Source organism: Aquarana catesbeiana, linkage group LG13 (genome assembly GCF_042186555.1).
Source record: "Aquarana catesbeiana isolate 2022-GZ linkage group LG13, ASM4218655v1, whole genome shotgun sequence".
Classification (NCBI taxonomy): Eukaryota; Metazoa; Chordata; class Amphibia; order Anura; family Ranidae; genus Aquarana; species Aquarana catesbeiana.
This window is the reverse complement of record NC_133336.1, coordinates 163,450,633-163,594,811: the sequence shown is the minus strand read 5'-3', so window position 1 is coordinate 163,594,811 and position 144,179 is coordinate 163,450,633. Positions and strand designations below refer to the sequence as shown.

The following is a 144,179-nucleotide window of genomic DNA, read 5'->3' as shown; positions in this document are numbered from 1 at the left end:
TTGAGCTACCTCAGATCCCGTTACCAGACTGGCCACTTCACCCAGCAACCCCTGGATTTCAAACCAATAAAGGCTGGCAGAAACAATCTAAGAAGAACAAACGTTCAAAAGCTGAAGCTTCCAAGACGACCGCTGGCTGAATCCCTTCTCTCCACTTCTTGATTAACCACTTTTTTTTCCACAGGTTTCCAACCAATGATGTCGTCCCGGTTCCTAGATATGTTGGGACTTTAAATTGATATATTATTTTTGCACTATTGATTGCACTGACAGATTCTATACCACTCTAATTTGCACTATAGTAATGTGTTAGGTTTCTGCACAATGGTTATGCCTGTCGGCACTAACTTCCCTTCCCCCTCCCATCCCCCCCCCCCCCTCCTCTTGTTAATAAAGGGATATACTTGACCTGTCTACAGTTAAGCAATAGACCCTCACTGCGGACATTAGGCAAGGGACTTCCCCGGGGGTTCCCCCCCTGGGGGGGCCCACGGGAGGTTAGTTACATAGAATATGTGTAGCAGTGGGGGACCCTGAGCTACTAAGTTAAATTATAAATTGTTTTTTTGTTGCCCGGTGTGTGCGGGCTCCTCTGTGCGCTGACACGTACCCCCTCTTAGGTTTTATCAGCACCCCTAGTGGGTTTTGCTGACTTGTTGGTTACAACACTATAGTTAGGTAGGCCTTATTGGCCTACTTCTTCTTATTCCTTTCTTCTCCTCTCACCTCTGTCTCCTCTAACCCCCTTTTTCTCTTCTCTCTTCTGCTCCCTACGTTCACCACTGGATGGCGACCTCCCCTCCTCCTTTCCCTCCCTTTCTCCCATGTTCTGGGGCAGCGGACCTCACTCCTTTCCATCCTGATACTTCAATTAAAATTCCCCTTTTATGGCAGCACTACCCTCCCTGAAAGTCTCCTCTTTGAATTGTAGGGGCCTCAACACCCCGGAGAAGAGACGTCAAATTTTGTACCATTTTCATAAACTGCGTACGCAAATTCTACTTCCCCAAGAGACCCATTTTAGGTCTGACACAATCCCGAAATTTCTACATAGGCAATATCCCACCTGGTTCCACAGTACTAACCCAAAAGCTAAGTCCAGAGGGGTCTCTATTGCATTCCATGCCATGTTCACACCAAATGTGTTAGACTCTTATATAGATCCACAAGGGAGATATGTTTTCCTCAAATTATCATATTTGAATGTGATATACATAGTTATTAACATATATTCTCCCAATCAGGACCAATTGCAATTTCTCTCCTCGGTTACATCACTGCTAAAACGTTTCAGCACGATCAACATGATCCTGGGAGGGGACCTTAATACTGCCTTGATACCCCATCTTGATACTTCAACCGGTAAGTCCTCTGTTTCCCCAGCTTCTCTGACCAAGATCCGAACAATCCTTGCGGAGCTCTCCCTGGTGGACGTGTGGAGGGTCCTTCACCCCTCTGCCAGGGACTATACATACTATTCCCCAGCACATACCTCTTACAGTAGGTTGGACTATATTTTTATCTCACAAACATTATTGGATTATAGCCCAGACACTTCTATAGGACTTACTCTTTGGTCTGACCATGCCCCTATTCACCTGAGCTTAGGGAGGATTCCGTCTGGTAAAGCCAGAACCTCCTGGAGACTTAACGATAACCTATTATTTGACTCAGTGTGCGTACAGGACATCATTCAGACCATTAAAAACTTTGTGACAGACCACGCACATGACGATACCAACCCACTTATAAAATGGGAAGCACTTAAGTGTGTCCTCAGGGGCAAATTTATCCAACACGGTTCTAGACTAAAACGTGAACGTACGGTAGACATTGCACGCCTCCTCGCTTCCATCAATACGTTGGAAGATTCACATAAACGAAATCCGGACATGGCCACCCATTTGGACCTGACTAATGCCAGGAGAGACCTCCTGCGAATTTTTGCGGAACGCTCCCTGACAGCAAAAAATAGGGGACGCTTTGTTTATTACTCCCAAGCTAATAAATGCGGTAAGCACCTAGCAAACACATTGCACCCACGTCAACTCAGGAAACCTATTCCCTTTATTAATTCACCTACCAAAGGGAAATTAATGAATAATACAGCGATAGCGGAGGAATTCCGCCTATACTATGCCTCTCTTTACAATCTTCCCTCACAGACACCGACCTTTAAACCTCATGGAGTTGCGCCTCCACAGGACTTATCCTCATACATTCTAGAAACAGCCCTCCCAACCATCCCTTCTTCCGATTCGGAAGAAATGGAATCTGCTCTGACACAGATTTTATACAGGCCATAAAAAACTCAAACCTGGCAAAAGCCCTGGTCCAGATGGGTTCTCCCCGCGTTTTTATAAGACATTCCCACTGTTATTATCACCCCTCCTAGCTAAAGCGTTCTAAGCGATAGATGGAAATGTATCCCCCTCTGCAACCCTTCTCCAAGCCCAAATTGTAGTAATCCCGAAACCGGACAAAGAACCCTCCGCATGCTCTAATTACAGACCAATATCCCTATTAAATATTGACTTGAAGCTCTTTGCCAAGATTCTTGCCAACCGAATTTCACCATCCCTACCCAACATTATACATAGAGATCAAGTGGGTTTTGTCCCTACCCATGAAGCCAGAGACAACACCACTAAAACCATCCATCTAATAGCATATGCTCATCGCACCCACACTCCAACTTGTCTTCTTTCCTGCGACGCAGAGAAAGCTTTTGATAGGGTAAACTGGTCCTTTCTTCAATCCACCCTTTCCCAGATAGGATTAGGCCCTAGAATGCTAGCACGTATCATGTCTCTTTACTCAAAACCGACAGCCACTGTCTTGACGAACGGTACACAATCGGACAAGTTTTCAATTACCAATGGTACAAGGCAGGGCTATCCACTTTCCCCTTTATTGTTTGCCTTAGTGATTGAACATTTAGCTCAAGCCATTCGGTTAAATCCAAATATACATGGCATCCAGACTCCCTCTTCCCACTGTAAACTTTCTTTATACGCAGATGACTTACTTCTTTATGTGACCCAACCCCATATTAGCATCCCCTCATTACTAGCTGAAATTAAAAGGTTAGGCCACTTTAGCAACTACAAATTAAATGTCTCCAAAACAGAAGCACTGAACCTTTCACTAACTCAAAACACTTTGACATCTCTTAAAGCCAACTTCCCATTCCAATGGCAGACGCGCTCCATTTCATATCTAGGTACTGCTATCCCTAGATATACATCAGACATCTACGCCCTAAACTTCAGCCCTCTTTTAACTAAGCTACGAAGCCTCTCTGAGGAACGCAAAGACCTATCAATGTCACGGTTTGGTCGTATGAGTACATTGAAAATGGACATACTTCCAAAATTACTATATTTATTTCAAGCTCTTCCAATCGCTCTCCCATCAGCTTTTTTTCGTGCCCTCCGTACTATGGCAATTCGCTTTGTATGGGGAGAGAACAATCCCAGACTGAAACACAAACTTCTATGTGCCCCTACTCATAAAGGAGGAGTTGGTCTGCCCGACTTCGAGGTATACCATAGCTCAGCAGTAATCTCTCGAGTTCTGGAGTGGTTCCCTCGTCCTCTGATCAAAGCATCAACTTTGATAGAACAGGATATGTCATCGGACGACCTCAGGGCACTTCTCTGGGGATCTGACAAAACTTATAAATCCATCACAAGCCTATCCCCCCTTACCAGAGACGCCTTGGCGGTATGGTACCGGAAAAGAGAGACATACTCACTGTCTACTGAGCCGAGTCCCCTCACTCCCTTATTCGATAATCCAGCTCTCCCAGAAGGTAGACTTGTACACAATCTGGGAAGTTACTTGAGAGATCCCTGGCCTACAGCACAACAATTTGTAGATTCGGAGACAGGTACCTTCGTGATTCCTCATAGTACAGCTGCCTCTAGGGTGACATGGCTTACTCGTTTACACTTAACCTCCTACTCCAAGAAACTTCATGCCTCCAATCTTATACACAGGCCTCTGACTGGATTCGAACAACTAACCACTTACACAGAGACGCCTCGCCATACTCTATCACTGGTGTATAGGATGTCAATAGATTATACTCATAACAACCTTCCTAAATACACCACTGCATGGTCGGAGGAGCTGGGGAAAGACATAACAGAGGCGGAATGGAGTAAAGCTTTTCTTTTTACCCATAAATCATCTATCTCGAGTTACACTCAGGAAAAAAACTATAAATTAATATCGAGGTGGTACCGGGTCCCAACTACTCTCAGGACTATGTTCCCATCTGCATCCGACGTCTGCTGGAGATGTAACTCCGCAACAGGCTCGTATAAGCATATCTGGTGGGAATGTGATGTGATTCGGCCTTTTTGGACGCAAATTTTTCTAATTTATAATGAGATTTATGACAAATCTCTCACACCTTCCCCCTTCATAGCACTTCTCTCCGTTCTTCCCGGGACCCTCAAATCCCAAAAACACAGTCTGCTCAAATTTTTTCTGAGCACGGCGAGACAACTAATTCCTAGACATTGGAAATCTGCCTCTCCTCCATCCCTCATCGAATGGGTGGCTGAAATAAATGATATTATGCTTATGGAGGAGATGCAGGCTAAATCCATAGAAAAAGAAGCACATTTTTCATTCATCTGGAGTATCTGGAGGCATTACTCTACTTCAGACAAATTAAGGAATAGACTTTCACCAGTAAATACAACTTAAGGAACTGAATTCTCCTAATTCCCCTCTCAATCTTTGTGTCATTATTACACAAACGGTTAGGTGAGGTCCGCTGCCTCTACCCCCCCCCACCCCCCCCTACTTACTCCCCTTCTCGGGGTTCCCCCTTTTCTTTCATCCCTTTTCTTCCGTCTATTATTCTTTTAACTCCTCTATCCCTATGTCTTTTCTTTTTTCGATAATCACTTTATGTGCCAAATATATTTGTAGCTGCCAGTATATATAATCTAGGCAGCCAAGAAACTCGAAAGTACTATCAACTCCGGTTCTGAGGGTACATATGAACAATCTATCACCTCGGGCCCCTGGAGCAGCAGGATCCCATTGGGGCTTCCCGGGCCAGAGGTATAGACAGTATGATATAAACCTGCATTGTATCTGAACCTTTTTGGTTACTAACATCTTTTCTAACTACATTCATGCATGTAAAAATGTACTATATAAATGTTTACACATTTTATGTTTTGGATCAGTACACCCTATGTTTGGGTCCTGATCTAGCTCTTATACTTTTCTGTTTTTAACGTGAAAATAATAAAAACATATTGAACCTAATTGGCAATACCCCCACAAAAACTTAGTATAAATTAAGTCCTTCTCTAGGAGATGCACAGACAGAGGTTTGCACAGGCAGGGATTGCATTGGCAACTATCATTTTGGATAAAGTTCAGCAAGTGCACAAAGCGAAAATCCACAACAGACTTCTGCAGAACACTAAACAGTGTAACGAATATTTTCAAATCTTGTGACGTGTCAATGGTGCACTACACCCCACGTGAAGAATTAAAAACTGTGGCGCTATCCTAAACTTGACACTATATACAGTGCAAAAAATCCTAATCTAATGGACACATATTTACAAGTGTAAATTAAAATGAATCAAAAATAAATACACCAAATAAATACAATACCTAAAGTGACTCAGTGCTGATACTACTCACAAATTATATGTGTCACTCCTTCTACGATAAATAAATATATGACAAAACAGCAAATAGCACCATGTACATATTACATAATGACTAAGTGACTAATATACAATAAATAAAATCTGTGAAAAATGCACACATATGTGTAAAAAGTCCGTGATAGTGATTCAATGAATATCAACTGTGCCACAGCAAGTCCTTAGTGTTTCTTGAAGTTAAATGGAACCTTCCACCACACCTATGTGTTCAGTGCTCCCTCTCCCAATAGACAGTCTCTCACCAGCTTTCACTGCCTCCACTTTCGTATGAGGCTAACAAGCATAGGAGTTTCCAGGCTACCAGTAGGGGTTAAGTGTATTCCATACAGAGATTCGTTCCATATAAAAATGAAAAAAAGCTCCCAATAGTGTGATAACGTAAAAACTTTTAATAACGCACACTTCAAGTAACACTTCAAAAGATGCACTCATATTGTGTAAAACACTATAAAAGCACAGCACAAATCCACGGCAATCTGCACACTGTAATATCAACACAGCAACCTGGACAAGCCTTCCCAGGGGGTATGCGGTCACGGCGGACCCTGCCACAGCTGACGTGTAAGAAGTCTCTCTCACCCTCTCCTCAATCGCTCGTCCACCGGACCCACCGTCTCCCCTGATAGGCAAACCTCAGAGATCGCTTCCTCCTGTCACCAAGTATGTGGTGTTTAATCCTCGCTCGGCCACGCCCCCGACATGTTTCGCTACGCCTGTAGCTTAATCATGGGATAGGCCGCTCAGAGCATCAATCTCCTTTTGTACTTCCCCTCCTCTCTATTCAACTAGGGGAATCACAGTGCGCGTGCGCATCCTGTGTATCCCGCGCCTGCGCAATCAGAGTGTCCCCGTGAGCGCAAACCCCCGCTAATCATAGCCGCTGGTCTGCAGTACACAATACAAACATGCAGCGAACTCAGACCGCCGGCATCTCTCTGCCAAATCACCCCCACCTCAGGCGATCTCACAGAGAAGTGGGTCATTTAACAACATTATAGCATCCTGACATGTTTTCCAAAATACTTTATATATTCAAATTTTTTATATATGCAATATTATTCAATCATATATATTAAAATGCTACAGAGGCTATCCAATTGGTATTTAAAATTAGATGTCCACACAAGCAAATGATCTCAAAGATGCATACAAAATGATATAATAAAATGAATGAAAAAACTAAACTAGGAAAAAATAAACAAAAATTATTATTTCCAAAATAAAAAATAATAAATAATAAATAATGAATAATAAATAATAATAAATAAAACTGAAAGAATGGACATGGCTGGACAAAGATTATCATATCAAAGCTAAAATCAGATACTCTCTAATCTAGTCTTGAATAAATCTAAAAACATAATTTTGAAATATTACTTTCCTTTATCACATATCCTAGCTCCAAATGTTGGCCTAACTGTAACCCCAGGTTCCTAAGTACAAATATCAATTCCTGGAATATTCGTGAATCTTGCTATTTCTGCAATTATATTGATTGCACTAATAATTATTAAAGAACTAAGATTCATATGTGAACCATTAAAATCAACAATCATTATATGAGAAAATATTAGGCTAAAAATTAATACAGAACAGGTACTTCAAATGAGGGATTATAAACTATTCTTATATCATACCTGAACAGAATTGTCCAGTCAGCTAAAAATCATTAATGAAACAGTTGAGGTCTAATTCAATGTTAAGCCCCCTCGGGGTGAGACTTTTAAACAGGAATATCCATTCCGTTTCTCTGCGTGACAAGTCCCTTACTCTGTTTGAGCCCCTCCATGAAGGATACACCACATCAATGCCACAAAATTGCAGCAGAGATGGGTCCTGTTGGTGTTTATCCTTAAAATGCATGGATACGCTGTGGTACTTGTATCCGTTTTTTATGTTGGTCAAATGTTCACTGATACGGATCTTCAATTGCCTTTTAGTTCTACCAACATAATACAAACCACAGGGGCACCACATAAGGTAGACAACATGTGTTGTGGTACATGTGCTAAATTCTTTGATCTCAAACCTATCTCCTTCTCTGTTGGTGACACTAGTGATCCCTCTATTACTAACCTTCACTGTTTTACAACAGACACACTTCCTACAGCAGTAAAAACCTCTAAAGTTAAAAGATAAGGACCTTGGATTTGGTGGATCCAGAATCTTTTTCACTATTTTATCTCCTATGCTTGGGGCCCTCCTATATATGAATCTCGGTTGGGCTGGTAAAATTCCTCCCAAGTGTTTGTCCTTACATAGGATGTACCAATATTTTCTAAAGATGTTTTCAATCTCCTTATACTGACAATGGAACCCAGATATAAAGCTCAATTGATGTTGGGTATCCCCTCTTTCTACTTCTTTTTCCTTTAAACATTGTTCTCTAGGGATTTCAGCTATTTCTTGTGTGATTCTGGTTAGTAGGGATGAGCCGAACACCCCCCTGTTCGGTTTGCACCAGAACATGCGAACAGGAAAAAAGTTCGTTCGAACACGCGAACACCGTTAAAGTCTATGGGACACGAACATGAATAAACAAAAGTGCTAATTTTAAAGGCTTATATGCAAGTTATTGTCATAAAAAGTGTTTGGGGACCTGGGTCCTGCCCCAGGGGACATGGATCAATGCAAAAAAAAGTTTTAAAAACGTCCGTTTTTTCAGGAGCAGTGATTTTAATAATGCTTAAAGTCAAACAATAAAAGTGTAATATCCCTTTAAATTTCGTACCTGGGGGGTGTCTATAGTATGCCTGTAAAGGGGCGCATGTTTCCTGTGTTTAGAACAGTCTGACAGCAAAATGACATTTTGAAGGAAAAAACTCATTTAAAACTACCCGCGGCTATTGCATTGCCGACAATACACATAGAAGTTCATTGATAAAAACGGCATGGGAATTCCCCAAAGGGGAACCCCAAACCAAAATTTAAAAAAAAAAAATGAAGTGGGAGTCCTCCTAAATTCCATACCAGGCCCTTCAGGTCTGGTATGGATATTAAGGGGAACCCCGGCCAAAATTAAAAAAAAAAAATGACGTGTACCCCTACCATTTCACGAAAAAAGTGTCAAAAATGTTAAAAATGACAAGAGACAGTTTTTGACAATTCCTTTATTTAAATGCTTCTTCTTTCTTCTATCTTCCTTCATCTTCTGGTTCTTCTGGCTCTTCTGGTTCTTCCTCCGGCGTTCTCGTCCAGCATCTCCTCCGCGGCGTCTTCTATCTTCTTCTCCTCGGGCCGCTCCGCACCCATGGCATGGGGGGGAGGCTCCCGCTCTTCTCTTCTTCTTTTCTTCTCTTCTTCTCTTCTTCATTTTCTTCTCCGGGCCGCTCCGCAATCCATGCTGGCATGGAGGGAGGCTCCCGCTGTGTGACGGCGCTCCTCGTTTGACAGTTCTTAAATAACGGAGGGGGCGGGGCCACCCGGTGACCCCGCCCCACTCTGACGCACGGTGACTTGACGGGACTTCCCTGTGACGTCACGGGGAATGCCACAGGGAAGTCCCGTCATGTCCCGTGCGTCAGAGGGGGGCGGGGTCACCAGGTGGCCCCGCCCCCCATTATTTAAGAACTGTCAGACGAGGAGCGCCGTCACACAGCGGGAGCCTCCCTCCATGCCAGCATGGATTGCGGAGCGGCCCGGAGAAGAAAATGAAGAAGAGAAGAAGAGAAGAAAAGAAGAAGAGAAGAGCGGGAGCCTCCCCCCCATGCCATGGGTGCGGAGCGGCCCGAGGAGAAGAAGATAGAAGACGCCGCGGAGGAGATGCTGGACGAGAACGCCGGAGGAAGAACCAGAAGAGCCAGAAGAACCAGAAGATGAAGGAAGAAAGAAGAAGCATTTAAATAAAGGAATTGTCAAAAACTGTCTCTTGTCATTTTTAACATTTTTGACACTTTTTTCGTGAAATGGTAGGGGTACTTATGTACCCCCTTACCATTTCACACGGGGGGGGGCGGGATCTGGGGGTCACCTTGTTAAAGGGGGCTTCCAGATTCCGATAAGCCCCCCGCCCGCAGACCCCCACAACCACCGGCCAGGGTTGTGGGGATGAGGCCCTTGTCCTCATCAACATGGGGACAAGGTGTTTTGGGGGGCTACCCCAAAGCACCCTCCCAATGTTGAGGGCATGTGGCCTGGTACGGTTCAGGAGGGAGGGGGGGCCGCACTCTCGTCCCCCCCTCTTTTCCTGCGGCCTGCCAGGTTGCGTGCTCGGATAAGGGTCTGGTATGGATTTTTGGGGGGACCCCACGCCGTTTTTTTTTTTTTTTTTGGCGCGGGGTTCCCCTTAAAATCCATACCAGACCTGAAGGGTCTGGTATGGAATTTAGGGGGAACCCCACGTCATTTTTTTTTTTTTAATTTTGGCCGGGGTTCCCCTTAATATCCATATCAGACCTGAAGGGCCTGGTATGGAATTTAGGGGACTCCCACGTCATTTTTTTTTTTTTAATTTTGGTTCGGGGTTCCCCTTTGGGGAATTCCCATGCCGTTTTTATCAATGAACTTCTATGTGTATTATCGCAATGCAATAGCCGCGGGTAGTTTTAAATGAGTTTTTTCCTTCGAAATGTAATTTTGCTGTCAGATTGTTCTAAACACAGGAAACATGCGCCCCTTTACAGGCATACTATAGACACCCCCCAGGTACGAAATTTAAAGGGATATTACACTTTTATTGATTGACTTTAAGCATTATTAAAATCACTGCTCCTGAAAAAACGGACGTTTTTAAAACTTTTTTTTGCATTGATCCATGTCCCCTGGGGCAGGACCCAGGTCCCCAAACACTTTTTATGACAATAACTTGCATATTAGCCTTTAAAATTAGCACTTTTGATTTCTCCCATAGACTTTTAAAGGGTGTTCCGCGGCATTCGAATTTGCTGCGAACACCCCAAATTGTTCGCTGTTCGGCGAACTTGCGAACAGCCAATGTTCGAGTCGAACATGAGTTCGACTCGAACTCGAAGCTCATCCCTACTGGTTAGTATATCTTCCTTATAACCCTTCTGAATAAACTTCTCTTTCAAGATATCCAATTGGGTCAAGAAATCTTCCTTCAAAGTGCAATTCCAACGGTTCCGCAATAGTTGGCCCTTCGGGATATTTTTTATCCAAGATGGATGATGTCCACTGGCCACAGACAAATAGCTATTGCGGTCCGTCGGTTTGAAATACACCTTGGTTTTTAACGTGACATTAACTTTCTCTATAGTGACATCTAAAAAATTAATTATTTTCTCATTAATTTGGTAATCCAATTTAATGTTGTTTGTATTCCTATTTAATTGTTCCAGGAATGTTTCCAAAGATTCCTTGGATCCCTCCCATATTAACAAGATATCATCAATGAATCTACGGTAGAAGATCAACTGAGGCCTATTCATATTAAACACACGCCTATCCTCCCATTCAGACATAAACAGGTTGGCGAGGCTGGGGCGTGGCCGAGCGAGGATTAAACACCACATACTTGGTGACAGGAGGAAGCGATCTCTGAGGTTTGCCTATCAGGGGAGACGGTGGGTCCGGTGGACGAGCGATTGAGGAGAGGGTGAGAGAGACTTCTTACACGTCAGCTGTGGCAGGGTCCGCCGTGACCGCATACCCCCTGGGAAGGCTTGTCCAGGTTGCTGTGTTGATATTACAGTGTGCAGATTGCCGTGGATTTGTGCTGTGCTTTTATAGTGTTTTACACAATATGAGTGCATCTTTTGAAGTGTTACTTGAAGTGTGCGTTATTAAAAGTTTTTACGTTATCACACTATTGGGAGCTTTTTTTCATTTTTATATGGAACGAATCTCTGGATGGAATACACTTAACCCCTACTGGTAGCCTGGAAACTCCTATGCTTGTTAGCCTCATACGAAAGTGGAGTCAGTGAAAGCTGGTGAGAGACTGTCTATTGGGAGAGGGAGCACTGAACACATAGGTGTGGTGGAAGGTTCCATTTAACTTCAAGAAACACTAAGGACTTGCTGTGGCACAGTTGATATTCATTGAATCACTATCACGGACTTTTTACACATATGTGTGCATTTTTCACAGATTTTATTTATTGTATATTAGTCACTTAGTCATTATGTAATATGTACATGGTGCTATTTGCTGTTTTGTCATATATTTATTTATCGGAGAAGGAGTGACACATATAATTTGTGAGTAGTATCAGCACTTTAGGTATTGTATTTATTTGGTGTATTTATTTTTGATTCATTTTAATTTACACTTGTAAATATGTGTCCATTAGATTAGGATTTTTTGCACTGTATATAGTGTCAAGTTTAGGATAGCGCCACAGTTTTTAATTCTTCACGTGGGGTGTAGTGCACCATTGACACGTCACAAGATTTGAAAATATTTGTTACACAGTTTATATTCACTAAGTGGCAGCTATAGTTAGGTTATACCAACTGAAGATAATCATCATCTAGGTTGATTCTCCGAGGCGCAGTGGTGGTCAACTAAGTATAGGGTGGATATTATACCTAGAAGCACCGCTTATCAATAGAACACTAAACAGACCACAGGTGACCTGATTCTCCATCTCCATCTCTCGACCAGGCTTCCTCTCAATCTCATCACTCTGTATCATGCATGCCCTACTTTTCCTTCTCACAGTTGCATCCTCTCTCCTTAAATTCTCTCTCTTTCACCCATCTTATCCACCCCACAGCTCCTCTGGACTCACTCCACCAGACCCAGTGGACAAAAAGGAGGTGGTGTCGGACTTCTCCTCTCCCCACAATGCACCTTCCAGGTACTTCTCACACCTCCCTCTCTTTCCCCCTGCTCTTTCGAAATGCACTGCATTCGTCTTTTCTCTCCAGCTTGTCTGTGGGTCGCAGTCATTTATCGGCCTCCTGGACCAGTGTCACGCTTTCTGGATGACTTTTCTGCATGGCTACCCTATTTTCTCTCATCCGAAGTGCCTGTCATCATCCTATGTGACTAACATTCCAATCAATGTTAATACTGCTACCACTTCTAAACTACTCAACCTAACCTCCTCTTTTAATCTAACACAATGGACACAAACCACCACTCACTCCAATGGCAACACTCTCGACCTCGTATTCTCCCATCGCTGCACTCCCTGCAATCTCTCTAACACACCCTTTCCGCTCTCTGATCACAACCTTATCCATTTTACACTCTTTGTCTCCTACATCCCATGCTGACAAACCACTACCCGCAGGAACCTTCGCAACCTCAACCCTTCCCTTCTTCACTCGGCTACTGATGGCCTTTATGACAAAATCACACCCCTGTCCTGCCCAGACCTAACCACTTCCATCTACAACACCACGTTGTCATCCTCCCCAGGCATACTTGCTCCTCTTTCTACACGCAGAACCAGGTCCCATCTGCCACAACCCTGGCAAACAGATGACACCAGAAGTCTCAAGAGACACAGCCGTGCTCTTGAGCGAGCATGGCGTAAAACTAAATCCCTGCAAGACTTTATCCTCTACAAATCTGCCCTTCGCAAATACAACTCCTGCCTCCACATTGCTAAAACCAATGGCCACTACTCCATACTCATACTTTTAGACCTCTTTGTTGCCTTTGACACAGTTGACCACCTGCTCCTCCTCAGCAAATTACACTCCCTTGGCCTCCGTGATTCTGCATTATCCTGGTTCTCCTCCTACCTAGCTCAGCGCATTTTCAGTGTCACAACTCCATCTCCTCCACTCCCCTTCCTCCTTCTGTTGGGATACCCCAAGGCTCTGTCCTTGGGCCTCTCCTATTCTCACTCTATACCTTCCCTGGGCCAGTTGATAACCTCCCATGGCTTCCAATACCACCTCTATGTCGATGACACCCAAATTTATCTCTCCACTCCTCAACTCACCCCCTCGATCTCCTCACGGATCTTAAACTTACTGAATGACAGATCGGTATGGATGTCACACCACTTCCTCAAACTTAATCTTTATAAAATTGAGCTTGTTATATTTCCTCTTTCATGGTCCCCCCCCCCGTGACTTCACCATTAATAACAACACAACCATTGGTCCCTCCACACATGCTAAGGTCCTGGTTGTAATCCTTGACTCTGACCTCTCCTGCAGCCCCCATATCCAATAACTGGCTAAATCCTGCCACCTTAACCTCCGCAACATCTCAAATTCGACCCTTCCTGACTAATGACACCACAAAGCAACTTATTCACTCCTTGATTATTTCCTGCCTTGACTACTGCAACGCTCTCCTTAATGGCCTATCCTTAAGCAGGCTATCCCCCCTTCAGTCTATTATGAATGCTGCTGCTAGACTAATACACCTCACTAATTGATCCGTGACGGCCGCCCCTCTACCAATCTCTTCACTGGCTTCCCCTACCCCACCGTGTAAAATTCAAAATGCTAACCATAACATACAAGGCCATTCACAACATTGCCCCAATCTACATCACCAACCTCATCTGCAGATATCACCCAAATAGTCCCACTCGCTCCTACCAGGACCTCCTGCTCTCTAGCTACCTCCTCCCATGCTCGCCTTCAGGATTGCTCCAGAGCCTCTCCCATCCTCTGGAACTCCCTGCCCCAGGATGTCCGATCAGCCCCTACCCTGTCCACCTTTAGAAGATCCCTGAAAACTCATTTATTCAGGGAAGCCTATCCCACACCCACATAACAACTGTCCCCGAGCCACCCCCATCAAATCATTCTCTGCAGCTATTACCTTTTTTTTTTTTTTTCCTTTTCTTTGTCACATCAGTCGACCAATTTGAGGGGTGTAGATCAACTTTGCAGTTCATTTAGTTATCCGGCCCTCTCTCATTGTCTCATCATCGTGACACTTTGCCATATAAAACAAAAAGAAGAAAGAAGAGTGCTTACAACCATACATATATCCAGTCAAGGGGATTACTTAGACTTGCCGGAGGTCATATAAATCCAGTTGACCATGTTAAATTCTTATTTGTCTATCCCTGCCCTCCCCCTTCTCCCCTCCAACCCATTCCTCCCCCCTCCCCAATCCCCCTCTCCCTTCTCTCCAGGGTCTAACGTTCATTCCACTCTCCTTCTTAAATTACAGATTTTATTTCTTTGGCGTAGCTCCATGTTTTTTTTAAATTTTTTCCAATGGTCCCAGCTACCCAGATTCTTACTTCTTATGTCTTCTACTCTGCACTCCAGTGTCTCCAAATTACAAATCTCCTCTATTGCGTCAAACCACTCCCATATCTCCGGGCTCTCCCTCCTCTGCCAGTTCCTTGGGATCATTCTTTTTGCCGCATTCAGAAGTTGCGGGACAAGAGTCTGCTTACCGTTGTTTAGATCCCCCCTAGGAACAGGACCTCCCAAGGGTCGTCTGCTACCTCTATTCCCGTTATTTCCTTTATGAGGACAAGGATTTTATGCCAGAAGTTTTTAATTATGGGGCAACTCCACCACATGTGTCCCATTGTTCCAATCTCTTGGCATCCTCTCCAACAGGTGGCTGGCCCTTTCTGATATTTACTTGTTATCTCGGGGGTCAGGTAGCTTCTACTGATGCATTTGTAGTTCATTTCGGCCGTTCGAGTGTCTATTTTTGAAATGGCACTTATTTTAAAAATCCTTTTAATTGTGTCAATATCCTTTTTAGTGCCTAAATCTCTCTCCCATTTGAATATGAATGGCGGCATCTCCCACTTTTCTGAAGCTAGCAAGATTTTATAGATCTGAGAGACTGTATTTCTTGAGGCCTCCTTATCACACAGCTTTTCAAAGTCTGTCAGTTGTCTTCCAGACCTGATTGGCTGTGGTAGCCTATTCACAAAGTGATTTAGTTGAAGATATCGCCATCCATCTAAACCCCGTGTATTCCTCCCGTGTGTGAGTTGCTGGAGTGACATAATTTTACCTTCATTCATAATTTCTCTTAATTGTGTTTTTCCCCAAAGAGCTTCTTTTCCTCCTATACTCTCCATACCTGGTGTAAAAAATGTATTATCTAATAGTGCAATCAGTGGTGAATTATATTTCCCATTTACTTTCTTGTATATCCCATCCCATATTTTCAAGACATTTCTTGTTATTTTGTGTGTACTATCTGCAAGTGGTCTAAAGTGTGGGGGATTCCAAATAATAGTGCCTAGTAGTGAATTACTTAAATCTTCTTCTAATTTTACCCATTTTTTCCGTTTATCCTTCCTCGCCCATTCTACTACCCTAGATAAAACTACAGCTTTGTAGTACATCTGTATATCAGGAACTGCCAAACCTCCGTCTACTTTCTTTTGTTTTAGCGTCTGTAGGGACACTCTCGGTTTTTTGTTTTTCCAAATAAAGGTCATGATTATTTTTTTTAACGTCCTCAGGTAATTCTGGGGGAGGGGAACTGGTAGCATCTGGAAGACATACATGATCTTGGGTAATAATACCATTTTAAAGACATTGATACGTCCAATCCAGGAAAGGGCCTTATGGTAGAGTCTATTACATTCTGATCTTACCCGGTCTAATAAGGGCATATAGTTACTAATAAACGTCTTCTTAATTGAGCTGGTTAGTTTAACGCCCAGGTATTTTAATTCCTTAGTCCATTTAAAACTAAATTCTTTTTTCAAAATCTCTACCACTGGCTTGCTTACATTTATATTTCTGATTTATTCATATTTATTTGAAAATTGGATACCTCTCTGTATTTTCTTAATGCCTTCATGAGGTTGGGCATCGTCGTGTCTGGGTCCGTAACATAGAATAGCACATCGTCCGCATATGCTGCGACTTTGTGTTCCTCCTTTCCGACCACAACACCACGAATATGCGGGTCCCTTCGTATTGAAGCCAGGAAGGGTTCCATGGCTAAAACGAAGAGAAGCGGGGACAGGGGGACACCCCTGTCTCGTGCCTCTCTCCATCTCAAATGGTTGAGAAAAGATCCCATTAACTTTGATTACAGCAGTTGGGTGATTGTACAAAGTTTTTATCCTCTGAATCATTTTAGGGCCCAGTCCCATGGCCTCCAGAGTCTGGATCATGAACCCCCAGTCTACCCTGTCAAAAGCCTTCTCGGCATCAATTGACAGAAGTAGTCCTGGGGCCCACTCTCCTTCATTTTCCCTGCCAAGAGCAGGGTCCTAATCCCGTTGTCCCTCCCCTCCCTATTGGGGACAAACCCTGCTTGGTCTGAATCAACTAACAGGTTCATGTATTCCTTTAATCTTTCTGCCAACACTTTAGCGTAGAGTTTTGTATCGTTGTTCAGTAGAGAGATTGGGCGATAGCTTGAGCATATTGTTTTATCTTTGCCTTCTTTCAGTATAATTGTAATGGATGCTTTCAATGCATCTCTGCTCATCTCAAAGCTGTCACCCAACCCGTTCATATACCGACACAACCTAGGTACTAAAACTTCTCTAAATGTTTTGTATTAAAGTGTTGTTAGGCCATCTGGGCCTGGGCTTTTCCCTAAGGCCATTCCAGCTAACACTTTACTAATTTCTTCTTCTGAGATTGGTCTTTCCAATAGGTCTCTATCCTCCTCAGGGATCTTGGGGAGCGCTGCCTTTTTGATATAGTTGTTACCTCTCTCTATCCTGTTTTTTGAGTAGATGTCTTGCTTGGGGGCAGAGTATATCTCTTTATAATAGTCCCTGAAGGTTTCTGCCACCTTCTTAGTTGAATATTCTATTTGACCCTCTTTAGTTTGAATTTTTTCTATGAAATTCCTATCTTTTTTTTTCCTTTGGACTATTTTTGCAAGATGTTTGCTCGGTTTATTACCCCATCTGTGTCTCTCCCAGACTATCTTATTCAGTGAAACTCTGGTCACCTGTTCCATTACCGTTTTTAACTCAGATCTTTTAATGACCATCTGATGGTGTATCTCTTAGGGTAACTGACCTATATATTTTTTGTGGGTTTGTTCTAATCCCGTGAGCTCCTCCGTTAATTTTAGGATTTTTTCCTGCCTCTCTTTTTTCTTCCTAGCCCCCATTTCAATCAATACTCCTCTAATGTAGGCTTTATGTGCCTCCCATAATGTTGCCCCTGATATATCCCCCGTATCGTTTACCTCAAAATAATTCTCTAGTTCTTGTCTAATTCTGTTATACCCCTCTACTTCTCTAATCAGCTCCTCATTTAGCCTCCCCTGCCCCCTCTCAGCCTGGTCCCTTCCTGACCTCATTTCGATGGTCATTGGTGCATGGTCAGAGTAAGTTATGTTTCCTATCATGGATCCCTTTACCCTGTCAATCCCCTTATGCTCAATTATACCCCAATCAATCCGAGAGTAGGTCCCGTGCACAGGGGAATAACGTATAATCTCTCTTAGTTGGATGTTGAACTCTCCAGATGTCCACCAGTTGCCAGTTGGAAAGTATTTGCTTTATCTTCTTTAAATGATTACAGTCCTTCCCCTGGGGACGAGCCATACTGTCCATACTCGGGTTGAGGCAGAAATTAAAGTCCCCCATCATAATCAAGTGTCCACTCATAAACTCTACTATTTTTCCCAAGATGTTTGCCAGGTACTTCGTCGGATTTTTATTGGGGGCATAAATATTGACTAGGGTAACTTTCTCTTCATTTAAACTACCTCTGAGGCACAGATATCTTCCTTCTGGGTCCACTAACCTTTCCTCTAGCACGAACCTTATTCTCTTTGCGAAACCAATAGCTACTCCCCGTGACCTATTGTAGATAGTATCTCCTTGAAACCAGACCGGGTAGTCCCTCGAGAACAGTCTTAATCGCGATTGGAGTGATATGTGTGTCTCTTGTAGGAACACCACGTCTGGTCCCAATGATTTCAACTCGTTAAAAATATTATATCTTTTCCTGGATGTATTTAAGCCTTTAACATTATATGTTGTAAATTTTATTGTTGCCATATCTCTTTATTTAATCCTCCTGAAATCTCCCTTTGCCTTAGACCCTGGAGAGTTTTCCCTTTTCCATCGGGATGAGGTTGAGCAAGACCCCTGGTTCCTACTACCCCTCCCTCCCTCCCCTCTATTTCCCCCCCACCCTCTCCATCCCCCCATCCTCTACCCGCCCCTCTCCCCCCCAACCCCCGCTCCCTCCTCTCTTCCCCCCCACCCCCCTCCTGGTCCCTACCGAACCCTTAGACCAGTGAGGGTCACTAACATTGTGGCCCAACATTGGTCTCCTCCTCCGAAGGCGGAGTCTAAGGTGCACTGTCCCTACATTTCATATTGCCTTAGCAACCGAACAAGCTAGGCTCTATTTCCACAAATCTTCTCTCTTCCCTAAATTTAATTGAAAATGACCTTTAGCTCCCTCTCCCCCCCCCAGAACCTCCCCCCACCACGCCCCTCCCCTAGCCCACACTCAGTTCAATCCAGCGTTCCATTGACCAGTCCAGTGTAGGGGGTGCCTGTATCCCCAATTTCTCGCAGAACTCTTCTAGTTCTCCTGGGAATCTTAGACTTGCGGATCTCCCACCTTTCCTACCTACTAGGCAGGCTGGGAATCCCCATGTATACGTAATATCTTGATTCACCATTTGTTCCAGTAGGGGTTTTAGATGTCGCCTTCTCGCCAGTGTGCCTTTAGCTAGATCCGCAAAGACTTGAATTCTTGCTTCTTCGAACTGTAGTGGGGCATGGCCCTTAAGCTTACACCAGATATTTTCTTTATCCTCATAAAATCTGAACCTCACAATTATATCACGGCTACCTTCAAACCGTCTGGAGTCTAGCCTGCCCAACCGATGCACACGCTCAATTTTTGGGAAGTCTTCTCCTTCCAGCCCCAGAAGTGGGCTGAAGATAGTTGCCACAGTCTTCCTTAGGTCTTCACCCCTATTTTCTGGGACCCCTCTGAGTCTCAGATTTTGTCTACGGTCTCTATTTTCCTGATCTTCCAGCCTGTAGCATACTTTTATCTGATTTTGTTGGGTTGTTTTAAGTTGTTCTTTTAATCCAAAGATCTCCCGTCCTTGCTTATCAAGCTTATCTTCAGCCTCTTCCACTCTTACCAAAAGGTTGCCTAAATCAGACCTCAGTAAGGTGAACTCCGCCTTGATTGATATTTCAAGCGCTTTAAGCATCTCTGCTAATTCGCCTTTTGAAGGTAGTTGTGAGTCTTGTCTATGTTCGTCGATTCTAGATGCTTCCATCGTATTTTCGGCTAATAGCTCCTCCCTGGAGTGATCTGGGGTCATGTCTTCCCTCTCATTGAGTCCCTTCTTCTTTTTATCTGCTATATTTAATTTTTGAGTCTCTTGCTGGGAACTCCCCGGGCTCCCCCCTTTCACCATGTATTGCTTGATAGTACTAGCAGGGGTATTGCCAGCCATATTCTCTTTTGGGGTTTTCGGTGGGCCCCCCTTCCCGGCTTTAGCTGAACTGCGACTCATACTTCTCTTCCCACTGTCTAGGCCTGCTTAGTCTTAATCAGTGTGTCCAGAATTAACCGTATTAGGCCAGGCTCCAGGCTTTTTCTGATTAAATACCAGATAGAGTTATACTCAAAGTGCAGGTGCTGGTGTGGTGATGGTACACAATTAAATCAATTAAATCAATGAATGAGCCTCTGTGTGACTGTGCTGAGGTCGTACCTTTATACAATACTGAAACGTAGGGTTCCTATATGCGTTTTCCGCTGGTCTATATCTGGCGTCCGGAGTTAGGTAGATATTGTAGGGAGAGTCCCGTTATGATGCTATATATTTAAAAATTTCTATTCCAATACCACTCACTCAGCCCTATATCTGCTGTATACCACCCTCCATACCCCTCAGACATATAAATCCTTACAGGGCTTCCTCCCTATATTGATGTTTACAGAAGTATCAACTCTGCTTACAGCATACTCTGGGGTTCGCCGTGTCACACTTTCCCGCTTCTTAGATAAGAAGCCCCTTGGGCAAGAGCCTCATGGATGCTGCGGTACTGGTATGCAGGCTTATAAATGGCACAAATATGCCCTAGGAGTTCATGTGCTTCAGAAAAAAAGGGAGAGACAAAAGAAACAGTCCATTGTTCCACCCGGGGATATCAGTTATTCCACTTCAACCATAAATAACAGTACTCTTATTGTATTCTATTCATTTAGTGTAGTTTATGCAAAAACAGGTTATGCGAAATGATACCAGAGGACCCACTTTCCCTCCATCCGGTTACAGGGATAACAAAGCTGATCTCACATAAGCTTTCTTACATAGTATCCGCCAGCATGCTTCTCCAAACTTGTTTCTGATACACTCTGATACACTCTTACCTTCCGCGTTTATTCGGCTTTGTGAATCTCTTACCACCACCACACTTAGATGTCTGTCATCACTCCATGTTGTTATATGAGATGCTCAGCTGTTGAACTTCCTTGCCACTCTCAGTCTGTGAAGCACCTATCCGCTGACACTTGCCGTGGTGTCCGGCTCGATACTTGACTCATCCACTGACATTGCCTGCAGGGAGGGGGGGCGGGCGGGGGGAGAGCAGGGACTCGGAGCGGTCCGCGGAGTTTGCCGCCCTGTATGTTGCCTCTATCTTCCGGGAGAGGGGCCGGCTCTCAGCACGCCGACCCCCTCTCAATACTCCCGGAATTCTCCGCTCTATCCGCTCCATCCTGGCATCCCGCTCTGAGTAGGCTAGAGGGAGTCTGACAGAGCTTCAGCGGGACGGCACACCTCTTACTCCTCCCTTCCCCTAGGACGTCTGACATCTCACGTCATCCTCCCCCTCTGCAGCTATTACCTTTTGTACCACCACCCCCTCCCTTTAGAATGTAAGTTCTACGAGCAGGGCCCTCCTGTACCTTTTGTATTGAACTGTACTGTAATTGTGTTGTCCCCCCTATACATTGTAAAACGCTGTGTAAACTGTTGGCGCTATATAAATCGCGTATAATAATAATACTGCACGTATCAGCTCCTGCTAATTCTGAACCCATATACCAATAAAACCTGCAGGACACTGGGACATGTCCCCCCCACATAAGTCACACTCCCATATCACCTCTCTCACCCTTCTGCTTCACCTAACTTCTGGAGATATTTCCCCAAATCCTGGACTGTCATTTACCTTCGGCCAACATACCCAGCACCCCATATCCTCTGAAGCCGCAATCCACACAATCTCATTTCTATTCCTCTTCAGCCTAGAGCCAGCCTCCCCTTCTCCTGTGCCCTTTGGAATGCCCGCTCTGTCTGTAACAAACTAGGCACCGCCCATGACCTATTTATCACAAACTCCCTGAACCTACTTGCAATTGCTGAGACCTGGATTCAAGAATCTGACCTTCCCTCTCTTGCTGCTCTCTCCTATGGTGGTCTCCTGTGGACTCACTCACTCTGCCAGGCCTAGTGGACAGAAAGGAGGTGGTGTTGGAATCCTCCTATCCCCTCAAAGCACTTTTCAGGTTCTTCATCCACCCCCCTCTGTCCCTCTCCTCATTTGAAGCTCACTGTATTCGTCTATTTTCTCCAGTTTCATTGAGAATTGCTGTGATCTATTGGCCCCCTGGACTGGTATCAAACTTCCTTGACGACTTCTCTGTCTGACTACCCTACTTTCTCTCTTCTGAAATTCCAACAATCATTCTTGGTGACTTCAACATCCCTGTTAATCTTAACACTCCAGCTACTTCTAAACTGCTGAGCCTAACCTCTTTTTACCTAAAACAATGGACACACGATTCTACTCACTCTGTTGACAACTTCCTTGACCTCATATTCTCCTACCAATGCACTCCACACAACCTCTCCAATATTCCTTTTCCTCTCTCTGATCAACCCCTTATTAGTTTAACTCTCTCCTTGTCTGCCTCCTCCTTGCCTTCCAACTACCAAACTATTACCTGTAGAAACCTTCGCAATCTCATCCTTGTCCTGCCCCAAAGTTGGCCACTTCTGTCTATAACAGTTCACTGTCATCAACCCTGGATACCTTTGCCCCCCTCACTACGCACAGAAACAGGCCCCGACCGCTACAACCTTGGCAGACAGACAATACCAGAAGCCTCAAAAAACGTAGCCTCGCTCTTGAGCGTCTGTGGCGCAAGACTAATGCCCTGTACACACGGTCGGATTTTCCGACAAAAAATGTGCGATCGGAGCTTGTTGTCGGAAATTCTGACCATGTGTGGGCTCCATCGGACTTTTTCCATCGGAATTTCCGACACACAAAGTTTGAGAGCAGGCTATAAAATTTTCCAACAACAAAATCCGATCCTTTAAATTCCAATCGTGTGTAGACAAATCCGACGGACAAAGTGCCACGCATGCTCAGAATAAATTAAGAGACGAAAGCTATTGCCCCGTTTATAGTCCTGACGTACATGTTTTACGTCACCGCGTTCGGAACGATCGGATTTTCCGACAACTTTGTGCGACCGTGTATGCAAGACAAGTTTGAGCCAACATCCGTCGGAAAAATCCATGGATTTTGTTGTCGGAATGTCCGACCGTATGTACAGGGCATAAGTCACAGCATGATTTCAGCCAATATAAATCTGCCCTCCAAAAATAACCATTCCTGTCTCCACACTGCCAAACAGACCTACTTTATCACTCTCATTAACACCCTCTCATGCAGACCCTGTCAACTCTTTTCTACGTTTACCACTCTACTTCGTCCTCCATTACCTCCACCCACTAACTTACTCACTGCCCAGGAGATTGCTAATCCCTTCAAAATTAAGATTGAGACCATTTGTCTCAAAATCTCCGCTCTACAGATATCTCCCTCACTTTACACTCCTTGTCCTCCTGCACAATCAATACTTCCCTCTTTTAACCCAGCTACTATAGAGGAAGTCACTAAACTTTTTTCTAACGCCCACCTAACCTCCTGCCCTCTGGACCCTGTTCCTTCTCAAATACTATGGTCACCATCTGACTCTATCCTACACTCTTTAACTCATATCTTCAGCCTCTCACTCTCTACTGGCATCTTCCTCAACCCTCTAAAACATGCGCTAGTCACCCCCATATCAAAAAAGGCCTCACTAGACCCCACCAATCTTAACAACCTAAGACCCATCTCTTTACTTCCTTTTGTCTCCAAACTACTTGAATGTTTAGTCTACAACCGAACACCTCATTGAGAATAACCTTCTTGATCCCCTTCAGTCTGGATTTTGCCCACAGCACTCCACAGAAATTGCCCTCCTAAAACTCACAAAGGACTTACTAACAGCCAAAACCAACGGTCATTATTCCATACTCTTATTCTTGGATCTTTCCGCTGCCTTTGATACAGTTGACCACCCTCAATTTGCTTGGTCTCCATGGCTGCACTCTCCGTTGGTTCGCACCTTCAGTGTCACAACTCCACTTCCTCCTCTTCAACTCCTCTTACCATTGGGGTTCCCCAAGGTTCTGTCCTTGGACCTCAACTATTCTCCATTTACACATCCTCTCTGGGTCAGCTTATAGCCTCCCATGGCTTCCACTACCATTTATATGCTGATGACACCCATATCTCTCTGCCCCTCCGCTCACCCCATCAATCTCCTCACGCATTACTGATTTACTAAGAGACATATCAGCCTGGATGTCAAACCACTTCCTCAAACTGAATCTATCTAAAACTGAGCTCTTAATTCTTTCCTCCCCCACATGTCCCTTCCCCTGACTTATCTGTCAAGATCAATGGCACATCTATCAGTCCGTCCCCACATGCCAGGGTGCTAGGGGTAACCTTAGACTTAGACTCTGAACTGTCCTTTCAGGCCCACATACAATCCCTGTCCAAATCATGCTGCCTTAGCGTCCGCAACATTTCCAGAATACACCCCTTTTTAACTAATGACACCACCAAGCTTCTAATTCACTCCCTGGTTATCTTTCGCTTTAACTACTGCAACTCCCTCATTGGATTACCTTTACATAGACTATCCCCCCTTCCGTCCATAATAAATGCCGCTGCAAGACTCATCTACCTTACAAACCATTCAGTGTCCTCCATCCCTCTCTGCCAATGCCTCCACTGGCTTCCACTTAACCAACAAATAAAATTCAAAGTACTAACAATAATTTACAAAGCCATCCATAACTCCGCCCCCAGTGACATCACTAACCTAGTCCCAAAATATCAATCAAGCCACTCTCTTCGGTCCCAAGACCTCCTGCTCTCTAGCTCCCTTGTCAACTCCTCACATGCTTGCCTCCAGGATTTCTCCAGAGCTTTTCCCATCCTTTGGAACTCCCTACCCCAATCTGTCCAACTGTCCCCTAATCTACCCCTCTTTAGACAATCCCTGAAAACCCTTCTCTTTAAAGAAGCCTATCCTGCTTCTAACACTGTTTTACTTCATCAGCTCATCCCCCACAGATATTACCTTTTGTAACAATTGACCCTTCCTTTTTAGATTGTAAGCTCTAATTAGCAGGGCCCTCTGATTCCTCTTGTACCAAATTATAATGTAACTGTAATGTCTGCCTTTATTTTGTTAAGCGCTGCGCAAACTGTTGGCGCTATATAAAACCTGTATAATAATAATAATAATGTCCCCTTTCGTCTTGGGAACAGTGCACAAAATTGAGTAAAATCCTTGAAATATTTCCCTGTCCAGCAAAAGGCTGATAACTCCCTGAGAGAAGTTGTGTCAAGGCAGCTTGAAGGTCTACCTGGTGCTGAATGCAGATTGGACATCATGAATTGGAGTAGCGTTAAAGACTAAAATTTTAAGTTTTAGCCATTGGACCCCACGTCCCTCAGCCAAGCTTCTGAGAAGTGAGGAGTCCATGCAGACAACAAAAAACAGCAGATATCCACCCCCATATGGAAGTAGGCGTGTACGCTGATCGAGGAGGACTTGCTGGCAGATTTGGAAGACTTGGGAGGCTCAAGGCTGATGTTGGAAATGGGTACTGGGCCTGGCCTTGGAAGCCTAGGTGGACTGGAGATTAATTCTTCCTGGGCGGAGGTTTTGGTCTCTTTCTCAGAGGCAGAGAGGTACTCTTCCCTCTGGTGACCTCCTTATTAAAGTTGACGCCCTCAAAGGGCATGTGCAGCAGGCATTTCTTACTTTGCTATTTTGTGGACCAGCATTTTAGCCAAGGGGTCCGCTGCATGTGAATAGTCTGGAGTCTCACTCTGAAAATGAGACTGGCAATGTCCACCTGTCCATCCATGCAAAAAATGAAGGGCAGCGGGCAAGAGTTCTAATTGCTCCAAGATGGAGGAGTCTAAAAAGATAAGATCAGGATCAAGGACACAACAGCAATTGCTGGAGCGAGGGCAGAGAGAGACCAAAAACGGGCTTTCAATTGTTTGTCTATGTCAGGGCTGGGCTCAGCCCTTCCTTCTCTGAGCTGACTGCTCAGCTGTCGGCTAATTGCCAGCTCCCATCTCTCTCCACAGGTACTCAGCTTTTGTTCACATCCTGCTCATCAGTCCTGCCTACTTAAGCCATCCAGTCCAGAGGGTCTCTGCCTTCGCCTTGGTCAACATCACAAGAAACATATCCCGTGTTCCTGTTTAAAGACTGGCTTTACTGACATCCCTTCTGACTCCTTTTTGCTGTTCCACTACTTTGATCCCTGACTTCTAGCTTGGCTGACTATCCTTTCTGGTTACTGAACTCTGGCTATGTTTTGACTACGTTTGTTCTTTTTTCTTTTATTATTAAACAAGTGTGATTTAAATGTTCTTCTGTCTCGGTCTGATTTCATGGTTTCTGACAGCCTACCAAATCCATCAATACTGCAACGTCCTCTACAGGGACGGTTAAGGTTTTGTTGCGACAAGAAATGGCAAGAAAGGGAACAGTCAATTTCCCAGTAAATGCCTCCTCCAAAGAGTATTATTGTGTAATATGTTTATAAGGGAGAAACAAATAATCAAGATTCGGTCAGCACCAATACAAAACCAGCAGCAAAAAAGAAAACACTGGGAAGGTTTTAGAAGGTTGAAGACTTTTATGGGAACCCAGACAGATTACCTTTAGACATTTAAACATAGGCTTCTCTAGTTCTAAATAAGTTCTCAGTGAGAACCAAAACAGTCTACCAGGGCCTAGGAGTGATGTCAGTAGACATTGTAATAATCATGCTTAGCACAATCATGACTGCTTCAGAGACAGACTCTGGAGAAGAGGGTAAGAAAGTATGCTTGCATTCTAAATCGCTATTATGGAAGAAATTTTAGCTATAATGTCTGACACATAAGCAGAAAATAACCCCTTAGATAAAGAGAAGGTGGAAGCTACATTTGGAGGGACTAAAAGGAGACTCCAAGAAGCGCAGGACATCAATTAGGGAAAAGCTGTCCAGGTCAAAACACACGGAGCTGTTGGTGGATCGAGAGCTGGTATAGTTGCATGGATCGCATGCTCTGTACTTGCTCTGACATACCCCCAGTAGAAAGAGTGGAAAATCTGCAATATAAATGTGCGAAAAATATACTCGTGTGCTGCCAGTTACTACCTCCTAATATTTCATATATTCTGGGTTGTTGCTCACACCCCAATATGTACCCACATACATCAGTACAACTTAAATTAATTAGTGTCGCACTACACTTACGACAGGTGATTTTACATATTTACAAGTGTATATATTTGATGTATACACTTGTATATATGTAAAATCATTTGTAGTAAGGGTAGCGCTACACTAATTAATTTAAGTTGTAAATCTGCAAAATACTCACAACCTCAATAGGTAGGCAGCAGGGAACCTCATATCCCCAAATGACGCTGGTTAGAGAAACTGCGCGTTGGGAGGGGCCTTACAAGTGACGTTATTCCGCAAGTCGCCCTGACCACTTGGACCTGCTGGTTGTTTGCAACACATTTTGTGTAATTTCTTCAAAATTCTAAGTGTGATTTTATCATTTTATTACAACTTTGGTAAAATACTACACTGTTTGGATTTTCCTCTGTACTTTAACTTCCTCCATAGAGTCTATCTTGGCTTAAGAGATTGTGGAACCTTTGCACGCAAGATCGTGGTGTAAATGGATGCTATGCAGCAAGGCATCTGATGGTCGTCTTGTGGGATCAGAGCAGCTGGTAAGGCGCTCATTTAACAATAAATTATGTCACCATGACATGGTTATTATGGACATAAAAAGTGATACACTATGCCTCATTCCTAAATAATACAGAACAAAAAAAGACCACAGAAAATTTTTTAGGCACTGTATCGAACACACAAAATCATATGTATATGAAAATATTGTCTTATTAGACAATGGATTAAAATCAAATTAGAACCATTGAATAGTATTAACCCAAGCTAGTGTGTGAGCATACACACCCCCTGTACACAGGTAGGGAGCCTCCAAAGTATTGACACTGGCACATATGTAATGAAACACAGTCACCAAGGACAAATAATATAGTCGGGGGGCTATCTCTGTAGAAGGGTGCGTCGCCTCACACTAGCCGGACAGTGCTGTACTAGGTAGACGTCCAGACCCGCTGGTCATCTCCAATGAATGTCTAGCAGCCAGTCTGTGAGAAGCAGAGCTGACCATACAGAGGGAAATGAGGCCCCAGGGTAAGACTACCTTGGTGGATAAGCCCTAATTATATAAGGAATAAACCGGAATACTGCATGGGAGATTGAGGCTGCACCTGATCAGGGATATATAGAGCCGATGCTTTTTTCCATGGACAATTCCCTCGTTACACTTTGTACTATGGGGAGATGAAGTTGCTACCACCAATAAACCCTGGATATCCACATATAAAAACTCTTTGTTGTGTATCCCCATGTCTATCTGTAATTATGGGGGGGGGGGGGGTCATGCCTGCCACTGGCTCTGTTCCTCGCTCTTATGTGGTCCATGCATTTTGCTTGGTTTAACACTAATTAACACCTTATGCTCCAGAAGAAGCACTATTTGTCAATGCGAAACGTGTTGAGCACAGCACTGACCACCTAGGGTGAGGCGACGCACCCATCTGCAGAGATAGCTCCCTGCTATATTTGTCCTTGGCGACTGTGTTTGTTTCATTACGTATGTGCCAGTGTCAATACTTTGGAGGTTCCCTACCTGCTCACATACTAGTTTGGGTTAATACTATCCAATGGTTTTAATTTGTTTTTAATCCAGTTTCTAATAAAATACAATATTTAAATGTGATTTTGTGTGTTTGATATGGTGCCTAAAAAGTCCCATTTTCTGTGGTCTTTTTTGTTCTGCCTCAAGGAACTCATTTAATTGCTTGTGGCGATTCCTTTTGGGAGCACTCTTTCTTTGGGGGTGTACGTTAGAGAATCTGAGCACTTTTTTGCATTAAAATATATATATATGCACATTTTCTATGGACTTTATTTGCACAGATATGTCAATTTAGGATGAGTTCATCATTTGTTTAATGCCCTTTTATTGTGTCTCTTATGCGATTTATTAACTTAGACACAGGTTCCCTGCTCCAAACCAAACCCTAAAAAGTGTGCTATCCTTGTGCTAGGTATGAGTCAGTAGAGTTGTAGTGGTAAGCTTTATTAGCAGTGAGAGTGGCAGAGAGGAAGTGTGCCTGAAGGAAAAAAGGTGCAATGCATCAGTAGACAGGTGCACACATACCGGGAGCCCAGTCTCCGAAATGGCATTAAGACATTATCCCATATGGTGTCACACCACCCCGTACTGCTTTGCACATGGAATTATACTGGCACCAGTCCCAACTGAAAGTTGAATGAAAAATCCGAAGAAGATAAAATAATAAAGTAGTAAGGCTCAGTGATTTCTCTGTGAGAGAGAAGGTCCATCAACTTAGAACACTAGCAAAAAACTAAGCCTATAGCTCAGGGTCTTTGAATACTCCACCTGTGTCCTTAACTGTATGATTAAGATGTAGCCACTGCAGGTCCTATGGAGGTGATAGAGAAAGCCCCAGAGGCTTAAAACAGAGGTGGCCTGCAAGGCGCGCCATGACCAAGGCAGGGTGCAAGGAAGGCAGCACCTTCAGTCTCCACCCTCCAGTGAGCATAACTTCTAAAGGGGTTCTCACCAGATGGGTGCAGCATGGCCCTTAACATGTAAAGCACTCTGTGGCTAACTGACCCACTGCAAAAAGGGTTGTATTACAGGCCTTCCCCACACTTTCTAGAGTGGGGTCTGAGTAAAGCTTCCAGGGCAGTGTCGGCTGTTGGCTGATCCAGATAACTACAAATAGGAGCACTCTTGGCTTTGTACTATTGTAAAACCTACTAGCAGAAAATAGAGCTTGATAAAAATTAAAGTAACTTGTGAAGTTTTCCCCAGAAGCAACACCAACACTTATAAAAAAAAAAAAAAAAAAAAACAGGCATCCTGGGAGTGGGAGGGGTTATCTTATCTAACCAACACTTTTGGTTTGCCAGTGTCCAATTCTGTAAGCAGCAATATAACCCAGTTGTCTCTGAATATCGTGTGTCCCTTAATGAACGATTCAAAGAAGACAGAGTTAACTTTTTAAAGGTTAACAGTTATAGAAACACAGTATGTATTCTCAAACCTTCTCAAAACATGACATTAGAGCCTAAGTGCACCCAAAAATTACAAACAGATAAATCAGCAAATCAGCCAAGGGACATAACATACAGCTGTATTACAGCTTTTATGAATGGAACACAATCTAAGAATGGAGAACAGGCAGATGGATTGATAGACCTGCCCCTTTAATTCATAGATCTTGTTTCACTTATTGAAGCTGTAGTTGAATTTCTATGAATGGAGAAGCTGAGCAGAAAAGGCAGGCATAGTCATGCCCTCTCTTGTATTAACAAAACAAATTAGAACAGAAGAGGCTTGATTAAACATATATATATATAATTTAATGTACCAATGAGATCATAATTGCTCTTCAGCCCCTAAAAGACTGCAAAATCAAAGAATGTCCCAAACAGAGGGGGACCAAGAAAAGATGGGGCTCTTTTGAAGGCCAAAAACTCAATGTAAGTATAATATCAAAAATGTTTATTGGTATAGTACAAAAAGATTACTACATGTGGATAAAAGACTATAGACCAAATACTATACTGTCCTGGGTATAAAAGATCGGCTGGCCTCAAGGGGTCAGTCGAGACAGACACAGACTGAGGGAACAAAACAACATGTAACAAATTACAAACATGGACATCCGGACGTCAAGGAAATTGATGTCTGCTCAACCAGCTATCAGTAAGAAGTGTCCAGCATTTGCTGAATGTGGTTGCGGGCTGACATCAAACCCCCGGGGGGAAGGGGGCTTGAGCCAAGAGGGGCGGGGCGCAGGGAGGGACATAGATGAGGGCACTAGAGGATAACTATAATCTGAAGGAGGGATGGTATAGGACCAGCAGGTCTGGCCACTTCATAGGAGGAATTGCAGGCGCACTTTTATGGACTGCCACTTACCCATCTACACAGCGCCTCCCGGAGCACAGCACCCTTGTGAGCAGTATCAATTTGCTATCATAAGCATCCACTGGAAACAGAATACAATAAATGGTGTACAACACTACGGAAGTATCTGATGGTATCTATCCAGGACCCAGAAGTGGTAATGTACTAGGTTACCTTCATTCTCCTGTTTACCGATTGTATGGCTAAACAAGGTGCTTCATACTGACTTTACATCTTTCAACCAGGATACATGTACAGCATTATTTGCATACCATTGTACCTTGCCATTAACAATATCGGATTGGTTGCTCTTACCTGCTCAGCACTGTTCACAGATTACATATGGGACTACTCCTTCAGCACAGATTATAGTGATCCTCTAGTGCCCTCATCTGCGTCCCTCCATGCGCCCCCCCCACCCCCTTGGCTCAAGCCCCCTTCCCCCCGGGGGATTCATGTCAGCCCGCAACCACATTCAGCAAATGCTGGACACTTCTTACTGATAGCTGGTTGAGCAGACATCAATTTCCTTGACGTCCGGACATCCATGTTTGTCATTTGTTACATGTTGTTTTGTCCCCCCAGTCTGTGTCTGTCTCGACTGACCCCTTGAGGCCAGCCGATCTTTTATACCCAGGGCAGTATAGTATTTGGTCTATACTCTTATCCACATGTAGTAATCTTTTTGTACTATACCAATAAACATTTTTGATATTACACCTACATTGAGTTTTTGCCCTTCAAATGAGCCCCATCTTTTCTTGGCCCCCCCTTGTTTGGGACACGCTTTGATTTTCCTCTCTTGTATTAACACCTGCTACACGGTGGTAGTGGTGGAGTGCTTTGGACAGGTACAAAGAGGAATCCACACAAGGAACACATCCTACTGACTGTAAGTTACATCCCTTGTGCTGATTTTTCTGTCTGCTTTTGACTGCACTTAGGCTTTAATTTTAGTGAACCTTCTTTGTTACTGAACAGTCCTAATATAAAGGCTTTATTGTGGGACCCAGGGGGAATGCAATCTGTTTTTGTATTTTCCTATATATTTTGCTGCTGTATGTTACAATGATAAATTATTACGAGGTGATTGAAAAGTAGACATTAGAAACTAGTTTAATTCCAAAACTATTCATATGCATGAAGTTTTCGTTGGTGTTTTAGAAGCTGAGGTCTCTGGGAAAAAGCCCGCGGGCACTTAGCACATTTGTAGGGCCGCTCACCAGTGTGCTTTCGCTTATGTAAAACAAGATGGGTGCTATGCTTGAAGGCCATCCCACACTCCCCACAATGGTAAGGACGTTCTCCTGTATGAGTTCTCTGGTGAGTGATAAGGTGGGAACTAGTAGAAAAGCCCTTCCCACATTCTATGCAGCCATATGGCTTTATCCCTGTATGAGTTCTTTGGTGTGTGATGAGACTGGAACTTTGAGTAAAGCTTTTCCCGCAGTCTCCACACACATAGGGCTTCTCTCCGGTGTGAGTTCTCTGGTGGACAATAAGGTAGGTACTTATGCTAAAGGTCTTGCCACATTCCGAGCATGCAAATGGCTTAAGTCCAGTGTGAATTCTCTGATGTTTGAGTAATGATGAAGATTCAGTAAAGCCCTTACCACAATAGGAACAGACACAAGGTCTCTCCACAAAATGAGATCTCTCATGTCTCTTGAGGTTACAACGTTGAGTGAAACACTTATCGCACTTTGAACAAACATAGATGGAAATGCCAGTATGTATCATCTGATGTTTCACTAGCGTTGGTTTTTGACTATAGCTTTTCCCACATTCACTACAACTGTAACGGCCACACTTTGGTTGGATGTCACCATAACTTAACCCCTTTTGCAAGCTCTTGTGAGGTTTAAGTTCTCTCACTTCATCATCGTCATAAAACCCAGTGTACTCCACTGCACCTCTGTCTCTGAAGTTGTATTGCCGTTTGGGGGGCAGATTCCCGTTTTTATCAGTGGATGTTTTTGTATCGTTTTCTAGGTCCCCTTTGATGTGTACTTTTTCCCCTGTCAATATTTCAGGCGTTAAAGATGTATGTAGCGCTTCTGTGATGACACTGGGAACATCTACAATTTTGTCACAGCTAACCTTGCTCTGCAAGCTCTTGTGAGGTTTAAGTCCTCTTACGTCATCTTCATAAGACAAAGTGCACTGCTGGATTTTGCCATAGCTTGACTTCTTTCGTAAGTTCTTGGGAGGTTTAAGTTCTCTCACTTCATCTTTAGCATCATAAAACATGGTGTACTCTAAAGAAAGTCTGTCTCGGAAGTTGTACTGACGCTTTGGGGGAAGACTCCCATTTCCACTGGACAATGTTTCTGTACTGTTTTCTGGGTGACCTGATAAGTGTATTTCTTGTCCTGGCAATACCTTAGGTTTTAAAGATGTATGTAGTTCTTCTATGTTAGAGCTGGGGGCATGTATCATTTTGCTATAGTTTGCTTTCTTCTGCAAGCTCGTGCGTGGTTTATGTTTTCTAACTTTCTCTTCATCATCCAAAAACATGGTGTACTCTACTGCAAGTCTATCTCGGAAGTTGTACTGACATTTTGGGGAAAGACTACCATTTTCTTCAGAGGAGGTTTTTGTACCATTTTCTAGCTCACCTGCAAAGCATAATTCTTCCGGTACTGAATCCTTAGGGGTTGACAAAGATGTATGTAGCACCTCCGTTTTGAATTTGGGGGCATATACAATTTTGTCGTATCTTGACTTCCTCTGCAAGCATTTTTGAGGTTTAAGTTCTCTCATTTCCTTTACATCATCATAAAACATATTGTACTCCACGGCAACTCGGTTTCTGAAGTTGTACTGACGTCTGGCTGGTAGACTCCCTTTTTCATTAGAAGAAGGTTTTGTACGGTTTCCTAGGTCACTTTTTAAATGCACATCTTCCACAGTCAATTTTTCAGGTGTTAGCAGAGATGTATGGAGCTCTTCTGTGTTGAAACTAGCGGCATCTACAAAAGGCATACAAAGTGAGTACCTGGCCAACTTATAAAATGTATTTGACTAAATATAAGCAGTAGAAGAAAAATGGGTAAAGGCTATATCCTAAATAAGGGCAAGAATTGTCTTTTATAGTCTTTTTTTGCAGGGTTTTAAATGCGAGTGGACAGGCACATGCATAATACACATAGTAAAGTAATCAATTCTACCACCTGCACCACAGGACGCATTCTTCTGTGATATCTAGATAAGACCAGCTACCAAGACACTGCATAAATAGTGCAACCATACAAATATAAACTAAAAAGGGTTGCCAATTTGTAGTTTTTATAGTACACAGACTGCTCTGAAAATCACAAACAATAGATGATGCTGGAAAATCACAATCAGCAGGTGCTTCTTTTTATAAAATTTTACAACTAGTGATGTAAGTAAATGGATAATATGTTGGTTTAATTTGAAGCTGCCGATGGCAGTAAAGCTGTGCCTTATAATTTAAAGGTAGCCATTCATACAAACTTGCACATTTTTATTAATTGTTAATACAGTGCCATTTAGTTATCTAGCAACAAATTAGACAAGATTGTTGTACTGCCTGTAAAATTTTTTTACCTTAAAAGGAAAAAAAAAAAAATAGAAAGAAACCGCATCCACTGTGGGATTCAGGAATTCTAACAAAAAGTCAGGTTATACTGCCACCCTACAGGTTGGGATATTGGCAAAACAAACAAAAAATGCCAGCTTCTGCATAACCCTTCCACTACCCAGTAGAGCTGCACAATTCTGGCCAAAATGAGAGTCACAATTTTTTTGCTTAGAATAAAGATCACGATTCTCGCAGCATAACATCATCTTTCACATTATACAAAAAATTGGGCTAACGTTACCGTTTAGTTTTTTGTTAATTCATTAACCACTTCAGCCCCGGAAGGATTTACCCACTTCCTGATTAGGCCATTTTTTGATATACGCACTGTGTTACTTTAACTGACAATTGCGCTGTCGTGTGACGCTGTACCCAAATACAATTTATACAATTTATGTCATTTTTTTCCTCACAAATAGAGCTTTCTTTTGGTGGTATTTGTTCATCTCTGCGGTTTTTATTTTTTTTGCTATAAACAAAAGAACAACATTTTTTTTTTAAAAAACATTTTTTTTTACCTTCTGCTATAAAAAAAAAATACCCAATTAATTTTTTTTTTTTTAACCACTTGACGACCGCCTCACGCCGATGTACGTCGGCAAAGTGGCACGGACAGGCAAAATCACGTACAGGGTACGTGATTTGCCTTCCGCGGGTGGGGGGTCCGATCGGACCCCCCCCCGGTGCCCGAGGCGGTCGTCTTTTGTCCAGCGGCGATCCGTGATGAGGGGGAGACCATCCGTTCGTGGCCCCCCCCCTCGCGATCGCCGCCGGCCAATGAAAACACTCCTTTGCTGCTGTATGCTAAACAGCAGCAAAGGAAGTGATGTCATCTCCCCTCGGGTCGGTATTTTCCGTTCCGGCCCGAGGAGAGAAGACATCTATGTGAGTGCACCAACACACACACACACAGTAGAACATGCCAGGCATACAAAACACCCCGATCCCCCCCCGATCGCCCCCCGATCCCCCCCCAATCACCCCCCCCCCCCCCTGTCACAAACTGACACCAGCAGTTTTTTTTTTTTTTTTTTTCTGATTACTGCATAGTGTCAGTTTGTGACAGTTACAGTGTTGGGACAGTGAGTACTACCCCCCTTTAGGTCTAGGGTACCCCCCTAACCCCCCCTAATAAAGTTTTAACCCCTTGATCACCCCCTGTCACCAGTGTCACTAAGCGATCATTTTTCTGATCGCTGTATTAGTGTCGCTGGTGATGCTAGTTAGTGAGGTAAATATTTAAGGTTCGCCGTCAGCGTTTTATAGCGTCAGGGACCCCCATATACTACCGAATAAATGTTTTAACCCCTTGATTGCCCCCTAGTTAACCCCTTTCACCACTGATCACCGTATAAACTGTTACGGTTGATGCTGGTTAGTTTGTTTATTTTTTATAGTGTCAGGGCACCCGCCGTTTATTACCAAATAAAGGTTTAGCCCCCCGATCGCCCGGCGGTGATATGCGTCGCCCCAGGCAGCGTCAGATTAGCGCCAGTACCGCTAACACCCACGCACGCAGCATACGCCTCCCTTAGTGGTATAGTATCTGTACGGATCAATATCTGATCTGATCAGATCTATACTAGCGTCCCCAGCAGTTTAGGGTTCCCAAAACGCAGTGTTAGCGGGATCAGCCCAGATACCTGCTAGCACCTGCGTTTTGTGCCTCCGCCCGGCCCAGCCCAGCCCACCCAAGTGCAGTATCGATCGATCACTGTCACTTACAAAACACTAAACGCATAACTGCAGCGTTCGCAGAGTCAGGCCTGATCCCTGCGATCGCTAACAGTTTTTTTTGGTAGCATTTTGGTGAACTAGCAAGCACCAGCCCCAGGCGTCAGATTAGCGCCAGTACCGCTAACACCCACGCACGCAGCATACGCCTCCCTTAGTGGTATAGTATCTGAACGGATCAATATCTGATCCGATCAGATCTATACTAGCGTCCCCAGCAGTTTAGGGTTCCCAAAAACGCAGTGTTAGCGGAATCAGCCCAGATACCTGCTAGCACCTGCGTTTTGCCCCTCCGCCCGGCCCAGCCCAGCCCACCCAAGTGCAGTATCGATCGATCACTGACACTTACAAAACACTAAACGCATAACTGCAGCGTTCGCAGAGTCAGGCCTGATCCCTGCGATCGCTAACAGTTTTTTTTGTAGCGTTTTGGTGAACTGGCAAGCACCAGCCCCAGGCAGCGTCAGATTAGCGCCAGTACCGCTAACACCCACGCACGCACCGTACACCTCCCTTAGTGGTATAGTATCTGATCGCATCAATATCTGATCCGATCAGATCTATACTAGCGTCACCAGCAGTTTAGGGTTCCCAAAAACGCAGTGTTAGCGGGATCAGCCCAGATACCTGCTAGCACCTGCGTTTTGCCCCTCCGCCCGGCCCAGCCCAGCCCACCCAAGTGCAGTATCGATCGATCACTGTCACTTACAAAACACTAAACGCATAACTGCAGCGTTCGCAGAGTCAGGCCTGATCCCTGCGATCGCTAACGTTTTTTGGTAGCGTTTTGGTGAACTGGCAAGCGCCAGCGGCCTAGTACACCCCGGTCGTAGTCAAACCAGCACTGCAGTAACACTTGGTGACGTGGCGAGTCCCATAAGTGCAGTTGAAGCTGGTGAGGTGGCAAGCACAAGTAGTGTCCCGCTGCCACCAAAAAGACAAACACAGGCCCATCGTGCCCATAGTGCCCTTCCTGCTGCATTCGCCAATCCTAATTGGGAACCCACCGCTTCTGCAGCACCCGTACTTCCCCCATTCACATCCCCAACCAAATGCAGTCGGCTGCATGAGAGGCATTTTTATGTCCTCCCGAGTACCCCTACCCAACGAACCCCCAAAAAAGATGTCGTGTCTGCAGCAAGCGCGGATATAGGCGTGACACCCGCTATTATTGTCCCTCCTGTCCTGACAATCCTGGTCTTTGCATTGGTGAATGTTTTGAACGCTACCATTCACTAGTTGAGTATTAGCGTAGGGTACAGCATTGCACAGACTAGGCACACTTTCACAGGGTCTCCCAAGATGCCATTGCATTTTGAGAGACCCGAACCTGGAACCGGTTACCGTTATAAAAGTTAGTTACAAAAAAAGTGTAAAAAAAAAAAAAAAATATGAAATAAAAAAAAATAGTTGTTGTTTTATTGTTCTCTCTCTCTCTATTCTCTCTCTCTATTGTTCTGCTCTTTTTTACTGTATTCTATTCTGCAATGTTTTATTGTTATTGTTATTGTTATTATGTTTTATCATGTTTGTTTTTCAGGTGTGTAATTATTTACACTTTACTGTGCTTTATTGTTAACCATTGTTAACCATTTTTTTGTCTTCAGGTACGCCATTCACGACTTTGAGTGGTTATACCAGAATGATGCCTGCAGGTTTAGGTATCATCTTGGTATCATTCTTTTCAGCCAGCGGTCGGCTTTCATGTAAAAGCAATCCTAGCGGCTAATTAGCCTCTAGACTGCTTTTACAAGCCGTGGGAGGGAATGCCCCCCCCCCCCCCACCGTCTTCCGTGTTTTTCTCTGGCTCTCCTGTCTCAACAGGGAACCTGAGAATGCAGCCGGTGATTCAGCCAGCTGACCATAGAGCTGATCAGAGACCAGAGTGGCTCCAAACATCTCTATGGCCTAAGAAACCGGAAGCTACGAGTATTTCATGACTTAGATTTCGCCGGATGTAAATAGCGCCATTGGGAAATTGGGGAAGCATTTTATCACACCGATCTTGGTGTGGTCAGATGCTTTGAGGGCAGAGGAGAGATCTAGGGTCTAATAGACCACAATTTTTTCAAAAAAGAGTACCTGTCACTACCTATTGCTATCATAGGGGATATTTACATTCCCCGAGATAACAATAAAAATGATTAAAAAAAAAAATATGAAAGGAACAGTTTAAAAGTAAGATTAAAAAAGCAAAAAAATAATAAAGAAAAAAAAAAAAAAAAAAAAAAAACACCCCTGTCGCCCCCTGCTCTCGCGCTAAGGCGAACGCAAGCGGCGGTCTGTCGTCAAACATAAACAGCAATTGCACCATGCATGTGAGGTATCACCGCGAAGGCCAGATCGAGGGCAGTAATTTTTCCAGTAGACCTCCTCTGTAAATCTAAAGTGGTAACCTGTAAAGGCTTTTGAAGGCTTTTAAACATGTATTTATTTTGTTGCCACTGCACGTTTGTGCGCAATTTTAAAGCATGTCATGTTTGGTATCCATGTACTCGGCCTAAGATCATCTTTTTTATTTCATCAAACATTTGGGCAATATAGCGTGTTTTAGTGCATTAAAATTAAAAAAAGTGTGTTTTTTCCCCAAAAAATGCGTTTGAAAAATCGCTGCGCAATTACTGTGTGAAAAAAAAAAATGAAACACCCACCATTTTAATCTGTAGGGCATTTGCTTTAAAAAAATATATAATGTTTGGGGGTTCAAAGTAATTTTTTTGCAAAAAAAAAAAACTTTTTCATGTAAACAATAAGTGTCAGAAAGGGCTTTGTCTTCAAGTGGTTAGAAGAGTGGGTGATGTGTGACATAAGCTTCTAAATGTTGTGCATAAAATGCCAGGACAGTTCAAAACCCCCCCAAATGACCCCATTTTGGAAAGTAGACACCCCAAGCTATTTGCTGAGAGGCATGTCGAGTCCATGGAATATTTTATATTGCGACACAAGTTGCGGGAAAGAGACAAATTTTTTTTTTTTTTTTTTTTTTTTTTGCACAAAGTTGTCACTAAATGATATATTGCTCAAACATGCCATGGAAATATGTGAAATTACACCCCAAAATACATTCTGCTGCTTCTCCTGAGTACGGGGATACCACATGTGTGAGACTTTTTGGGAGCCTAGCCGCGTACAGGACCCCGAAAACCAAGCACCGCCTTCAGGCTTTCTAAGGGCGTGAATTTTTGATTTCACTCTTCACTGCCTATCACAGTTTCGGAGGCCATGGAATGCCCAGGTGGCACAAAACCCCCCCAAATGACCCCATTTTGGAAAGTAGACACCCCAAGCTATTTGCTGAGAGGTATAGTGAGTATTTTGCAGACCTCACTTTTTGTCACAAAGTTTTGAAAATTGAAAAAAGAAAAAAAAAAAATGTTTTTTCTTGTCTTTCTTCATTTTCAAAAACAAATGAGAGCTGCAAAATACTCACCATGCCTTTCAGCAAATAGCTTGGGGTGTCTACTTTCCAAAATGGGGTCATTTGGGGGGGTTTTGTGCCACCTGGGCATTCCATGGCCTCCGAAACTGTGATAGGCAGTAAAGAGTGAAATCAAAAATTTTCACCCTTAGAAATCCTGAAGGCAGTGATTGGTTTTCGGGGCCCCGTACGCGGCTAGGCTCCCAAAAAGTCCCACACATGTGGTATCCCCATACTCAGGAGAAGCAGCTAAATGTATTTTGGGGTGCAATTCCACATATGCCCATGGCCTGTGTGAGCAATATATCATTTAGTGACAACTTTATGAAAAAAAAAAAAAAAAAAAAAAAAAAAGTGTCACTTTCCCGCAACTTGTGTCAAAATATAAAATATTCCATGGACTCAATATGCCTCTCAGCAAATAGCTTGGGGTGTCTACTTTCCAAAATGGGGTCATTTTGGGGGGTTTTGTGCCACCTGGGCATTCCATGGCCTCCGAAACTGTGATAGGCAGTGAAGAGTGAAAGCAAAAATTTACACCCTTAGAAATCCTGAAGGCGGTGATTGGTTTTCGGGGCCCCGTACGCGGCTAGGCTCCCAAAAAGTCCCACACATGTGGTATCCCCATACTCAGGAGAAGCAGCTAAATGTATTTTGGGGTGCAATTCCACATAGGCCCATGGCCTGTGTGAGCAATATATCATTTAGTGACGACTTTTTGTAAATATTTTTTTTTTTTTTTTTTTTTGTCATTTTTCAATCACTTGGGACAAAAAAAATAAATATTCAATGGGTTCAACATGCCTCTCAGCAATTTCCTTGGGGTGTCTACTTTCCAAAATGGGGTCATTTGGGGGGGTTTTGTACTGCCCTGCCATTTTAGCACCTCAAGAAATGACATAGGCAGTCATAAACTAAAAGCTGTGTAAATTCCAGAAAATGTACCCTAGTTTGTAGACGCTATAACTTTTGCGCAAACCAATAAATATACGCTTATTGACATTTTTTTTACCAAAGACATGTGGCCGAATACATTTTGGCCTAAATGTATGACTAAAATTTAGTTTATTGGATTTTTTTTATAACAAAAAGTAGAAAATATCATTTTTTTTCAAAATTTTCGGTCTTTTTCCGTTTATAGCGCAAAAAATAAAAACCGCAGAGGTGATCAAATACCATCAAAAGAAAGCTCTATTTGTGGGAAGAAAAGGACGCAAATTTCGTTTGGGTACAGCATTGCATGACCGCGCAATTAGCAGTTAAAGCGACGCAGTGCCAAATTGGAAAAAGACCTCTGGTCCTTAGGCAGCATAATGGTCCGGGGCTCAAGTGGTTAAATCTAAATTTCTTCATCAATTTAGGCCAATATGTATTCTGCTACATATTTTTGGTAAAAGAAACCATAATAAGCGTATATTGATTGGTTTGCGCACAAGTTATAGCGTCTACAAAGTAGGGGATATTTCAGTTTTATTTTTTTTTACTAGTAATGGCGGCGATCACGGGACTGCGACATTGCGGCGGACAGATTAGACACCTGACATTTTTGACACTTTTTTGGGAACCAATGACATTATTACAGTGATCAGTGCTAAAACTATGCATGGACATTGTACTAATGACACTGGCAGGGAAGGGGTTAACATCAGGTGTTTACTAACTGTATGAGGGATGGGCTGCTAGGGACAACACACAGATCCATCTTCCTTTGTTTACACAGGCAGATCCCTGTTCTGTCTCTGCAGGGAACGATCGCGGATGGAACCCGGTGATTGGCTCCCCTGCTGGCCAATGGGCGCCCACAGAACGCCGTGTACGAGCTGGACGTTTACCTACAGCGATTCGCATAGCCAAGCCAACCTGCCGCAGTTATACTGCTAGTTGGCAAGCGGTTAAAGTGTATTTTTTCCCAAAGATTCGCTTTTGAAAGACCGCTGCACAAATACAGTGTGACATAAAATATTGCAACAACCACCATATTATTCTCTAGGGCAGTGATGGCGAACCTTGGCACCCCAGATGTTTGGGAACCCATTTCCCAAGATGCTCATGTACTCTGCAGTGTAGTTGAGCATCATGGGAAATATAGTTCCAAAACATCTGGGGTGCCAAGGTTCGCCATCACTGCTCTAGGGTCTCTGCTAAAAAAAAAAAATATATATATATATATGTTTGGGGGTTCTAAGTAATTTTATAGCAAAAATATACTTATTTTAACTTGTAAGCAACAAGTTTCAAAAAGGTTTAGTCTTTAAGGAGGTTAAAACTGACCTCATTTACAGTTCATTCCTTTGATCCAAAAGGACTAAGGCCCCTTTCACACTTATTTCATCATTTCATCAGTTCAGTCATGTCAAAACGGATGAAGTATTCATCAGTTTTTCATCCGTGCTCATCTTCCCCCCCCCCCCCCCATTCAGCTATCAGACCTTCTTCCCTTGGTTTTTTTGGGGTTTTTTTTTTTTTTTTTACAAAAAATAAAAAAATCCATACCAGACCCTTTTCCGAGCATGCAGCCCGGCATGCCCCCCCCTCCTAAACCACACCAGGCTGCATGGGAGAGGAGAGGATGTTAACAATTTTCACTTAAGTACAGGGAGTCTGAACCAGTGGAAGACCTAGCTAATCAATGATCCACTCAAAAGAGGTGATCCATTAACGGCTTCCCGGCCACCTCACGCAGATATACTATGGCAGAAGGGCACGTACAGGCAGATATACGCAGCTGTACGTTGCCCTTTAAGAGGCGGCTCGTGGGCAGGCGCGCGCCCGCCGGGAGCTTCGTGACCGTGATCGTGGGTCCCGCGGACCCGATGTCCGCGGGGATACCCGCAATCGTCTCACAGTAAGAACGAGGAGACGCTAATGTAAACAAGCATCTCCCCGTTCTGCCTAGTGACACTGTCACTGATCTCTGCTCCCTCTGATCAGGAGCGGTGATCAGTGACGTGCCACACACAGCCCCTACCCCCCGAGTTAGAAACACTCCCTAGGACACACTTAAACCCTACAGCGCTACCTAGAGGTTAACCCCTTCACTGCCAGTGACATTTTTACAGTAATCAAATCAATGTTTTAGCATTGATCGCTGTATTAATGCCAATGGTCCCAAAAATGTGTCAAAATTGCCTGATGTGTCCACCATAATGTCACAGTCACGATAAAAAAAAAAAAAAAAAAAAAAAGCTGATCGTCGCCATTACGAGTAACAAAAAAATTATTAATAAAAAGCACTATAGCTTTTGCACAAACCAATCAACGCTTATTGCGATTTTTTTTTACCAAAAATATGTAGAAGAATACCTATTGGCCTAAACTGAGGAAAAAAAATGTTTATAGATTTGTTTATATATTATATATTTTTTGGGGATATTTATTATAGCAAAAAGTAAAAAATAATGTGTTTTTTTCAAAATTGTCGCTCTTTTTTTGTTTATAGCGCAAAAAATAAAAACCGCAGAGGTGATCAAATACCACCAAAAGAAAGCTCTATTTGTGGGGAAAAAAAGGACGTAAATTTTGTTTGGGAGCCACGTCGCACAACTGCGCAATTGTCAGTTAAAGCGACGCAGTGCCGAATCGCAAAAAGTGCTCTGGTCTTTGGCCAGCAAAATGGTGGTTAAAAAAAAAAAAAAAAAAAAAAAAAAGAGAAACGGATCCATAGAAGGAACTTTGAACAAACACAAAGGTTTCACGGAAAGAAGTTTCCACATTGAGCAAAGAGGCTGCCTGGTCGAGTAACCAATCTTCCAGTGAGACAATGGTATGTAATCCCCATCAAAGCATAATATCCCAAAGGAAAAATATAAGAACCCCAAGACTGGGATAAATTAAAAGGGCATCAAACCCAAAGTCCGGTAGACTGAAGGTGGAAGTAGAGTGAGTGAGAGGCACCCTTACAAGGGTAGGCAGGGATTAGGGCATATTACAACCCAGGCTGGTGTATAAGAACACCAGAACTGTAGAAGGATGAGCAGAACCTAACCATCCAACAACTGGAGGTGTATCTGGCCTCTGACGGACTCTGCACACCTAGATACAAAAAATAGGATTTTTAAAACCGCTTGCCTGTAAAATCCTTTTCTTTGAAGTACATCACGGGACACAGAGCCATAGTAGTTACTAGGTGGGTTATAGGCAACCTTCAGGTGATGGACACTGGCATGCCCCAAGACAAAAAATCTACTCCCTATATAACCCCTCCCATTACTGTGGTACCTCAGTTTTTGTAGCAAAGCAATACATGTGTATACCAAAGAAGGAAGGGACCTCTGTGTCCCATGATCTACTTCAAAAGAAAAGGATTTTACAGGTAAGCGGTTTTAAAAATCCTATTTTCTTATTGTACATCACAGGACACAGAACCATAGTAGGAACTATGAGGGATGTCCCATAGCAATACCAACTTAAGGTAGGGAGACAACAAAAGTAGGGCACTAAGAGACTAGAGGACTTATACTGCAGCCTGCAGTACACTGCACCCAAAGGCGATATCCTCATGACCTTTTACATCTACTTGATAGAATCTGGTAAATGTATGGACTGAAGACCAAGTTGCAGCCTTGCAGATCTGAGCCACGGAGGCTTGGTGATGCACTGCCCAGGAAGTACTAACAGCCCTGGTGGAGTGTGCTTTAATATGAAACTGTGGAATTTTCCTTTTTAAACCATAAGCTTGAACAATCACTTGACGAATCCATTTAGAAATAGTAGATTTTGCTGTTTGTCCTCTTTTAGGACCTTCTGGCAACACGAACAAAACATCTGTTTTACGAATCTGAGCGGTCGCCTTCAAATAGACCTTGACTGCTCTCACCACATCAAGAGAATGTAGTGACCTTTCTTCCGCAGAACGAGGTTCTGGAAAAAATGAAGGCAGAATAATATCCTGGTTTAAATGAAAACCTGCCACTACCTTCGGTAGGAAATTTTACAAGAAAGAGCGGCTAACTCTGATACTCTTCTTGCAGAAGATATGGCAACCGAAAAAATGAATTTCCTTGTCAAGAGGACCAAGGGATTATCTCGTATTGGTTCAAAAGGCTGTTTCTGTAACGCCGACAGGACTAAATTTAAGTCCCAAGGGTTCAGGGGTGACTTAACTGGAGGATTAATCCGCATTACCCCCTGAATAAAGCTACGAACCAGAGAGTGTGAATCAAGTGGTCGTTGAAAAAACACTGATAAAGCCGACACCTGGCCTTTGATAGTACTCAAAGCCAATTTAATTTTTAACCCAATCTGTAGAAATTCAAGGATCCTACCTATGACATATTTCCTTGGGTCCCAACCCCTGGATTCACACCAGGAGACATATGCCTTCCAGATTCTATAGTATATGACTCTGGAGGCCGGCTTCCTAGCATTAACCAAAGTAGAAACTACTGAAGCTGACAGCCCACGGTCTTTCAGAATGTGGGTCTCAATAGCCAAACCGTTAAATTTAGCGTTTGTAAGGTAGGATGGAATACTGGACCTTGCAAGAGAAGGTCTGGTCCTGGCGGAAGGGTCCACGGGTCCCCTACCGCCATTTTTACGATCTCTGCAAACCAAGATCTCCTGGGCCACAAGAATCACCTCCTTCCCTTCCTGCTTGATCCTGCGAAAAAGATGCGGAAGTAGCAGAACAGGAGGGAACGCTTAGATCAGTGAAAACTGATCCCACGGAAAAACCAAGGCATCTGTTCTGCATGCCATCGGATCCCTTGTCCTTGACACATTTTATCATCATTTTGTTGAACCTGGACGCAAACAGATTCACGTCCGGAATTCCCTACCATGACAGAAAAATGTTGGGGTGAAGAGAGACCACTCTCCCGGGAACAACTGTTGGCGACTCAAGTAGTCCGCCTGCCAATTTTCTATTCCTGGAATGAAGATTCCAGATAAACAATGAATGTCTTCTGCCCAAGATAGGATATGATTCACCTCTCTCTACGCTGCACAACTTCTCATGCCCCCTTGGTGATTGATATAGGCCACTGTTGTGGCATTGTTGGATTGGATCCTGACAGAACAATTCCGTAATCTGAGCGTCCAGGCCTTCAGGGCCAGGCGTGCTGCCCGAATCTCTAGAATATTGATGGGCATTGTCATTTCTGATTTGGACCATTTCCCCTGGACAGATGCTTCTTTCAGGACTGCTCCCCAGCCCAGGAGGCTGGCATCTGTTACCACCTTCCAGGTAACTGGTAGAAAGGATTTTCCTTTTTGAAGAAAAATGTTGGGGTGAAGAGAGACCACTCTCCCGGGAACAACTGTTGGCGACTCAAGTAGTCCGCACTTTGGGGGATAAACGCATTGGGAAGTCCAGAGCTTGGACCTTCTTGTTTCAAGTTGACAGGATACAGTTTTGCAGCAGTCTTGAATGAAATTGCGCATAAGGAACAGACTTGAATGAAGCCACCATCTTTCCCAACAAATTCATGCAAAGTTGAATAGAAGGATTCTTCTTTGTTTTGACCAGCTGAATCAGTTCCCTTATGGAACTGATCCTTGCATGGGGCAAGAGCACCCTCTTCTGAGCTGTATCTATGATCAGACCCAAGTACTGCAATCTCCTTGATGGTTTTAAGGAGGACTTCTCTAGGTTGAGAATCCAACCTAGGTATTCCAGGTAGCTGACTGCGGTGACCAAACTTTGGTTTAAGCGGGCTACCGACTGATCTATCAAGATTAGATCATCTAAGTAAGCCAGAATTATTATGCCTTGAGCCCTTAATCTGGCTAAAGGAGGAGCCAGGACCTTGTAAACATCCGGGTGCAGTAGCTAGACCGAAAAGGCAGAGCTACGAACTGAAAATGAAGATTTTCTATCTCGAAGCATAGATATTTCTGGTGAGCGGGAAAAATAGGCACATGGAGATAAGCATCCTTGAGGTCGATTGATGCCAGAAGTTCTCCACCATGTAGGATGGAGACTACTGATTGGATTGACTCCATGCGAAAAGAGCGGATATTTAAAAACCGGTTTAGATCTTTGAGATCTAAAATGGGTCTGACATCCCCGTTTGGTTTTGGTACCGTGAAAATGAATGAAACCCTAACCCTCGCTTTTCCAAGGGGCCCACCGATATCACTCTTTGAGACAAGTGATGATCCAAAGCTAAAAAGAGAGACTTCTTTTTTACTGGATCTCTGGGAAAGTTTGATCTGAGAAAACGAGGAGACGGGAATTCTCTAAACTCTAGTTTGTAACCTGGAGATATTGAGGAAGCCACCCATCTGTCTCGACATTGTTCCTGCCAGGCCCTTGAAAAAGGGAAGTTTTTCCATTAGAAATCCTTTGGATGTACTTATCCAGATCGTCCCCAAATAATCGTTCACCATGAAATGGAAAACTGTCCAAGAGCTTTTTGCATGGCGCTTTAGCTGACCAATTTTTCAACCATAAAATTCTACGCACATGTACCAGCCCAGCATAAGCCGTGAGGCCTGGAGAATAGAATCTTTCATAGCGTCTACTGTAAAACATAACGCCTCTGATATGCCGGCCAAATCTTGGGCCTGCTGATCAGGAATAACTTTAAGTACCTCTTTAAACTGGTCCTTTAAGGACTGAGATACCCCAATCGCTTCCAGTGCAGGCTAAACCACTTAACCTGCAAGCGAAAATTCAAGTTAGACTTACCGGTAACTTGTTTTCCTTGAGTCTTTCAGGACAGCACTTGAGAGAGAGTGACTCCTCCCCTTGCAAACAGGAAACACCTCTTCCACCAAACTTTAAAAGGAGGCTCCTTTCCACACATTGTCAGTAGTAGTAGAGAACCTCCGGCCCCAAACTGGAACACATAATCGAGATATGATTAGTCACAGTTTATATATATATATATATATATATATATATATATATATATATATATATATATATATATATATATATATATATATATATATATATATATATATATATATATATATATATATATATATACATATACATATACACATACACACACACACACACACACACACACACACACACACACACACAATAGGGCGGGATGCTGCTGTCCTGAAAGACTCAAGGAAAACAAGTTACCGGTAAGTCTAACTTGAATTTTCCCTTATCGTCTTTCAGGACAGCACTTGAGAGGATAATAGAGACTTACCCCCCTAGGGAGGGACCACAGCGTGCAGAACCTTTCTGCCAAAAGCCTGATCCCCTGCTGATAGGAGATCCAGTCTGTAATGACGGACAAACGTTAAGTAGCTTGACCACGTAGCCGCCTTACAAATCTGATCTGGGGTGGCACCAGCTCTTTCTGCCCATGTAGTGGCCTGGGCTCTCGTTGAATGAGCCCTAATTCCCAGCGGGGAAGATAAACCCATTTGAGAATAGGCTACAGAAATAGCTGTCTTAAGCCATCTAGCCAATGATGCTTTTGATGCTTGTTGGCCTTTTTTGTTTCCAGAAAAAAGAACAAATAATGAATCTGAAACTCTAAACCCTCCTGTTACTTCCAAATAATGTAACAGGATACGTCTTACATCTAAATTGTGAAACTGCTTTTCCTTTGCACCCGAAGGGTTAGCACAAAAGGTTGGTAGAGTAATCTCCTGAGACCTATTACTAAAGCTTGCCACTTTTGGCAAAAACCCCGGATCTACTTTAAGGACAACCCTATCAGGAAAAACTGACAAAAAAGGCTCTTTTACTGATAGGGCGTGCAGTTCATTAATCCTTCTTGCTGAAGTAATTGCAACCAGAAAAAAAGTCTTCAAAGTTAAATTCTTCAGGGATATGGCCTGTAAAGGCTCAAATGGTTCTTTTGCCAGAGCTTGCATAACCACCGAGAGATCCCAATTTGGGAAATGCCTCACCGGGACCGGTCTAGACCTGGAAAGTGCTTTGAAAAATCTCATGATCAGAGTTTCTGAAGATAAGGATCTCTCCAGATAAACTCCCAAGGCGGCCACCTGCACCTTAAGAGTGCTGACCGCCAGATTCTTGTCTGCACCTTTTTGCAAAAATTCCAGCACTGAAACTAGGTCTTTAACCTCCCTATGTTCTGAATGACAGTCTCCCTATGTTCTGAATGACAGAAAGAAACATAGACTTTCCACACTTTGCTTCGCCTTTGCTTCTCATTAACTGCTCCTCAGATACCAGGCAGTGAGCTTTAACCTGCCTACCTCTGGATGAAGCACTGGCCCCTGAATCAACAGGTCCTGACTGAGCGGGAGATGCCAACATGGTTTGATTGCCAACTGAAGAATCATGGAAAACCAAGCTCTCTTTGCCAATATGGAGTAATCAGAATTATTGATACTCTCTTTCAGTATTTTCCTCAACACTAGAGGGATTAACCGGAATGGAGGAAAAGCATACCCTAGGTGAAAATCCCACGGATGTGCCAGAGCATCTATCCCCTGAGAGCAAATGTCTCTCTGAAGGGAGAAAAAATTCGGGAGCTGCGTGTTTTGCTTTGAAGCAAACAGGTCTACCTGCGGAAGACCCCAAACACTGGTGATTAATGCAAACACCTTCCTGTTCAGACTCCACTCTGATTCCTGAACTTTCTGTCGGCTCAGATAATCCGCTACTTCCTTTAATGTGCCTTTTAGATGGACTGCGGATAGAGATAGTAAGTGGACCTTCGCCCACTCCAGAATCTCTACTGACAGTAAGTGAAGAGCCCTGCTTCTTGTGCCTCCCTGTTTGTTCAGGTAGGCTATGGCCGTGGCATTGTCCGACAAAATCTGGACATGGCAACCTATGAGGTTTTGAGAGAAGAAAGCTAATGCTAGGGCAACTGCCTTCAGCTCTCTCCAATTTGAGGATTTTTGGGCCTCGAACTGGGACCATGTTCCCTGCGCTAAGGCCTGACCCATGTGGGCCCCCCATCCCTGCAAACTGGCGTCTGTTGTGACCACTTTCCCGGTCGGAAAAGACCAAAGAAGACCTCTTTGCAGTACCACCTGACTTTTTCACCACCAAAGTGAACGTTTGACTCTGGTGGGAATCTTTACTTTTGTATCCAAACTCTCTGTCCTGTGGTTCCATGTCCTTAGAAGGAACCTCTGGAGAGTCCTGAAATGCAGCCTTGCCCATTGGATGGCTGGCATTGAAGAGGTTAATGTCCCCAGAGCCGACATAACCTTTCTGACTGAAATCAGTTGATTTGTTTGTAGTGCCGTTATTACCCTTTGGACCTTGATCTTTTTCTCTTCTGGGAGAAAAATCTTTTGCTCCACTGAATCTATCAAGTAACCCAGAAACAGTACTTGCTGAGCTGGGATGAAATTTGATTTTTGAACATTCACTATCCACCCTAGTGACTCCAAATGACTGCGGGAATTGTTCAAATCCTCCTGCAACTTTTCCCTGGATGGGGCAAAAAAGAGGAGGAGGTCGTCCAGATATGGAATTACCGCAATCCCCTGGAGTCGAAGAGGGGCGAGAGCTTCCGCCATTATCTTCGTAAAAATACGAGGAGCTGACGACAGGCCGAAGGGAAGGGCCCTGAACTGAAGATGTATAATCTCCTTGCCTATATTCACCGCAAACCTCAGGAACTTCTGGGACTGAGGTGCTACAGGAATATGAAGATAAGCATCCCTCAGATCGATTGAAGCCATAAAACAATCTTTTGTCAGAATATTTCTGACAGTGAAAATTGAGTCCATACAAAACTTTTTGTATAGGACTGACTTGTTCAGGGGTTTTAGGTTGAGGATAAGACGGAAGTTTCCGGATGGTTTTCTTATCAGAAAGATGTGTGAATAGAAACCCTGACCCTGATCTTCTGGGGATACTGGTATCACTACTCTCTGGTGCCTCAGATCCTTTAAAAGGTTCTTCATGGCCAGAGCCTTTGTTAGATCCCTTGGTAGGTTTGTTACAAAGAATCTTTCTGGCGGGCGATCCGAAAACTCTATCCTGTAGCCTTGGGACAGCATGTCCAAAATATATAGACTTTTTGTCATGCTGGCCCAAAGGGGAAGGAAACTTTGAAGTCTTCCCCCCCACTGGTACGCACAAGTCATTGTGCTTTACCGGAGGCTGCAGGAGGATGGAAAAGGACATTTCCTTTGCCTTTACCCTTCTGCGATGCCCAATTTTTTCTTTTCTCCTGGAGTTTGGTTTGTCCTTGAGCCCTTTGGGAACGAAAAAAAAAAATGTTTAACTGGCTGCTTTTTCTTTTTGATGGGAAAAGACTTCTTTTTATCAGCTGTTCTATCTAGAACCGCATCTAAGTCAGGTCCAAAAAGCAAGTCACTCAGGAACGGTATCCCACACAGCTTGTTTTTGGCCAAGTTTTCAACCACAGAGCTCTTCTGGCTGAGTTGGCTAGGGCAGCAGATCTAGCTGTCATTTTAATTGATTCCGCTGATGCATCAGATATGAATGCGACAGCGGCAGACAGAGTTGAAAATGAATCCAAAATTTCTTGTTTTGACGAGTCTGCTGAGATATGGGCCTTAAGTTGCTCTAACCAGAACTCCATATTTCTGGATACCACTGTAGTTGCCATAGTAGGTTTAAGATTTCCCATGATGGATTGCCAAGCTCTTTTTATTAGCTGGTCCATCCTTTTATCCATGGGATCTCTCAACACCCCCATGTCCTCGAATGCCAAATCTGTAGACCTCGAGACTTGGGAAAACGCAGCATCTAGTTTGGAATTTTTATTCCAAACCGCAGCTGGATCTTCATCAAAAGGAAAACGCCTTTTTAAGGCTTTGGGAAAGAAAGGCTTTCTCTCTGGCTCTGTCCACTCTTTAATAGTTTCAGAGATAACAGAGTGTACTGGGAAATTGCGATTTTTGTGTTCGCTATGCCCTGCATACATTTTATCATGCAGAGATAACTCCTTTCTTTCCTCCTCCAGACCCAGTGTGGTATAGATTGCTTTTAACAGGCCATCTACCTGTTCTAAAGACAATTTAAATTTTGAAGGTAAATTTTCTCCTTCCTCCCCCTCATCAGAATCCTCAGATTGAGAGGGGGAATGTCCCTCTGGGGTAGGAGATGCCTCAGTCTCCACCGCCGGGACTATAAGTGAGCCTTGAGAGGACTGTGAGGTAGTAGGCTGACTCAGGGATGGGTTTGCTAGCGAAGAGCGAAATGATTGGATAGTCGCATCAAGTTCTTTTTTAACAGATGCAATCAAGTCGCTGCAAGCGGAAGAAGCTTCTTCTTTAACTAGCAAATCAATACAAGCTTGACATAACGTCTTCTTCCATCCTTCAGGTAGCTTGGATTTACATGAAGGGCATTTTCTTTTTGCCACTGGATCAGAGCTTTTGGCCTGCCATGAGAAAAAAGAAGAAACCATCCCAGTGAGACAACCTATCCTATTCCCAAGGATGCTCACCACAGGTGCACAGTAAGAACTAAACTGCCTTATGTGCCCAGACAGGCCCCTGCCACCGGGGGGGAGGATAGAGAGAGAGAGACCCTACAGTACAAGGAGGACAGTATACAACTGCCCCTTACCTGGGCCTTGCTGGTGCCTGTGCTTAAATGCCGGTTCCGGAATCCAATAGTGCCAGTGCGCCGGACCGGAACCGCTAAATAAGCACCAGCCCCATTCCTCCCCTTTTCCTCTGCGATTTCCGGCGGAAATGACGCCGCACGCCTGTTTCGTGGGCGCCGCCCCCTTTCCGGATGCCTCACTTCCGGCGGATGGAGCCCCGCTGCCATCTCCAAGATGGCGGCGGTGTTGTAAGCAACAGGTGGTGGACCTGAGAAAAAAAGCATAGTAAACGGCCGCCGCCTGTCCTGCTGCCGCCCAGGAGCGATGCCCACGACAGTCAGACTCACCCTGAGCCCAGATGAAGAGGGAGAGGGAGCCCAGCCAGCAGCACCTAACCTCAGCTGTGGAATGGGAGGAACAGCTCTCATGAGGTAAAAAGCATTTGGTGAAAAAATACAGGAAACTGAGCTCCCAGGACAGCACCTGAGAGCCCTGACTTCCCCACGAAGTGTTCCCTCCGGAGGAAACACAAAAACTGACAATGTGTGGAAAGGAGCCTCCTTTTAAAGTTTGGTGGAACAGGTGTTTCCTGTTTGCAAGGGGAGGAGTCACTCTCTCTCAAGTGCTGTCCTGAAAGACGATAAGGGAAATATAGTTTTTAAAAAGGAATTCCAACTTTTTATCTGTTGGATCCTTTAGCATTTGAGTATTGTCTAGTGGACAAGTCAGGTTTTTTTCACAGAGGATATAGCAGCGTCAATTCCTGGAATCCCCCACTTTTTATTAAACTCTTCCTCCATAGGATAAAGTGTTGAAAACTTTTATGGAGGAAAAAACTGTTTATCTGGGTGCTCCCACTCAGAATGCATAAGCTTTTTTTTAGCAATGAATGGATAGGAAAAGCATGAATAGTTTGGAGAGGTTTTAGCGAACCCAAACCATAAGTGGGCTCATCGACTGACTGCGCTACCGGCAGCAAAAATGTGGAACGGACCAATTCAGTGAGAGATTGTACCAACAACCTTTCCTGTTAACTTGATCCATTCGTATTAGATTCTTCAGAAGAGGAGTCACCAGCCTCTTCCTGGTCCCCTGAGAGATCGTCATCTCTCGCCCCTTGTTCCTCAGTTTGAGGGTCCCGAGTAATGGACGGGGCCTGTTATGCTTAGTCCCACTCTGGGATGCGATTAAAGCATCAATTTTTTGCTCCAAGCCAAAAATGGTTGAGGAAAAAACCTCTTCAGTAATATAGCAGTGTTAAGAGCAGCTGCAAAACCCGACGTCCCTGATGGCTCACTCCGACCAGCCATATCATACTCTCATGGGAGGATGCCATCTTTTTTGAGATGGTTTTAGGCTTACTTGTGACTGTAGAAGTCTTTCTAGAGCCCTTTTTTGAGGTGTTTTTACCCCCCTTCTAACCATAGCCCAATGCACAAAGCAGAGGTACTACCAGAAGGCACGCATCCACTGCTTGAGCAATAGTCCAGCCCTGCCGCTGCTATTAATGCTCAGCCTGATGCAATAGTAAATGTGTCAAAAGGAACCTGTGTTACCAAACCTCTTTCATGCCACCCTTGCTCTTGTGTACCTCAGCAGCTTGCAGCAGTAACAATGGTGCTTTTAAACACACTCTCCCACATTGGACTTTGGAGGACGCCAATGCCGCCCTCCGTCGCCCACGGCCCTGGAGGATCATTAGCCAAGCAGGAATCCCAGCTATACTGCTAGGTATAATCACTTGATCAAGAACAGGATTGAGAAAGGATTTCAAAGAAACTTCATCAAGAGGCTGCGCATCAGCCAAAGAAGGACTCATTTCTCCCAAAAAAGGTTCCTACAAAAGGTCCCTGACCACAGGGGTTTTGCCACAGGGTCCCAGCGTCTGCCTGATGACAGTCCAGGGGAGCACAAGGCCATTCACTAATAAATACTTCCTGCCATAGAGGAGATGAGGGACACCCAGGTGCAGTACCCTCACACCTTCATGTGGAGATCACCAGTGGAGGGAGCCAGATAGTGCCTTGTCCCTAGGAATGACAGTGCGGTCAAGAGTAGCACACTCGCTTTAAAACCAGGCTCCCAGACATAGTGTGAGTTTGAAAAGGACTGAAAGTCTATGATAGAAGGGGAAATAATGTTTGGAGGTTATTCCCTCAATACCCTACAAGCCATGAAAGGGGATGGAGGGAACATTTTCCTGACAGACTAATGGTCACAAGGAGTGGACTTTTTTAGCGAGGATTTGAACTAAGCAGTGTCGTTGGTTGGTAACCCACTGTAACCAAAGCTAGAAACCTGAGAAGCCTTAACTGGCCGAAGCTTGTAGATCTTAGGTTCATCAAAAGCGTTTGGACTGCAGGAGTCCAGACAGCTAATGCTCTTCAGACAGGGCTGCATGAGTGTTTCGCAATGGGGATATCAGGAAAAAACACTAGGGCAAACTTAAGGTCTGGGGCTCTGAGAAGGAACAGGTGCTTCCAGAGGACTTTGAGGGGTGAGGTCCTTGCTAGGGAAGGGATTCGAAGAAATTGGTACCTGGCAACCAATAAATAGCCTCTACTTGTAGAACTGGCTTCAAGCTCTACAGCCTGAATGTCTATGAGGAATTACTGCTGAATTAGATGGAGAAGGGTGAGGTTCCTCTCACCCTTCCAGAGATCTCCTGCATTGAGATAGCAGCACATTCTGGCTAAATGCCCCCATTCAGGGTAAATACCCCCAGAACCACTGGAGGAGTATGGACTGAGATCAGACGTAGCAGCAGGACTGTCCTCTGTGTGTCTTAACGAAGACAGCTTGCATCCGCACGCCGGTAACGCAACTAGGTTCAATGTGAGGCATGCCTTAAGTAACCACAAAGCGGGGCAGCTGGTAGAGGGTTTCCTGCAGCTGGGAGGTGACTAAGTCACATGTGGACATGTAGAGATCCACATAGTTCTACAGGAGCAGCAGCAGGATGCTGCTTCTTCTAGCCTGAATGAAGGAAAAAAGCACAAACCACGAACAGATGATGTCAACAATCTCACAGCCTTAACCCTTACTACGGTAGGACTGGCGGTGGCGAAAACTTTTAAATGGTGCAAGTAGTGAGGTAGATTCCAGTGCTTCAATCCAACCAGCCTAACTCTGCTAGAGAGGTGTTTGTGAGGTAAACATACTGGGGAGTGTGGGCATGCATGGGCCCCTCTGTGCTATTTCTGAACGGAAACCACATACACTGTCTGAAAATTCCTTTGACCAAGAAGTTTTCTATTATTTCAAAATTTTCTCCTCACTGTGGTTGATTTGACCCCACAAACGATTGGAAAAACGAACGAACGTTCTTAAAATTATTATTTTTTTTTTTTAAGGAAGACATTGTTTTTTTGTATGGCCAGCATATAATATATTACAGTTCTGTTTGAAAATCTGCAAAACAGTCTAACTTTTTTTTTCTTTAAATAAAAAAAGATGTGATCTGAGTTTATTACCAGATTCAACCTCTAATCGTGTATACAGTATATATCTCCTCTAATAGTACATATAGTATATCTCTTCTGTCTGTTATTCTCAGAGTGGATTAGAGATTTTGCTCCCTAACCATATAGTTGGTTATTCATATTTACCACTGTATAGAGATATTTAAGAATAAATTGCCTTTTATTTTAAACTTTACATATTAACTAAATTATACACCACACTTTAAGGTTATTATCCGATTAATCGAAAAAATAATCGGCCAAGTAATCGATTATGAAAATAATCATTAATTGCAGCCTTACATTTAACCCCACATAACATGTAAGGTCATTGAGTCCAGGTGAGAGCACAACTGGTGATCACACGGCTTGATTGAGCACAGTGGTGAAAGCACACAAGGCAAGGAATAATCACAAATAGACTGTTTAACCACTTCCCACCCAGCCTATAGCAGAATGATGGCCGGGGTGGTGCTTTAATTATCCTGCCCGTATGTCATATGATGTCTTTCAGGATAACAGCCGGCGTGCAGCGCTGCGATCGGTGGTGCAGCGTGCCAGTCTGACACACCACAACACCGATCTCGGTAAAGAGCCTCTGACGGAGGCTCTTTACCACGTGATCAGCCGTGTCCAATCACGGCTGATCACAGTGTAAACAGGAAAAGTCGTTTAATCAGCTTTTCCTCACTCGCGTCTGACAGGCGCAAGCAGAGGAGGGACGATCAGTGGCTCTGACAGCGCAGCCCCCCCTCCCCCCCGAGGATGCCCAAACTGGACCACCAGAGATGCCCACAATGGATGGTCACCAGGTATGCCACCCTGGACCACCAGGGATGCCAATCAGTGCCCATCAGCAATGCCTGCCAGTGATGCAAAATTAGTGCCATCTATCAGTGTCACCCATCAGTGCCGCCTTTTAGTGCCACCCATAAGTGCCCATAAGTTCAGCCTTTCAGTGCCCATCAGTGCAGAAAAAAAAAACATACTTATTTACAACATCTTATAACCGAAACAAAGAAAAATTTTTTTTTTTTCAAAAATTTTCGGTCTTTTTTTATTTGTTTAGCAAAAAAATAAATGGATAAAACGCAGAGGTGATCAAATACCACCAAAAGAAAGCTCTGTTTGTGGGAACAAAATGATAAAAATTTTGTTTGGGTACAGCATAGCATGATCGCGCAATTGTCATTTAAAAAGTGACAGCGCTGAAATCTGAAAATTGGCTTGGGCAGGAAGGGGGGAAAGTGCCCAATATTGAAGCGGTTAATATTCACATATTTTTTGGAAAGATTGATGGAAGAGACTTTATTTATGATATAATGCTATTTAAGACGCCTTTGTTCACTTTTTATTCGTTTATCAATTTTTTTTGGATGCATATAATTGATTACTGGTTACAATAAGTGCAGCACTTTTTTAAAATTATTATTAGTGGTGCAGCAAGGAATCTTACTTTAAATCACAGAAGAAAAACTAGCATGAACTGAAGATAGCTAGCCAAATAATTTTTTTTTAACAGAGCTAAAGAATAGACGTCCAATCTCCTCAGGCACTAGAAAAAAACCTGAGGCATGCTGGTTAATAGATGGGTTATACAGGGCCTGGCTTACAACTTTTTTTTTGCCAATGTCTCAAATTCCTGTAGGCAACAGTATAACCTGTCTTGTGCCACTCAGTGGATGATCGCAAAATAGACAATGTGCAGAAATGTCCCTATTTTTAGGTTTTCTTAAGAGCTAAAGTTTAACCCCAAACTGCAGTATTTGTTGAACAAGAAAGATATCAAACAGTTTTTGAGTTTTTTTCTAACAGGAATTATGCCTCTTATCGCATCTGTTGACATAATTTTTATTAACCACATCCAGACCGCTGCACGCCGATATACGTCCTTAATTTGAAGGGGGATATCGTTGTCATGGCAGCAGATAGCTGCCATAACCCCGGTATCCTCTTCTTCGGCTGGCGATCCGTTTTCCGATAAGAGTAGTCTCTGCGGCGGATTCGCTGCAAGATCGCTTTTATCGGCGGCGGGAGAGGGCTCCTCCTGCCGTGCTCCTGTGCCGTCGGCCGCTTACTGGAGCAGTCGGCAGCAGTGGAGGCGATCAGATCTTCACCCTTGCTGGACATGGAGATGAGTGAGGGGAAGATGGCCCCCACCCGTCTCCATAACAATGCAGGGCTACAGCTCTTAAAAAAGGGCCATTTTTCATATTTTTTTTTTTTTTTTTTTATTGCATTTAAGTGTAAATATGAGATCTGAGGTCTTTTTGACCCCAGAGCTCATATTTAAGATGTCCTGTCATGCTTTTTTTCTATTACAAGGGATGTTTACATTCCTTGTAATAGGAATAAAAGTGACACAATTTTTTTTTTTTAAAAACAGTGTAAAATGAAAAAAAAAAAATGTAAACTAAATAAGAAAAAAAAATATATATTTTTTTTAAACATGCCCCGTCCCGCCAAGCTCGCGTGCAGAAGCGAACGCATACGTGAGTAGCGCCCGCATATGAAAACGGTGTTCAAACCACACATGTGAGGTATCGCCGCGATCGGTAGAGTGAGAGCAATAATTCTAGCCCTAGACCTCCTCTGTAACTCAGAGCATGCAACCTGTAGACTTTTTAAAATGTCCCCTATAGAGATTTTTAAGGGAAAAAGTTTGTCGCCATTCCGCAAGCAGGCGCAATTTTGAAGCGTGACATGTTGGGTATCAATTCACTCGGTGAAACATTGTCTTTCACAATAAAAAAAAAATTGGGCTAACTTCAGTCTTATTTTTTCATTCAAAAAAGTGCATTTTTTCCAAAAAAAGTGCGATTGTAAGACCGCTGCGCAAATACTGTGTGACAGAAAGTATTGCAACGACCGCCATTTTATTCTCTAGGGTGTAAGAAAAAAAAAAGTATAATGTTTGGGGGTTCCAAGTAATTTTCTAGCAAAAAAAAAAAATGTTTTTTAACTTGTAAACAACAAATCTCAGAAAGAGGCCCGGTCCTTAAGTGGTTAAATTGTTTTAATCAATGCATGACTGAATTAATGAGGGCTGGATTCATAGAAAAACTATTTGCCTGGAGTTCTTAAAAGCCACTCCCAATCTTGTACAGTGGCAGCTCTAGGAATTTAAGCCAAATATCCTTGGAGGGAATTAAAATGGATCTGTAGACAAAACCAAATGGGAAAAAAAAAAAAAAACCACACGATACAATATTTGTTTCTTCCTTTGCAACATTAGAGCAGATACAAGGTATTGACTCTGAATCTAAATAAAATGCATAGGGCTCTTGCACAGGTCTAAAAAGAGTAAAATACATCCGGTGTTCTGGTGGCCGGGAGCCAAAGCTGCGGAATAATTTTGGCCATAGACCAGTATTACAGAATATATTTTGCAAGGCTATACATGTGTAACTGCTGGCAATGATGTTTACACGTGCAAAAGTGTATTTTTCTAAATGCAAAATTTTGCATTCAGGAAAATACGCCCAAACACAAATGCTTGCAATTCCGTGTGTTTAGCCTCATGCAGTGTATTTTACTCTATATGTTCATACGTCCTTATGTGCAACAGCCCTAATATGTGTCCTGCTTACTTACCCTGTGAATGACTTTCCAATTTTGTAATGTACAGATCTTGACCTTGCTCAATTTTGGATATTAAAGTCGGTTTCTCGTTCTGGTATCCTAAGGAAAAACAGAAGTTTTTGTAACCAAAACAGCGAAGAATAAAACCTCAAAATGTGGTTAAACTGAGCGTATTAGTGATACTTATGATAAAATTCTTTGCTAATTCTCCAAAAATAGGACATGTAAAGTAAAACCATAATCCCTTGTCCACAGCTTCAGCAACATCTCTTAAAGTGGAGTTCCACCCAAAAGTGGAACTTCCGCTCATCGGATTCCTCCCCCCCTCTGGTGTCACAATTGGCACCTTTCAGGGGGGAGGGGGTGCAGATACCTGTATAATACAGGTATCTACACCCACTTCCGGGAATAGACTCCCGCGGGAGTCACGCCCCCCTCCCGCACTCCCCCGCTGTCTCCTGGGAAAGACACAGCTCCCAGGAGATAGCGGGGACCATTGAGAACGCGCAGCGCGACTCGCACATGCGCAGTAGGGAACCGGGAAGTGAAGCCGCAACGCTTCACTTCCCGATTCCCTCACTGAAAATGGCGGCGGCAGCACCCGAGGACCGAGGTACGGTTTGGTCTTGGGTGCCGACATCGCTGGACCCCGGGACAGGTGAGTGACCTGATTTTAAAAGTCAGCAGCTGCAGTATTTGCAGTTGCTGACATCTAAAAAAAATGTTTTCGCCGGACTCCCGCTTTAAAGTGGAATTCCTGCCTAACATTAAAGTGATACTAGTCTCAGTTATTTTTGTTTAGGTAAAAATAACATACTTACCTCCTCTGTACAGTGGATTTGCACAAAGCAGCCTGGATCCTCCTTTTCTCAAGTCCCTCATCGGTGCTCCTGGCCCCTCCCTCCTGTTGAGTGCCCCCACAGCAAGCAGCTTGCTATGGGGGCATCTGAGCCAAGTCACAGCTCCCCATGTCGATTCAGACACGGAGCCACGGCCTGGCCCCGCCGACTTTCTCTCCTCATTGGCTGACTGACTGATTGACAGCAGCGAGAGCCAATGGCACCGGGCTGCTGTCTCAGCCAATGAGGAGGGGAGTCCCGGCCAGGCGAGTGTCTCAAGCAACATCGCTGGATCTAGATGGGCATCAGGTAAGTATTGGGGAGGCTGATAAAAAAAACCTTCTGAATTTACAATCACTTTATCTATGATTAAAAATTAAATAAAAAAAAATGCTCTTGCGCTACTATTATGTGTTTGGTGTATATATAACAATCAATGCTTATGTGATAGCTGCTGCAAGCACCTAATAGTGTTCCAACAACTATATGATGGGTATTTAAACTAAAAGTGATGCTGCACTGCTGTCATGTCACAACTATACAATGAATAAATTCCAACACAAACAATAACGTGTTACAATATACACAAAATAATAACTGCAAATTAATATCTTCACTCCACAATACCGTGTTGACTAAAATTATAGGTATCCTAATAAATAGCAATATAAATAGTCAGTGCAGTGTTTAATTAATCAGTCTCTAGCGTTTGATCGGTTATCACTTTTGTGCCAAATATGGACACCCTCGTGTCACTACTGTGCTCACAGAACTCTCACCTCTAATCCCCTTGTAAAATAGCATATACAGATTATCCTCCAGATAAGCTGGTCCTCGGTTTCCCTCTGACCACTAGGGACCCTTCCAGTATTCTGGTGTATATTGGGGTAGTTACCTCTAAGGTTTTCCTATATTCATGCTGCCGTACTTGCCAATTCACAATGCTTCACTTTTTCAAGATCGGCATGTACAGCTCTCAGCTTTCTTAGTCAGATTCAGCTGGTAGCAATAGCAGATTTCACTTTTCTGCTTATCTCTCCTCATCCAGACGTTATCCAAACCTTAGATCTGATGACTGTAATGGTTTTCCTTTTTTAGGCTTTCTTCTTTTTTCATCTGGTGATCCAGCCAGCAAGTCTGTTCTTTTGAACAACAATGTCTCCTCTGGTCAGGTCCAGAAAAGGACACAACAAATGTGACAGTTAACAATCCCATTAACCAGGAATGTAACTGTTTTAGAAACTGTTAAATTGATGGGTTTAGTTCCACCATATGATTTGCTGCTGTTCAGGGGCTCTGGGCTTCAGCAAAATGGCAGCTTCCAGCAAGAAAAAGGAGCAATGCTGGAGGAAATTTACAGCACACACTCATTTTGGTAGCAGAATTATTAACCGCTTCCCACCCGTAGGACATCATATGAAGTCCTTAGGTTGAAGTGGTGATATCTGGATGATGCCTGCAGCTACAGTCATCATTCAGATATCTTTGCTTTCAGCTGACGAGTCCCTCACTTGTAAAAGTCATCCTAGCGGCTATTTAGCCACTGGATGGCTTTTACAGGCAGCGGGAGGGGACGTTCGCTCCCTCCCCTCCCTCCAGAGATCCGAGATCTGATCCAGCAGCGGTGCTGGATTACCATAGAGCTGGCCGTGGATCAGATTGTCTCACTTCCGGCTCTGGCAAAGAATGGCAGGTTTTATTTCCCTGGAAAGCGCCTCCGTTCCCGCGTGCTTGCATGCAGAAGCGAGTGCATATGTAGGTTGCGCCCGCGTATGTAAACGGAATTCGCACCACACATGTGAATGAGGTATCGCCACAAACGTTAGAGCAAAAGCAATAATTCTAGCACTAAACATCCTCTATCTCTAAACTGGTAACCTGTAAAAAAAATTTAGTACCGAAGTTTGGCGGCATTCCACGAGTGTGCGCTATTTCATGTTAGGTATTTACTCGGCGTAACATCGTCTTATATTTTTCCAAACAAATTGGGTTATATACTGTGTTTTTTTGCATTGGGATTCATTAAAGTGTGTTTTCTTTCCAACAAAATTACGATTGAAAAAAAAAAAGTTGCGCAAATACCATGTGACATAAATTGCAACATATTATTATAATATATATATATATATATATATACACATATACACACACACACATACACACGTTTGGGGGTTCTGAGCAATTTTCTAGCAAAAGAAGTATGATTTTTACATTTAGAAGAGAAATGCCAGAATTTACCATTGGCTGAAAGTTGTTAATGTGTAATGTATATTACACATTAACACAAGCTATGGTGCCAATCTCTGAAAACAGATCACAGCTGATGTACTGACGGCCTCTCATTTGAGACCCTGACAAGCCAGTAAAGTACAAATACCCCCCAAATGACCCATTTTTGGAAAGTAGACATTACAAGGTATTTAGTAAGAGGCATGGTGAGTTTTTGGAAGTTGTAATTTTTTCCCACAATTCTTTGCAAAATCAAGATTTTTTTTTCCTTTTTTTCACAAAATTGTTATATTAGCAGGTTATTTCTCATACACAGCATATGCATAGCACAAATTACACATTCTACTATTCCTCCTGAGTATGGCGATACCACCTGTGTGAGACTTTTACACAGCGTGGCCACATACAGAGGCCCAACATGCAGGGAGCAACGTCAGACGTTCTTGGAGCATAAATTATACATATAATTTCTTGACTACCTCTTACACTTTTGAAGGCCCTGGAGCACCAGGACAATGGAAACGCCCCAAAAATGACCCTATTTTGGAAAGAAAACAACCCAACATATAATCTATGAGGCATAATTAGTCTTTTGAACACGTCATTTTTTCTACAAGTTTTTGGAAAATGTGTAAAGAAAATGAAAACGCATTTTTTTTTTTTTTTTTTTTTTTTTACACAAAGTTGTCCATTTATACAATATTTCTAACACATAGCATATACATACCAAAAATTACACCTCAAAATATATTCTCCTACTCCTCCCAAGAACGGCAATACCACATGTGGGAGACTTTTCCACAGCCTGGCCACATACAGAGGCCCAACATGCAGGGGAGCATTAAGTGTTCTAGGGGCATAAATTTCAAATCTAATTTGACTACCTATTACACTTTTGTGAGATACTGTATGATGGATGAGAACTGATGTGGCATGGATGAGCATGAATGGGGATGGATGAGCCGTGGGTGGGGATCGCTGAGTATTGATGAGATGACCAAGTATGGCTGGGTACGGCTGGGTATGGCTGAGTACAGCTGAGTACGGATGGGAGTGGATGGGATGGCTGAGCATGGATGGATGAGTATTGCTGATTAGGGATGGATGGCTAAGCATGGATGGATGAGTATTGCCGAGTATGGATGGATGGATGAGTATTGCCGAGTATGGATGGATCGCTGAGCATGGATGAGTATTGCTAATTAGGGATGGATGAATGAGCATGGATGAGTATTGCTGACTAGGGATGGATGGCTGAGGCTGCAATGGGCACAGATCACCGCTGTGGGCACTACAGATCCATCCCACATCGCTGCTGCACTCGACCTCTCCCCTCTCACTGTACTGATCTGTACAGAGAGGGGAGAGAGGAACCGGACACGATGCCTGTTTGTTTACTAGTGATCGCTCCATCATTTGACGGAGCGATCACGTGGTAGAATAACGCTATCAGCGATCACGGATATTCCCAGGTGCACGCCCCAGGAGGCACGCGGGTCCACGATTCTGGGAGGACGTCAATGTACGCTCTCCCAGAGTTATCGAGCCGTGCTGTAGCCGTCATTCGGCTATGGCGCAGTTAAGTGGTTAAGGACCGAGCCTCTGTCTGAGATTTGGCGTTTACAAGTTAAAAACAGTTTTGTTTTTTGTTTTTTGCTAGAAATTACTTAGAACCCCCAAACATTATATATTATTTTTTCTAACACCCTAGAGAATAAAATGGCGGTTGTTGCAATACTTTGTCACACCGTATTTGCGCAGCGGTCTTATAAGCGCAATTTTTTTATATTGAAAAAGGTAATATTACGCCAAGTAAATTGATACCCAACATGTTACACTTCAAAATTGCACCAAACTTTTACCCTTAACCACTTACTGTCCGGCCACTGTATATATACGCTATTACTTTGAAGATGGTTATCTCGGTAACAGCAGCAGCTGCTGCCACAACCGAGCTATCCATCTTTAGGGCCGGCGGTTCTGTGTACAATAATGGTGGTCTCTGCGGCGGGTTCGCCGCGAGATCACCGTTATCGGCGGCGGGAGAGGTGCCACCCCCCCTCCCGCTGCCCTCCCGTGCCCTCCGCCGCTTACCGGAGCCGTCGATAGCGGCAGAGGCGATTGGGTCCTCTCACTTCCTAGGTATGGAGACCTAGACCTCCTCTGTAACGCAAAACATGCAACCTGTAGAATTTTTTAAACGTCGCCTATGTAGATTTTTAAGGGTAAAAGTTTGACGCCATTCCACTAGCGGGCGCAATTTTGAAGCGTGACATGTTGGGTATCAATTTACTTGGCGTAACATTATATTTCACAATATAAAAAAAAAATTGTGCTAACTTTACTGTTGTCTTATTTTTTTATTCAAAAAAGTGATTTTTTTTCCAAAAAAAGTGCATTTATAAGACTGCTGCGCAAATACGGTGCAAAAAAAAAGTATTGCAATGACCGCCATTTTATTCTCTAGGGTGTTAGAAAAAAACAATATATAATGTTTGGGGGTTCTAAGTAATTTTCTAGCAAAAAAACCTGTTTTAAACATGTAAACACCTAAAATCCAAAAAGAGGCTGGTCCTTAAGTGGTTAAAAATCTCCATACGCGACGCTTAAAAAAAAAATTCTACAGGTTACATGTTTTGAGTTACAGAGGAGGTCTACAATTATTGCTCTCTAACAATCGCGGTGATACCTCACATGTGGGATTTGAACACCGTTTTCATATGCAGGCGCTACTCACGTATGCGTTCGCTTCTGCACGCGAGCTTGGCGGGACAGGGATCGTTTATTTTACCTTTTATTTTTTATTTTTACACTCTTCTTAAAAAAAAATAAAAAAAATTGTTCATTTTATTCCTATTACAAGGAACGTAAACATCCCTTGTAATTAAAAAAAAAGCACGACAGGACCTCTTAAATATGAGATCTGGGGTCAAAAAGACCTCAGATCTCATATTTACACTAATATGCAAAAAAAAAAAAATGGAGACGGGTGGGGGCCATCTTCCCCTTACTTGTCTCCATACCAGGCCAGGGAGAGGACATGACGGCTCCAGTAAGCGGCGGAGGGCACCGGAGGAGGGGAATCAGCCGCAGAGACCATTTTTATCTGAAACCGGACCGATCGCTGAAGAAGAGGATACCGGGGTTATGGTAGGTAGCTGCTGCCATAACAACAATATCCCTCTTCAAAGTGCCGATGTATATCGGCGTGAGCCGGTCCGGAAGTGGTTAAAACTGACGCTGTTGGCTGCTGAGTAAAATCGGAAGTGACGTTGCTTCTGGGTTACTACCATCGGTGACCAGATCAAACCAGCCGGCGGACGTGCTGGTTGGTGGCTCGGGTCTTCCGGTGGGACAGGGGGTGTCCCCTCCCACTGCTTGTAATAAGAGTTAGCCGCATCAGTTGTCGTTGCAAGAAAGCCAACCGCCTGCTCTAAAAAAACATTATTTTTTATGGGCAAAGTTCCGCTTCAAAGGTAAAAAATATTTTAGTGTGACCACTCTCTCACCTCCCCTTTTACTTACCTGAGCCTGATCTCGATCCATCACTATGCTCATCTGCGCTGCTAGAACAAAGCACTGTATACAATAAAGTAGCAGCTACATAACGTTTATAAAGCACACACAACCTCTGCAACTGTTTAGTGAAGGAAATAGTTCATTTGGACCAGTTTGGTCCAAACTGACTATTTAAAGTTCAATTAAACATGGAGATCAGCTTTAACCCTTTGAATGTAAACAGAAAAACACTAAAATACAAATAACAGGAAACTCATTTGTGGATGTTCCATGCTTCTAACCTAAGCTGTTACCATTTTTTTTTGGAGGGGGGAGGAATAGTACGATAAAGCCTGGTGCAATTCGCTGACGCTGTACTAACCAGGTTAGTTCAGCGATCTCCCTCGCTGAGCTGTTGTGTGCTGACAGGGATACACACCCCGGGACACACCCCTCCCCCGCCACCAGAACACTCCAAATAACGCTCTGCCACTGGCTGAAAGCTCTGATCGGGAGTCGGTCGGCTGCTGGTTTTCCAGCATACACGTCCGACATACACACGGCAGAACGGCTGGCGGGATTTTTTCTACTGGCAAATGTCTCCTGACATTCTGCCCGTGTGTACGGGGCTTAAAGCAGAGTTCCACCCAAAAATGGAACTTCAGCTTTTCAGATTCCTCCCTCCCTCCGGTGTCACATTTGGCACCTTTCATGGGGGAGAGGGGGAGCAGATACCTGTCTAATACAGGTATTTGCTCCCACTTCTGGCGAAAGATCGCCACAGAATCCGCAACGATCCCACCCGCTGTCTTCTGGGAGACACACAGGTCCCAGAAGACAGCAAGAACCACTCAGAACACGCAGCGCAACTCGCACATGCGCAGTAGGGAACCAGGAGTGAAGCCGCAAACCTTCACTTCCTGATTCCCTTATCCAACATGCCTGCACCCGGAGCTGAGGGACGGGTCAGCTTCGGGTGAGGACATCGCGAGCGCCCTGGACAGGTATATGTCCTTATTTTAAAAGTCAGCAGCTGCAGTATTTCTAGCTGCTGGCTTTTAAATGTTTTTTTTTTTTTGGCGGAACTCCGCTTTAAGTCTCTTTCTTTTGTGTTTGTGGCTATTACAGATGAAATCATTCAACCTACCCAGAGAGTGGATGGTTTGGTAATTTTCTATCATTACTTGTCGATAGAGGTCAATTTGGTCGGCTTGTAGATATCGCCATTCTTCCTCTGAGAAATACACAGCAACATCTTCAAAATCTGTAGGGGGCTAAAAATCACCAAGAGTTATTATATAACATGGGATATTTCTGAAAAAGAAGCTTTACCACATCATGGCAGTCATAATGCACCCTCCTTCCTGTCCACAGCTAGTAGAAGATCAATGCCCTCTTTGAGGCAAGCGTCAATGTTTGTAGTCAAATAACTGCTGCTATGCTTGCACACACACACACATATTTCCAGAATTGTGCGCACATTCATATGCACGTTAGCCCTTTTATAATACTAATTATGGCCCTATACAGTAAAGAGGATTTAGGGAAGGCAAGAAAAATTTTTCCTAACTGGGTATCCCTGTCATCTGACAGTGAGTAACGAACAAATCAGTATTACCCAATATCTCATGTAAAAATCTGTCTGTCTGTCTGTTTCCCATTGCCTCTTGCTGCCAAGGTAACGTAAGGCCTCATGTATAATGCTGCTGTAAACGAACGTTTAAGAGCAGTTGGGCATTTTTTTCAGCTGCCCCTGAACTCTCCTCTATGTTATCTTATCAGTACATATACACAGGTCATTTATAGTCATTTCTAGGCAGTCGAGTTTAGAAGCTTTATTTGGAACGCAAAAAATTGACAGTTACTTACCGATAACTGTTTTTCTAGGATATCTTCCAGGACGGCACACCTGAGAGATGAGAGGCTCCTCCCTACCGGAAACACAACCAATCGACAGCTGTTTTAAGTCCCCACCCTTCCCCTTGATCCTCAGTTTGTAGAGAAGTAACTCCTGAACCTGGTTCACAAGGGAAATCATTCCTCATAGGTACTCACCTTCTAGTGTTCTACCATTTTTCCCTCCTCCAACGGGCGGGAAGTAGGCCTGCCGTCCTGGAAGATATCCTAGAAAAACAGTTATCGGTAAGTAACTGTCAATTTTCTCTAGTCATCTTCCAGGACGGCACACCTGAGAGGATAATCAAGTACCTCAGGCCTACCTTAGGGTGGGACCACTGCAAGACCCTCTTGGCGAACCTTGGTTCTGCAGTGAGTTTTACCTCCACTCCATATGCTTGATGAAGGTATTATAGCTGGATCATGCAGCTGGTCTGCATGTCTACTCCACCGATGTCCCTGCCTTCTCTGCTTCGGATGCAGGACCTAGGTGGAGTGGGCTCTTAAAGATGGAATCAGAAAACATGTTAAACTTGTAGGTTATCAATGTTGCCTGTCTCACACATCTAACAACCCTGGCCTATTGTGCCTGTAGGTGCTACTTAGAACCCTTAAAGGTTAATCAGAGACCTGTGTTGTAAGACAAGGACACTAATTGATCACTAAGAGGGCCTGTCTAACACTACCCTGTTCAGGGAATTAAAACTGCAAAAAAAGGTGGGCCCCTAACAGACAACCTTTTTTGTTCATTTTTATCTTTACATCAGCCAAGACTAAAGGGAAGCCTACTTAAGGGTAATAGATTAACCGAGGCTTGATCCCTGGGTTTAAGGCATGCCCACTCTGTGGCTTTACTTACGCCAAAGTGCCTACTTCAGGAGAATAAAGTTCATAGCAGGAGTATAACACTTATACTGCTACATCTAGTTCTGCTAGAAGGGTGAGATGAAGGCCATGCACCGAGCCGTAACCTATTCGGTCGGGTGGACATCTTTATACTTCATCTTCAGGTCATAATACTCCTCTGAACAGAACTTCCCAAGTTCTTACTAAGCAGGGTGATTCTTTATCGCCTTCCTCCAGTGTCCTATAACCCTACTGGGCTTCAACCCTAGGAAATGGTTCCAGCATTCCTGAATGTATGGGGCTGAGGCTTTCTGACATGTGACGTCTGCCGCCAGAACTCCAGGCCCCTCCACGGAAAAGAGGGCTGAAATACAAAAGGTGATACATGCATTATTAATATCACAAATTAAAAAAGATCATAGATTGTGGACCCAGCACAATAGATTTAGACAAAAAGGACACAAGCATAGACAATAATGTGTATCTGAGTGTGGCTAGCTAAACCAACATATCAAATATGGGAGAGACCCAAATCTGAACTTCAATGTAGACAAACAGTCCTCACAGTCTGGTTTTCTGATGTGCAGCCAATCTGTAAAAACATTAAGACACACGCAAACCCTCAGTCTTGGTTCACACTGGGACGACTTGTCAGGCGACCTAGTCACCTGACAAGTAGCGTCCTGTTCTGTGCAATGGAGCCGTTCTAAATCGGCGCGATGCAAGTCGCTCCGGCTTAGAAAAAAGGTTCCTGTACGACTTTGGGGGCAACTTGCATTGACTTCCATACAGAAGTAGTTTCGCAAGTCGCCGCTGAGTCGTGTCCTGGGTCGCCTGAGGCAGTCGCGCTGTAAGTCGTGCTGCCTTAGTGTGAACCGACCCTAAATGCTGCGTGTTTCTGAAGTGCAGCTAGCTAGGTCATAACTGATAGATAGATAGATAGATATATCTCTATCTATCTATCTATCTATCTATAGAGATATATATAGAGATATATATAGAGATATATATAGAGATATATATAGAGATATATATAGAGATATATATGTATGTATGTATGTATGTATGTATGTATGTATGTATGTATGTATGTATGTATGTGTGTGTGTGTATATATATATATACATACATACACACACACACACACACACACACACACACACACACACACACACACACACACACACACACACACACACACACACATAAAGGACGGGAGTCCTGTTTACGGTGGAGTTTTACTGATGTACAGCAAAACAGGGCAATAAATATAAGACAGAAAGACCCAACTTCTATGTTGCGTATTTCTGATGAACCACCAAATACAGTTATAAGATCAATATGGTACTGGCTAGCTAAACCAACATAACAAGACAATATCTTTTCTGTTATGCAGTTCTGTAGTGCAGTCACATAGAACCAACATGGAAAGAACCCAAGCAACCTGCAGCATTGTGTTTTTCCGAAGTGCAGTAAGGTAAGGGAATCTGAAACAGAAAGCACCAACAAGCTTCAATGTTGAGTATTTCTGCTGTGCAGCCACATAAAAACAGACAGCCTTCCTAGCTGCGATCTTTCTGGTGTATTGCAAAGTAAGGCAATAAACTCCATGATGTCTATTCTTGTGTGTAGCAAAACCTCAACCAGAAGGGAAACTTAGGGCTCCCACACCTGTGCGACCCAACCTGCAACCGCAAAAACGCAAGAGAAAAGTCATACACTATGGCTTCCAATGGGAACCAATTGTGTCTGTGCAACTCCAGGTCGCGGCGCCACCAAGCAGACCCTGCTTTCTGGATCCACAGACCTCAAGATTACACAGGTCGCAGGTAACTTGCAATTTTCAGGTTGAACAAGCGAGGGGTCCCCAATGCTGTATCTCCCTGGAGGCGTGCAGCCAGCAACCCCCTGCTGTGTATCCTTAAGAAGCAGCAAGGTAGAACAATGAGAAACAAACAGAAAAGACACCCCTCACTGCTGTGCCTTTCTGATATGCAGCCGATAAGGCAGTAAATATAGAACATACAGGACACAAACAATCTTCAATCTTTGTGTATGTCTGATGTGTAGTAATATACCAATACTGAGCAGATACGCCACCATCCTCAATGTGTCTCCCTGCTGAGGCAGTAAAAACAAATCAGAAAAGGACAAGCAACCCCACTGCTGTGTCCCTTCTGATATGCAGCCAATAAGGCAGTAAATGTAAGACATAAAGGGACAGACAACCTTCAATCTTGTATATATCTGATGTGCAACAATATAACAATCTGAATAGAGATAGCACATCCATATTGAAGGGATTTGGCATGCGACTCAACATGTAAAATCGCATGCCTAAAATCGGCAACCTTTGCCGTTAATAGCACTGTTAGCCTGACGCCACTTTGCGGGGCTGCACCTATTACCAAAAGGCAGTACCAGTACTACCCCTGGCACAGGTTCAATTTGTATTTCCCCACAATTCAGGACCATCAATCTTCACTACTGCCTTTCTAATAAGCAACCAAAAAGGCAGTAATACAGGACACAAAAGACCCCAGACAGAACTCAATTTTGAGTATGTCTGATGTGCAGCAATATAACAAATATGAGCAGAGATGTCATAAAACTCAATGATGTGCATTTCCGCCATGCGTCACAAGACCAGAAAGTACAGACCACCTTCCCTGTTGTATTTTTCTGATCTGTAGCCAAATAAGGCAGTACCTTTAGGATATAACAGACAACAAAGCTTCAGTGCAGTGCATTTCTGATGTACAGCACTATACCCCTTATGAGCAGAGATGTCACAAATCTCAATGTGTATTTCTGCTGTGCCACAAAATATCCCAGCAAGGACAAACCTTCACTACTGAGGTCTACTGGTGAATCCCTTTATGCAATAACCAAACAGAGCAATTTGATCCCTAGGCATAGCCTGGGCTGTAGATACTAACACTTCACCCCCCAGTGAAGGAACAAATTCTAAAAATGGTTAGACACCTTACTATAGTAGCTGTTGTCCTACCTTACCTCCGTAGACTGAGCAAATGCTGGTCAGCTCACACACAGGTGGGGCTGATCAGAAACTAAAGTCTCAATGAGCCCCGCCCTAGAGACCAATTTAGGACAGCCTCTAGAAAAGGTGATCACCAATTTAGCCTGGAGGAAAATAGCCACCTGCAGGCCTTAAACAAGCAATCATGTATCTATCTAGCTTTTGCATATGTTTGCACAGAAAATCCTTAATTAAAGGATATAGGAAGCGATTTATGGTAAATCGCCTTTAGATCTGTCACTGAGTTGACTGCAGCCCAAACCAACAAAAAGGTTTTTCTTACCTCCTGCACTTCAATATAACCACAATGTAAAGGTGGAGTGGGAGGTTGGGGCTTATGGCTTCAGATTCCTAGCAGCTGGGCTAATAGGGCCATATAACCTAGTGCACCTGCTGACCAGGAGAACTTACTCCTGAATCCTTCAACCATTGCACAATCCATAAATTGTTCAGTGGTATACCTGGCCTGTAAGGAACTCTTTGTATCTACCAGGTCCTCCCCCCCTTCGCTCTATTCATCCCTACTAATGTCCCACAACCGGACATGTAGGGAGAGTGTTGGAAACCTACTGTTGTGATAACCACAGTGTCTCTGCTGTAAGAGGGAGCTGTGGCTGGTGGTATTAGCAGTAGCTTCTGGGCTATTTTGTTATGCAGACCCCAGGTCCTGCACTGCACCACTTAGTAAATACAGGGGGAAGGGGAAGAAATGCCTTACCTACCTCTTTCCCATCTGAGGTGGTTTAGGCACACTCGCTCCTCTGCACCACTTGTCCACCATACAGCATCTCTGATGTAAGAGGGAGCTGTAGCTGGTGTTTTTAGCAGAAGCTTCTGGGCTATTTGAATCTAGACCCCAGGGGAGATTATCTCAAATGCCCAGAAACCATCAGGCTGGGATTGGGGATTTTGCAGCTAAATTCCCAAGGTAAAGGAAAGTACTCACCGTTGTAGTCTTCCCCTTTTTCCACAGCCACCGGGCTTGCTTTTCCATCCTTATGGTCCACACGCAAGGAGGATAGCCGCCAAAGTGCCCCCCCCCAACTACTGTCCCCATAGGGAGCTGCAAGGTTAGGCTGTGTCCTGCCAGTCAGTATATACACCTGGGGGGGGGGGCAATGCCGTACGTTCCTCATTCCATTCTGGAGGTGGTTTAGGCAGACATCCACCGTAGTGAACTGGTGCCTCCTCGAAAGGAGGATGTGGGCGCCTGCTCCTGCTGACTCTCAGCCTTCCCTCCTGGGTAAGAACGCGGGTCGTTCAAGCGGCGCCCTCCCCAGCAGCCCACGCGGGCTACCAGGGGCCCAGGAGTCGGGGGCCCTGGAAAGAACTGACAGCCAGCACCCCTGTCTGAACGGACGCCCGGACAGGTAAGGGGGGGAGACAGGAAAAAGGCCCCTGAAGTTCTGGGGACACCACTGTACCCAGGGGCCTTCAGCTCTCAGGGGGGCTCTTCCAGTTTCTGCTGCCCCCCCTGAGGAAAGGATAGGGGAACCCCCCAGGAAGGATAAATATATCCGGCCAGACCCAGAGGCCCATCAGGTACTAACCAGGCCCGACCCTGCTTTGCCTCCGAGATCCTACGAGATCGGGCAGGCGGCGCCCTCTTTCACTTTCAGGGTGATGTGGCCGTAGGCCTTCCCCAGGCATTTGGTCCGGCTCCCAGGGGGGGACCACCAGCGCCAGGCTTCGGGTCATTTGAAAAAAAACAAACGGTTTCGCTGTGTAGGGAGAAACACAATCAAAAACTGAGGATCAAGGGGAAGGGTGGGGACTTAAAACAGCTGTCGATTGATTGTGTTTCCTGTAGGGAGGAGCCTCTCATCTCTCAGGTGTGCCGTCCTGGAAGATGACTAGAGAAAAATTGGTGCAGATGTTCAGAGGCGTTTGAAACGGCAAATGCCTGTAACAGCTTGTAAACTCTGCTAAACGCTGTAACTCACGTTTAGCAGCATTTCGTTTACAGACGTTTTTCATTTTAACAAAACAAATAAACAAAAGAAAAAACGCTTCTAGAAGCAAATGCGGCATGTAAACGCGGCTAAACGCGTGTTTTTAGATGCCGGTTTCTAGCTGTCAAGTTAAATCGTTCAGGAGAGGTTGAACAATGTCCCGTGTACATGAAGCCTAAGACAATCTCTTCTTTCTGGCCTCTAAATTCATTGGAGATCTAGAAAATAGAACTGGAAAGGACAGCAGGATATAGATAGAAAGTTTTAATTATATTTACCTCAGTGCGGCCCTTTTGAGTTATGGCTCTTCATAACCTGCACAGGGAGCCCAGCAGTACAGGTAGGTCAGTGCTTTTGGTCCACACTCTCTTTTGCAAATTGCTGCCCCTTTAGACTTTCATTGCATCAACTAATTTTTAAAATAGATGGGGCAAGAAGTAGAAGCACACAGACCGGTAGCATTAAGCTACCAGTACTGTTGTACTTCAGGTATAATTTTCAGAGCGCTATAACTGGGACAGGCAGCATGGAAACAAATGTAATTAAAGCCAAGCATATACAAAAGACATCATTCATACTGCTACTGTATTAAATAATATGTTAATAAATGTAATTGTTTTATACAATTAGGGTAGGTACCCAAACTCAACATAAATCCAGCATCTTGCAATCCCCTGCACAAAAGCACTCAGTTTAGGAGGGCGAGGAGCAGCACTGGGAGCCAAATAGGTGCACTGTGTGCAAATGTGCAGATAAGAAACATGCTTATAGGAGGTGAGACCAGAGGGAGCAGAGACTAAGCTGAATAAAAATTGCAAACCAAAGACCCTCTGGTCGATCGATTTAGTAAAGGAGATATATATATAGATATATATATATATATATATATATCCAACATTTCATATTCCTGATATGTGCCTGCTGTACCATGTACGAAAAAGTATTTTGTTCGCTTTGCATTGCTTTCTTTGTGTGAAATCCCTGGTGTTCCTGCCAGTTCCTCTGCTCTCCTATTAAAAACTGACCACACTAGGCATGAGAGCACACCGTGGTACAATCTCTAGCCCTTGCATAGCCATTCACTGGGAAGATCAGTGGGCTGCTGTTTCTCCTTCCCCAGCTCTTATGCTGCTGAGAACAGAGGATGTGATTATCTATAAGAAAGGGGGGCGGGGGGGGGGGCAGTTATTTATAATGTTTTTTTTTTTACATCTATACACAAATGTTTTACCTCATTTATTTTTTTAACTGAATGGCTTGTTTCCAAGGTGAGGGCTTACAATCACTTTAATCGATTTTGATGAAACCTTACCTTTTATTTTTTAAGCTATTTTATATGTGGCTGTGGTGGAATTTTGTTGTGATTGCTTTTGATCGTGTGTGTGTGTGTTGGCGAATAGATCAATATTAAAATTTGAATAGATATTTTTCATTTTCAAAAATTAAAACAGACTATGGTAAATTAAAAAAAAAAAAAAAAATAGGTGATGAGAACATAGCACTTTTTATCAGTGGGTTCCTGTATCTTTTTTTATGAGGTATAGCTATAAGTGGTGTTAATACAATAAAGGAGATCTAAAAGGAGAAACTAAATCTGTTCCTGAGTAACAGGCTGAAACCTGACAATAATCACAGAGCAACACCCACCTACAATACATACCAGTAAAGCTTACCATACACTTTACAATCTGACTATACAATCCTGGTATAATCTCCTTTATATTTACCAAAACAAAGTATTATAAAAACCAATCTATGCTATCCAAATCATTTGTATCCTCTCTGGAAGCCCCCTGCTACATAAGCTGTTAGTAAATCTAAAGGAGATTGTGCTGTCCGGTTTATTTATGTGTGGTGAGTTTTATAACTGCAATCATTAGCTACAGTGATAACAGATCATGAGTACACCTTCTGAAACATGAATACAAGGAGTTAGAGTTCTCCCTTACACGTGTGCACTTTACATTTAGATCCGCAAACTACTGCAAAACTGCTTAATTTTATATATATATATATATATATATATATATATATATATATATATATATATAAATAAAATATATTATATTACATATACACACACACCCCTAAATACCACAGTATATAACCTGCAAATATGTTTTCTTTTTTGTAGCGAGCCTCTGGCGAAGCACTTTTGTCTTCTTTCTCTTTACTCTTGTGGTCTTTAACCTTGGCATTCTGGGAAAATAAACACAAATTATTTTATACTAAGAAGATCAAGTTTTTTAAATTTGTAATTTAAAAAGCCCACCCCCAAGTTGTTGCCAAGGTAATTCTTCATCTCTGCAAATAATGTATCCGGTGATCCCTATATAAAAGGTGTGATACCAACGATGTTAGATGTCATACTAATTTTTTTAAATCTGTAAAGAACAATTGGAATTCTGAAGGTTGGATTCACAAGGGACCTGACAGGGTCTTTTAAAGACGTCTCCCCGAAAAGTATTGTAAATACTAGGGAGGGGCGGCTGGCCTGGGCACCATGGTATATTGTGGTGGGAGGCACCATGTGGTGAGTTCCTTCTGTTACATGGCTGCCAGGAGTAATGACAGCAGCAGCATCATTACTTCTGTTAGCTAAGTGTTGGAAGTGGCAAGGAGAGTAGGAGGTGTGGGCTGTGCTCTCCCCTTGCCAGTGCAGTGCTCCCCCTTTAAAAAAAAAAAAAATACATTTTTTTTTTTTTAAATACGTAAAATATAATCCTGATAAAAATGTATATATATATATATAATTTTTTTTTTTTTTTTTTTAATTTTTATTAGGATTATATTTTATGTATTATAAAACAAGCATGATAAATGAAAGAAAATAAAAATAATGCACACACATATCTCAAAAATTATGTTTTAGATATTATATTGTATTTTTATTATAGAATTATATTTTTATATATTACATCAATACTATCATATATGTATTATATAAAATAATAAATGTAAAGATATAAAATTAATACAAATTGAACATTATATATTACTTTATTTTAATATATATATATATATATATATATATATATATATATATATATATATATATATATATATATATTTTTTTTTTTTATGTATTACAGAACATAGATAAAAAATATAAAAATACTACATATAAAATTTTACAAAATTATATATTTTTAAATATTTCTTATATAATATTTTACATATTATGTTATATTTTATGTATTACATAACAAATGTGTATGTTACATGACTGTCATTTTTCTTACTTGTTTATCCCCTCATCACCCCGAGCTGAAATAAATTCTCAGCAGAACACTATTATGAACCCTGCAATCCCATGGAAGGTGTATTATACAAGTTCTATATGTGACAATGAGGCTCTTCCAGGCTGTACATTGTAATTGTAGAAGACGATGCGGGGGTGGGGGGGGATAATAAGAGCTCAGAGCCCCCCACCCCGGGGAGAGCAGAGAAATCATCCCGAGAAACAGATTCCAGACTCTGGCAGTACATGACTACATCTACACACAGGAGTGAAGTGTACATTACTATAGAAGGGGAGGTGAGAGCGGCAGACTCGCTGACACTGCTCTACACGGACTACAAACATGTCTACACTGAGAGTGAATGAACAGAGCGCTCCTCTCACCATACCTGAGAGCCACTAGAAAACGTCGAATCTGCTTCCTGGGATCCGACAGCTCTCCCAGTCCAGTCTATACCGGAAGTGACGTACAGGGAAGGCTCGGTGTAAATCTCTGCTCAGCCAATCACATCCCTGGATGGAGAACTAGGCAATTCCAGGGTTGGAGAATGACCCTAGGGATGGACAGTTTCCATGGCAACTGTTCTCTTCTTCCTGAAAAAACACTGCTCAGTACATGGAGAGCTGTGTGGGCCGGGCGAGGATTATTGATTTTCTTCATGGAATGGAGGCTGAACTGAGCAATCCAGAAAACTGCCTTCTATACACATTATATTCTGTGCAGATCATAGGAAGTGCCCACTTAGCTTCATGTTCATTTCATACACTCACATTTAGGTGGGATTCATGCCACTGTGCTCATTGCGTGCCAACGCCAAGTAAACACGCATTTTTTTTTAGAATAAAACAAATGCATTTTAACACATTGCATTTTTTTGTTTTTGTTTTTTGCAGCAGCAAAATTATTTTTATTTTCGTAACGCGTAGCACAGCAGATTATGGAATGTTGTACACCGCTGTGGTGCTTTTATCCTTTTTACCAACACCTCTATAATCCTTAGTCAGCCATCAAATAAAAGCAGTCCAATGATTGTGCAGCCACTCGATCGCTTCCACACACCCCTGCAAGTGCTGGTTCCATGCGCAACCCCCACCATGTTTCCCATGCTCCGCATACCCATTGGGAGATCCGGATCCGGCATGGCAGGTGCCTCCAGGTAGAGGGGAGGGAGATTAACGACAGTCCATTCGCTAATCTCCCCTTCCCGCTACTGACCCAGAAGAACTTCCCTTCTGGGTCCTGGTGTCACTTTCCCCAGTCAGTCTAGCTGGATAAGAAAAAGCTAATGTAGTGCTCTCTGTGCTTAATTTGAGGGCAGGTGAGACATCAGGAGTCTTTTAAACCCCTGATGTCTCTAAAGAGAACATTGTGTAAATCCTTTCTAAAAATGGGCATTGTAAATAGCTATTTAGAGCTGTCTGTCTTCAGGCCGGTCATGTGACTCACGACCGCTTTACAGCTCCGAGACAGGACTTCTGCGTGAGGAGCGGAGCGGCCACGTGATCTTCCCGGCTGACGTCAGAGGGAGATCATGGTCCCTCCTGCAGTAGCCATGTATCGGAGCTGAAAAGCGGACGCGAGTCACGTGACCAGCCTGAAGACAGCTCTAAATAGCCATTTACACTGCTCATTTTTGGAAAGGATTTACACAGTGTTGTATGCCAGCCTCTAATAGAGCTGCTGGCAGTTAAAATAAAAAAAAAATAAAAAAAGGCTTAACAAACACTTTAAGATGTTTCTACAACTTGATTGGCGTCCAACTGTGGTAAATTCAGTTGATCGGACATGATATGAAAAGGCACACACCTGTCTATATAAAAGGTCCCACAGTTAATGGTGCATGTCAGAGCACAAACCAAGCCATGAAGTCCAAGGAATTTGTCTGTAAACCACAGAGACAGGATTGTATGGAGGCACAGATCTGGGGGAGGGCACAGAAAAATTTCTGCAGTATTGAAGGTCCCAATGAGCACAATGGCCTCCATCATCCGTAAATGGAAGAAATTTGCAACCACCAGGACTTTTCCTAGAGCGAGCCGCCCGGCCAAACTGAGCGATCTGGGGAGAAGGGCCTTTGTCGGGGAGGTGACCAAGAACCCAATGGTTACTCTGACACAGCTCCAGCGTTTTTCTGTGGAGAGAGGAGAACTTTCCAGAAGAACAAACATCTCTGCAGCACTCCACCAATCAGGCCTATATGGTATAGTGGCCAGACGGAACCCACTCCTCAGTAAAAGGCACATGACAGCCCACCTGGAGTTTGCCAAAAGGCACCTGAAGAACTCTCAGACTATAAGAAACAAAAGTGCTAGAGTGAAAGCAATCACTCTAGCACCAGAGCTCACAGTTAACTCTAAACAAAGGTTTTTAAAGTGTTGCCTATTTTTAGGTACCATCGTTTTTTACAATATCACAAGTGCACGCAATTTTAAGAATTGACATGCTTGTTATCTATTTACTCAATGCATTCTAATCTTTTATATTTCACACAAAAAATTAGGTATTATATCTTGTGTGTGTTTGCACTAAAATTGATTTTATCATATCTTTTTTTCCTGAAAATATGCGTTTAATAAACAGTTGTGCAAAAAAAAAAAAAAAAAAAAAAAGGAAACAGTTGTGCAACATAAAAAAATTTGAAAACTATCTTTTTATTCCAATGTTCTGGGGATTTTAGGTAACCGTATGGCCAAAAACTAACGTTTTTTATGTGTGCAAAAAATGAAAAAATGGCTCTAGTGCTGAAGTGGTTAATACCAACTGCAGTTTGGTGTAAAGAGATAGATAGATATTTGGTAGATATTTGTCTTAGGCTCGGCTCACACTAGTGTGGGCCATGCGTTTCTGGTTGCAGTATTGCATCGATTCCCACACCAGCAACCACCCACAGCCAAATTGCACTGCTCTTTTGCAAGAGTGTGGGGGTGCCATTCATTCTGAATGGCACTGCCATGCATCTCAGCCTGCAGCGCAATCGAAGGAGCGGGAACCACAGAGAAAGTTCATGGTCAAAAAGACCTTGCTATTTCCCTGCAGCCGCGTTTTTAAAAAGGTTAATGGCTAATGAACCTTTTTTGTGCATTTCACATGGCCCAGCAGCCCACTCAAATGAATGGGTTGCTGTGCCCGAACAAACACGGGACGCACGGCCCGCACTAGTGTGAACCGAGCCTAATAAAGATGACTTCTACATACAGCTCCTATAATCTAAAGATTCTCATTTGAACCAATTCAACAGCCCACAGGCTTAGCCTTCTAAAAATAAATAAATAAATAAATGATGAACACATGTATTATCGCTTCCAAAATCTCTTTAGAATGAAAGAAATGCCCAGCTATTTGCACACATAGGCCACCTACAAGGACTCTTGGCTATGCCTTTTTTAAAGTCTGCAGAGCGCTCATTAGCTTTTCTTCAAGTCTTATGTAAAAAGAGGAGGAATGACATTGTCCATGCTGAATTTATACCTACCAATAAATCCACTAGCCTCAGTAGGCAGCACATATCCCCAAACCTAGGGTCAAATCATATAGGCATGATACAAATCAGCTTGTGAAAGGGAAGAGTATTCTATCTTTTCCAAGACTGGAGTGCATTGGGTTTTCAAATAGGTTAAAATAATAAAGAAAAATGGTTCACAATTTAACTTTGAAGTGTACACGTTCTCTCATATTATTAGATAAATATTATAATATATATATATATATATATATATATATATATATATATATATATATATATATATATATATATATATATATATATATACACATACCCTGTTTCCCCGAAAATAAGACCTAGCGTGATTGTCAGTGATGGCTGCAATATAAGCCCTAGTTAAAGTCCTTGTAGGTCTTATTTTCAGGGTAGGGCTTATTTTCGGGGAAACAGGGTAGGGCTTATTTGGGGGGTAGGGCTTATATTGCAGCCATCACTGACAATCACGCTAGGTCTTATTTTCGGGGAAACAGGATAGATAGATATATTATATATATATATATACACACACACACACACACACACACACACAAAAATATATAAAATAGCAACAAAAATAAAAGCAAATGAAAAAATTAATATATCATATACTATTGTGGCACAAGTCATATTGTAATTGAATGTGATTATAAATTACCTTTTTATGCAAATGTGCCTCTTTACCCCAATACCAGACATCCCCATCCCTTGTGTAAGGGTGTCGTGTGTTGCACACTCTTTTTGGTTCTATTCAAAAGGGGAATAGGTTACAACTTGCATTCTCCCTCTGCCCCCTGGTCACAGGTATTATTTAGAATGGAAATAATCAAACTTTCTGAACATATTCATCACACTTTGTATGATACTATGAATATCTTTAATAAGAAATGGGATAATTGGCATATGCTTGTATTGTAATACATTCAAGGTACTCTCTACTATGCCCTTATTGATTTTTGTTCTGTGAACGTAATCTATTGTTTTTGAGTTTGTTTTATTAATGTCCAGCCTATACAGTGGGGCAAAAAAGTATTTAGTCAGCCACCAATTGTGCAAGTTCTCCCTCTTAAAAAGATGAGAGAGGCCTGTAATTGTCATCATAGGTATACCTCAACTATGAGAGACAAATGTGGAAACAAATCCAGACAATCACATGGTCTGATTTTGGAAAGAATTTATTTGCAAATTATGATGGAAAATAAGTATTTTGTCAATATCAAAAGTTCATTTCAATACTTTGTTATATATCCTTTGTTGGCAATGACAGAGGTCAAATATCTTTTTAAGTGGGAGAACTTGCACAATTGGTGACTGACTAAATACTTTTTTGCCCCACTGTACATTTGATTGATGTCCATCCAAGTTGCAAACCAAGGCTCAGTCTCCTTTGCTTTTTTCCATACCAGCGTCAAATGAGTAGTATGTAATCGGTTTTCAAGTGTACTGACATACTTGCTGCTGTTTCATGTACATGATATACAGTCTTATATCTGTTTGTACCCCTATTGTATTTTGGTTGTATACAGACTATTCTAATAAAACTTAAACAAAAAAAAAAAAAAATACATTTCAAAGTGAACATGCTCTATTTCTTTGAGAAATCAAATCTATCGAGTATTACACACAGCATACAGAACAAAAGGAGTGCTACTTTACAGCTAGAGATAAGATTCCGGTTCAAGTCAGACATGTTCCAGGTGAACCCAGTTGACTTAACTTCCATCTCATATTCCACTCTTGATGTCAGAGCGATTTGTTCTTTTTTTTTTCTGCACACGTTAATATGCTTATTTTAGGCCCAAAGAGAGCTTGAAACTCCAAAATATTATACAGTATATTTTCTGAAAGCAGAAACCCTGTAGAATAAAACAGTGGCGGTTTTGTTTTTTGAATTCAAACAATAGGCTACTGTTTATCTAATCTATATTTTCAGAAAACATACACTCAAATTAATGTTAATACAAATACAATATAATCCCAATTTTTTTGGTAAAATATAAAAGATAAGCTTGTGACGATTAAAGAAAACAATGGATTGATATACTCTCAATCTCAACTCCTCAATCTAAGATTTTAATAATGACTTACTCTCTCCAACCTTTCTTCTTCACCAAACATGACACAGGGAGACCCCTCCCCCCTCCACTTGTTTGCCATAGCTATTGAGGCCCTTGCAATTGGATGGCTTCAATGATATAAACCTTGGAAGGAAAACTGAACATATAGAGCTGTACGCCAATTATTTAATACTGTTGATTCCATAATATGGGTCCTTGCCTAACCTCAGCCATTCACACCATAGAAGAATTTGGTGAAAACTCAAGTCTTAAAATTAGAAGGGAAAAATCAGTCCTTATGGCTCCATCCTTCCAGTTACCCACTGCTATGCAGTCTTCCTCCCTTTTGAGCATTGTGCTATTGCTTACAGTGCATCTGGAAAGTATTCACAGTCCTTCACTTTTTCCACATTTTATGTTAAAGCCTTATTCCAAAATGGATTAAATTCATTATTTTCCCCAACCCCATAATGACAACGTGAAAGAAGTTTGTTTGAAATCTTTGAAAATTTATATAAAAAAAAAAATAAATCACAAGTACATAATTATTCACAGGCTTTGCCATGACACTCAAAATTGAGCTCAGGTGCATCCTGTTCCCACTGATCATTTGAAAAGGCACACACCTGTCTATATAAAGGTCCTACTTTAACAGTGCATGTCAGAGCACAAGTCAAGCCATGAAATCCAAGGAATTGTCTGTAGACCTCAGAGACAGGACTGTATTGAGCCACAGATCTGGTGAAGGGTACAGAAGCATTTCTGCAGCATTGAAGGTACCAATGAAACAGTGACCGCCATCATCTGTAAATGGAAGAAGTTTGGAACCACCAGGACTCTTCCTAAAGTGGGCCGCCCGGCCAAACTGAGCGATCAGGGAGAAGGGCTTTAGTCAGGGAGGTGACCAAGAACTCGCTGGTCACTGACAGAGCGTTAGCATTTCTCTGTGGAGAGAGGAGAACCTAACAAAAGGCACATGACAGCCCACCTGGAGTTGGAACCTGAAGAACTCTGACTATGAGAAACAAAATTCTCTGGTCTGATGAAATAAAGATTGAACTCTTTGGCCTGAATGGCAAGCATCATGGTGGTGGCAGCATCATGCTATGGGGAGACTGGGAGACTAGTCAGGATCATGGGAAAGATGAATGAAGCAATGTACAGAGACATCCTTGATGAAAACCTACTCCAGAGCGCTCTGGACCTCAGACTGGGGCAAAGGTTCATCTTCCAACAGGACAACGACCCTAAGGACACAGCCTAGATAACAAAGGAGTGGCTATGGGACAATCTGTGAATGTCTTTGAGTGGCCCAGCCAGAGCCCAGATTTGAACCCAATTGAACATCTGTGGAGAGATCTGAAAATGGCTATGCACCAACGCTCCCCATCCAACCTAATAGAGCTTGAGAGGTCCTGCAAAGAAGAACAGGAGAAACTGCCCAAAAAATATGTGTGCCAAGCTTGTAGTATCATACTCAAAAATACTTGAGGCTGCAATTGGTGCCAAAGGTGCTTCAACAAAGTATTGAGCAAATGCTTATGTACATGTGATTTTTTTCGTTTTATTTTTTTAATAAATTTGCAAAGATTTCAAACAAACTATTGATAGTAGGCAATGAGTAGATCAATTTGCATACTAGCTTATTATGAAATACTTACCTTAGATCGAAGCTGTTACAGTGGCCTCACACACTGCTGTGACCAGCGACATGTCTCCCGGAGTTATTTCCAGGTTTGCAGCCTCTGGCCCTGCAATTGGCCAAAGTCACGATGACGTCACTACCGCTCATGTGTGTGGGAGCCGCCGGTCACGGCACGCTGCTGAAGAAACAGCACGAGCGAGCCGTTTCTTCAGTGCGCATGCGCCCATGACAGCGCAAGCGTATATGGTAAATATCTCCTAAACCGTGCAGGATTCAGAGATATTTACAGTACCTAGAGGTAAGCCTTATTATAGGCTTACCTCTAGGTACAAGTGGTGTAACAGGGTTTACAACCACTTTAATAACTTCCAGTTTCTACAAACTGGAAGTAATTATTTTAAAATTTGGTGCAGAAATAGAGCCACTTTGTAAAATTGTGCTATTAAGAATGCTCTTAAAGGGGTTGTAAACCCTCAAGGTTTTTCACCTTAATGCATAGAATGAAAGGTGAAAAACCTCCTGTGATGCAGCAGCCCCCTAGAGCCCCCCTTTTACTTACCTGAACCCGGTCTTTCCAGCGACGGGGACGAGCACAACAGCTCCAGCCGGTGTCTCAGGTTCTGAGTGGATAGATTGATAGCAGTGCAGCCATTGGCTCCTGCCAATCAAATCCAATGACGTGGGAGCCAGGGGGCAGGGCAGAGTCCTGAGGTCTGTGTCAATGCACGCAGCAGGAGATGGGAGTGCGCCCGCACGAGTGCCCCGAGGGAGAGCAGCTCTCCACCGGAGCACTCGAGAAGGAGGAGCCCAGAAGAGGAGGATCGGGGCCACTCTGTGCAAAACCAACTGCACAGAGGAGGCAAGTATGACAGGTTTGTTTTTTTTACAACCCAAACCTTTACATATCCTTTAATCTGCCACACATTTTGGTAATGCTACTGAAAATGGCAGCAGGACCTTTTAGAGGGTCATATTGCCAAAAAGGTGGAGCAAACGCTTTACTGAATCACCCAGTCTTCTGCCATTATTCGTGCAGATTCTTTTTAAATATTTTTGAAAGTACCCGCTTAATCTTATTTCTGGCTACTCAGAACCCACATTGCTGACTATGGAATGTGGCAGGATATCAGTCCAGAGTCTTCTCCTGTTTACAGGAGGCAGGGAACTTCTGAGTGTTTACATCACTGCCTGTATGAGGTGAAGTTCCAATTTGCTGTGCGGTGGCAGGGTCCTTTGAGGATCAAGAAGAGGAGCCTAAAGCCATGACCCCTGCACAAGGGGACTGTCTGGGACCAGCCGATGCTGGATTCACTACAATGCTGGATTAGCGGTTTCCTGCATGCAGAAAAGGCATCAGCAAAGGAACCTGGTCAGTGGACTTAACTTGGTTCACAATTTAAGAAAAAAACAAAACATACAGTGGGTTTGAGGCGGTGGGAGGGAGGCTAAGAGGGGGTTAAGATTGGCCTGGGAATGACCTGAAACAAACCAGGGATACCAAGATTTGGAAATACTACCCCCTTACCTCCACCTTTCTTTTCTCTGTGCTTTGAGAGTTATCATCACAGACCTAGGGCAGTGAAAATAATGCAGTCTGCTCCATAACTCCAGATAATGACTGAGAACAGATATCTTTTGAAATCACACCTGACATAAGAAAAACACTGTGGTTACCATGGTCTTCCTTCTAAAAACACTGCTCATCATGCAAGCCTGGATACCTACCACTCCGCCTCAGATTGCATCAGTGAAACAAATGCTTCAAGCCCCCTTTCTCATGGAAAAATTGGACACCATCACTCAAAACTTTTAGTTACATAGTTAGTAAGGTTGAATAAAGACACCAGTCCATCCAGTTCAACCTGAGTGAGTGTGGGTGTGTGTCTACAATTCTCCTTATCCCTGTACATTGTGTCTCATTAAGATGCTCATCTATTATATTATTATTTAATAAGGTACCCATATAGCGCCGTCAATTTACGCAGCGCTCCACACATACATTGCACACTCACATTGGTCCCTACTCTCAAGGAGCCCACAATCCAAGGTCCCCAACACACATTCATCTACTAGGGTCAATTTTGGACAGAAGCCAATTAACCAGCATATCTTTGGAGTATTAGAGGAAACCGGAGTACCCAGAGAAAACCCACGCAGGCACAGGGAGAACATGCAAACTCCAGGCAGGTAGTGTCGTGGTTGTGATTCGAACCAACGACCCTTCTTACTGCTAGGTGAGAGTGCTACCAACTACACCACTGTGCCCGTCTTTAAAGCGTTTCATTGGCAGATGGGGCAGGTACATGGAGCGCTCTTTTTCACCAGAAGAAATTTCTTTACACATGAAACCTTTCGGTTCTCGGACTGCTAGCTGCATGATGACCTCGCCAACACATTGGGTAAACGAAAGCCTCAAAACACACGGTACGACTGTCGGCAGGGGATTGTCTGTTGACAGACTGTTGTCCTAAAATCTTACTATTAGTACGCTCCTTTTGACAATTGTTGTCCAACTTTCGGCCAAGAAATGTTGGATGACAGGCTAGTAAATTTTTAGCGGACAACGGTTTGACATCAGATTTTTGTATGGTCAGTACACAAATCCGTCACACAAAAGTCGAAAGTACAAACACGCATGCTCGGAATCAATGCTCAAACAAACACAAAATTAGCAGAAGGGGCCCAAAGGGTGGAGCTCAAGAGCTGAAATTCCTCGTAGTACGTCACTGCGTTCGTGTTTGTTGCACGACAATTGTGTACCGTTAGTATGCAAGACAAGATCCTGGCACACGCCCTTTTGACAAAAATCAGACGCTCGGTTGGCCAACAATCGTACCGTGTGTACAAGGCTTTAGAATCAAAAAGATACTTCTGACCCTCAAACTCACCCTGACCTTCCCCCTTAGACATTCCAATTGCTCTATCTGATTTGTAACGGTCTTTTAATTAGAGATGTACATGTATATGCAACCTTTCCTTTATTTAGTCACTGTGTTCATATGCTTCCACACTTCAGGTTGTTTCTTTGGTGGATCCTGAGATTTATTACCTAAGCCTAACCAGATACTTTGTTCTCAGCTATTATATGATTAGCACTGTTTTCAAGTTTTGCTGTTCTGTCTTTTCAGTTCTATTGTTTTAGTGTCAGTTCACACCACATGCAGTCCAGTGCATTTTTTTTCTTCATCAAAAACACATAGAAAGTAGGTTATATGGTTTTCAATGGCATAGTTTACACCAGTGCTTGCAGTTCCAGAAATAAAAGTAGAACATGCTGCATTTTTCCTGCACTAGACTGTACTGGAACGCTATAAAAAGCATCAAAAACTCACAGGAATGCACCTAAACGCACCAAAAACGCACTGGAACACCCATGTTCCTATTTAAGGTTAAGGAAAAAAAAGGGGGAAAAATGCACTGGACTGCATCAAAAACGCACTAAAAACGCATAAAAAACTTGCATGCAAAAAAGCATCTGGGGCGCATCCGGACTGAGTTTCTATGGTGTGAAATGGCCCTTATTCTGTGAAGGCCATGTTATATGCCTTCAAAAACTCCTTCATATGGGTTTTGAATACATTTTTATTACACTTTTGTACTAAAATTTTAAAATCTCAATAAACATATTTTGAAAAAAAACAAAAAAACACACTGCTTGCCAGGCTGGGTCTGGTTCCTACAGCATGTAAATAAATACAGCGCTCACAAACATCATATAGAAAAGAAAAATATATGAAAAATAGAAAATAGCAAAGTCCATAAAAAGTGACTGAAGTGCTCAAATCCACTGTGAAGAAAGTGCAAAGTGCTTCAGAGATTTTCAGGTGTACAGCGACACCCCCTCATGTATCCCCACTCACCAGATCAAGACGACCCCCAGCTTTTCAGTCTAGGGGTCACTTCAGACTCAATAATGATATCCAGAGATGGCGGATTCAGTGTCAGGTCATCAAATCAAAAAGACTTCTTTAACATGATCATCAGCCGTAAAACAGGTACCCAAAATGAAAAAGATCTACTAATAGTGAAGTACAGCAAAAAAAGTTTTATTGCACATGGGGATGCATACTTACAAAAGGCAAGTTAAAAACAGGCATGAAATGGAGCTGGAAGTACAACAAATGCCATCCTACAGCAGGCCATACATTGGGCAATTTTCTCTCCTGGATTCCCCCATCAACACATTCAGTGCTGATGGGGGAATCCCTCCCATTGAGCTTTTGAATTCTGACAGCGGGAGGTTTCCCAGCAGTGAGAATTGCATTCTCACTGCTGGGAAACCTCCCGCTACGATCACTGCTGGCTGATATAGCTTCCGGTAGCGATCAAACAAAAATAACCCAACGGGCTTGTTGAACTGAAGTTGATCGAGAGGTCAACTTCAGTACAACCAGCCATCCCATACAATGAATCCGGAAAGTATTCACAGCACTTCACTTATTAGACATTCTGTTATGTTACAGCCATATTCCAAAATGGATTAAATTCATTATTTTCCTCAAAATTCTACAAACAATACCCCATAATGACAACGTGAAAGAAAGAGAAGTTTGTTTGAAATTTATTTAAAAATGTTTTTTTTTTTTTTTTAAATCACATGTACATAAGTATTCACAGTCTTTGCTCAATACTTTGTTGAAGCACCTTTGGCACCAATTACAGCCTCCAGTCTTTTTGAGTATGATGCTACAAGCTTGGCACACCTATTTTTGGCCATTCTTCTTTACAGAACCTCTCAAGCTCCATCAGGTTGGATGGGGAGCGTCAGTGCACAGCCATTTTCAGATCTCTCCACACATATGGACCAAGTCTGGGCCACTCAAGGACATTCACAGAGTTGTCCCGTAGCCACTACTTTGTTATCTAGGCTGTGTGCTTAGGGTCATTGTCCTGTTGGAAGATGAACCTTCGCCCCAGTCTGAGGTCCAGAGCACTCTGGAGCAGGTTTTCATCAAGAATGTCCCTGTACATTGCTGCATTCATCTTTCCCTTGATCCTGACTAGTCTCCCAGTTCCTGTGACTGAAAAACCCCACAGCAGGATGCTGCCACCACCATGCTTCATGGTAGGACGGTATTAAGCCAGGTGATGAGCGGTGCCTGGTTTCCTCTAGACCTGACACTTGCCATTCAGGCCAAAGATTTCAATCTTTGTTTCATCAGACCAGAGAATTTGGTTTCTCTTGGTCTGAGAGGCCTTCAGGTGCCAGGTGGGCGGTCATGTGTCTTTTACTGAGGAGCGGATTCCGTCCGGTCACTCTACTATCGAAGTGTAATTGGTGGAGTGCTGCAGACATGGTTGTTCTTCTGGAAGGTTCCCCTCTCTCCACAGAAAAATGCTGGAGCTCTGCCAGAGTTATCATTGGGTTCTTGGTCACCTCCCTGACCAAGGTCCTTTTCCCCTGATCGGTTAGTTTGGCTGGGCGGTCTGCTCTAGGAGTCCTGGTGGTTCCAAACTTCTTCCATTTATAGATGATGGAGGCCACTGTGCTCATTGGGACCTTCAATGCTGCAGAAATTTTTCAGTACCCTTCCACAGATCTGTGCCTCAATACAATCCTGTCGCTGAGGTCTACAGACTTGGCTTGGTTTGTGCTGTGAAATGCACCGCTAAGGCTGGGTTCACACTGGTGCGACACGACAGCTGTCCTACTTTGGATCCTACTTTGCCCTGCGACATGCGTCGGCATGCATCCGACTTGGAACCCCGCCAATGCCCGGCACTATGTTTGGTATGAATCTTGAGGGGGAACTCCGCGCCAAATTTTAAATTAAAAAAAAAAGGCAAGGGTTACCCTCCAGGGGCATACCAGGCCCTTGGGTCTGGTATGGACCTTAAGGGGAACCCCCTACGCTGAAAAAACGGCATGGGGGTCCCCCCAAATGCATACCAGACCCTTATCCGAGCACGCAGCCCAGCCAGTTAGGAATGGGGGTGGGGACGAGCGAGCGCGCCCTCCCCCCCTCCTGAACCGTACCAGGCCGCATGGCCTCAATCTGGGAGGTGGGTGCTTTGGGGCAGGGGGGCGCCCTGCGGCCCCCCCACCCCAAAGCACCTTGCCCCCATGTTGATGAGGACAAGGGCCTCTTCCTGACAACCCTGGCCGTTGGTTGTCGGGGTCTGCGGGCGGGGGGCTTATCGGAATTTGGGAGCCCCCTTTAATAAGAGGGCCCCCAGATCCCGGCCCCCCACCCTTTGTGAATGAGTATGGGGTACATCGTACCCCTACCCATTCACCTAGGGAAAAAAGTGTCAATGAAAAAACACAGTACACAGGTTTTTAAAGTAATTTATTAGGCAGCTCCGGGGTCTTCTTCCGACTCCGGTGTCTCCTCCCGGTGTCCTGATCTTCTGCCGGCTCCTCCGCTATCTTCTGCAGCTCTTTTGCTACTGGTGGCCCGGACTTCTGCCTTCTTGTCTTCTTCCCTCTTCTTCCGAAGTTGACACGACGCTCTCTCCAGCTGGAATGCTCTCTGAGCGCTCCGATGTGACTTATATAGGCGGTGACCCCGCCCCCTTATGCTGTCACAGTCCCTGGGCATGCTGGGACTGTGATGTTTTAGGGGGTGTGGTCACCGGGTGATGTTGACCATGCCCCCTTATGACGGCACAGTCCCAGCATGCCCCGGGACAGTGACCTCATAAGGGGGCGGAGTCACCGCCTATATAAGTCCACTGCGGAGCGCTCAGAGAGCATTCCAGCTGGAGAGAGCGTCGTGCCAACATCGGAAGAAGACAAGATGTCAGAAGTCCGGGCCACCGCTAGCAAAAGAGCTGCAGAAGATAGCGGAGAAGTCGGCAGAAGATCAGGACACCGGGAGGAGACGCCGGAGAGACCCCCGAAGTCGGAAGAAGACCCCAGAGCTGCCTAATAAATTACTTTAGAAACCTGTGTACTGTTTTTTCATTGACACTTTTTTCCCCTAGGTGAATGGGTAGGGGTACGATGTACCCCATACTCATTCACAAAGGGTGGGGGGCCGGGATCTGGGGGCCCCTTATTAAAGGGGGCTCCCGGATTCCGATAAGCCCCCCGCCTGCAGACGACAACCAATGGCCAGGGTTGTCGGGAAGAGGCCCTTGTCCTCATCAACATGGGGATAAGGTGCTTTGGGGGGGTCCGCAGGGCGCCCCCTGCCCCAAAGCACCCACACCCCCCATATTGAGGGTATGCGGCCTGGTACGGTTCAGGAGGGGGGGCGCTCGCTCGTCCCCACCCCCATTCCTGACCGGCCAGGCTATGTGCTCGGATAAGGGTCTGGTATGGATTTGGGGGGGACCCCCACGCCGTTTTCTCGGCATAGGGGGTTCCCCTTAAGATCCATACCAGACCCAAGGGCCTGGTATGCCCTTGGAGGGGGAACCCATGCCGTTTTTTTATTTAAAATTTGGCGCGGAGTTCCCCCTCAAGATCATCTGAACACAAGTCGCATGCCGAAGTCAGATCATGCAAGACGGCGATCCGACTTCACTGATAGTCAATGGGCTGAAGTAGGATCAAAGTCGGACCAAAGTAGTACAGGGAGCATTTCTAAAATCGGAACGACTTGTGTCGGACCAGTTAGGATGGCTCCCATAGGGAAACATTGAATTTCACAATGCGACATGCGAATGCGACATGAGCTCCCAATGTCGGAGCGTTTGTCGGATCAGTGTGAACCCAGCCTAAATGTGGGCCCTTATATAGACAGGTGTGTGCCTTTCCAAATCATGTCCAATCAACTGAATTTACCACAGGTGGACTCCAATCAAGTTGTAGAAACATCTCAAGGATGATCAGTGGAAACAGTATGCACCTGAGCTCAATTCTTAGTGTCATGGCAAAGGCTGTAAATACTTATGTACATGAAATTTTTTTTTTTTAACCAGTTGCCGACCGCCTCATGACGATATACGTCGGCAGAATGGCACGGCCAGGCAGAATCACATACCTATCGGACCCCCCCCGGTGCCCAAGGCGGTCAGCTTCTGGCCAGGAGCGAATAGACGTGAGGGGGAGGCCATCCATTCGTGGCCCCCCCTCGCGATCGCTCCCACCCAATGAGAATCTTCCTCTGCCTCTGTATAGTGAACAGCGGCAGAGGAAGTGATGTCATCGTTCCTTGGCTCGGTATTTTCCGTTCTGGCGCCGAGGAGAGAAGACATCCGGGTGAGTGTAAAACACACACACACAGTAGAACACGCCAGGTATACATTAACCCCCCCTGCCCGTTTTTTTTCTGATTACTGCATTGGTGTCAGTTTGTGACAGTTATTGTGGTAGGGCAGTTAGTGTTAGCCCCCTTTAGGTCTAGGGTACCCCCCTAATAAAGTTTTAACCCCTTGATCACCCCCCGTCGCCAGTGTCACTAAGCGATCATTTTTCTGATCGCTGTATTAGTGTCACTGGTGATGCTAGTTAGGGAGGTAAATATATAGGTTCGCCGTCAGTGTTTTATAGCGACAGGGACCCCCATATACTACCTAATGAATGTTTTAACCCCTTGATTGCCCCCTAGTTAACCCTTTCACCAGTGATCACCGTATAACTGTTACGGGTGACGCTGGTTAGTTCGTTAATTTTTTTTTATAGTGTCAGGGCACCCGCCGTTTATTACCGAATAAAGGTTTAGCCCCCCGATTGCCCGGCGGTGATATAAGTTAGGTTTTAAGGTAAGATAGGGTCTGGGTCGCCCCAGGCAGCGTCAGGTTAGCACCAGTACCGCTAACACCCACGCACGCACCATACACCCCCCTTAGTGGTACAGTATCTGAACGGATTAATATCTGATCCGATCAGATCTATACTAGCGTCCCCAGCAGTTTAGGGTTCCCAAAAACGCAGTGTTAGCGGGATCAGCCCAGATACCTGCTAGCACCTGCGTTTTGCCCCTCCGCCCGGCCCAGCCCACCCAAGTGCAGTATCGATCGATCACTGTCACTTACAAAACACTAAACGCATAACTGCAGCGTTCGCAGAGTCAGGCCTGATCCCTGCGATCGCTAACAGTTTTTTTGGTAGCGTTTTAGTGAACTGGCAAGCACCAGCGGCCTTGTACACCCCAGTCGTAGTCAAACCAGCACTGCAGTAACACTTGGTGACGTGGCGAGTCCCATAAGTGCAGTTCAAGCTGGTGAGGTGGCAAGCACAAGTAGTGTCCCGCTGCCTCCAAGAAGAAGACAAATACAGGCCTGTCGTGCCCATAATGCCCTTCCTGCTGCATTCGCCAATCCTAATTGGGAACCCACCGCTTCTGCAGCACCCGTACTTCCCCCATTCACATCCCCAACCAAATGCAGTCGGCTGCATGAGAGGCATTTTCTTTATGTCCTCCCGAGTACCCCTACCCAACGAACCCCCCTAAAGAAGATGTTGTGTCTGCAGCAAGCACAGATATAGGCGTGACACCCGCTATTATTGTCCCTCCTGTCCTGACAATCCTGGTCTTTGCATTGGTGAATGTTTTGAACGCTACCATACACTAGTTGAGTATTAGCGTAGGGTACAGCATCGAACAGACTATGCACACTTTCACAGGGTCTCCCAAGATGCCATCGCATTTTGAGAGACCCGAACCTGGAACCGGTTACAGTTACAAAAGTTACAGGTGATATATGCTGAAGCATGGGGGCAGCAGGGGCGGAGGAGCGATTTGCTCCTAACTTTTGGGGCGGATGCCCCCCTGTTTCGGCATATATAAATGGTGCCTGTATGCCCATCATTAGAAGTGGGTGGATGAAGGGAGGTATTCTAATGGTGGGCAATCTCTTTTTTTTTGTTCAGCCCACAGGCTGCATGAAAAAAAAAAAAAGACGATTACAATATATGCCCAACAAGGGCCAGCAACGTACTGGTATGTTGCTGGACTTTGAGTGGTTATACCAGAATGATGCCTGCAGGTTTAGGCATCATCTTGGTATCATTCTTTTCAACCAGTGGTCGGCTTTCATGTAAAAGCAATCCTAGCAGCTAATTAGCCTCTAGACTGCTTTTACAAGCAGTGGGAGGGAATGCCCCCCCCCCCCCCCACCGTCTTCCATGTTTTTCTCTGGCTCTCCTGTCCCAACAGGGAACCTGAGAATGCAGCCGGTGATTCAGCCAGCTGACCATAGAGCTGATCAGAGACCAGAGTGGCTCCAAACATCTCTATGGCCTAAGAAACCAGAAGCTACGAGCATTTCATGACTTAGATTTTGCCGGATGTAAACAGCGCCATTGGGAAATTGGGAAAGCATTTTATCACACCGATCTTGGTGTGGTCAGATGCTTTGATAACAATAAAAATGATAAAAAAAGAAAAAAAAAAAAATGAAAGGAACATTTTAAAAATAAGATAAAAAAGCAAAAAAATAATGGAAAAGCACCCCTGTCCCCCTCTGCTCTCGCGCAAAGGCGAACGCAAGCTTTGGTCTGCCGTCAAATGTAAACAGCACTTGCACCATGCATGTGAGGTATCACCGCGAAAGTCAGATCGAGGGCAGTAATTTTAGCAGTAGACCTCCTCTGTAAATCTAAAGTGGTAACCTGTAAAGGCTTTTAAAAATGTATTTAGTTTGTCGCCACTGCACGTTTGTGCGCAATTTTAAAGCATGTCATGTTTGGTATCCATGTACTCGGCCCAAGATCATTTTTTTTATTTCATCAAACATTTGGGCAATATAGTGTGTTTTAGTATATTAAAATTTTAAAAAGTGAGTTTTTCCCAAAAAAATGCGTTTGAAAAATCGTTGCGCAAATACTGTGTGAAAAAAAAAAAAAAAAATGAAACACCCACCTTTTTAATCTGTAGGGCATTTACTTTAAAAAAATATATAATGTTTGGGGGTTCAAAGTAATTTTCTTGCAAAAAAAAAATATTTTTTTCACGTAAACAAAAAGTGTCAGAAAGGGCTTTGTCTTCAAGTGGTTAGAAGAGTGGGTGATGTGTGACATAAGCTTCTAAATGTTGTGCATAAAATGCCAGGACAGTTCAAAACCCCCCCCAAATGGCGAAATCTAAGTCATGAAATGCACGTAGCTTCTGGTTTCTTAGGCCACAGAGATGTTTGGAGCCACTCTGGTCTCTGATCAGCTCTATGGTCAGCTGGCTGAATCACTGGCTGCATTCTCAGGTTCCTGTTGGGACAGGAGAGCCAGAGAAAAACATGGAAGATGGTGGGGGTGGGGGGGGCATTCCCTCCCACTGCTTGTAAAAGCAGTCTAGAGGCTAATTAGCCGCTAGGATTGCTTTTACATGAAAGCCGACCGCTGGCTGAAAAGAATGATACCAAGATGATACCTAAACCTGCAGGCATCATTTTGGAAAGTAGACACTCCAAGCTATTTGCTGAGAGGCATGTCGAGTCCATGGAATATTTTATATTGTGACACAAGTTGCGGGAAAAAGACAATTTTTTTTTTTTTTTTTTTTGCACAAAGTTGTCACTAAATGATATATTGCTTAAACATGCCATGGGAATATGTGAAATTACACCCCAAAATACATTCAGCTGCTTTTCCTGAGTACGGGGATACCACATGTGTGGGACTTTTTGGGAGCCTAGCCGCGTACGGGGCCCCGAAAACCAATCACCGCCTTCAGGATTTCTAAGGGCGTAAATTTTTGATTTCACTCCTCACTACCTATCACAGTTTTGAAGGCCATAAAATGCCCAGGTGGCACAAAACCCCCCAAAATGACCCTATTTTGGAAAGTAGACACCCCAAGCTATTTGCTGAGAGGTATAGTGAGTATTTTGCAGACCTCACTTTTTGTCACAAAGTTTTGAAAATTGAAAAAAGAAAAAATATATTTTCTTGTCTTTCTTCATTTTCAAAAACAAATGAGAGCTGCAAAATACTCACCATGCCTCTCAGCAAATAGCTTGGGGTGTCTACTTTCCAAAATGGGGTCATTTGGGGGGGGGGTTGTGCCACCTGGGCATTCCATGGCCTCCGAAACTGTGATAGGCAGTGAAGAGTGAAATCAAAAATTTACGTCCTTAGAAAGCCTGAAGGCGGTGATTGGTTTTCGGAGCCCCGTACGCGGCTAGGCTTCCAAAAAGTCCCACACATGTGGTATCCCCATACTCAGAAGCAGCTAAATGTATTTTGGGGTGCAATTCCACATATGCCCATTGCCTGTGTGAGCAATATATCATTTAGTGACAACTTTGTGCAAAAAAAAATAAAAATTTGTCACTTTCCCCCAACTTGTGTCAAAATATAAAATATTCCATGGACTCAACCTTCCCCCTCAGCAAATAGCTTGGAGTGTCAACTTTCCAAAATGGGGTCACTTGGGGGGGTTTGTGCCATCTGGGCATTTTATGGCCTTCAAAACTGTGATAGGTAGTGAGGAGTGAAATCAAAAATTTACGCCCTTAGAAATCCTGAAGGCGGTGATTGGTTTTCGGGGCCCCGTACGCGGCTAGGCTCCCAAAAAGTCCCACACATGTGGTATCCCCGTACTCAGGAAAAGCAGCTGAATGTATTTTGGGGTGCAATTCCACATATGCCCATGGCCTGTGTGAGCAATATATCATTTAGTGACAACTGTTTAAATTTTTTTGTTTTTTGTTTTTTTTTTGTCATTATTCAAATCACTTGGGACAAAAAAAAATAATATTCAATGGGCTCAACATGCCTCTCAGCAATTTTCTTGGGGAGTCTACTTTCCAAAATGGGGTCATTTGGGGGGGGGGGGGGGGGTGTTGTACTGCCCTGCCATTTTAGCACTTCAAGAAATGACATGGCAGTCATAAATTAAAGCCTGTGTAAATTCCAGAAAATGTACCCTAGTTTGTAGGCGTTATAACTTTTGCACAAACCAATAAATATACACTTATTGACATTTTTTTTTACCAAAGACATGTGGCCGAATACATTTTGGCCTAAACGAAAATCAATTATTCCGCGTTTAGGAAGAAAAAAGGAACTGCAGCCCCCCGACACAGAATATTTCCTTGGTGAAATTCAAACAAACGAGATCCTTTAATGGGGGAATTGGCGCTGCTCAAAAAGGTGTATAATAAATATTAAATAATATGTAATAAGTAAATAGATCGGTGGGGATCACCGTCTTCAGTGGTGGGGATAGAAAAACGTTATTGTTGTAAGCCACATGGAAAATGTCTACAGCATGACAGGAAACAGTAGAATGATCATCATTCTACTGTTTCCTGTCATGCTGTAGACATTTTCCATGTGGCTTACAACAATAACGTTTTTCTATCTATGAGTATCCTCCATTAAGCTGAACATTCGAAAGACTTTCATCGTCCGATTTCCTCAACATACTTCGGAGGAGGAGGAGGCGGCAGAGATCCCCACCACTGAAGACGACGATCCCCACCACTGAAGAGGGCGATCCCCACCACTGAAGACAGAATGTCCTGGAACATCGTACGACCACAGGCGAGACGCCACTGTTCCTAAACTCACGAGGGGGAGGAGCCAAGCACTGTGACGGAGCTGCACAGCATTCCGAGCAACAGTCCACCGAGCCCATAATCCTAACACTGGAGTCTATTAATCCGGATGCACAGAGTGCATAGCAGCAGCTTATCGTTGGGGATTACTAAGAGGACATCATTGGCACATTGGAAAAAACGGCACCCGAGCTGAGGATCATCGATTGTCAAGAAACACCATTGCTGGATCCTAGCCTACACGCCTATTACCCCTGCAGGGGTTAGGCGCTCTGGTGAGTGAGGGCACGATTGGGGGTGCAGCGGAAGACGGGGAGCACTTGCTACATCATTACATCAAGAATTTTCCTATTGGACTTATACATTACAGTTTTTCTTAGACCTTATTGATTTTCTTTCAGGACACTGATTTCTATTATCACTTTTTACACTTAGTATTTTTATATCACTATTTTTGTGTTTTTGTTACTTCTTCGCAGTGGTTTAATGTGGTTTTAGACGACAGATTTTTTACAATATGTCATTTGGTGTTTTTTATCACCGTTAGTTAACTCTATTTTTTTGCGCATTGTATTCCACCGATACATTTCAGATCATATATTTTCTAGCACTTTGCACTTTACAGTATAGTATAATATTTTGGTACATTCTCACCTAGAGTTTTTATCGCTTCACGTATTCTTTTATTCATTTATTTTTTTATACATTTTTTGGCCTAAACGTATGACTAAAATTGAGTTTATTGGATTTTTTTATAACAAAAAGTAGAAAATATCATTTTTTTTCAAATTTTAGGTCTTTTTCCGTTTATAGCGCAAAAAATAAACGGCAGAGGTGATAAAATACCATCAAAAGAAAGCTCTATTTGTGGGAAAGAAAAGGACGCAAATTTCGTTTGGGTACAGCATTGCATGACTGCGCAATTAGCAGTTAAAGCGACGCAGTGCCAAATTGTAAAAAGTGCTCTGGTCAGGAAGGGGGTAAATCCTACCGGGGCTGAAGTGGTTAATAAATTTGCAAGGATTTCAAACAAACTTCTTTCACATTTTCATTACATTTTCATTATGGGGTATTGTTTGTAGAATTTTGAGGAAAATAATGAATTTAATGCATTTTGGAATAAGGCTGTAACACAACAAAATGTGGAAAAGCGCTGTGAATACTTTCTGGATGCACTGTAGATGGATTGAAATTCAGCTGGGTCAGCAGAAACTGTCTATGGCCAGCTTGAATTTCACGCTGACTCAAAGCATGCCACAAATGAAACCCAAACAAAAGTCAAACTTGCAGGCGCTATGGCGTTAAAAATAGCGCCTGCAAACCACCCTAAAACAGCTGCTCCATTCTCTCCAGTGTGAAAGCCCGAGGGCTTCCACATTGGAGCGTTGCGCTGGCAGGGCGTCAGAAAAAGTCCTGCCAGCAGCTTCTTTGGAGCGGTGAACTCACCGCTCCTTCCCATTGAAATCAATGGGGCAGCGCTGTCATACCGCCGGCAAAACGCCGTGGCGGCGTTTTGCGGGCAGATTTAACCCCTTTTCAGCCGCTATCGGGGGTTAAAACCACCCTGCTAGCAGCAGAATAGCGCCGCTAAAACTAGGTTAAAAATAGTGCCGCTTTACCGCTGACGCCCGGGCGCCGGCAGTGTGAAAGGGGTCTAAATAATACATTAATGTGGTTAAGGAAGCATTTGCTTTTCTGCAGGTATTTTTGATGGGAAATATTTTAAATCGGGTTTGTGACACTGTGGAGCTCTCTAGATGTGGATAACAAGATATATCTATTAGGCCTCATGCACACTGGACATTAAAATAACGTTATAAAAACGCCAGTAGCTTTGCAGTGAGTTTTTCAACGTTTTTGAAAATTTTTGCAATAGCGTTTATCACTGTTTTTCCACGTTAGCGTTTTTGTTATTTAAAATTTTTTTTTTTTCCTAATGGATCAAAAACTTTACAAGACGCTGATGAGCCGCGTTTATCAGCGTTTGACGTTAGAGTGTCTTTACAGCTGAAAAAACTCCTTTCAGAACCCACTAGTTTTGGGGTTTTTGTTAAAGTCAAAAACTGCATAGACACATAGGATAACATGATGGGGAAGTAAAAAAAACAAACAAACAAACAAAAAAAAAAAAAAAAAAAAAAAAAAAACACAACACGTCTGAAGCCAAAAATCTGCTGTAAAAACATCCAGTGTGCACGAGGCCTTAAAGTGTTTGTTAACCCAAAAGAATAGAAAAATAGAAATTCAGATCCTGGTCAATTAACCACTTGCCGCCCGCCCACTGTCAAATGACGGCGGGGCGGTGCGGCTCTCGTTCTGGGTGGACTTAATATGTGGGCGCCCAAAACAGCCGCTCTTGCAAGCCCCCAGGGTGCGTGCAGCACGGCGTTCGCAGCCGCGCCGTGTTGCTAGGACACGGCGAGACCCTGATCTCTGTAAAGAGCCGTGGCTCTTTAATCATGTGATCGGCTGTGTCCAATCACAGCCGGTCACATGTAAACACGGAGATGCTGGTAATCGGCTCTCATGGCCACACACTGACAGAGTGAGAGGAGAGCCGATCAGCGGCATCTCCTCACAGAGGACATCTAGGCATGTAATCAGGGCACTGATAATCAGTGCCCTGATTACAATAAAGCGCCTACAGTGCCAGTAGAGAGTGCCCACCAGTGCCAGCAGTGAGTACCCACCAGTGCCAGCAATCAGTACTCAGTGATGCCAGTCAGTGCTGGCTATCACTGCTGCCCATCAATACCCATCACTTCTGCCCATCAATGCCATCCACCAGTGCCCATAAGTGCGGCATATTCGTGCCTCATCAGGGCCCATCAGTGAAGAATAAAAATTACTTAGTTTCTGTCAGTAAACTTAGTAAATAAGAAAAACTTTTTTTTTCCTTCAAAAATTTTCATTTTTTTTTTTATTTTTTAGGAAAAGATAAAAAACCCAGAAGCGATTAAATACCACCAAAAGAAAGCTCTATTTGTGTGAAGAGAATGATAAAAAAATTTCACATTACACAGTGTAGCATGACCGCTGAAAAATGGCCTGGGCAGGAAGGGGGTGCAATTGCCCAGTATTGAAGTAGTTAAAGCAGATTAAACAGCACAGTGCTTGTGCTGTGTAATCTTCCCCCCCTCTAAACTGTGAAAAAAACTTCCTGTATCCCCTCTCTACTGACCACGAAAAATCATGGCTGCTGAGCCCTAACCACCACGGTCAGAGTGTGTCCCTCCATCATACGCAGCTGTCCTCTCTGCTCCCCTCCTCCTTGCCTGTCAGCTCCCTCTCTGTGTCTCTGTCCCGCCGCTATTATTAAAAATAAACCTACAATGGTCACTGCCAGCCCCTCTATTAGAGCCTGGCATACCACACTATGCAAGTCATTTCTAAAAAAAGAGCATTGTAAATACCTATTTAAAGCCATCTTCAGGCCGGTCATGTGACTCGCGGCCGCTTTAAAGCTCTGATACATGGCTTCTGCACAAGGCCAAGTGATCTCCCTGGTTGACGTCAGAGGGAGATCTTGGCCACTCCTGCAGAAGCCATGTATCGGAGCTGTAAAGCGGCCGCGAGTCACGTGACCGGCCTGAAGATGGCTTTAAATAGGTATTTACAACACTTGTTTTTAGAAATTACTTGCATAGTGTGGTATGCCAGGCTCCAATAGTGGGGCTGGCAGTATTTTATAAATTTGACTTAACACTTTAAGCACTTTCAGTCTTGGTGCAACATATATTGCTACTTCCGACAAATGTCTTAGGTGAGCATCTTTAATGTGAGTTGCCCCTTCAATTTTGTTTTTTGTATATAGGCCAGTGCGTAAAAAGTTTGAAGCCAAGTTATTGGTATGATAGGCAACCTGCATTTTTAAGAAGGGACTCCGTAATGGCTTACTACATATTTCTAATATGACACATTTACATTAGTTCACATCTACATCACATATCAGGACAGCAGGGTGGTTAGGGCAGAAGAAACACTGAACAGTTGCACCTTTTTTGGCTTTTGTTTGATATTGACAACCTTGTGATTAAGGAAAAAAAAAAAAAAAAAAAAAAAACACAAAAAAAAAACCTAAAAATAACACGTTAATGATTAATAATTTAAGAAATACTGTCTGTATTCTGAAACCTTCTCATGTACATGATATCACTTTTAATGCAGTAATGAACCTCATTGTTTTTCTGTATAGTCTCAATAAGGCCTTTGTTGTAGGGCCTAGAGGGAATGCAGTCTTGTTTTTGTTTTGTTTTTTCCCATTGATTAATTTTTTGCTGTATAATAGAAAGATAAATAAATACGAGGTAATGAAAAGTAGACTTTAGAGAACAGTTTAATGCAAGGACTACTCATAAGCATGAAGTTTTCTTTGGTGTTTTAGAAGCTGAGGTCTCTGGGAAAAAGTCCGTGGACATTTAGGACAGCTGTAGGGCCGCTCACCAGTGTGCTTGCGTTTATGTAAAACAAGATGGGTGCTATGCTTGAAAGCCATCCCACACTCCCCACAATGGTAAGGACGTTCTCCTGTATGAGTTCTCTGGTGAGTGATAAGGTGGGAGCTGGTGGTAAAGCCCTTCCCGCATTCTATGCAAGCATATGGTTTTATGCCTGTATGAATTCTCTGGTGTGTGATGAGATGGGAACTCTGAGTAAAGCTTTTCCCGCAGTCTCCACATACATAGGGCTTCTCTCCAGTGTGAGTTCTCTGGTGCACAATAAGGTAGGTACTTATGCTGAAGGTCCTGCCACATTCGGAACATGCAAATGGCTTAAATCCAGTGTGAATTCTCTGATGTTTGAGTAACGATGAAGATTCAGTAAAGCCCTTACCACAGTAAGAACAGACACAGGGTCTCTGCACAGCATGAGATCGCTCATGTCTCTTGAGGTTACAACGCTGAGTGAAACACTTATCACACTTTGAACAAACAAAGATGGAAATGCCAGTATGGATCATCTGATGTTTCACTAGCGTTGGTTTTTGACTAAAGCTTTTACCACATTCACTACAACTGTAACGACCACACTTTGGTTGGATGTCATCATAGCTTGACCCCCTTTGCAAGCTCTTGTGAGGTTTAAGTTCTCTTACTTCATCTTCGTCATCATAAAACCCGGTGTACTCCACAGCACCTCTGTCTCTGAAGTTGTACTGACGTTTGGGGGGTAGACCACCATTTTTATCAGAGGATGTTTTTGTACTGTTTTTTAGATCTCCTTTAAAGTGCATTTCTTCTACCTTCAATTTTTTAGGTGTTAACAGAGGTGTATTCACCCCTTTTGTTTTCAATCTGGGGGCACTTACAATTTTGTCATAGCCCGACTTCCTCTGTAAGCTCTTGTGAGGTTTACGTTCTCTTACATCATCTTCATAAAACACGGTATACTCCACTGCAGCTCGATCTCGGAAGTTGTACTGACGTTTGGGAAACAGACCTCCATTATTATCAGAGTATTGTTTTGTACTGTTTGCTAGGTCTTCTGTGAAATGTCCTTTTTCCCCTGTCAATATTTCAGGTGTTAAAAAAGGTGTATGTAGCACTTCTGTGTTGAATTTGGGGACATCTACAATTTTGTCACAGCTTGACTTCCTCTGCAGTCTCTTGCAAGGTTTAAGTTCTGTCACTTTATTTTCATAAGAGGTGCACTGCACTGCAGCTTTGTCTCGGCATTTGTGCTGACGTTTGGAGGGCAAACTCCAATTTTCATTAGAGGATGTTTTTGTACTGTTTTTTAGATTACCTGTAAAGTGTATTTCTTCTACCTTCATTTTTTTAGGTGTATTCACCCCTTTTGTTTTGAATCTGGGAGCACTTACAATTTTGTCATAGTCTGACTTCCTCTGTAAGCTCTGGTGAGGTTTATGTTCTCTCACTGAGTCTTCATAAAACACGGTGTACTCCACTGCAGTTCGGTCTCGGAAGTTGTACTGACGTCTGGGGGGTAGACTCCCATTTTCATTAGAGGAATATTTTGTACTGTTTTTTAGATCACCCGTTAAATGGATATCTATCACTGTCATTTTTTCAGATGTTAAAAGAGATGTGTGTGGTTCTTCTGTCTTGAATTTGGGGGTACCTAGAAAAGACATACACAGTGAGTACTTGGCCAACCAAAAATTGTTGTAGTAGTAAACTTTTTAATCAGAGTATAGCAATTAAACTCCTGCGATATTGATCTGGTCAGTTAAGTAGAATAGGGGGTTGTTAATCAGTTTCAGCTGCTTTGGTGTTAATTGGTGCACTAGATGGTCAACAATGAGACAACCTCCAAAACAGGAATGGTTTTACAGGTGAAGGCTACTGACATTTCTTTTCCCTACTCATCTTTTCTGACTTTTTCACTAGATTTGCATTTGGCTAGGGTCAGTGTTACTACCGGTAGCATGAGGCGATACCTGGACCTTATAGAAGTTGCACAGACAGTCCAACTCCTCCAGGATGGCACATCAATACGTGCCATTGCCAGGAGGTTTGCTGTGCCTCCCAGTACAGTCTCAAGAGCATGGACACAATTCCAAGAGACAGGCAGTTACTCTAGGAGAGCTGGGCAGGGTCTGCTACACATCAGCAGGACAGGTATATGCTAATTTGTGCTAGGAGGAACAGGATGAGCACTGCCAGAGCCCTACAAAATGTCCTCCAGCAGGCCACTCATGTGAATGTTTTAGACCAAACAATCAGAAACAGACTTCATTAGGGTGGCCTGAGGACCAACATCCTCTAGTGGGCCCTGTGCTCACTGCCCAACACCATGGAGCTCGATTGGTATTTTCCATTAAGCACCAGAATTGGCAGGTCTGCCACTGGTGCACTGTGCGTTTCACAGATGAGGGCAGGTTCACCCCAAGCACACACGACAGACGTGAAAGGGTCTGGAGAAGCCATGGAGAACGTTATGCTGCCTGTAACATTCAGCATGACCGGTTTTGGTGGTGGGCATATCCATGGAGGGACGCACAGACTTCTGCAAGCTAGAAAATGGCACCCTGACTGGCATTAGGGATCAGGATGAAAACCTTGGACCCATTGTCAGACCCTACACTGGTGCAGGGAGTCCTAGGTTCCTCCTGGTGCATGAGAATGCCTGGCCTCATGTGGCGAGAGTATGCAGCCAGTTCCTGGATGATGAAGGAATTGATACCATTGAATGGTCTCTATGCTCGCCTGACCTAAATACAATAGAACACTCTGGGACATTATGTTTCGGTCCATCTGACGCTGCCAGGTTGCACCTCAGTCTGTTCAGCAGCTCAGTGATGCCCTGCTCCAGATCGGGGGGGGGGGGGGGATACCCCCGGACACCACCCCTCCTCTCACTGGGAGCATGCATACAAGCACGTAGGGGCCATAAAAACTACTGGAGTACCATTTTGATTTGCTGCCTTGACATTTCAGCAAAATTACTAGCCTACTGCATAATTTTTTCACTTTTATTTTCGGGGTGTCTTTGAATTCAGCCCTCTGTAGGTTGATAATTTTCATTTCCATCAAACGATGTGGCATCCTTTAGTTCCAAACACATTACCCAGTCCATATCAGTATAGATATCCAGCATGATACTTTCCCCATTGAGATCTGATGTGTTTTCAAAGTGTTCCTTTAACTTTTTTGAGCAGTGAATAACCACCACAAGTAAAATGGGCAAAAGGCATCACCCTAATAAAAGGAAAGTGTAGGGGTTGATTTGCTAAAGGCAAATATACTGTGCACTGCAGTTGCTCCAGAGCTTGGTAAAGGAGGGGAAGCTCTGCTGATATCTATTATCCAATCACGTTCAAGCAAAAAAATAGGATTTTTATTACAGTTTACCTGTAAAATCCTTTTCTTAGAGTACATCACGGGACACAGAGCAGCATAGTAATTACTATGTGGGTTATAAGCCACCTTCAGGTGATGGACACTAGCACACCCAAGACAGGAAGTTTCCTCCCTATATAACCCCTCCCATACAGGGAGTACCTCAGTTTTTGTAGCAAAGCAATATACATATATCCCAAAGAGGGGAGGGACCTCTGTGTGCCGTGATGTACTCCAAGAAAAGGATTTTACAGGTAAATTGTTATTATCGTATATCACAGGACACAGAGCAGCATAGTAATTACTATGTGGGATGTCCCAAAGCAATGCTATCTGGAGGGGAGGGAGAAAAAATAAAGCAGGGCGCCATCAGACTTGAGGACCTATACTGCTGCCTGTAGCACACGGCGCCCAAAAGGCGATATCCTCATGCCTTCTTACATCCACCTGATAGAATCTAGTGAATGTATGGACTGAAGACCAGGTTGCGGCCTTGCAGATTTGAGCCATGGAGGCTTGGTGATGCACTGCCAATGAAACACTAACTACTCTTGTAGAGTGCGCTTTGACCTTGAAAGGTTGAATCCTCCTTTTTAAACCATAGGCCTGAATGATAAACTTGCCGAATCCATTTAGAAATAGTAGATTTCTACGCTGCCTGTCCCTTCCTGGGACCTTCTGGCAGTACAAACAAAACATCTGTTTTCCGAATCTGAGCAGTAGCCTTTAAATAGACTTTAACTGCTCTCACTACATCAAGGGAATGTAGTGACTTCTCTTCTCCACAGAACTAGGTTCTGGAAAGAACTAAAGTAGGACAATATCCTGGTTCAGATGAAAGCCTGACACCACTTCAGGCAAAAAAGATTGGATGAGGATGCAACAACACTTTATCCTTGTGAATAAATAAATATGGCTCTTTACAAGAAAGAATGGCCAACTCTGATACCCTTCTTGCAGAGGATATAGCAACCAGAAAAACTAATTTCCTTGCCAAAAGGACCAGAGGAGTATACCATATCGGCTCAAAAGGCTGTTTTTGCAATACCGATAAAACTAAGTTCAAGTCCCAAGGGCACAAGGGTGACCTAAGTGGCGGATTAAGCCTGGTTACCCCTTGCATAAAACTCCGGACCAAGGAATGCGAAACAAGTGGTCTTTGAAATAATACCAATAAGGCCGAGACCTGACCCTTGATAGTACTCAAGGCCAGCTTCATTTCTACCCCTAACTGCAGAAAGGCAAGAATTCTACCTATGGCATACTTCCAAGGATGCCAACCCTTGGATTCACACCAGGAAACATATGCCTTCCAGACACTAGAATATATGACTCTGGAAGCCTGTTTCCTCGCATTAACAAGGGTAGATACCACTGACCCTGAAAGACCCCGATTCTTTAGAATGCGGGTTTCAATAGCCAAACCGTTAAATTTAGAGTTTGTAAGGCAGGATGGAACACTGGTCCCTGCGAAAGCAGGTCTGGACGTGGTGGAAAGGTCCAAGGGTCCCCTACCGCCATCTTTACAATCTCTGCATACCAAGATCTTCTGGGCCATGCCGGGGCTACAAGAACCACCGGCTTCCCTTCCTCCTTGATCCTGAGAAGAAGCCGTGGTAGCAGCTGAGTAGGAGGAAACGCATAAACCAGTGAAAACTGATCCCAAGGGGTTACTGGACGATTTCCCTTGGACAGTCGCTTCTTCCAGGACTGCTCCCCAACCCAAAAGGCTGGTATCTGTTACCACCTTCCAGGTAACTGGTATGAAGGATTTCCCCTTCTGCAGATTTTTTGTTATCCACCTCCAACTGTGTGTCAGACCCATTGGGAAATCTAGAGCTTGGACCTTTTTGTTCCAAGCAGATAGGATACTGTTTTGCAACATTCTCGAATGAAACTGGGCATAGGGAACAGCTTTGAATGAAGCCACCATCTTCCCTAACAACCTCATGCAAAGGCGAATGGAGGGATTTTTCTTCGTCTTGACCACCTGGACCAGATCCCTTATGGCGCTGATCTTTGTCTTGGGAAAAAACAGCTTTCTCTGGGCTGTGTCTATGACCAGACCCAAGTACTCCAGCCTTTTTACTGGTCTTATGGATGACTTCTCTAAGTTGAGAATCCAACCCAGGTATTCCAGGTAGTTGACTGTGCGGACCACGCTTTGATCTAAGCAGGCTACTGACCAGTCTACCAGCAGCAGTTTGTCCAGGTATGTCATAACGGTTATACCCTGAGTCTTTAGTCTGGCCAGAAGCCAGAATGGGCCTGACATCTAAGCCTCTAAGCCATCTAAGCCTAGAATGGGCCTGACATCTCCATTCGGTTTTGGTATCATGAAGAGGTTGGAATAAAACCCCAACCCCTGCTCTTCTGTGGGAATTTCTATGATCACCCCTTGAGCTCTCAACTGGTCTAGCGCCAGAAACAGGGATTTTATTTTCCCTGGGTCTTTGGGAACACTTGATCTCAGAAAACGAGGCGGCGGGAATTCTTGAAACTCTAGTTTATAACCTAGAGATATTGTTGAGATGACCCATCTGTCCTGGATCTCTTCCTGCCAAGTCCCTGAGAACTGCAGAAGCCTTCCCCCCACCCGAGCAAGCAGGGGCGCCCCTTCATAAAGAAGCCTTGGGATTCTGTTTTGTAGGTTTCCTCCCCCAGGACGACTTCTGTCCCTGGGCTTGACCTTGAGGTTTACCCCTTGAACCCGACGGTGGAGGCCGTCGCATCTGCCTAGAGGCAGTTGCCCCTGGCCCTGGAGAGGAAGCTCGTTTAAATGAGGGACGTTTACTCCTTTGTTTAACTGGTAATAGGGTACTTTTTCCACTTGAAATTTTTTTGGATGTACTTATCCAAATCATCCCCGAACAGCCGTTCCCCGTGAAACGGAAACCCAGCCAAGAGCTTTTTGCATGGCGCCTCGGCTGACCAGTTTTTCAGTCACAGGATCCTACACATATGCACCAACAGGAGCATAAGGCGGGAAGCTTGATGAATAGAATCCTTAACAGCGTCAATTGCAAAACATAATGCCCTAGGCAGCTCAGCTAAGTCCGGGCCTACTGGACAGGAATAACCTTTAGAACCTGCTTCAGCTGGTCTTTAAGGGATTGACAAATGCCAATTGCCCCAACTGCAGGTTGAGTTACTGCACCTGACGTAGAAAAGGAGGTTTTTAGTAAAGATTCTAGCCTTTTATCTGTTGGATCCATGAACATTTGAGCATTGTCCACAGGACAAGTTAGACTTTTATTCACACAGGAGATAGCAGCATTTACTGTTGGAATACTCCACTTCCTGGTAAATTTCTCTTCCATGGGATAAAGAGTTGAACATTTTTTAGGAGGGAGAAAATGCCTATCTGGGTGACCCCAATTAGCATATATAAGTTGTTCCAGCAATGGAGGAACAGGAAAGGCGTGAAGAGCCTGCGGGGGTTTTAGAGAACCTAGCGAAGAAATGGGCCTTTCGGCTGGCTCTGTCAAGGGCAATTTAAATGCAGAGTGGACCATTTCTGTAAAAGATTGCACTAGCAATTTCTCAGCTTGCGAGGCTGAAAAAGGTTCTTCTACAATTGATTCCTCAGAAGAGGAATCAGACTGTCCCTCTTCCCGGTCCCCTGAGGGCAACTCATCCTCCTCCAGCTACTGCTGCTCCCTTGCTTGAAGGCCCGGAGTGGGGGAGGGAGATCTATCGCGTTTTCTTCCACCCTGGGAAGAGGATGCGATTAAAGCAGCTAACCTCTGTTCTAACCCAACCAGAGCTGAGAAAAAAAATGTCTTCAGTAACATAAAACAGGGGCTGGAAGATTGGAAACAGCTGCTGCACCTGACAATCCCGACGGCTCACCCTGGCTAGCCACCTCTGGTCTCTCCGGAGAGGAAGGTACTGTGGAGGCATGACTAGGGTCCTCAGAGCCTGATGGAGATGCCTTTGGAGCCTTTTTTGCGGGGGTTGAAACCACCTTTTTAGAAGGCATAGTGCTAAGCAACAAACAGAGGTAATAAAAAGACAAGCACATCCACTGCTGAGCTATAGTCCAGCAATAAATGCTGCTAATAATGCACAGCCTGATGCTTGAGCAAAATGTGTCACTGAGAATGCCTGTATACACCAGCTTACATGCCAATCCAAATGGCTGCTGTGTCCACTCTGTCAGCCAGATGCTTTCCTGACTGAAGCCTTTATGAACTGAGCCGCCACGCGCTGTGCCGTGTAAAATGTGGGCACACAAACCACGTACCGGCCGCCGTGCCAAGCCACGCCCCTCATCTCTACCCCTTGGAACGCCTCTTATTATTTAAAATAAGGTTCCCGCTCGCATGCGCGTGTATAGCGCCGTGTAGGCTTGACAAAATTTTGCTTAAAGAAGAATCCATAAGCGAACCAAGTTCCTTAGGAATCTTCACTTACCGTTTCCCACCGCAGGATTCTGCTGGTAACCAGACAGACCCAATCTTCACCCATCATGGCGGGTCGTGTCAAAAAGACCTTTAGGGACCGGGTTCCTTAAAAAGGGGTTTTTACTCCCCTGGACCTGTATAGCACCCTGCCAGAAAGGCTTTGGTATCTGAAAAATAGCCAAAGAACTGGGTCCCAGGGTCCAGCCCTTCAAGAGAGGCATTACAGGCAAAACCTCGTTCTTCTTTTGCGAGGCCCAGGTACCATTCACTTTGGCCTCAATGGCACTTTGAATGGATCCGGTTGCATAGCTTGCTTGTTCAGCAAGGATTGCTCCAGCGGAGCTCTTCATAGCACTTCTTTAACCGTGACCAACACCTTAGACACTGGCGAAAAAAAATGAGGTACTCCCTGTATGGGAGGGATTATATATGGAGGCAACTTCCTGTCTTGGGTGTGCCAGTGTCCATCACCTGAAAGTGGTCTATAACCCACATAGTAATTACTATGCTGCTCTGTGTCCCGTGATGTACGATAAAGAAATGCTTTTTCTTTTGTTTGTTTTTCTTGCATGTGATTGGGCATTCTTTGCAAAGTGAACCTTTACCTCATTGACTAAGCTCTGGAGCAACTGCACCTGCAGTGCACAGTATATCTGGCTTTAGTAAATCAACCCCATAGTCTTTTATTGCAGGGAGTTAAAGTGGTTGTAAAGCCCTGAGGTTCTTCACCTTAATGCACCGCCCCTTTTTCTTACTCCAGCCCGATAAAATCCAGAGATGTGCACAAGCGGCCGCTGTCTCTCTCCCCATTGTCTATCAAATCCAGTGACTGGGGGGGGGGGCTCAGAAAGGATGACGGATAAACCAGTGCTAGAGGGTGGAGAGGGCGAGTGTTGCAAAAAATATATATATTTTTTATTAAAAAACGTAAAATTGGAGTTAGATTTTAATAAATACATGGCTAGATTAAGGGAGGGTCCTTTCTGTTGGCCTGGAGTTCTTAATAGTCACTCCCAATCCTTTATACAATTATCAGTGTCAGGTCTACAAAGTTAAAGTGGAACTTTAACCTCCCTGACGGTTTTCCCCAGTGTGGCTCGGGGTTAAATTTCAGCACCATTAGCGGTAACCCTGAGCCACACTCGGGATTACATTGCAGGATCCTGGTGCGCTGTACTTACCTTGTCCCCAGGATCCTGCGATGTCCGCCCGAGCTGTCTGCGGGCTCTGTCCTCCTCCGAAGCCTCTCTGCGCCAGGCTCCGTTCCCTGCGAGCGTCGCGATGCACGGAGGCGGAGCCTGGCAGCAAATTAGAAAAAAATGTAAAAATCATACACATACAGTACTCATACTGTATGAAATTATTTCACATCCCTTTTGTCCCCGGTGCTTTGTCCAGAGCCCTGCATGCAGTTTTATATTATATATACTGTTCTTTCTGCCTGGAAACTTGAGGTTGTCCATAGCAACCAAAAAGTGTCCCTTTACATCAAAAGTGGCTTTAGACCAGCTAGAAAACAGCGATAGTAAATTAGAACACTTGCAGAATTGAGCGATAGTGAATCGTGGGGGAAATTTATTTTATTATTATATTATTATTTTTTTAAATTATTTATATTTATTATATTATAATGTATGATTTTGTGTTTCAAACTTCATCATACCCGGGATATCTACTAGACTCTTGGTGGACAGATTTAAGTGTGTTATTGTTAAGAATTACAGGCCTACAATATAAAACGCCAAATTTCTATGCAAAATAATTGTACCGCTTTCAGCACCTAAAATCTGAAATAATCATACCGCCAGGGAGGTTAAAACAGAAAATTAAGTCCTGCTAGATCACTTCAGGCTGGCCCCTTTTGTAGGTATAGTGTGTTCCAGTTACAGAAAAAAAAAAAATAGAACATGCTGCATTTTCCCAGCACTGGTCTGTACTGGAACGTTGTAAAAAGCATAAAAAAAAAACGTCTGGAGCGCACCAAAAATACACTGGAACACACATGTAGTTAAAGGTGAAAAAAAAAAATGCAAAAAAATAAAAAGGAGGGAGAAAAATGCACTACACTGCATCAAAAAAACACATTTAAAAACGCGCATGCAGAAAAGCATCTGGAACGCATTCAGACTGCGTTTCTATGGTGTGAACCTTAAAATTTGTTTCTATACTGTTTAAAATCCAGTAATACACAGTCTCATACTGCTCAGCACCTGCTTGGTTGCTCTCCATTTTTAGGCACTGCCGAGTTTGTATAGGCCAATCTGTTGACATCCTTAAAGTGGAACAAAACCCTCCTCCTTTACAGCCAAGGAAGCTGCTTTTGTTTGATTTGCAACTGCCATGGCGGAGCATATGTGATCAGTTACGACGCCAGCCATTTGATGTTTGACAGTTTGGTTGAGGACACAATCAAATTTGATAGTTAGCAATTTTAGCATTCCAGGAATGAAGTTTTTTGAAATTGTTAAATCGATGGGTTTAGTTCCACTTTAGGATTTACTGCTGTCCAGGGGCTCTAGGCTTCAGCAAAGTGGCGACCTCCAGCAAGAAGAAACAGGAAAAATGCTGGAGGCAATTTACAGCACACACCAATTTTGGTAGTATAAATTATTAATGTGGAATGTATATTCTTTGCTAAAGAACATTATTTTTTATCAAGTTGTTATGGGTAAAGTTCTGCTTTAAGTCAAATGTTAGGCATGAGCAGCACTGACGGTGTCCTGGGATGAAGAGGCAAGTGAACAGGTCCTGCAGACTAAAAACCAGATGAAAAAAAAAATATATACTAACTTTGTTCCTTCCTTTGCAACTGTAAAGCTCACACAAGGTGACAGGTTTACCTTGAAACTAAATACAATACATAAAACTCTAAAATATGTCATGCAAACTCACCTTCTGAAGGTTTTTCCAATTCAGTAATAAAGAGATCTTCATCTTGTTCAATTTTTGATATTAAACTTGGCTTTTCATGCTGGTATCCTAAGAGAAAACGAGAAAGAAGATTTTTTTTTTTTTCACAAATAGGAGACAAATTTAAAGTGGTTATAAAGCCTAAACTTTTTTCCTTAACCACTTCAGCCTCGGAAGGTTTTACCCCCTTCCTGACCAGAGCACTTTTTACAATTTGGCACTGCGTCGCTTTAACTGCTAATTACGCGGTCATGCAATGTTGTACCCAAACAAAATTTGCATCCTTTTCTTCCCACAAATAGAGCTTTCTTTTGATGGTATTTGATCACCTCTGGAGTTTTTATTTTTTTGTGCTATAAACGGAAAAAGACAGAAAAATTTGAAAAAAAATTGATATTTTCAACTTTGTTATAAAAAAAATCAAATAAACTCAATTTTAGTCATACATTTAGGCCAAAATGTATTCAGCCACGTCTTTGGGTAAAAAAAAAAAAAAAAAAAAAAAATCAATAAGCGTATATTTATTGGTTTGCGCAAAAGTTATAGCGTCTACAAACTAGGGTACATTTTCTGGAATTTACACATCTAATTTCTTGAGGTGCTAAAATGGCAGGGCAGTAACCACCCCCCCTCAAATGACCCCATTTTGGAAAGTAGACACCCCAAGAAAATTGCTGAGAGGCATGCTGAGCCCATTGAATATTTTATTTTTTTGTCCCAAGTGATTGAATAATGACAAAAAAAAAAAAAAAAAAATTACAAAAAGTTGTCACTAAATGATATATTGCTCACACATGCCATGGTTATATGCGGAATTGCACCCCAAAATACATTTTGCTGCTTCTCCTGAGTACGGGGACACCACATGTGTGGGACTTTTTGGGAGCCTAGCCGTGTACGAGGCCCCCGAAAACCAATCACCGCCTGCAGGATTTCTAAGAACGTAAATTTTTTATTTCACTTCTCACAACCTATAACAGTTTTGAAGGCCATAAAATGCTAAGATGGCACAACCCCCCCCCCCCCCCCCAAATTACCCCATTTTGGAAAGTAGACACCCCAAGCTATTTGCCGAGAGGCATGTTGAGTCCATGGAATATTTTATATTTTGCCACAAGTTACGGGAAAATGACAAACTTTTGTTTTTTTTTTTGCACAAAGTTGTCACTAAATGATATATTGCTCACACAGGCCATGGGCATATGTGGAATTGCACCCCAAAAAACATTCTGCTACTTCTCCTGAGTACAGGAATACCACGTGTGGGACTTTTTGGGAGCCTAGCCGCGTACAGGGCCCTAAAAACCAAGCACCGCCTTCAGGATTTCTAAGGGCGTATATTTTTGATTTCACTCCTCACTACCTATCACAGTTTTGAAGGCCATAAAATGCTAAGATGGCACAACCCCCCCCCAAATGACCCCATTTTGGAAAGTAGACACCCCAAGCTATTTGTTGAGAGGCATGTTGAGTATTTTGCAGCTCTCATTTGTTTTTGAAAATTAAGAAAGGAAAGAAAAATGTATTTTTTTTTTCCTTTTTTCAATGTTCAAAACTTTGTGACAAAAAGTGAGGTCTGCAAAATACTCACCATACCTCTCAGCAAATAGCTTGGGGTGTCTACTTTCCAAAATGGGGTCATTGGGGGGGGGGGGGGGGGAGGTTTGTGGAAATTCCATGGCCTCCGAAACTGTGATAGGCAGTGAGGATAGAAATCAAAAATTTACACCCTTAGAAACCCTGAAGGCGATGCTTGGTTTTCGGGGTCCCGTACGCGGCTAGGCTCCCAAAAAGTCTCACACATGTGGTATCAGTGTACTCAGGAGAAGCAACAGAATGTATTTTGGGGTGTAATTTCACATATTCCCATGGCACATTTGAGCAATATATCATTTAGTAAAAACTTTGTGCAAAAAAAAAAATTGTCTTTTTCTCGCAACTTGTGTCACAATATATAATATTCCATGGACTCAACATGCCTCTCAGCAAATAGCTTGGGGTGTCTACTTTCCAAAATGGGGTCATTTGGGGGGGGGGGGGTTGAACTGTCCTGGCATTTTATGCACAACATTTAGAAGCTTATGTCACACATCACCCACTCTTCTAACCACTTGAAGACAAAGCCCTTTCTGACACTCTTTGTTCACATTAAAAAAAATATATATATTTTTTTTTTTGCAAGAAAATTACTTTGAACCCCCAAACGTTATATATTTTTTTAAAGCAAAGGCCCTACAGATTAAAATGGTGGGTGTTTAATTTTTTTTTTTTTTTTTATACAGTATTTGCGCAGCGATTTTTCAAACGCATTTTTTTGGGAAAAAAAAACACACTTTTTTAAAAATTTTATTGCACTAAAATACACTATATTGCCCAAATGTTTGATGAAATAAAAAAGATGATCTTAAGCCGAGTACATGGATACCAAACATGACATGCTTTAAAATTGCGCACAAACGTGCAGTGGCGACAAACTAAATACATTTTTAAAAGCCTTTACAGCTTACCACTTTAGATTTACAGAGGAGGTCTACTGCTAAAATTTCTTCCCTCGATCTGACCTTCGCGGTGATACCTCACATGCATGGTGCAATTGCTGTTTACATTTGATACCAGACTGACGCTTGCGTTCGCCTTTGCGCGAGAGCAGGGGGCAACAGGGGTGCTTTTTTTTTTTTTTTTATCTTGTTTTTAAAACTGTTCCTTTCATTTTTTTTTTTTTTTTTTTTTTAATCATTTTTATTGTTATCTCAGGGAATGTAACTATCCCCTATGATAGCAATAGGTAGTGACAGGTACTCTTTTTTGAAAAAAATTTGGGTCTATTAGACCCTAGATCTCTCCTCTGCCCTCAAAGCATCTGACCACACCAAGATCGGTGTGATAAAATGCTTTCCCAATGGCGCTGTTTACATCCGGCAAAATCTAAGTCATGAAATGCTTGTAGCTTCCGGTTTCTTAGGTCATAGAGATGATTGGAGCCATTCTGGTCTCTGATCAGCTTTATGGTCAGCTGGCCGAATCACCGGCTGCATTCTCAGGTTCTCTGTTGGGACAGGAGAGTCAGAGAAAACCATGGAAGACGGTGGGGGGGGGGTAGGTGGGGGGGACGACATTCCCTCCCACTGCTTGTAAAAGCAGTCTAGAGGCTAATTAGCCGCTAGGATTGCTTTTACACGAAAGCCGACCGCTGGCTGAAAAGAATGATACCAAGATGATACCTAAACCTGCAGGCATCATTCTGGTATAACCACTCAAAGTTCAGCAACATACCAGTACGTTGCTGGTCCTTACTGGGCATATATTGTAATCTTTTTTTTCATGCAGCCTGTGGGCTGAACGAAAAAAAAAAAAAAAAAAAAAAAAAAAAAAAAGATTGATCGGTGGGTATGCCCACCATTAGAATACCTCCCTTCATCCACCCACTTCCAATGATAGGCATACATGCACCATTTATATATGCCGAAGCATGAAGGCATCCGCCCCAAAAGTTAGGAGCAAATCGCTCCTCCGCCCCTGCTGCCCCCATGCTTCGGCATATATGCTTTTTTTTTTCTAACTGTGGTGGTGAAATCACCTCCGACAGCGCTGGAGTCCAGGCTTTATGTATCGTGGGAGCAAACGCTGTTGCTGTCAAGATAAATAAATCCGCTGCAACTGAATGGCATGCCTGCTAAGCAAATGATGGTTAACAATAAAACAAAGTAACATTACAGTATAACAGTAAGACTTACCATACCTGCAAAGCAAATACAAAAAAAAAATAACACATTTTACACAACCTGTGCCTAAAATATATTATATAATATATATATATACATACACACACACCGAAGCATGGGGGCATCCTCCCATAAAAGGTAGGAGCAAATCGCTCCTCCGCCCCTGCTGCCCCCATGCTTCGGCATATATGTAAGTAAGTATGTGGTGGTGAAATCACCTCCGACAGCGCTGGAGTCACGGCTTTATGTATCGTGGGAGCAAACGCTGTTGCTGTCAAGATAAATAAATCCGTGCTGCAGCTGAATTGCGTACCTGAAAACCAAAAAAAATGGTTAACGACACAGTAAACAATAAAAAAGATTGCATATCTGAAAAGCAAACATGATAAAACATAACAATAAAACATTGCAGAATAGAATACAGTAAAAAAGAGGAGGGGGAGAGAGAGAAAGAGAGAAAGAGAGAAAGAGAGAAAGAGAGAAAGAGAGAAAGAGAGAAAGAGAGAAAGAGAGAAAGAGAGAAGAAGAGAGAAAGAGAGAAAGAGAGAAAGAGAGAAAGAGAGAAAGAGAGAAAGAGAGAAAGAGAGAAAGAGAGAAAGAGAGAATCTTGGGAGACCCTGTGAAAGTGTGCCTAGTCTGTGCAGTGCTGTACCCTACGCTAATACTCAACTAGTGTATGGTAGAGTTCAAAACATTCATCAATGCAAAGACCAGGATTGTCAGGACAGGAGGGACAATAATAGCGGGTGTCACGTCTATATCCGCGCTTTCTGCAGACACATTTTCTTTGGGGGGCTCGTTGGGTAGGGGTACGCGGGAGGACATAAGGAAAATGCCTCTCATGCAGCCGGCTTACTGCATTTGGATTGGGAAGGTGAGGTGGTGCACCGTCTGGAAACAGAAGGGCTCTAACGATCTCTTCCTGGAATTTAAGGAAGGATCCAGTCCGTCCTGAAGCTCTGTATAGCACATGAGCGTTCAGCAAAGCCAATCGAATTAAGTATACAGACACTTTTTTATACCAGCGTCTGGCCTTACGGGTAACTAGGTACGGCGCCAACAACTGGTCGTTGAGGTCCACCCCTCCCATACTGAGGTTATATTCGTGGACACAGGGGTTTCTCCACAACACCAGTTGCCGTAGTAACGTAGTTCTGCATGAAGGGCGGTAAGAACGAAAACATTCTTATTATCCCTCCACTTCATAGCGAGCAAATTATTACACTGCAAGCAGGCTCTCTCCCCCAGCCTAAGACGGGAATCTACAAGCCGCTGGGGAAAGCCCCGGCGATTAGATCGCACGGTGCCACATGCTACAATCTGATGATCAAAAAGGTTACTAAAAAGTGGCATGCTCGTGTAATAATTTTCCACATATAAGTGGTATCCCTTTCCGAATAAGGGTGACACCAAGTCCCACACAATCTTACCAGCGCTTCCTATGTAGTCAGGGCAGTTTGTCGGCTCTACGTGACTATCTTTTCCCTCGTAAACCGTAAAACTACATGTATAGCCTGTGGCCCTATCACAGAGCTTATACATCTTGACCCCGTATCCCCGTATCTGGCACGCTTGCTGGGAAGGTACTGTTTGAATGACAAGCGGACAGAAAACTTAATCAGGGACTCATCAAAACGCAGACAACTTGATGGGGAGTAAACAAGTCCGCAAAACGTTGGTTGAAGTGGTTTACGAGGGACCGAATTTTGTAGAGCCGATCGTTTCCAGGGTCTCCACGAGGACGACAGAGTTCATTGTTGTTTTAGTGCATGAACCGCAAAATCTGCTCGTATCGTGCCCTGGTCATGGAAGCAGAGAACACGGGCATATAGTGAATTGGGTCAGTGGACCAATATGACCGCAACTCACTCTTTTTGGTTATGCCCATGTTAAGGGAAAGGCCCAGAAAGATCTTAAATTCGGAAACCGTAATTGGTTTCCAATCTCAGGCAAGGGAGGACTGGGGAATAGTGGCGATGTGTTGACCAGCGTACAAATTGCTTTGGTCCACAATAGATCTATAGAGATCTTCAGTGAAAAACAGCGAATAAAAATCAAGTAGCGTAAAATCAAATGTTTCCACATGAATGCCGGGTTGCCCAGTGAATGGGGGAAGTACGGGTGCTGCAAACTAACCAGCGTCACCCGTAACAGTAATACGTGATCACTGGTGAAAGGGTTAACTAGGGGGCAATCAGGGGGGTTAAAACCTTTATTAGGTAGTATATGGGGGTCCCTGACGCTATAAAAAGCTGACGGCGAACCTATATACTTACCTCCCTAACTAGCGTCACCTGTGACACTAATACAGCGATCAGAAAAACGATCGCTTAGTGACACTGGCGACGGGGGGGGTTCACAGCGTTAAAACTTTATTAGGGGTGGTTAGGGGGGTACCCTAGACCTAAAAAGGGGCCTACCACTAACTGCCCTACCACTTTTAACTGTCACAAACTGACACCAATGCAATAATCAGAAAAAAAAAAAAGAAACTGCTATTGGTGTCACTGTAACAGGGGGTACAGGGGGGTGATCGGGGGGTCACTGGGGGGTGAAAAGTGTGCCTGGGTGTTCTACTGGAAGTGCAGTGTTGGTGCAACTCACATTGATGTCTTCTCTCTTTGGCGCCGGAACGAAAAGACTGGCTCGAGGAGAGATGACATCACTTCCTCCGCTTCTGTTTACATTACAGAAGCGGAGAAAGCATTTCATTCGCCAGGAGCGATCGCGAGGGGGTGGCCACGAATGAGTGGCCTCCCCCTTACCTCGGATCGCTCCTGACGAGAATCCGACCGCTGCAGGCACCGGGGGAGAGGTCCCCCACCCACGGGCAGGCAGAGACGTACAGGTAAGCCCTTATGCCTGCCCGTGCCATTGTGCCGATATACATCGGCGTGCACCGGTCAGCAACTGGTTAAAGAAGAGTTCCGCCTGGGGGGAAAAAAAAAATAGGCCCAGCGATAGAGGAAGGAGGAGGGCCGAACTTCCGAGGGACGGCAGCCCGTTCCCTCCTCCCCCCTGAAATGTGCCAAATGTGGCACCGGGGAGGTTGGCGGGGGGGGGGGCGGGGGGAGGGGGCTGAGGAAGCAAATATGCAGAGGTTCACTTTTGGGTGGAACTCCGCATTATCCCCCTTACCTCCCCCTCTCCGTTTACTTACCTGAAGCCCCCATTCGATCCAGCACTGTGCCTGTCTGCAGCCCTTCTCTCCTCTTACTTCCTGATCCCACTGAGACAGGGGGAGCCACTGGATTCTGCTGCTGTCAATCAAAAGCCAGTGAGGAGGGAGAGCGGCCAAGTCCCACTGTCTGTGTCGATAGACGCAGACAGCGAGACTCAGGTGCGAGCCCACATGCATAGAAAGCAGCTTTCATTGGCGGTACTCGCCGGCAGGGGACCCAAAAAGAATAAGTTTGGGGCTGCTCTGCTCTTAGGGGGTACCACCAAGCTGCTTTTTTTTTTTTTTTTTATTTTGGCATGGGATCCCCCTTAAAATCCATACCAATGCTGACCTCAGCACACTTATTCGAAACTTGTAGTTAAAAAGGTAAAAAAAAAATAAATACTGTAGCTGCTGACTTATCATTAAGATACTTACCTGTACTGGAATCCAGTGGTGTCTTGACCCCAGCCGATTTTTCTATGGGTTCTCAGGTGCTGCCGCCATTTAGAGTAAAGGAAACCGGTAGTGAAACCTTGCATCTGGTTCCAGACTACGCATGCGCGAAGCACTATGCTCTTTGCAAATGGTACGGCAGCAGGGGACCGAACTTCTGGATGACTGACGCTGCACAATCACCCGGAAGTGGGAGCGGGTACCTGTCAAAACCAGGTACCCCCCCCCGCCCGAAAGGTGCCAAATGGGGGAGGGAAGCAAACAAGTGGAGCTTCCCCTTTTGGGTGGAGCTCTGCTTTAATTCAAGGCCTTCCATGGATTGCTCTGGCCCACTGGGTTGGTGTGATCTATGGGGGATCATACATCCATTCACGTCTCTCAGCCTAGATAGGACGATATGTGAAATATTTACAACTGCTACAATGTAAAGTTGTGAGTGTACAGCTTGTATAACAGTGTAAATTTGCTGTCCCCTCAAAATAACTCACACAGCCATTAATGTCGAAACCGCTGGCAACAAAAGTGAGTACACCCCTAAGTGAAAATGTCCAAATTGGGCCCAATTAGCCATTTTCCCTCCCCGGTGTCATGTGACTCATTAGCGCACTCTCATACTTGTCACTGGAAGTTCAACATGGCACCTAATGGGAAAGAACTCTCCGAGGATCTGGAATAAAGAATTGTTGCTCTACATAAAGATGGCCTAGGCTATAAGAAGATTGCCAAAACCCTGAAACTGAGCTGCAGCACAGTGGCCAAGACCATGCAGCGGTTTAACAGGACAGGTTCCACTCAGAACAGGCCTCGCCATGGTCGGCCAAAGAAGGTGAGTGCACGTGCTCAGCCTCATATCCAGAGGTTGTCTTTGGGAAATAGACGTAGGAGTGCTGCCAGCATTATTGCAGAGGTTGAAAGTGGGGGGGGGTCAGCCTGTCAGTGCTCAGACCATACACCACACACTGCATCAAATTGGTCTGCATGGCTGTCGTCCCAGTAGGAAGCCATTTCTAAAGATGATGCACAAAAAAGCCTGCAAACAGTTGGCTGAAGGCAAGCAGACTAAGGACATGGATTACTAGAACCATGTCCTGTGGTCTGATGAGACCAAGATAAACGTATTTGGTTCAGATGGTGTCAAGAGTATGTGGCGGAAACCAGGTGAGGAATACAAAGACAAGCGTGTCTTGCCTACAGTCAAGCATGGTGGTGGGAGTGTCATGGTCTGGGGCTGCATGAGTGCTGCCGGCACTGGGTAGCTACATTTTATTGAGGGAACCATGAATGCCAACATGTACTGTGACATACTGAAGGGCAGTATTTCAACATGATAACGACCCCAAAATACACCTCCAAGACGACCACTGCCTTGCTAAAGAATCTGAGGGTAAAGGTGATGGACTGGCCAAGCATGTCTCCAGGCCTAAACCCTATTGAACATCTGTGGGGCATCCTCAAATGGAAGGTGATGCCGTCATGGAGGAGTGGAAAAGGGCTCCAGGGCAACCTGTGAAGCTCTGGTGAACTCAATGCCCAAGAGGGTTAAGGCAGTGCTGTAAAATAATGGTGGCCACACAAAATATTGACACTTTGGGCCCAATTTGGACATTTTCACGTAGGGGTGTACTCACTTTTGTTACCAGCTGTTTAGACATTAATGGCTGTGTGTTGAGTTATTTTGAGGGGACAGCAAATTTACACTGTTATAAAAGCTGTACACTCACTACTTTACATTGTAGCAAAGTGTCATTTCTTCAGTGTTGTCACATGAAAAGATATAATAAAATATTTACATAAATGTGAGGGGTGTACTCCCTTTTGTGAGATACTGTATATCCAATTATCGGGTCTTTGTCATAATGCGTGCTGGCAATTTTGATTTTTTTCTTTTGTCATTTTATTAGGTTTTTTTACAAAAATACAAACAGCATAAAAAAAAAAATCCATACGATTGCACGGGCGAGACCGGAGAAGCATCGGAGGGCGGCGGGAGGGGGTTCCCTCCCGCCAACTGTAAGAACCTGCTGAACTGCCCCTATGATTGTTCTTACGGTGCACAGAATTGCCAGCGGAAAAAAAAATGATATCTGGATGATGCAGGCATCAATCAGATATCACCACTGAAAAGTCCATGACGTCATATGACATACTACTGGCTTATCCTGGAGTTAAGCATTAAATCTTTTTATGGGTTAAACTATGAATTAATAAAACTATGATCCACTTCAAAGTTTTCATTTCCATGTTTATAACTAGCTCGGGGGAAGAAAGAAAGAAAGAAAAGAAAGAAAGAAAAGAAAGAAAAGAAAGAAAAGAAAGAAAAGAAAGAAAAGAAAGAAAAGAAAGAAAAGAAAGAAAAGAAAAGAATCTGTTCCCTTGGCAGTATAAAACATTCATCTAAAGTCTAGACAAGTTTAGGAGAGTTTTGTGTTTTTTCAGCCTGTAAGCTCCAATCAGAAACGCAAACCAGGTTGTTTTTTTTTCCTGCATGGACACATAGGATAACATTGAGCTCCTTCTACAAGAGAAGCAGTGATTTTTAAGCCAGTGTGCATGAAGCCTTATGCCCTGTACACACGATAGGATTTTCTGATGGAAAATGTGTGATAGGACCTTGTTGTCAGAAATTCCGACCGTGTGTGGGCTCCATCACACATTTTCCATAGGAATTTCCGACACACAAAGTTTGAGAGCTTGCTATAAAATTTTCCGACAACAAAATCCGTTGTCGGAAATTCCGATCGTGTGTACACAAATCCGACGCACAAAGTGCCACGCATGCTCAGAAAAAATTAAGAAACGAAAGCTATCGGCTACTGCCCCGTTTATAGTCCAGACGTACGTGTTTTACGTCACCGCGTTCAGAACGATCGGATTTTCTGACAACTTTGTGTGACCGTGTGTATGCAAGAGAAGTTTGAGTCAACATCCGTCGGAAAAAATCCATGGCTTTTGTTGTCGGAATGTCCGACCATGTGTACAGGGTATTATTGTGCTCTGCTGGCTTTCGGAAGTCCAATCTATTGGTTGGTAATTTGGCGCAAACATACAGTTCAACACCAGCGTGGGTGCCCTCCAAACTCATTCTCTTTTTTTACTCCAATAAGCTTCAGTTTGGGTCATTCCCACCCTGACTCTTTGTTTACATAAGCTGTAAGACATAAGGTATAAAATAGAGACTTTTATTGATCAATTACATGTGAACAAACCAAAATCTGGAGATACACAATATGTTTTGGTTCATGATAGAAACAACCATATGCAAAAGAGCTGACCTATGAACAAAAAACACATACATATAGAAATGACATAATGCTTAATGGAAATACTATACATAAATGTGACCACGGACCAATGTATGGAAAGTAAACGATATGCCAAACTTGGCAAGGCACCCTAAAAAACTCTACACATTTCATGGCTCTTGAACACTCATCAGGAGTTAGGTGCAAGGTTGAACTATGAAAAATAAATACACAGAGAATATCTGTTATTTAAAGAATACTACCCTAAAAAGGAGAGAGAATGCTATTAGGGAACAAGGGATCTGATACAAGTCAGCTATAAAAATATGCCCAGCTGGTATCAAGGGAGAAGGGGCCCCAGACAAATTATCCAACCGGGGCTGTGGCAGGGTGTTCCGGAAATCTCCCCCACTGTGCCTGTGTGTTGACAGGGGGACTGCCGCCCCACCAAAACACACCGTTTGGATGCTGGTATTCAAGCATGCCCATTTGACAAAAGTCGATCGTGAGACTGGTTTCTGTAGAAAAGACAGCTGTACACACGTACTGAAAGTCAGCCAGTCCCTGCCAAACCATTTTCAGCTTGTGTGTACCCAGCTTTACTGTACAAACATCTGATGCTGTACTTCGCTATCAGTCAGTCAGTCCCAGATCACACCAAGGTAACCCCTTTGACTGCTAAAAGCAACATACTAAAGGACAAATAAAAAGACGGTTTGAATCTCCGCCAGTTCAGCAGGAACTGGTGGAGATTCAAACCACATATGGGCAGGCTGAATAAGCCCAAAATAATCAAAATGGATCAACTTGGATACAATCACCCTGTTGGATTTTACATGCGATTATTGCCAGCAGGTGTTATAGCCGCTAGGAATAATTATTGGGTTCCTCCAGCGGGGATGGATTCTCTCCCCCCACAATGGCTCGGCAGGAGAGATTCCTTCTTCAACATTGACAGGAAAGAAAAATCGCTCTGTCTATGACAGGCCATAGATTGTAAAGTGCTTGTAACACAGCCTCCTATTGTTGTCTGTTTAGCAGGCACGCTTGTATGCATTTTAAACTCATCTTTCATCTGCCAAAAAGTGTATGTATAGGCAAATAATGTCACAAAAAAGGCAAATTTAAAATGCATACTCATTTCTACAGTGGTAGACAAAGTTTATAGAAGCAAAATATCAAAGACCTGTGCAAGTAAATAAGCCATTGGTACTTTTTTTTTAAAACTAATATTTACTGCTGGTTAGATAAATAAATTTGCTAAAAAGACAAAACTTTTATAACTGCTTCTTCAGACAACTTATGTGGCTATTATAAAATACAATCATTTAACCTACCCAAAGACTGGATTGTTTGGTAATTTTCTATCATTACTTGTCGATAAAGTTCCATTTGGTCAGCTTCTAGATATCGCCATTCTTCCTCTGAGAAATACACAGCAACATCTTCAAAATCTGTAGGGGGCTAAAAATCACCAAGAGTAAGTTTATTACAAAGAATATGTCTGAAAAGGAATGTGGTTCAAGAGGATAGCAAACGTAGCCCCCTTCTTGTGCACAGAAGATCAATGCCCTCATGGGGCAAGCTTTTCCACATTATGACAATGGTCATTGTTTGCAGCCAAATGTCTGCCGCTATGATTATACACACATGCCGATTTCCAGAAATGTGTGCATATGTCTCCTAGATGCACTCTGGCCATTTTATGCTAATGCAGCAATTATCACTGTTACAGTGAAAGGCACGAATGCCAACAGAATTGTTCCTAATAAGGTATCTCTCATCTAACAATTAATACTGAACAAACCAGTATCACAAAATATCTCATTTAAAAATCTGTTTCCCACTGCCTCTTGCTCCCAAGGTAATAAGAAACAATCAGTGCTATCCAATCTCTACATTAAAAAGAGATCTAGGAATTAGAACCAGACAGGACAGCAGGACATACAGTATCTCACAAGAGTACACCCCTCATATTTTTGTAAATATTTTATTATATCTTTTTATGTGACAACACTGAAGAAATGACACTTTGCTAATGTAAAGTAGTGAGTGTACAGCTTGTATAACAGCGTACATTTGATGTCCCCTCAAAATAACGCAACACACAGCCATTACCGTCGTTTTAGCGGCGGTATTCGGCCACTAGCGGGGGTGGTTTTACCCTCCCGCTAGAGGCTGAGAAAGGGTTAAAAACCACCACAAAGCGCCTCTGGATAGGTGCTTTGCCGGCGGTATAGCCGCGGTGCCCCATTGATTTCAATGGGCAGGAGCGGTATACACACCTCTCCTTCACCTTTAGAGTCCTGCCAGCGCACAGCTCCAGTGTGAAAGCCCTCGGGGCTTTCACACTAGAGACACAGCAGCGGCTGTTTCAGGGAGCTTTGCAGACGCTCTTTTTAGCGCAATAGCACCTGCAAAGCGCCCCAGTGTGAAAGAGGTCTTAATGTCTAAACCGCTGGCAACAAAAGTGAGTACACCCTTAAGTGAAAATGTCCAAATTGGTCCCAAAGTGTCAATTTTTGTGGCCACCATTATTTTCCAGCACTGTCTTAACCCTCTTGGGCATGGAGTTCACCAGAGCTTCACAGGTTGCCACTGGAGTCCTCTTCCACTCCTCCATGAAGACATCACGGAGCTGGTGGATGTTAGAGACCTTGCGCTCCTCCACCTTCCATTTGAGACTCCCCCACAGATGCTCAATAGGGTTTAGGTCTGGAGACATGCTTGGCCAGTCCATCCCTTTACCCTCAGCTTCTTTAGCAAGGCAGTGGTCATATTGGAGGTGTGTTTGGGGTCGTTATGTTGGAATACTGCCCTTTGGCCCAGTCTCCAAAGGGAGGGGATCATTCTCTGCTTCAGTATGTAACATGTTGGCATTCATGGTTCCCTCAATGAACTGTAGCTCCCCAGTGCCGGCAGCACTCATGCAGCCCCAGACCATGACACTCCCACCACCATGCTTGACTGTAGGCAACACACACTTGTCTTTGTACTCCTCACCTGGTTGCCACCACACACGCTTGACACCATCTGAACCAAATAAGTTTATCTTGGTCTCATCAGACCACAGGACATGGTTCCAGTAATCCATGTCCTTAGTCTGCATGTCTTCAGCAAACCGTTTGTGGGCTTTCTTGTGCATCATCTTTAGAAATGGCTTCCTACTGGGACGACAGCCATGCAGACCAATTTGATGCACTGTGTGGTCTATGGTCTGAGCACTGACAGGCTGACCACCCACCCCTTCAACCTCTGCAGCAATGCTGGCAGCACTCATACGTCTACTTCCCAAAGACAACCTCTGGATATGACGCTGAGCACCTGCACTCAACTCCTTTGGTCGACCATCGCGAGGCCTGTCCTGAGTGGAACCTGTCCTGTTAAACTGCTGTATGGTCTTGGACACTGTGCTGCAGCTCAGTTTCGGGGTCTTGGCAATCTTTTTATAGCCTAGGCCATCTTTATGTAGAGCAACAATTCTTTTTTTCAGATCCTCAGAGAGTTCGTTACCATGAGGTGCCATGTTGAACTTCCAGGGACCAGTATCAGAAAATGAGAGCGATAACCAAATTTAACACACCTGCTCTCTATTCACACCTGAGACCTTGTAACACTAGCGAGGCACATGACACCAAGGAGGGAAAATGGCTAATTGGGCCCAATTTTGACATTTTCACTTAGGGTTGTACTCCCTTTTGCTGCCAGCGGTTTAGACATTAATGGCTGTGTGTTGAGTTATTTTGAGGGGACAGCAAATTTACTATTATACAAGCTGTACACTCACTACTTTACATTGTAGCAAAGTGTCATTTATTCAGTGTTGTCACATGGGAATATATAATAAAATATTTACAAAAATGTGAGGGGTGTACTCACTCTTGTGAGATACTCTAAGTATAATGTGCTAATTAAACTTACCTTGGTACGGTTATTTTTGGAGTTATGGCTCTACCTAAGCGGTTTATGGAGGCCAGCAACACAGTTAGGTCAGCGCTTTTGGGCCACACACTCTATTGCAAATTGCAGCTCCTTAAGCAGGCCATAGACGAGTCAAAAACTGAACGAAAATTCTTGGTTATACGTTTTTTCGCATTGCTAGTGTAGCAGCTGCAATACGCGATTTTCATGCCGCAATCGACAGTGCCTGATCCAACATGCTGGATTTTGTTTAGAAAAATAAATAAATGATGGCACAATCGCATGCGCCATTTTATGTTTTTGACTTGTCTATGGCCAGTCTTAGACTCCCATTACATCATCTAATTCCACTTCTAAAATATCAGGGCAAGTAGCAAAGAGCACACAGACCAGAAGCATTGAGTTACCAATATTGCTGTGCTCCAGGCATAGCTTCCAGAGCTATAACTGGAAAAGACAGCATGGAAACACATGTAAGTAAAGATAAATTCCAAGCAGATACAAAATGTAAACAACTATGTATTAATATACAGCATTATTAAATGTATTTTTTTTATACTAAATTTTGCCTCTTGCAGTCACCTGCAGACAAGACAGGGCTTGGGAGGGGTAATATTGGGAGCCAATAAGGTGTGCTGCATGCAAATGTGCCGACACAGAACACCACTGTGCCACAACCAGGAAAACATGAATGCCAGAAATGAGAGATCACCAATAAAGCTGAACTCATTGATATTTTTATAACTTACCGTATATACTCGAGTATAAGTCGAGTTTTTCAGCACTTTTTTTGTGCTGAAAGTGCCCCCCTCCGCTTATATTCGAGTCACTGCTAACATTGCATACCTGATCAGCCCGTGTCATGCTCAGACAGCAGCCGACCAGTGTAAAAAAGCCACGCCTCCTCCCCGTCCGTGATAGGGGAAGAGCCGGTTCACACAGGGACGACTTGTCAGGCGACCTAGCCGCCTGACAAGTCCCCTCCCGTTCTGTACAATGGAACCGTTCTAATAGGAGCGACGCACGTCGCTCCGACTTAGAAAAAGGTTCCTGTACTTCTTTTGGGGCGACTTGAGGCGACTTGCATAGACTTCTATACAGAAGTTGTTTTGCAAGTCGCCGTGCATGTCGTGTGCAGGTCGCCTCGGTGAGGCGACCTGCAAGTCGTGCCACCCCTAGTGTGAACCGACCCGAACACTCAGTTTCCCAGCAGTGAGTCAGTGTTTAGTGTTCCGCCTATCACGGACGTCCTCTCGTCCTCATCCCATGGACAAGGACGAGAGGATGTCTGTGATAGGCGGAACACTAAACACTGACTGCTGGGAAACTCTATCATGAACGAGGATGAGGAGGAGGCGTGGCTTTTGTACACTGGATGGCTGCCGTCTGACTGCATGACACTGGCTGATCAGGTAGGCAGATCGTCACAGGGAGGCTGCAACGGACACAGGGAACGCATGCAATGGACACAGGGAGGCATGCAGCTGTAGATGGGGATTGTTGACCCTCTTTTCCACTTACAGTAGCTGCTGCATTTCTCACCCTCGGCTTATACTCGAGTCAATACGTTTTCCCAGTTTTTTGTAGTAAATTAGGTGCCTCGGCTTATATTCGGGACGGTTTATACTCAAGTATATACGGTATATTGGTCCAGCTTAGTTACATCTAATTATTCATATCTCACATCCAGAGAGAGCCACTGGGGATGCAAAAGTTCACTGTAATAGCCTGTGCTAAATATAGTCAGCAATGGTCTCTTCCAGGTGCTGCTTGAGCAACCTGCCTATATGCTGAACATAAGGGGTCATTCATCTGCATACCTCGCTCATTCAGGCTAGGTTCACAAAAATGTGAACCTAGCCTTTAGGAACACCTTGCATTTTTTTTTCAATTAATACAATGCATTCTCTAATAGAAAACGGGATTCACTGAAAAAAATCTAAGCCATCCTTTCAATGTCAGAGGTGCCAAGGTGAACAACCCTTGTGATCTGTGTACAGGTGGCAAGTTGCTAGAGCAGCACCCAAAAATCAACTTTGACTGCATGTAGCACAGGCTGAATTTCTGCAGGGAGATAAGAAGAATTGGATGTAACCAATCTGGACCAATGTAAGTTTTTTTTTTTTTTTTTTTTTTTTTTAAAAAGTGGACTTTAGCTTTAGGGCCAGTTCACACCGAATGCAGTCCAGTGCGTTTTTTTTTCTGCATCAAAAACGCATGGAAAGTAGGTTATATGGTTTTCAATGGCATAGTTCACACCAGTGCTTGCAGTTCCAGAAAAAAAAAAGTAGAACATGCTGCATTTTTTCTGCACTGGAACGCTGTAAAAAGCATCAAAAACGCACCAGAACGCACCTAAATGCACCAAAAACGCAATGCAACACACTTATCCTTATTTAAGGTTAAGGAAAAAGAGGGGGGAGGGGGGGGAGCACTGGACTGCATCAAAAACTCAGTGGAACGCATCAAAAACACGCATGCAGAAAAGCACCTGGAACGCATCTGGACTACTTTTCTATGGTGTGAACTGGCCCTTAAAGTAATATTTAACCACCTCAGCCCAGAAGCTTTTACCCCCTTAATGACCAGTCCATTTTTTTAAATACGGCACTGCGTTACTTTAACTACTTAAGGAGCGGGCCTCTATGACACTTCTTGTTTACAAGTTAAAATCAGTTTTTAACTTTTTTTTTTTTTTTACTCAGAACCCCCAAACATTATACATTTTTTCTAACACCCTAGAGAATAAAATGGCGGTCGTTTCAATACTTTCTGTCACACTGTATTTGCGCAGCGGTCTTACAAGCGCACTTTTGGAAAAAATTCAGCTTTTTTTAATTAAAAAATAAGACAACAGTAAAGTTAGCCCAATTTTTTTTTATATTGTGAAAGATAATGTTACGCCGAGTAAATTGATACCCAACATGTCACGCTTCAAAATTGCGCTCGCTCGTGGAATGGCAACAAACCTTTACCCTTAAAAATCTCCATAGAGGACGTTTAAAAAATTTTACAGGTTGTACATTTTGAGTTACAGAAGAGGTCTAGGGCTAGAATTATTGCTCTCGCTCTACCGATCACGGCGATACCTCACATGTGTGGTTTGAACACCGTTTTCATATGCGGGCGCTACTCATGTATGCGTTCGCTTCTGCATGCAAGCTCAGCGGGACGGGGCGCATTTAAAAAATGTATTTATTTTTTACCTTTTATTTTTACACTGTTCTTTAAAAAAAAAAAATAAAAAATAATATATGTGTCACTTTTATTCCTTTTACAAGGAATGTAAACATCCCTTGTAATGGAAAAAAAGCATGACAGGTCCTCTTAAAATATGAGATCTGGAGGCAAAAAGACCTCAGATCTCATATTTACACTAAAATGCAATAACATTTTTTTTTTTTTTTTAAATGGCCCTTTAAGAGCTTTGGGCAGAAGTGACGTTTTGACATCGCTTCCACCCTGCAATGGTATGGAGACAGGTGGGGGCCATCTTCCCCTCACTTGTATCCATACCCAGCAAGGAAGAGGATCTGATTGCCGCCGCCGGTGGCTCTGGTAAGCGGCGGAGGGCACCGAAGCGCGGCGGAAGGGGGGGTCCCCCCTCCCGCCGTCAATAAAAGTGATCTTGCGGCGAATCCGCCGCAGAGACCACTATTATCAGAAACCGGACCGCCGGCCGAAGAAGAAGAAACCAGGGTTATGGCAGCTAGCTGCTGCCATAACAAAGATATCCCTCTTCAAAGTTAGGACGTATATCAGCGTGCGGCAGTCCGGAAGTGGTTAAAAATACACTTTTTTTGACTAAAAAAATAAGGCAACAGTAAAGTTAGCCCAATTTATATATTTATATATATTGTGAAAGATAATGTTACGCTGAGTAAATTGATACCCAACATGTCATGCTTCAAAATTGCGCCCGCTCATGGAATGGCGACAAACTTTGGACCCTTGAAAATGTCCATAGGCGACATTTAAAAATTTCTACAGGTAACATGTTTAGAGTTGCAGAGGAGGTCTAGTGCTAGAATTATTACTCTCGCACTAACGATCGCTGCAATACCTCACATGTGTAGTTTGAATACAGTTTTCATATGCGGGTGTGACTTACATATGCGTTCGCTTCTGCGAGACGAGGCGTTTGAAAAAAAAAAAAAAAAAAATTCTCTCTTATTTATTTTATTTTATTTTTTTACACTGTCCTTTTAAAAAAAAAAATTGGGTCACTTTTATTCCTATTACAAGTAATGTAAACACCCCTTGTAATAGAAAAAAAAAAAAAATAAAGTATGACAGGACCTCTTAAATGTGAGATCCAGGGTCAAAAAGACCTCAGATCTCATATTTACACTAAAATTAAAAAAAAGTCCTTTAAGACCATTAGGCGGAAGTGATGTTTGAGGTCGCTTCCGCCATTTAATGTTATGGGACCATCTTTCCCTCACTCAGCTCCATGTCTCAGAGGAGAAAGAACGCGATCGCCACGATTACTAGTGAAACAAAAAAAAGTCCCTAAATCTATCCCATAGTTAGTAAACGTTATTGGTTCGCGGAAACCAATTAATATACGCTAATTGGGATTTTGTTTACCTTTTTATTACCAATATGTAGCAGAATACATAATGGCCTAAATTGATGATGAAATGAGATTTTTTACATATTTTATTGGATATGTTTTATAGCAGAAAGTTTATGAAAGTGTGTAATTATATAGCGCAAAAAATAAAAAATGGCAGGGGTGATCAAATACTAGCAAAATAAAGCTCTATTTGGGGGGGTTATCATTTATTTTGTTTGGGTACAGCATTGCACGACCGTGCAATTGTCAGTTAACAAAAATCGCCGTCATTGTACTAGCTAGCTGCCATAACCCCGGTATTCTCAACAACGGCGAGCTGCTGGCATTCAGATAAAAGTGGTCTACACAGTGTATTCGCCATGAGATCACTTTTACCTCCCTCTCGCCTTGTGGTCATCGCTGCTGCTTACCAGAGCCGTCAGTTATTTCGCACAGCCGGGCCAACCTGCCACAGTATATGTGCGGTTGGTGGTCCGGAAGTATTTAAAGCAAGGTATTACTATAGGGGTACCCAAGCAGGCATGTATCCGAGCCGCTTCTCTGTGTGGCCCTGGTTCAGCCCGCCCTCTCTCTCTCTCCTCATTGGCTCACTGACTGATCGACAGCAGCAGGAGCCAATGAGGAGGGAGAGCCTCCGAGAGCCGAGGTTCCCGTGTTAAGGAAGGTGTCCGTATTAGGAAGGGCTGCTGCACCCAGAAGGTTTTTTTACCTTCATGCAAAGAATGCATAAAAAGTTAAAAAAAAAAAAAAACACCTTAAGCCTTTACATTTAATCCTCCAAACTACTACAAGACTGGCTAATAAAAATGCATATATAAACATTTAAATACTACAGTATAAAACCTGCAATGGCGTCTTCTTTCTTTTTGCAGCAAGCCTCTGGGGGAGGACTTTTGTCTTTTTTCTCCTTACTCTTGTGGTCTTTAACCTTGGCATTCTGGGGAAATGAACACAAAAATACAGAAATTACTTTATAGAAAGAATGTCAAAATGATTTTCAGAAAAAAAAAAAAAAAATCTAAATAAAATTTATACTCACCTAGGTGGATGCAGCATTGATCTGATGTTGTATCTGTCCCCGCCACTGCGAAGATGGAGCAATCAAGAGAGTGGTGACTGGTAGTCTCCGGCTCTCTGCTCTGCCCCTCCAGCGCTCACTGGAGCACTGGGCTGTGGAGGGGCAAGGAGCCCGAGAGGGGCTGAGCCAGCTCCCCGTTCAGGCATCAGGGTGGATCTTGACTGAAAAGTTGGGATCTATCTCGTGCCTGGACCAGCTGAAATGGAGTGACAGGAGTGCAGTTGATCCAGACATTGCTTTTAACTACAGCTTGTTCAATTAAAGTGATTGTAAAGTCTTGTTTATTCTTTAAGTAAAAAAAACAAACAGGTTATACTTACCTGCTCTGTGCAGTGGATTTGTACGAAGCAGCCCAGATCCTCCTCTTTGGTGCTCCTGGCCCCTCCCTCCTGTTGAGTGCCCCCAACAGCAGAAAGCTTGCTATGGGGTCACCCAAGCCAAATTACAGCTCCCTGTGTCCATTCAGACATGGAGCTGTGGCCCGCCCCCTTTTTCTCATTGGCTGACTGACTTTGATTGACAGCAGCGGAAGCCAATGGTACTCTCTCAGCCAATCAGGAGGGGAGTCCCGGGCAGCCAAGATTTTCCTGCAACATTGCTGGATCTAGGGGGACTCAGGTAAGTATTGGGGGGGTGCTGCACACAGAAGGTTTTTTATCTTAATGCAGCAAGATAAAAAAAAAAAAAACTTCTAACTTTAAAACCCCTTTAAGCTTTAACAATAAAGCCTGGAACCTGATTGGTTAAAACTCACAACTAGTGGTGCACTGAAATAAAGATTATGGCCAAAAACTTAAAGTGAAAATTAGGGATGCACTTGGCCGAAAACCAAAACGGACAGATTTAATAAAGAAATAAATATATATTTTTATTATATTCGACTTTTTTAAATACCGTAATATCATGAATTTAAATGAATAAGAATTTATTTTCGGTCATCATCGGCAGCTATTATTGACATCTTTGGAGAAATAACTGAGTGCCACTGACATCACAGGTGACACCTACACAGTGATAATACTATACACTGTCACTGTACTAATGACACTGGCTGGTAAAAGGGTTAACATCTAGGGTGGTCAAGGGGTTAAATGTGTGCCTAACAATGTTTGTGTATGTGTGTAATGATTTTCCTAAGCAATGGGCCCTTTTTTACTACCTGCAAAAAAAGCACATTGCTGCGGTATGGAGAGAGCCCTGTGTTGTTTACCAACACAGGGCTCTCTTCTGTCATTCGCTGAGCAAATCAGCGGTTGTGTCGCCCATTAAATTATTGGCCAGGACCAGCTGATTAGCTTGTGCTGCAGCTAAAGGCAGCAGTCTTCTGGGTCCTCTCGCACGCATGATCGGTCGCAGAAGAAAGCAGCTAAGCAATTGAGCCGACCGGGCACAGTAACTTCAGCGGGTCAGCAAGCAGTTAATGCAGGGAATGAAATAAAGTAATTGTAAAGTCAGAAGGTTTTTTTTATCATAATGCATTCTATGCATTAATATAATGAACCTGTGTGCAGCAACCCCCCTAATACTTACCTGAGCACATCTCTATCCGGCAGGAGAGCCGAAAAGGGACCCGAGAAGGAGGATCTGGGCTGCTCTGTGCAAAACCATAACACGGAGCCGGTAAGTATAGACACCACGGTAAGTAAAGCACCACTTTAGCATCACTTTAACCACTTGACGACCCCTAGCCGTCATACTGTGGCAGGTCGGCTCGTTCCCACAAATCGCCGTAGGTGTTTGACGGCCCCTTTAAGGGCGATAGGCGCGTGCCCGCAGCACTGGGGTGAGGGTTGGGGTTGAGACGATGCGCGTAGCCGGCGGCCACGATGTCCGCAGGCCGCCAGCAATCGCGGGCCTGAGAGCCAGAATGTTAATACACACAGATCCCCGTTCTGACAAGGGAACAAGGGAGGAGAGACAGATCTGCTGTTTCTAGTGATTGGGAAAAGCGATATGTCTCCTCCTCCAGTCAGTCCACTCCCCCCCCAGTTAGAAACACATTTAACCCATTGATTGCTCCCTGGTGTTAACCCCTTCCCTGCTAGTGACATTTACACAGTAATCAGTGCATTTTTATAGCACTGATCGCTGTATAGATGTCAATGGGCCCAAAAAATAAGATTTGTACGCCGCAATGTCGCAGTCCCGCTAAAAATAGCCGCCATTACTAGTATAAAACTAAAAAAAAAATAAAAATGCCATTAATCTATCCCCTATTTTGTAAACACTAACTTTTGCGCAAACCAATCAATATACACTTACTGCAATTTTTTTTTTACCAAAAATATGTAAAAGAATATATATCAGCCTAAACTGATGAAGAAATAAATTTTTTTACATTTTTTTTGGGATACTTATTATAGCAAAAAGTAAAAAATATATATTTTTTTTTTCAAAACTGTCCCTTTTTTTTTTTTTTTTTATATTGCAAATACCACCAAGAGAAAGCTCTATTTGTGTGAAAAAAAAATAAACAAATAAAGAAAATGGATGTCAATTTTGTTTGAGTAGAGCGTCCCACGACCTTTCAATTGTCAGTTAAAGCAACGCAGTGCCGTATCGCAAAAAAATGACCTAGTCATTAAGGGGGAAAGTCTAAGTGGTTAAGGTAAAAAATGTCTTGGCTTTATGCCCAGTACACAGTATTTGAAAATCAGACCAAGAATTGTTACTATTTTTCCGTGTCCTTGTCTCACGTTGAAAATAAGAATGCCTAAAATGGTACAAAATTCCCGAACAACAGGTCCTCTGGTACATAACTTCCTGCGTACGTTGCTACGGTCTATTTGCATAATTTGTTTCCAATCGTGCGCAGCAGACTAGCTTATTCGATTTTTATAGGGCGATTATTGTAGTAATTTAACTAAAATCAGACATTACATCTGATGAGAAAATTTTTCCAACATGTTCCTTCAGAAATATTCATCTGAACAGTCCATATCAACGTTCAAAATCAGTGAACGGAAAATTGAGCGATCGTTCCAAATACAGATATTTTTGTCCGATTTTCGAATAGTGTTTACTAATCTTTAGAACCACTTTAACCGCTTCAGCCCCAGAAGATTTTACCCCCTTCCTGACCAGAGCACTTTTTGCGATATGGCACTGCATCACTTTAACTGACAATTGCGCGGTCGTGTGACGATGTACCCAAACAAAATTGATGTCCTTTTTTCCCCCACAAATAGTGCTTTCTTTTGGTGGTATTTGATCACCTCTGTGGTTTTTATTTTTTGTGCTATAAACAAAAAAAAAAAAAAGAAAAAAAAAAAAGCAATTTGTTAACTTTTTGCTATAATAAATATCCGACAAAAATATATTAAAAAAAAAAATTTTTCTTCAGTTTAGGCCGATATGTATTCTTCTACATATTTTTAGTAAAAAAAAAAAAAAAAAAATTGCAATAAGCGTATATTGATTGGTTTGCTCAAAAGTTAAAAGCATCTACAAAATATGGGATAGTTTTATGGCATTTTTATTATTATTATTTTACTAGTAATGGCGGCGATCTGCGATTTTTATCGGGACTGCGGCATTATGGCGGACACTTGACACATTTTTGGGACTATTGGCATTTATACAGCGATCAGTGCTATAAAAATGCACTGATTACTGTAAAAATATCACTGGCAGGGAAGGGATTAACACTAGGGGGGTGATCAAGGGGTTAATTGTGTTCCCTAGTGTGTGTTCTAACTGAAGTGGGGAGGGGACTCTGTAGGGGAGATGACAGATTACTGTTCATACTCTGTATGAACAGACGATCTGTCTCTTCTCCCCTCAGAGAACCGGAAACTGTATTAACACACTATGTGTCCGCAGCGATCACGGGAGCCGGGCGGTGACCGTGACCGCCAGGCACTCGCATCGGCTCCGGGGGAGGGCAGCGGGCGTGCGCGCCCCCCTAGTGGCCACAGGGCGAAGAGACGTAACATAACGCTGTTACGTCCAGCCGTGCCATTCTGCCGCAGTAAAACTGTGGTGGTTGGACGGCACGTGGTTAACCACTTGTCAACCAATGACGTACCCATAAGTTGCTGGACTTCAAGCAGTTATACCGTGATGACGCCTGCACCCAGTTACCACTTTTTTATAGCTACCGATTGGCTCTCTTGTAAAAGCAATCCTAGTGGCTACCTAGCCGCTGGACTTCTTTTACAAGCATTGGGAGAGAATGTTCTTGCTCAGGCTCTCCCGTCCCACCGGCTGAGCATAGCCAGCTCTCCGCTATAGAAACCCAGAAGCAATGACCTGACATAATTTCCGGTTTATCCAGATGTCAACGACGCCATTTAGAAAAAAAAAAAAAAATTGAAAATCGAAAAGTATTCAAAAACACTGATCTTGGTGCTTTGAATGCTTTTAAGGGCAGAGGAGGGATTTGGGGGTCTTACAGCCCCCAAATCTTTCTACAAAGGGTACCTGTCACATCCCTAATGTTATCACAAGGAGGTTTGCATTCATTGTGACAGCAATAAAAGTGATTTAAAAAAAATAAAAATGAAAAAAATAAACCCCCAAAAAACATTTTTCACAGTTTGTTATAAAATTTTGCAAACAGGTAATTCTTCTCCGTCACTGATGTGCGCTGATGAGGCTACACTGATAGGTGGCAATTAGAGGTGGCCCCGATTGGCGGCACTGCCCCGATTATCAGTGCCGATGTCCCTTTAACACAAGCTGGTTATCAGCTCTCTCCTGCTCTCCTCACGCTATCAGCGTGAGGAAAGAAAAGCCGATAACCAGCTTGTTTACATCCTGTGATCAGCTGTCATTGGACACAGCTGATCATGTGGTAACGAGCAGCTGTGCAATAAGAAATAGAGTGATGGTGTTGCGCTGTCAAGTATCAATATATCAAAAGAGTAATCAAAAAATGAATATAACTGTGTAAATAACATATAATGCACATTCATAGAAAAATAAATAAGTGCAATGAACTAATAACAAAGTGACCACAAATGTGCCAACCATGTACGTGTGCAGAGACTGATATATACAAAATAAAGACCACGTGCAGACACAGCAGTGTCAAATAAGGTGATGGGGTATTTCTTCCAAACAAATAATTAAGTGACTAACTAGCCTCGTACACACGATACTAAAATTGGAATTAAAATTTTGGCCGACAAACGATCTGCCGATATTTGGATCGTTTCCGGTTTTTTGTAGGACAAAAGCTGATGTGCAGACTATAACATTTTTGTCATAAATTTGATTTTCGATTAGTACAGTTTTCGTACAAAAAGAAAAATAATCGCAAGGCCCCTTTCAAACTAGGGCGGGGTCGGCGGTAAAGCGCTGCTATTGTAAGCGGCGCTTTACCGTCGGAAATCGCTCGCGGGGCGGTTTTATCCACCGCTAGCGGCCGAGAAAGGGTTAAAAACCACCGCAAAGCGCCTCTGCAGAGGCGCTTTGGCGGCGGTATAGCCGCGCTGTCCCACTGATTTCAATGGGCAGGAGCGGTGTATACTCCGCTCCTTCACCACTCCAAAGATGTTGCTAGCAAGACTTTTTTTCCCGTCCTGCCAGCGCACCGCTCCAGTGTGAAGGCCCTCGGGGCTTTCACACTGGAGAGGCAGCAGCGGCTGTTTCGAGTCGGTTTGCAGGCGCTATTAGCGCAATAGCGCCTGCAAACCGCCCCAGTGTGAAAGGGGCCTAAGAGTAAGGCCCCATACGCACCATTAGATTTTCTGTAGATTTTTGTCTTCAGATTTAGCAAAACCATGTAGTGCTATGGTCTGCCTGATTGCATACAAATTGAAACCCTTATGCCTCGTACACAAGATCGGAATTTTCGTCGGAAAAACCTTGGATAGTTTTTCCGACGGAATTCCGCTCAAGATTGGCCACACAAAAGTTCTCTGAACTTTCGACTGTCAAGAACGCGGTGATGTACAACGGCACTATAAAAGGGAAGTTCCATACAAAGCGATGATTCTGAGCATGCGTTTTTTTTGCACGTCGGAATTGCATACAGATGAACGGAATTTACGATAGGAACTTTTTCCGACGGAGAAATAGAGAACCTGCTCTCAATCTTTTGCTGGCGGAAATTCCGCCAGCAAAAGTCCAATGGAGCATACACACAGTCGGAAGCTCACATCGGACTTTTGCTGGCGGAATTTCTGATCGTGTGTACGGGGCATTAAGGTTAGTGTGAATAGTGTGTATGGGGTCTTAGACTACACATGCTCCGAAACTAAAGAATACATACAAAACTATTCAACACATTACATCACTTCTGAAGTTGTATTCTGTCGTACAAAAATTTTTGTATGGCGAGTAACCTCTTCACTTTCGACATGAGACATGCGGTAAAAAACAGACGAACGGTCGTCCGAAAATCTGATTGTCTGTACGAGGCTTTAGTTGTTGTGACACCTAAGTGCTCTCTAGCAGCTCACCTTACTGCTGTAAATAAATGGGTCTCTTGCTAAGGGGCCATTTGTCTCCGGCTGCCTCCAAGAATGTTTACAATGGGAAACACAGCCTGTGGACCTCTAGAATGGGAAAGGCCTCCTCCGTGAAAATCCTGGGGATCCCGCCCAATACTCTGCTTAAGACCCCTTTCACACCGAGCCGCCTATAGCGTCGGCGGTAAAAATAAAAATAGCGGCGTTTTACTGTCGGATTTTCAGCGCATTTCGGCCGCTAGCGTGGCGCTTTTACCCCCTGCTAGCGGCCAAGAAAGGGTTAAAACCGCCCGCAAAGCGCCCACAATAGCGGCATTTTGCTGGTGGTATCCCAGCACTGCCCCATTGATTTCAATGGGGAGCAGCGGTGCACTCCTTCACCACTCCAAAGAAGCTGTTGGCAGGACTTTTCCTGAGGTCCTGCCAGTGCAGCGCTCTGGTGTGAAAGCCCTCGGGCTTTCACACTGGAGACAATGCTGCAGCTGTTTGAGGGTGGATTGCAGGTGCTACTTTTAACGCTATAGCGCCTGCAAAACGCCCTCGGTGTGAAAGGGGTCTAATATGCAAGGAAGAGATCTCCAATGGTGTAGAACGTTTTTTTAAAGGTTTATTAAAAAACAGCTAATGCTTTACTCACATTTAGTTCGATATAAAAAAAAATATATATATTATATATATTTTTTTTTATCCACGAGCAGGGTGGATAAAAATCAATGATTAAAAAAAAAATAAAAAAAATTTTAAAAAATTGGATTTCTTTGATTTAAATCAGAATTTTTTGATTTTTATCAAATTTATTTTATTTTATTTATTTTTAAAAAATGCTTTTGGAGTAAAAATCTATCTAAAGTTTTCTATTTAGGATACATTAATAATTTAGTTTATTCAGCATGAAATGGAGTTCAGTTATGTAGCATGAATGTATATTCTACATTTTGGTAAACACATTCAATGAATCCAAGCTCTGCAAGCTGAGATAACATGCACTGCATTGATGCATTCACATAATTTCACAGTAACCATGAGATAAACCGAAGTTCAGGAATATTCCTTTATCCCATTGTTATGCAAATCTATGTACACTACAAACTGTATGATTTTACTAACCTGACAGCTTATTATTCAAAATAGGAAACCTTAATTTTGTTTGCAAATATTTAAGATTGTAACTACCAGCAAGAATAAGTCCTTACATTTAAAGAGCTCCTGTCATTTCAGATCCATCATGGCTGCGCCTGTTAGCAGGCATCCACTCGCCTGCTGCCGCCACGTCCCTCACCTTGTTGTGTCACTGCTGCATCACCAGGCTTCCCATTAAAGTGAATGGGACTGTCGGTGAGTCAACAGCGGGTCAGAGGAGGAGCTGCTGCGAGGCAGAGAAGACAGTTGCTCTTTAAAAATTATGATTTAAATCAAGCCGTTTCACTAGCGATTTAAATCGACTTGATTTAACCACTTCCCATCCAGGCCAATTCTGACATTCTGTAAAATTCATATTTTTTTTTGCTAGAAAATTACATAGAACCCCCAAACATTATATATGTTTTTTTTAGCAAAGACCCTAAAGAATACAATGGCGGTTGTTGCAACTTTATCTCGCACGGCATTTGTGCAGCAATTTTTCGAACGCTTTTTTTTTTGGAAAAAAAAAAAAACAGTTTCATGCTTTAAAAAACAAAAAAAAACAAAACAAGTTAGCCCAATTTTTTTGCATAATGTGAAAGATGAAGTTAAGCCAAGTAAATAGATACCTAACATGTCACGCTTCAAAATTGCACACGATCGTGGGATGGTACCCTTGAAAAAGTCACGTGACATGTGATGCAACACGTCGGGAGGTGGAGTCAGTGACGGCATCTCAAGTGTTCAGTAACACAGCGAATGCTGTATGAGCGGTGTTGAAGCTGTCTGACCATTTTACCAAAAGTGATCTAGCTACTGATAATATATGAGTGGGATTACATTGATTGCACAATTCTGTATTATTTAAATCACTGCTCAATGATGGCTTTTTCTTTCATTTTTATGTGAATCATCACCTTACATATGTAATTCGTCATGCAATTGTGATCTAATTGGAATAACAAGCAGGTCTATCAAAGGCACTAGATTGGACATTTATATGCAGATCTGACCTTGATTGTTACCAGCAGACATTATTTCTCTTTCACTTTTTTAATTTCATAAATTATTTAGGGATAAGCAATCCCTTATAAGTTTTTGGTGTACCTATTTGCACTTATTTATTTTATTATTATTGCATCATATGTATTATGGTCTAGGTTTGCAAACACATGCACTATTTTAACAGATTGGGAGGGTTTATTAAGCGCACCAACACATTTTATATTGCTTGTGGAATGGTGCCATACTTCGGTACTTAAAAATCCCCATAGGCAACGCTTTAAAATTTTTTACTGGTTACATGTTTTGAGTTACAGAGGAGGTTTAGGGTTATAATTATTGCTCTTGCTCCAACGTTCACGGCGATACCTCACATGTGTGGCTTGAACACAGTTTTTTTATGTGGGCGGGACTTATGTATGCGTTCGCTTCTGCGTGCGAGCACACGGGGACAGGGGCGCTTAAATTTTTTTTTTTTTTATTGTTAATTTTACTTTTCTTTTTTTAGTCTGACACTTTAAAAAAAAAAATTTTGATCACTTTTATTCCTATTACAAGGAATGTAAACATCCCTTGTAATAGGAATATGGCATGATCGGTCTTCTTTACAGTGAGATATGGCGTCAATAAGACCCCACATCTCACCTATAGGCTGGGAAGCCTGAAATAAATAATAAATAAATAAAACGATCTCGGCTTCCCAGCCGAGGCAGCACCAGTTATTTGAATGCAGAGGCCGCCGGAAATCTCTATGGTCACCATCTGGAGCCGGCGGATCCTGTCTCCGACTCACCGGTGGAAGCGGTGAGTCGGTAGAAGCAACAGAGGGTGACGTGTGTGTCCCTTCTCGCCACCGTAAGAACGATCAAGCGGCGGAATAGCCGCTATAATCATTCTTATGGTGTGGGGAATCGCCGGCTGAAAAAGCCGATATCTGAATGATGCCTGTAGCTGCACCCATCATTCAGATATACCTGCACAAAGTCAAGGATGTTATATGACAGAGGTTAAATCAAATCCACCCTGCCCACGAGAGCTGAGCTCATATTCCTACTCTGGTATGCCCGTCTCCCAATCCCGAAGCGTATCATCACGCCTACGTGTCTTCATCGGGGGATAACAACTGGCATAAGCTGTCTTTATATAGGTGTAATAGAAAAGTATATAGTGGCGGCCATTTTTTTGTGGCCTCCCATTGTAATACATTATGGCGGCCATTTTCCATTAGCCCGCTGTGTAAATCTGCTTACAGTGACCATTTTCCCAAAGATATTAAAGCAGTCATTTTCCAAGCGATATAAGAACAGTCCACTCAGTCTACATATGAAGCTGTGAATGGCCCTTTACCTTGATCTTTGATCAGCTGAGTCAGGACTCGGGATCACAGGGCATGCGAGTAGCGCGATCACAGGAGGACGACAATGGACGTCCTCCCGGCAAACTAAGCCTGTGCTGTAGCTGTCTTTTGGCTATAGCGTGGACAGAAAGTGGTTAGAATTCAAAACGTGTATCCCCCAGATAAAAAAAAAAAAATGCATTTGAAAAGCCACTGCGCAAATACTGGAGTGACATAAAATGAATTGCAAAACCCACCATTATATTCTCTAAGGCTGTGATGGGGAACCTTGGCACCCCAGATGTTTTGGAACTACATTTCCCATGATGCTCATGCAGTCTGCAGTGTAGTTGAGCATCATGGGAAATGTAGTTCTAAAACATCTGGGGTGCCAAGGTTCCCCATCACTGCCCTAGGGCATCTGCTTTAAAAAAAATGGATCCTGTTTGGGGGTTGTAATTTTCTAGCAAAAAATGCTGATTTTTATATGTAAACAAAAGTGTCAGAAAAAGGCCTGGAGGTGAAGTGATTAATGTGTTCTATATGTGACAATGGGGATCTCCCAGGCTGTACATTGTAAAAGACAATGCAGAGGGAGGGGGAATAATAAGAGCTCAGAGCCCCCCCACCCCGGGGAGAGCACAGAAATTCTCCAGATTCCAGACTCTGGCAGTACATGACTACATCTACACACAGGAGTGAAGTGTACATTACTATAGAAGGGGAGGTGAGAGCGGCAGACTCGCTGACACTGCTCTACACGGACTACAAACATGTCTACACTGAGAGTGAATGAACAGAGCGCTCCTCTCACCATACCTGAGAGCCAGTAGAAAACGTCGAATCTGCTTCCTGGGATCTGATGCTAGAGCTCTGCACCGCCAGCTCTACCAGTCCAGTGAATACCGGAAGTGACGTTCAGGGAAGGCTCGGTGTAAATCTCTGCTCAGCCAATCACATCCCTGGACGGAGAACTAGGCAATTCCAGGGTTGGAGAATGACCCCGGGGTGGGGCAGTTTCCATGGCAACTGTTCTCTCCTTCCTGATAACACTGCTCAGTACATGGAGAGCTGTGTGGGCGGGGCGAGGATTATTGATTTTCTTCATGGAATGGAGGCTGAACTAAGCAACCCAGAAAACTGCCTTCTATACACATTATATTCTGTGCAGATCATAGGAAGTGCCCACTTAGCTTCATGTCTATTTCATACACAAGCCTAGTACACACTATGAGAAAACTGGGCAAACGATCGTCAGATTTTTTTAACGAATGTTCGTAGCATGACGTAACCGAAAATGGTATTAACTTATACGGAAATTCGCGAAAGGCAAATATAAAACTGTACTAGCGTCTTCCAGGTCGTTCTTTGCTTCTAATCATGTGCAGGATTTTCTATTTGGTTATTTCCCATACACCTACTGTACACATAGGGTTGCCACCTTTTCTTCAAGTCAAACACGAACACTTCAGCGTCGCACAGCAATTTTTTTTCAAAGTATGCATAGATAAACTATGCATAGATGTTGCTATTAAATAACATTTCTAATCATATGAAGTTAATCACAAGAGTCCCCCTTTACATCAGAGTCCACAGAGTTCCCCCTTTACATCAGAGTCCACAGAGTTCCCCCTTTACATCAGAGTCCACAGAGTTCCCCCTTTACATCAGAGTCCACAGAGTTCCCCTTTTACATCACAGTCCACAGAGTTCCCCCTTTGTCATCATAGTCCACAGAGTTCCCCCTTTACA

At 43.4% G+C, this 144,179-nt stretch overlaps 1 protein-coding gene across 1 annotated transcript; it reads right to left on the bottom strand.

The window, feature by feature from the left end:
- Nucleotides 1-31,921: 31,921 nt before the first annotated feature.
- Nucleotides 31,922-143,387, bottom strand: LOC141116563 (uncharacterized). Its single transcript, XM_073608960.1, has 11 exons — nucleotides 143,247-143,387; nucleotides 132,317-132,410; nucleotides 124,311-124,437; nucleotides 112,376-112,462; nucleotides 101,625-103,356; nucleotides 81,588-81,642; nucleotides 77,095-77,156; nucleotides 75,573-75,663; nucleotides 66,878-67,004; nucleotides 59,177-59,263; nucleotides 31,922-33,912 (listed from the first exon to the last, which is right to left on the bottom strand). Exons 2-11 carry the CDS (start codon nucleotides 132,407-132,409, stop codon nucleotides 32,069-32,071), a joined length of 4,305 nt encoding a protein of 1,434 aa, XP_073465061.1. The 5' UTR covers nucleotide 132,410; nucleotides 143,247-143,387; the 3' UTR covers nucleotides 31,922-32,068.
- Nucleotides 143,388-144,179: the final 792 nt, after the last annotated feature.

Coding starts and splice junctions, on each gene's coding strand:
- LOC141116563 (XM_073608960.1), bottom strand. CDS start 132,409: ATGCCAAGGTTAAAGACCACAAGAGTAAGGAGAAAAAAGACAAAAGTC. Junction 124,438..132,316: donor GAAAGAAGACGCCATTGCAG/GTTTTATACTGT, acceptor GGTGATTTTTAG/CCCCCTACAGATTTTGAAGA. Junction 59,264..66,877: donor CCAAACCATCCACTCTCTGG/GTAGGTTGAATG, acceptor GTTTTTCCTTAG/GATACCAGAACGAGAAACCG.